Below are 124,755 nucleotides of genomic sequence, written 5' to 3'. Positions count from 1 at the left end.
GGAGCCACAGAGTGGCCCCGCTACATGGTCGGCGTCCCTAGTCCGGGACACCGCATGGCAATGCCCCGTCTCTCGCCCGTTTCACCAGAGCTCTTTGGGACTCAAGCGAGGAGCAGTTGAGGAGGGCAGTCTCCCATGCCTCTCTGGAGGGGGTAGGGGAAGGGGGGAGGTGGGGATTTTGAGTACATGCCCACACCATGTGGAAGATATCACAGGTCTCCCCACAGTGCGGGCATCGCCCATCCGTGTTAGGATCGTAATGCTTTAAGATTGCAGGACAGAGTAGAGTACCTGTCTGCAGGCGCCTTAAAGTTCGCTCCTCCGTCTTACTCAGCCCCTTTGCAGGGGCCGGGAAAAGGCGGTGGATGTCGCTATAATGCGTTATAATTTCCCTGAATCGCAGCAGCGGCTGGTTAGTCTCCGAGCCAGAAGAGCTGGGATGAGGAGCCCGGTGAGTAAGCGCTCGGGCAGCCGCGTCAGCGGCCTCATTACCTCGTAAGCCCTGGTGGCCAGGAGCCCAAATGATTCTTTTCGGTGTTGGATCAGTGGCAGTCCGTCTTAGAATACAAGCAGCTAAGGGGGAGATCTCCCCTGCCAAGTAATGATCACATGCTTTTCGGGAGTCCGTAATGATGATTCTCGAATTGGCGTGGGCGGCAGCAAGCGCTATCGCTACTTCCTCGGCTCGCATTGAATTCGGGGCTCGAAAAGAGAGTCCATCAACGTGCATTTCCTGGTGAACGACAGCGGCCGTGTAAAATCCCGTGGGCGATGGCCCTGCTACGTCTTCATAATATACACCGGGTCGGGAGCCGTATTGTCTCTCAAGAGCCCGCGAGCCCGCGCTTGTCGCCTGTTTTCGTGCATGTCGGTGTCCATGTTACGGGGGAGCGGGGAGACCCAGAGCATATGGCGCCACAGTACTGGGATACCCTCCGCCTCCTCTGGAGTGCAGTCGTGTTGGATGTGTAAGCGGTTTAGCAGGCGGCGCCCAGGGGCCGTCTGCATGAGCCGCGTGTATTGGTTCACGAGGTGGGCCTCCCGCAGCTCCTGGTAGAGGAAAAAGCGTGCTCGGTGGTCGTCGAACCGAACGCCAGCGCTCTCGGCCGTGCTCATTTTAAAGCTGATAGCGAACTTTCGAGAAAAAGCGTGGAAAGTTGCTAGAACATTCTGGAACAACGTAGAATCGGCTCTGCCTGGATGCGATCAATCGAGATAAATCTGGGCTTGTCTTGCATCACAAAAAAGCGATAAAGTGGCGTGCCGGCAGCTTTGAAAAATGAAAAATACAATCGCTACAAAGATTCGCGGCAATAAGATGCAGACTGACCATTATATAGCTCATGGTCGCAATTTTTTTTTTGTATCGAGAAATGTGCTACACAACGCATAGTTTGAGAAATTGAGAACGAAGGCAGCAGAAAGTTAGGAGAAGGAGTGAAGACCAGTTTTGATAAATAGCCGCAGAGGGTGCCGATGTAGCGATTGTACATGGCTCATTTTTCCTAGTCATATTCGAGGTTCCAACCTAAGGCTCGCTTCCCTGAGTAAGTGCTGAACCATGTATTTCTTGGGCTTTTTTCGTGGAAAAAATCGGTCTCTGCATGATTTTCCTACCTACCCATACAAGGTCAATGTCTCGGAGGGGGTATGTTTCGTCTGAATTTTCCAAGATATTTCTGGTCGTGGTTGAGATGCGGCCTTTGGAAAAGTTAGTGATGGCGTATTTGGAATCGCTAGCGATGATTGTAGCGTCCGTAAAGGCAAGGCCAGCTGAAATTTCGGCTTCTTCCGCGGTGTCCGCGTTTCTGGTGGTTTCCGTAGCGGCCATGAGTGGGGTGGCCAGGTCAGAGTCTTGAGGATAGGGTAACCCGCGGATGACGAATCTGAGGGGGCTGTCTTGGTAGTTGGTTGCATCAACGTAGATGACGTCTTGGAGTCTGCAAATGTCGATGCAAAGGTTTTATCCGAATCTTTTTTCGGTTATGTCTAGGAACGGGGCCTGGATGGTCCGCCATAGTTTCCCCTTCGATGCCCACCCCTCTAGGGTGATGGAGAGTCGAGCCGTCTGCGCGACGGCTTCAGAAAAGGTAATGTGTACTCTATAGGGCGAGGAGTTTCTCGTTGGCTGTGGATTTATGAAAAAAACTGACGGGTCGCTTGCCGTGCAAATATACCTTCATGCACATTTAAAGTGAAGCGAATACTTTCTGTGCAACCAGTACGTTGAGAGGAACGCTCCATGGCGTGAAACACTCGCCATAGGTGTCAATTGCCCTGCGGATAGATGACAGGCGAGCACAAGTGTGACGTGACGCATAATGATCCGCCTGGCGTCAAAGAGCCCAGAGAATAAGGAGGTGTACATCCAGGTTTTACCTGTCTTCATTTACTGCGGAGGAGACAAGTCGAGAAACGGTACACTTTCTCTATAGGGTGCCTCGATGTCCAGCTGGCATGGAGGTACCCTCGTTTTTTCTCTTTGATCGCCACCCTGGCGGCCACCGCCGGCAGCTTTTACTGCCACCGCCCGGCCTCAGTTCCGTCTGTATGGAAGCGCAGGTTCACCATACCATACGGAGACTAGACAAGAGACAGTCACTAGCGGCGAAGGCTCTTTCCGCGATTGAGCCAATGTCGGCTTCGATCCTCTCTTTTGGGCGACCCTCTGAGCTCAGTTCCGTTCGTGTTCTATCTCTTCGCGCATCTGGAGCTCTTCGTGAGGTTCCAAAAACTTTTGTCGAACTCAAAACGCCAGAACAGACCTCAGTGTGCTACATTTGCTGAAGTTAAGTGTAGCAGGGTTCTTATTACGTAAAATAAACTTAATGTGAGCGCTTGATTGAGCGAAGAGAGACAAAACCTTATACTGTATATACTATACGTCTATACGTCTATTGCATGAGCCAAAAAGGTTGTTTTGAATGGAAGCTTGCTTCGTCCACAAACAGAAGCCTGATAGATGCAGCGGTCGTTCTCTGCGGGTGTCAGGGAAGCCTATGTTGCAGGAAAAGAGGAAAGTGAGAAGGTTCCACTTCTCTCGTTCATGGTATAGTTGCAACTTTCGAGGTAAAACTTACCAAATCAAACTTGACCACGTCCTTTAGGCCAGTGGATTGAGCAATGAGCAGTGGGGTGGACTGCTCTACAGACATGGACAAAAGTTTGCGGGATGCGGATTTGCGGGAAAAAATTTATTTCTGTGCTGCCTCAGTAGACAGGCAGATTGCATTTTTGTAGCAGATGGAGCACGCATGCCTCATGTTTCTATGCATTTCCGCGATCTGCTATATGACCTCCGCAGCAATATTTTTTTTTTTTCCGTGAATCCGCATCCCGCAAACTTTTGTTCATGACTGTAGTACGTGTACGTCAGAGTTCGTACCGGATTTGCATGTCTTCTACAATAAAGCATGGGGCATGAAAACGTCCTCCGGACCACATGGCTATGCAACTGCCGCCTGGCGACTTGCTGTTTAAATAGGGAAGGTTGGCAGATAGGAACTAGACGTCATACGGATGTCAGAAGGTACACTGCTAATAGGTAATTCTGCAATGAGATACAAAGTTTGTGTACACGATGACACGGTTCGCTCTTGAGATAACGTTTTATGTTTTAAGGAGCAGTGAGTTTGAGGTGAAGCTGTATATCATCGTGAGACTCGCGAGCTTCGTGAAAAATCTCAGAACTGCGTTGTATCTTATTTAGAATGAATGAATTAAAGCGAAGTGTTAATTAGACCTCGGTCCTCGTTGCAACAGTGAATATCAGAGCTCTAAAAGCCAGCTGTATAAAACCAGCGCACGGGGACTGGTGATAGCAGGGCAGCGTGCAGCTACTGTTCAGGAGAGTTTACACTTTAGGCAAAGCGGTCGACTATGGGTCCTACTCGGAGCTGCATGGTGGCGACACCTCGGGCTTCCGTGTTCTCCCTCTCTCAAGGGCCGTGGCTTTCGTTGGCGTTTCTTCGCCAAGAGTGCGGGGACTGTTTTATGGCTTTGGTTCACGCTTCTTCGCCGTTTCTTGCATTGCTTTCCTTTTAAGCCTGTAGCTGTGGCGCTTGCGCGCAGTTCTTTCGGGTTATTTTTACAACACGGGCGCGGCGGCGGAGGAAGCACGCGTCCCGCTGACTTTCGCACTCGCCGCGGACACTTTCCGTCCACAAAAACTACTGCGTCTTTCTCGGCAACGTTCGCAAAGAGAGCTAGCGCTCCAAAAACTGATTCCCTATGTGTTTTGCTTAGTTTCGGTGACTGTTCGCTTCCATGAAAAGCTGATAACGGTGGTCGTACAAGTGCACAAGGGAAGAAAGAAGGCTACAAGAGAAGCGCTGGATCGGATTGTGAGGGTTTAAGGCCCCGAAGCGACTCAGGCTATGAGGGACGCCGTAGTGGGGCGTTCTGGATTAATTTAGACCACATGGGGTTTGGTAACGTGCGCTGACATTACACGGGAGTTTTTGTATTTTACCTTCATCCAGATGGCTCTAAGGAAAGGTCTTGCGCCAGCCCACACGCAAGCAAGAACGGACGCACGTATGCACGCATGCACACACGTATTATATCAGGCATTCCGATTTTATTACGAGTCCGCATGCTCATGTGCGGATGACCACAGCTGCCGCCGTACTGCAAGCCGGGGTCCTTAATTGTGGCTGCTTTGGCACTGAGGTACTAAAGAGGGCTGCGAAATATTCCAGCAGCTTCAGGAGAAGCCGTCTCGTGCACTGCCGCTTGCGGCATTTTGACAAGTACGAAGCATTGCGAATTGGTGAAATTATAACACCACGCCAAAAGAATAGCTTTATTAAAGCCGAATAGCGTTGATTTGCAGATATGTTGGTCTCAAGATAGCATCGTCTTCATCAGGGTGCCAATGCTGTTGCTGCCCAAATTGGACTTCCCTTCCACGTCGACTGCCAAACTGACCGAGCCTTTAAGCTCGAACTTGGTCCGATCACCGGAGTCAGCTTCCTCAGAGCTCGAAGATTCCGAGGTCGAAGACTCTGAGCTGCCGGACGAAGATTTCGCAGGCAGTGTGGTACTACTCGGCTTGTCTTCGGCTCCTTCGTCGGAACTTGACGGTTCCACACTCCGGATCGTTTCTAGAAATTTCTCGAGCTTCTCGTAGAACTGCTTCCCATCTTCATCTGCCATCGAGTCGTCGTTCTCTCGAGACGGCTTGCTGGCGTCGCTCTCCGACGAAATTACACTTCTCTCGGTAGACCCTGCGATGTCCGCTCCTTCTTCGCTTAAATCTCCCTTGGCGAAGTCGTACACGGTGGCAAGCACCTTAAGCTTGTCGGACACCGTCAGGTCGGAGTCGGTCAGCGCGTGGTACAACGTGCGCAGTGCCCTCCGGCGGTGGTCATCCAGCTCGTTTTCGATAGCCCTGAGCTGCCTCAGTATGTCCTGAGAGTCGACATCGTTGGCCGACGGGCCGAATCCCGTTCCACGATGTTGCTGCATCTGGCTGAGAAGCCTGCGGTACGTTCTCACGCGCCTCGTGAAGTAGTCTCCGTTTTCCTGCATGTCCTTGGGCGTGAGCAGCTCTTCGAACATCCGATTCATGGCCGTCAACCTTCGCTCGAAGCTCTCTACCATTTCAGCAGTGATGCGCTGGTCCCTATCGGCCGATCCCAGTCCGAGCGCTTCGGTTTTCGCCGAACTCGCCTTCTCCGTAGTCTGGAAGAGGCTAGCGGGAGTGTCCTTTTTGGCCGCACTACCTTGAGCTAAGAATCTCATGCCACCGCCGAGGCCATCGTTTGAAAGGTCGAATGTCGGGCCGCGATCGTTGGCCCTCCTGTTTTCCACGTTGCTGTCCTCAGAGCTTTTAAGCAACTCTCGAATGGACCTTCGCGTGAACGTTTTCCTTACTTTTTCAGCGGTCTGTTTGGTGACATCAATTTTCTGCTTCACACCTTCGGATCCTGAGATAGCGTAGCCTTTGTTAACAGCTGTAGGATAGTAGATGCAATCGTACCAACCGCGAATGGACCCCGGGTACTGATATCGCTGGTAACCTGGTGAGTAGCGATCGTAGTTACTTCCGAAATAACCATACGGATATGATCCGCTGCCACTGTACTTTCCCGTTGAGTAGCCTCCGTAGCCGTAATTAGGGTAGGAAGAGCCGTAGTTATAGGAAGGGTACCCAGAACCGTACCCATGACCGTACCCGTATCCTTGAGGACTATAGTAGCCAGGGCTATAAGGAGGGTGAGCCGCCTGACCGCCACCGTATCCGTAGTACGTGCCATAACCGCTGCCATAATACGAGTTCCCGCCTCCGTAGGAGGGCTGCCCTGCGTGAGCGCTCATGTAATAAGGATAGTTCCCGTAACCAGTGGCCTGTGGGTAACTACCATAGCTGCTTCCTCCGTATGGATAGCCCCCTTGGTAGGAATAATAAGGCATGTAACCTCCGCATCCAGCAGAATAGCAGCCATAAGAGCGAGAGTAGTCACCGTAGCCACTCTGCCCACCGTACAAGCCCCCGCCGTAGTAGCCGCTTCTGTAGTACGGGTAGCCGAACTTGTCATAGCCGCTTACGTAGGGGTAACCGGTACCGGAACGGTAACCACCGTTCTGGCCACCGTAATTTGGATAGTTGTAGCCATGACTGGCTGGGCTACTGCTTCTCCTGTAGTAGCCCACGGCCACGTAGTAGGGCTGCCACCAACTGCTGGTGTAGTATGGCTGCATGTAGCCGTAGCCTCCGGACCCTCCATAGGCGCCTCCATTCCAGCCGCCGTGCTCGAACGAAGGCCTCCTGTTGAACTGCCTCCACCACTCGTACGTGGTCGGGGGCGGGTGATAAGCAGGAGGACGGTAGTACCAGGGACGCGAAGGTAAGTAGCCGTTACTCGGGTAGCGATTCCAGTAGCCGTTGGGGTAGTAGCCGCCGAAGTGAGGCCTGTAAGTTGGCGGGTAGTACGAATGGTTTGGGTTGATGCCTGGCGGCGGTGGTGGAGTTGTGGCAGTCGGGGGCTGATCAGTGGCCACGTCCGGCGCGTCCGTCGTTTCATCCTGTGCCGCGGCCGGCCAGGAGGCACAGGCTGCAAAGAGCAAAAGTAGGTTTGTGTCCCTGCCTCAACTGAAACCCATACGTCGCAAAAATATTACAGCGCTAGCTTTGTAGCTTGCGCGAGTGGTTATTCGGCACGTACTATCTGGGACAAAAGTGATTGACCCCTCCGCTTCCAAGTTCCGAACCGTGCCACATTGTGCCACACTATAGAGGAGCGTTATGCCGCATTATGTGCGGGCACCACCTGACGATGCACTCTTGCTGTCGTGTGCGCTCGTGTAGGTCGGTTACTTCTGTCCCCTGTAGTTATCGCGCTTAATAAAAGAATACGATATACGAATATGGCATTGCAGCTTTAGCTTGAACCGGCGCTTCAAGTACAGGATGGACATCCTCTAACCTGAAATGACAGAGTAACTGTTACGACGGAGTTACTGGTTCCGTGCAGCGGCTAGAACATAACCGATAACAAGAGAAACACCGTCAAAAGAGAAGCGCCCCGCCTTATCGTTGTTTCATCTTCTCGTGGCTGAACGGAGCGCTATTGGTTCGGTCAATGCTCCGCTCATTTTTCGGGTTGGAGTGAACAACACTGTACTTCTCTTCGCACGTGGCAAGGGCGCCTTGTGGTCCCGAACAACAGCACTTTGCTGTGTACAGATACCTGTTCGCTTAATCATTACCAGTTTTTTAAAGACCTAAGCATGCTGAATAAAGCAACGAAAACTTCCTACACTTTTTCCCAGATCGGTTTTTCCGAAACTAACGAACCTTGGGCCGCGTGGCACATGGTTATGAAGAACAGACATGTCATGTGTTGCGCGTGCATGTCTATCCGCGTCCGCTTGGGCTAATGTTTTACCAGCGACGACCTGCGATGCACGCGTACGTCCGTTCACCCCTGCACGTGCCCTCCTCCGCCTTCTGGTGGGTCGCGTGTTCCCACGTGATCACGTGACCACGCCCTGCATGTGCAGCCTTTGTCGTCATAGGTGCAACGCTTCAAAGCGCCCCTCGGGAGGGATGGGCTTGATGAAGGGGTGAAAGAGGCAGAGGTTAAACAAAAAATTGACGATGCTTACAATGTCGTTGAATATCGTTAGCTGAATTTCGTGATGTACGCAACAAGTAGTAACGTTATAAAATGTTTTTGACTAGCAGTAATTTATTACGGCACTGCGTACTCAACCTTCATTACCCCACATTGTTCTGAAGCTCATCAAGAACTGAATGCTAACAATATCTTCTGCTGACGGTCGTCGGTAAGGCCATTCACATCGGTTTTTGCTTTACCTTTCAGACATGCTCCGTAACAGCCTATCGAAAGCCTATGGTCAGAAGGAGGAAGGGACTTTATTCGCACGAGTCATGTCCGAGCCGTTCGGGCTTGGGTTAGAATTGCGGAAACGTTCTGTTACCCTATAGCGTTACGACTACGTAAAATAGTCTGGACGATCTGCTCTTATCTAAAAGGAGCTGGTTTCGGTACTGGCACAGTAAAATGCGTAAGATAGCATCATCCACAACCGAGTTAAGTGCACTTCGCAGCAAAGGCTTCTCTCGGTGGTCTGCAGTCCTTCTCCAGCCGCGCGCATCCTATCCTCGCTACAGGCTGAGATAAGAATAGGCTTGTGTAATACAAATGCTGTTTTCCACTAAAAATTCAAAACAATAGAAAGCTTAAAGCGAACCTCTTAAAAAAGAAGAAGGGTGAAGTAGGAGATGGGAGGGGACAAGAAGAATGGCGTGTGGAAGAGGATACGTGGCATTCGGAATTCCAAACATCATACCCAGTGTTTCAGGGAGGACCTTAAGTAATTCTCAAAAATAGGTTTTTTGAGGCAAAATTATGGCTTTTCCAGCATAGTATTACCAGTGTTGGCTGACACCAGAAAACCGGTGAATCATTTTAGGTAGTAAGCTGAGTGACTAATTTCTGATATAAACTTTTTAACTATCACAGCTAGGCAACTGGTTGCAATTAGAGATTTGTAGCCGGTCGTTAGTAGTAGCCATATCAGTTTTTAGAATTTAGAAAACGCGATTACCCTTGGCGCTCTGGCTCGACAAAATTTGTCTTTTTTTACTATAGTTACGTGCACTGGAGGGGTTTGCTTGACTCCATGCTTTTCGAAAGCGCATGTATTTTAGCACGATGTACTGTGATAGTTAAAAAGTTATTTATCAGATATTAGTCAACCACCTTACTACTTAAGAGTATTCACTGGCTTTCCGGTGACCGCCAACACTGGTAATATTATACCTCAAAAGCCATATTTTTACCAAAAAAGAAAAATATTGTGGGGGCAAAAATACTGTTACTGTACTATAATTACCATACTATAATTAGTATACTCTACTCCGAAAGGCGAAAGCGCTATGCCGCGAGATCCTTTGGCGCATTTAGCTATCCTTTTTTTCCTCTCCCATGTTTCTACGTGCAGCGGCACACTACGCGCTACACTCACGGGCAGTGCGGGCGCATACCTACGATGGCCGCGCAAGTCAGCAGCAGGGCTCGCATGCTGGTCGTCGTCCCGGTGCGTGTGTCTCTGGCGGCGTCCGCGAGCCCACTGAGACACGTCGACGCGTCACAGGCGGCGACGCACCGGGCTATCTGTGCGCGGGGGTCGCGGCTCGCTTTCGCCGTGTTGTCCCTGCTCGCCGGAGTCCGCCACCTGGCCCTGAGTACACAGCGTCTCGCTGGTAGCACGCGCCTCTACCCCGTACGTCGTACCTCGGACCGATGCCTGTCCGTTGCCTACTTTCCATCTACGCTCCTTTGCTCTTTTTTTTTTCCTTAACTTTTTGGAACTACCCGCGGAGCGGTGTGGCCCAGCGCCATCGCTTCTGTGTACACACGCAGACCTGCGCTGGCACCTCGATGCCTCTACGGCTATCCGCGTGCACGCATGAAACGAGGCGCATCTCGGTGCGCCCTAATTTCGAATTCGCTTGATACGAGGGGTGTTCGATAAGCTTTGCACTTCTGGGTTGGAACGTTTTACTACGTTAATGAAACACTGTTACATTAAAAACATGTTACATTAAAATGAAAAGTTTGGAATGCATTCTTTTGCAGGAGCATCCACCAGCGAATATGCACTTTCGCATTCCTCCACCGCGGAATGGCAAAAAGTTAGGTTGGACGATCACACTTCCTCCCTAACCAGTTTCCCTGCGTATGTGTGTGTGTGTGTGCGGATTGGGGGGGGGGGGGGGGGGGGGAGGTGCTGGCGGTATGTGTTTGATACGCTGACATTCATGGGGTGCAGAGCCGAACAGCACCTTCAGTTCGTTAGCGAGCGATGCATGCATGTACCGGTACACACCAAAGTAATCAAGCATCGGTGCTCTCCATAGAAGTCAGCTATGTAAGAATTATCAGGCGAAGAAAATGTCCAAAATATCACCAGACGAATATTCTGAGGCGCAGGCTATATATACCGTCTTCGGAGGTAGATCGCAGGTCACGCATAGGGAGAATACAAGGAGATCTTAATTTGCTCAAAGTGCTGCAAAGAGCTTCTGACAGCATTAATTATTCTTGGTCGATTCTCATCTGCTTGTGGATTTGGGCATTATATATCATTATATAGATTTGGGCAGTATATATAATAACAAAAATTGGAGGGGACACTTGAGCTGCGCCTTTAGAGTATGACACGATATAGCGCGTAATGGATTAATTCCCATATATGCAGAAGGTCATTCTCTACTTTACATTCTTAGATCCCTGGGGGTCCTCATACCCCTCTTGGCGCAGTGGCGCAGCGGTTAAACGATGCGCCACTGCCCTGCGATGGCAGGTGTTCCCAGCGGTGGGCCTTGAGCGGCCCAGCTATAGGCTGCTCTTCCCGAGCGTCCAATCATTAATTTAACTGCCAGCTGCCATGGTGGGCAGTTTGCTCACTATCCGATGGGCAGGTTGTGATGACGCCGCAAGGTCACATGACCTAGGTGGCCCACCTGACTCCTAGGCTGCTCTCTGGGGACGCAAGGTGGGGGATCAGGTGGGCCATATGGTCCGCCGGGTATCAAACAAACGAGGGGGGTTGCGATGCAAAGACGCCCTGCGGCTGGCCAATGCATTCGTAACCAGCCGAATCCTGCATGTATTCGGCACATGCGATGAGAACGCTCTCGAAGTGATCCTCCGCAAAATCTATAAGAGAGCTCTCGACCTCCAAATTGCAAGAATCAGTCAACGTCTCCTCGGCCTGGGGATGACGAACACCATTGGGGAGCTGCGCGAGGCTCATCTCAGCAATCAATACTTGCGGTTAAGCAAAACACGTCCGGGTAGCCGCCTACTGACCCGCCTCCACATCAATTGCACAACTCAACAGGAGAAGCGGGTATCCCAGCCCGAGGCCTGGCGCTTCGCCCTGCAGGTTCGCCCCCTCCCCAATAACATGACAAAGGATACCAATAAGGCTGCCGCCTCGCGCGAGCAGAGGCCATTTCCGAGCAGTATGGTGCTCGACCAGGGATATTTTACACGGACGCGGTCGGTCCACACCATGGGGATTGGTACACGGCTGCCGTCGTCCACCAAAAAACAACCCAGTTCAGGGCCTCACCTTCCGTTCCCCAACATTACATTCGCGGAGGAAGTTGCTACCGCACTTGCAGCCGCGGATCCAGCGTCCCGAGTCATTAGCACCGACTAATTAGCACCGACTCAAGGGGAGCTTGCCGCAGTTTTGAACAGGGACAAATTCCAGATCGTGCCTTCCAAATTTTACATAGATGTGAGTACCGGGATTTCCCAACCCGGCGCACCATCATCTGGGCCCCAGCACATGCGGGGATAGAAGGAAATAAGGTAGCGGACGGTATGCGCGCTTAACCATGCACCGGGCATCGCCTATACGGTTACTGATTTTAATCCGGCTATTACTTTTCGGGAGATCTATATCCTGTATCAAACCGCTCACGCTCGATACCCACCCTTCTGTAAAAGCCTCAAGAAAGTGGAGGAGCGTTGGTCTCTTCGCCTCTACACCAACACAGTACTGTGCCCGGCAGTGCTTAAACATTTCTATTCGGCCTTTTCGGGCGAGTGTCCACACTGTGGGGAAGTGTTTGCGGACACGTATCACACGGTGTGGGCATGCCCTGCCAATCCTGCTTTCCCATCCCACCCCCACCCCACCCGAGAGGACTGGGAGGCTGCCCAGCTCGGCTGCTCAACTCTCCAGGACCAACGAGCACTGGTGACAAGAGCCCGGGCCGCCGCGGAGGCCACAGGGGTCCCGGACTAGGGATCCCTCCTACTGATTGTGAGGGCCGGGCCCTTCAGGCCCGGTCCAAGCAATAGCTTCCTTGTACATAGTATAAATAAATGTTTTACACCGCCACTACCTCTGGGGACCACCTGCAGAGCCATGCTCCTGATTTTTCGCTTACAACGCCGACACTGACAACGCCGTTTCTGGAGAACGGGGCCTTTAACGCTACCGCGTTAAAAGTAATTCTGCAAGGAGAATTTATAACTCGTGCCGTCTTATTATTCTTTGCTCGGAAAGCATGCGTCACACCAATTCAGCCAGGAGGCTTTTTTATTTAGCTCCTGACGAGGGCTTCTCTAGTTCGCGTCTATTAGAGGAACACTATATGGACAATTCAATCCAATCATTGCCCTCAACAAAATTTGATTCTATAGCTATTTATGGCTATGTTGACGTTTGTCCGGCAGCAAAAGACGCATTCATCGGCAAGAAAATCGACATTAAAAATCTTCCCGCCAGTCGATTCAAGCTCGTGACGTCGTTAGCGAAAAGGACGGGTTGCCACTGTTTGGGTGTGAATGGCAAGGTAGCGTGGCCTCTGGGATCCGCGCACAAAAATCTGTGTAGACGCATGCATTTTGTTTGCGAAATCGACCGGTGAAGGTGACACCTGTATTTCATGCTTTAAAAGCTTCGTTTTCGGTGAGAATGGTCTCTTTGTGATTTAAACACGGCACCCATCGATGCAGGTAAGCTTGTATTTGTCTTCAGCGTTGCTTTAAAAGCAGGGGATGATTGAACCGGCTACCTCGTTCTATATGCAGTGTACACCACTGCGGCGGATCGGAGGTTGAAGGAGTATTAAGGCAAAGTCAAGACACGAATAATAACATCCTAAGCCGGATCTGAAGCAGTAACAGTCAAGGCTTGTGCTTGTGGGATGCCTTGTTCGCACCATTTAGCTTTCTTTTTTTAGCGATATTTCGTATCATCACTTCTGCCATGGCACAGAATCGTGCCACAACGGGCCATCGCCGCCCTGTGTGCAGTTGCATCGCCTGCCATTCATCAAATACGCCTGGTAAGTGCTCTTGTATGTACGCAGATGGAAGCGGCGGGTATTCGAAGGACTTCGCAGTTCCCGGCGTATTTAGTTATGATCGGTCATTTTTCAAAGAAGATGTCGCAGAAAAAGAATTGAGGGGCACCCCAGCTGCACATACTTGCGCCAAAGGTTATATGGGAAATATCGGTGCATGTGCACTATGTGCGAGGTGACGCGTGCGCAGGGACCAAGGGGCAGGGCAAAGAGAGCGAGGATGCGTTTTGGTTCGCTGCAAATACAAGTTGACAGCTGATCTGCCGTAGTAAACTGGATATTATAAACAAATAAATGACACTTCGTTAGCCACTGGACAGTAGCAAAATCTGGAGTCAAACCAAAGAAGAAAAGACGCAAGCAAGCACAAACATAGGATGTCCAGTGGATGACTATTTTTATGTTCGCAGTGTGAACGAAAACAACCAGCACATTTGATATATGACGCATGACTGCAAAGATATTTTGCCTGGATTGTAAAGGTGAAAACCAGCAATGCTGGGCGAATAAATTGATAAGAAATACGAACATTTTTTAATATCGAATCTTCACAACAGCTTCACCCCCCCCCCTCCCCCCCCCCCCCCCTCCTTTTTTTTCCACGGCTGCACCCTCATAAGCGCAGCGCTCAGTGCGGTCCGCACCCGCCTAGCTGACAGCGACGTTTCTCCATTCGTCCGCCACCCCTAATATGGACGGCCGCAGTTACCAGCACCGTAATTATAAAAGAAATATGTTGAAGTTTTCCCAGACGTAATCATTAACGTTACCATGACGCTTCACTCATGTACTGAAAAAACGCGCACACTTTTGGGCTACAGTGCGCAACAAGCAGTTGCGACTCGCTTAAAAGAAAGCGCGAACTCTCATGGCTGCTCTCGGTCAATAAGAAGCCATTTCTAACGAATCACCTGCAAGGAATACGTTAATGCATTTACAGTGTCATGGTTAAAGGACGATGGTTGGGGCCAAATTAAGTTTACAGGAACTGCGCGTCACAAAACCGCGAACGTGTGCATGTTCAGTCGTTATACTTGCGGCCGAAACGCCGCAAGTGTAACAACTCTGGTTTATTACGGGCAAGAGCGGAGGTGTAATAAAAATATCCATTGGTGCAATGTCAGTTCGTCTCAGATACAGCTAACAACCGTGACCGCCCGACACGGTTATAGCGAACGAAATGGCACCGCAAGCTCGCCCTCGCAGTTGAAAAACTTGCGCTTCCAGCAAATATGGAGACCGCTGAACCTCCGCAACACTATGGTGGCCACCATAGCAACACCACCCAGAAATAACATGGCGACTGAGAAAGCAAAAAGGCGGTATTGAAGCTAGATAACCGCCGGCCAAGGGCGTGCCGGTGGCCTATAAAGTCAATTATTACATGCTTATGTGTGCCGGCTCGGCAAAGTATCCTGAGTGAAATTAGTGGAGGAGGAGGAGGAGGAAGACTTTTATTTGTATTTACAGTGAGAGGTCGATGGGACGAGCCGGAAGGGCCCGCCCCTTACAAACACTAGGATGGATCCCTGTCCGGGATCCCTGTAGCTTCCGCAGCGGCCCGGGCTCTAGTTACCAATGCCTGTTGGGCATGGAGTTCGGAGCAGCCGCGCAGGGCAGCTTCCCAGTCCTCTCGAGTGGGGTGGAGGTGGGGTGGGTAGGCAGGATTGGAAGGGCATGCCCACACCATGTGGTAGGTGTCCGAAAACTCCTCCTCACAGTGTGGGCACGCGCCCGAGAAAGAAGAATTGAAGTGCTTAAGTACTGCCGGGCACAGTACAGTATTGGTATAGAGGCGGAGAAGCCAGCGCTCCTCTGCCTTCTTGAGGCCTTTACAGGGAGGGGGATAGAGACCATGAAAGTTTGGTAGAGAGAGGTGATATCATTAAAGGTGATGGCCGGATTGAAATTGAATTCCGGATCAGGCTGCGGATGAGGCGATGCCCGGTGAGTAAGCGCGCGGGCGGCAGCGTCGGCTGCCTCGTTCCCCTCAAGACCCGCATGAGCCGGAGCCCACACGATGGTACGATGGGTCGGAAACCCTGTGTATTCGCATGCGTGGAGAATTTTGAAAGCACAGTCTGGAATATACCCTTGCTCAACATTGCGGCAGGCGCCCCTGAAGTCCATGATAATGACTCGGGACTCTGGATCTGCGGCGGCCAGTGCAATGGCGATCTCTTCCGCAAATGTAATGTTTGGGGCACGGAAAATAAGGCCCTGAACTGTAGTGTTTTGGTGGATGACGGCCGCCGTGTACCAACCCCCATGGTGTGGGCCGGCCGCATCCACATAGAAGACACCTGGCTTGTGGCCATAGCGTTGAGAAGTAGCCTCCGCCCGCGCGAGACGGCGACCATCATGGGTGTCTGCAGTCATGTTCTTCGGAAGGGGTCGCACCTGGAGTGCAAAGCGCCAGGCTTCAGGGATGCGGACCCGTTCTTCTGTCTGTGTTGCGTAGGATATGTGTAAGCGGGTCAGAAGGCGGCTCCCCGCAGGTGTTTTGCTCAGGCGCAAGTACTGATTGTTAAGATGAGCTCTCGTAACTCCCCAAAGGTGTTGGTCATCCCCAAACCGAGGAGACGCTTGTTGGACGTCGTTATGGAGAGGTCGAGCGCTCTCTTATAAATCTTGCGGAGAACTACTTCTAAGGCATTCTCATCGCATTTGCGTAGGCGGAGGTAGGTAGCCGAATATAAAATCAGGCTGGTTACGAATGCATTGGCCAGCCGCAGGGCATCTTTGCATCGTAGTCCCCCCCTTTGATTGGATGCCCGGCGGAGCATCCGACCCACCTGGACCCCCACCTTACGTAGCTTGTTTGGGGTAGTGTCTATCTTGCGCCTATGATGAATGAAAAGCCCCAGTACCCGGATCTCCTCGTGTTCGGGTATCGGTCCGCTAAGTAGGGAAAGGACAATTTTGGTTGTGCACTTTGAGTTGGGGCGTATGTGCACAAATTCCGATTTGCTCGGGGAGCATTCAAGACCACAGCGACGAGCGTATTCGTCCACAATAGCTGCCGCTTGTTGCAGGTTGGCCTCGATGTCTCCAACCGATTGTTGTGTTTCCCAGAGGGTGATGTCGTCCGCATACAGAGCGGGCTTCACACCGGCGACCTCTGCCAGCTGGGTAGGGAGCTTCATCATGGCCAGATTAAATAGTAATGGCGAGAGGACAGCTCCCTGTGGGGTCCCTAGTGTGCCAAGTTGATATGGACCATATTTTGTGTCGTGTAGCCGGATATAGTATTGGCGATCTGTAAGGAAATGTTTGATATAATTGAAAGTATTGCGCCCACAGTCTGTTTGCGACAAGTGGGATAGGATGATCTCGTGGGTCACATTGTCGAAAGCCCCCCGCAGGTCAAGTGCGACGACTACTTTATCATTGCTGGGGGGCTCGACGGGGTCGAGAATCTCCTTGTGAAGTTGCAACAGGACATCTTGTGCGGACCGGTGTGGGCGAATCCGTACATGGTGTCTGCGAAAGTGTTTTGCTGTTCCAGGAAAGCCGACAAGGGCAGCATCGAAGGTGAAGCTATTGCGCGCTGACGTGGGTCAACTAACCACAGTGATTTGAAAACTTGCGGGTCTTGCGATCACATGGTATATGTGACCCCTGCCCCAGTCGCTCTCCATCTTTTGTGCGGATACCACGAGCAGACAGCGCGCAGATAGCCTAGAATGCAACTCATGCATTCCGTGCATACGTGCGCTGTTCACTTTCGTCACTGCTTTGGACGGATGAAGCTGTAGAAAACCCACGTGTCGAGACACGTGTAGATTAGTGGAACGTGTCGTTGACGCACAGCTAGCCGGATATCACCGGGAAAGACTTCGTTCGTGCGGACGCCAACATCGCAGAGCCGTGCTCTGCAAAGCCGTCGTAAGCACGAGCGATACTCCACCGCCAGGAATCTGATTAAGCGTGTTGACCTACCAACAGCTGCTGCGAACGCTTCAATCACGATTTGTTTTACTGCGTTCCTAAAGCAAATTAACTGTTGGCAGCAAGGGTCTCGGCGAAAGGACGTGGCCACGCTGGAAAGCTTGGAAAGCGCCGCGATGGGGTCTATAACGAACTTCTCAAAAAATAAACGCCACTTTTGCCGGACATATAATTGACTGTAATATATGGGAAGTCCACGTACTACGAACATCGGATGCAACGAACGCAATACATGTGTTCATCATGGTTCGTTGTAAGTGAGCTCGACTTACTATCGGGGACAATTAAGCTTCCGGGACATGAGAAAAGCGATCATGCAGCACCCATGCAGCAGACATGGCATACGTGCATGGGTGCGGGCACGTATGCCATGTCTGCTGATTAGAACCGAGCCCGTCCTACCGCGGGAAGTGCGATCTCGCGTCAAAGGCTAAACTGGCCGGTAACGCGCTCAGTGTTGGCAGCAGCAGCGTTTCGACGGAGGCGAAACTCGTAAAAAGTCCGTGCGCAGGGCGATGGCGGTGCATGCGAAACGTAGTCGAAATTAATCCTGAGCCCTTCACTATGTAAAGCCCTAGAAAGACTGTTTCACAGGCAAGCGAAAATGCTAGCGAATACTGTCGCCGCGGTGGAAAAGCCTGTTTTGAGTCGTCGCTGCGATGAGCGGCGAGGTTCCAACCATAGAGTTAATATAACCCTTTACCCCCCTGGTTCCAACAAGTTGGAAATTTTCGCTGCGACGCGCAGCTCAATCGCTCAGTCGCTTGCATGTCAACCAGCCTTTACTGTGCCGCCGCGGCTTTATCGCGATCTTTTTCTTTCTTTATTTCTTTCTTGCTTTCTTCACTGTATTATTATTATTATTATTATTATTATTATTATTATTATTATTATTATTATTATTATTATTATTATTATTATTATTATTATTATTATTATTATTATTATTATTATTACTACTACTACTCCACACGTACTACAAACTTTTATTCCCGAGACACCGAAAACGAAACCTCTATGCCGAAAAGGTTGGTAGGGGGCACTACCATCGCTCGTTGTCACAGTTCCGCTTCCGCCCGAGATTATTCTCTCTCTTTCATCCGGCGGACTTTCGACGCCTTCACCATGGAGGACGTAAGCTTGAAATCCTTTGAAATCTATCAAAATTAATGTTTGTGGACAAGAAATAATGCTCGAAATGGAAAATTAAAGCTTTTCAGTTAGCTGTGGGCTATCTATTTTTTTTCTGGGTGGTTTTTTATTGCCGATCCTTTGCTATGGAAGCCGTGCGTCAGGTCATGTTCTTTAGCATTTCTATAACGGCATTGTAGCTGACGTTACTTTCTACTTCAATCGCAGGAAAACCAGCAGGAGTTGGCTAAGAAGAAGCGTACTTTCCGCAAGTACACTTACCGGGGAGTTGACCTGGACCAACTGCTTGACATGTCGAGGTGAGTTGCTTGTTTAAATGGCCAGGCAACTCGGCGCTGCTCATGGTGATTAGAGGCAGTACGAGTGCTGCGCCGAAAGGCGGTCAGATATAAGGTCGCAGTCGCTCCGAGAGAACATTATTTATGCTCCGGTGCTATGCTTTGGTCTTGGCATGCAACGGTAGCTGAAAGATGTGCAGGCGGAGCTGCCAGAAGCTTGCGGGTCTCGGAAGATTTACCATGTTCCCTACTCGCATGCCGTTGAAGAACACGTGCAAAAGCTGACTTTCGTTGGCAGCCAATCGAAGATTGGAATGTAGTAATTACTAGAGAATTTCGTTGCTGTATTTTGATGGTGGCAAAGTTGGTTTCAGTGATGATTCTGTTCTCACGATGGTCTACCGACTAGCATATGAGGACAATTCGTGAATCTGATGAAGCCGCTGAATATCGAAACTTAAAACTAAATTTTAATGCATGCAGCGAAGACTCAGCTGTTGCGCCACTTGCAGCCCGAATTGATGCAACTTTGCTTTCAGCACGCAGTTGATGGAGCTGATGCACTGCCGTGCGCGGCGGCGGTACGCCCGGGGACTGAAGCGCAAGCCGCTGGCTCTGATCAAGAAGCTGCGGCGCGCCAAGAAAGAATGCGGGCCGCTGGAGAAGCCCGAGGTAGTCAAGACCCATCTGCGTGACATGCTCGTTGTCCCCGAAATGGTGGGCTCCATCGTTGGTGTGTACAACGGCAAGGCATTCAACCAGGTGGAAATCAAGGTGCGTTAAACTGCTTGCAACCTAGTTCAACGCCTTTTGTTGCAGTATTCTGCTCGTGCTTTTACGTGCTGGGCATGTTAAGTTTGTCTGAAAGGCTTGTTTAGTTGCTTGTTGCAGAGGCTTAAGCGTGACCTACTATCTCGATATGAAAATGTAGCGGTGGTATGTCGGCATTGGCTGCTGTAGATACAATTGGCCTGGTTGAAAGCAGGTCTGATTTCTGGCGTATGTGATCAGCCCGCTGGTCACATGTCTAATCTCCTTGCACTTTTTAATTGTACCTATGTCTTCTGGCGTGCAGTGGCCATAAATATTTGTCTTATGTTGTTCTTGGCAAAGATTTTGAATGAAATTGCATTGAGAGTCTGAAGGGTCACTGGTAGGAAATCTGTCGCCAAATAGGTTCTGCTTGTTAATTTCACTGTGATTTGATGAATACAAGAGCCTGCATCATTCACAGTGTAACAGGCTTTCCATGTAGAACTGGAATCTTTGAGTAAATGTTTATCTCCATAATGCGAAGTGACGAAATGTGTAGTCTGTCGGAGGACACCTTAGTGGAGTTGAGCAATTTTTCCTAAATATAGCAGCAACTGACAGCTTGTGTGAAGCTTTTAGGATGCGTCAGCTAATAGGTTTGGAGATTGGTAAGGAATAGGAATTTTGATGAACTTCTGTTTTTATTTGGCAATGCAGGGCTTTGCCTGTATGCTTTCATAGAATGTTTGCTTTTCAGTGTAACCTATGTTGTCTATATGGTAATTGCAAGCATTTTGCCTTGCTGTACTTAGATAGTGGCAAAGTTGGTTTCAGTGATGATTCTGTTCTCACGATGGTCTACCGATTAGCACATGAGGACACTTTGTGAATCTGATGAAGCCATTAGAATATTAATAGGAGACGAGCTGGGTTTCGTGCATGGAGCTGAGACCGGTTTTTTTACACCCTTTGCAGCCCGAAATGATTGGCCACTACCTTGGCGAATTCAGCATCACCTACAAGCCTGTGAAGCACGGTAGACCTGGTATTGGTGCTACGCACTCTTCTCGCTTCATTCCTCTTAAGTAGGCCAATAAACACGTCTGACGTACTGCTCGTTTTTGTCTGCTATTTCAAAAGTATGCTGCAGGAAAGCTGTTGCAACTGGTTTATGATGAATTTTCAGTCCACAAGGATGTGCAGCGAAATATCGCTGCGAACATAATTTCTTCACTGGAAATTAACACCGTTGTGATATTTGCTTTTCCCGTTTCACTTGAAGCAGTGGCTACTTAATAGGCGATTGTAGGAGATTTTAAAAATTCTGTCGGGGGTAAACTTGGGGTTGTTACAGTTACTTGGTAAATATGGTATGGGCGTTGAGCTCCATACCTGCCAGGTCTCCTAGAAGATTACCGAATTTTGAGTTTTGTACGACCGAAAGAAATCTTAACACTCCCGTTGGTCCAAAGCCTTCCCTGTAGTCTGGCCACAGGCTGGTGTGCAGTGTAGTGCAATCTCCAAGCTGAAAGGTGCAAATGGGCTTTGAAATTTAGCTGTATTTGAGGTAATGCTATAGAAATCCTCTCTAGATTGCACAGCAGTGCAGAATGGGAGAGGCAGTCCGATATTTTGCAGAAAATTGCAAACATCCATTTATGTCGCAACTCTGACAGGTTCTTTTGGCAAAGTATTGTAGGTGCAGACATTGTTACTCTCGGGTCTTTTTCAAGGACTTCCTGAACAAGGCGTTTTCCATATGGAAAATTTCATAACTGTGATCACTGCAGACAGTGACCCATCATTTTGGTTATTTGGACAGGTGTGAATGGTTGGGTAGAGCAGGCAATTCCTGCTCTTTTGTAAATAACGTCATTCGGTTAAGTTTTAATGCCTGAAAAAAATTGCACCCTTTAACTCCTGGGAAGCATCTTTCACCCCCACCCAATTGGCTGCTCTGAACATTGGTATGAAGCTCCCATAAGAAGTTACTTTTTTGCTAGTGTGTCGGAGCTATAAAGCTTTGCTATCATTACATTGGCAGTGAAGCAATAGAACTGTTACATTCACTCGACCATTGAATGCATTTGTCGCTGGTGGGTACTAGCAAATGGTTTCAGGTGAAATTGTTGCTGCTGCTACGGAAGGAAAAGGCATTGTTCTAGGTTAGTGCAAAGGGACAGACTTTATTCCTACTTTCTGCTGCTTGGCCATGGTGGTGCTAGCCTTGATGCCAATACTGTGTTGCTTATGACAACACTCTTGGAGAGATCTGCTGTTTAAAGGTAGGGTCTTCTGTTGGTTACTGACATCAATTGCAGTGAAATCTTCAAAGACACCCTTAAAATGCTGAGAGCGAACTTTGCGGTGTAACTGCTTCCACTATTTTTACAGAACAGCTTGGTGATGCATGCAAGTTTGGTGGTAGTTTTTTGCGTTTGTGGATGTTGATATTTGGTACCCATCCACTAGGAACAGGATGTGCACATTATAATAGGACAGCTCACTGGCTAGAGTGCATGATGTGACTGGATGCAGCCAAACCTAGTTGGGCGTAAACTCTGCTTTGGTGAGGTTTAACCATGTCTTGCTGCTGCAACTTTACAGTCCTTGGTATCGAACTCCTGAGCAGAAACAGCTTGAAATTTTTTTTTTTGCTTGCACTTAATCTTCACAATAAAACTTTTGTGAACTGGTGCCCACTGTGCAAGACGTGGTGATGGAAAATGTACCGTCTCATTCTTAGGAGAGGCACAAATATATAGTGGGCTGGATGTCGAAGCCTAGTGTTCCTGTTGTGCAAAAGAAACAAGTTACTTCTCCAAAAGTTGACATGCATATGCTCATGTCGACTGCCTTGCATGATATGAAGTTCTATGCTTTGGTTGGCCTAATTTTCTTATGCACACAGATGAGCTAATATGGAGCCGCGTGTTGTCTTCCAAACATTGGGAGTTCCTTTACTCAGCTTGATTTTCCAGCATAAAATACCTCTGATGCACATTCAATACTTCAAAGCCTCTCAGTTATCAGGTTCTCACTGTAAAGCTAATACTTACCAAAATTCTAGACATCTGCGTAAAAATAAAAATCGTCGATGCAAAGCTCAAGTAATGAAACAGTATCACCGGAGGTTCAGGTAGCTTTATTACAAAAAAAGCATTTCAAGAGTTATGTACAGATCACAGGGCTTCAGTGAAAACGGGTAACAGCACATGATGATTGATGCAAAGGGACCCTGTACATCACTTATGTGATGGAAAAATACAGAAGTCTGCCACTATTTGCCACAATGCATTTTCATCAAAAAATAGTCTGGCACGGCAGACAGCCCCGTCAGTGGCTGAACGAAAAGCATGGAAGCAAAACAAGAGTTACTCTTAAAAAGGCAGTGAGTGTGCACTTCATTATGAACATGCAAACTTAACAGTGCGCTGCACTTTTAAGCAAAGACCGCAGTGGTAATGCTATAAAGTGCACACTTCATAGCTTAATTTGAATTGCACAGAACTAAAAATCAGAAACAAAAAAGTGGGTAACGCATAACTGCTTGCTCAGTTCAAAGCATACTCCTTGCCTTACACCAAAAAGCTACGATAAAAAATACCATAATAAAAATGAGCAAGCAAAACAACAATGTAGTTGCAAAAGACATTCTTCACCGGTTTTAAAAAATGCCTTTGATGCCAGCAACATCACAAGTGGCAGAAGACTGCCACCAACACAACTACTGCATTTGCTCTGCACGTTATGCACATCAAAAGACAACCTGTATGAGTGAAGCCAATTGCATGAAATGAATACAGAAAAGCAACAGGCTTTCTGGGTCAGTTGTACACATGTATGGAGTGCAAATTCTGCGCAATGGTAAAAACTGGCTGTCACCGAGGCATATTGTACTCAAAATGTAGTGCATTCTATACCTCGTCTGTTTGTAAAGTAACAGACGGTTGAGTAAATATATTAGTTGTACATAGCCTCTCAAAATATATACTTCCAAAACCTCCCCCAAAATAGTAATAAAAAGCATTCTCCCTCTAAACTGCAGGCCCAACATTTGATTTCCGACTCCTATTCAAAGACTCGCAAGCACTAATTTGATATGGCTCACCTAGCTAGAGCTTGTAGAGCCAACCAGATACAAATCGAGGGGGGCACATTAGCTGCCAGTATAATATACTGAGCTTTAAAACAAACACTTATGCCGCATATTAAATTCCCACTCGCCTGCACACTACTCAACTTCAGAGATCTTTGTTTTTGGTTATTTCATAGTGTTTTCGCCAACAGCCAGAACTACTCCAAGACATTGTCCCAGCTACTACCGGACAAACTACGACGGTACGACAACTCCAAGCTGAGACATTACCTGCCTTTGGGTGAATTGAGCAATGTCAGCAGAAAACTAGCTCATGCGCAGTTCAGTGGTAAATGTGGAGTGACAAAAGGGTTTTTTACAATCTCAAAAGTATCGTCCACTCAGCTGGCTTGACAGGCTGGTGCTCGGCTGTCAAACCCTGATGAGCTGGCCTTCTTTGTACAGATCGTCAATGGCACTGGCAAATAACTGTCGTGCCACATTACGCTTGAGCTTCAACGTGTTGGTTACAAGTCCAGAAGCAAGCAGGTCATTCTCTATGTGCAGATGCAGGTTGTGAACCTGGAAAAAAATTGATGTTCGTTATTCGCTGAGAACCTGCACTGTTTGGGAGATTTGGCGAGTGCAATAAGCGGCCGTATTCCGACCCTTGGTGAAGCAAGCTTTCTACACATGCCATGAAATTCAGCGTGCTGCCACTTGAGAGCAATTCATGTGTGTGAGGCAGTTGCTCTTACACACATGCATGACATTTATCTGCTGCTTATGCACATGGCAGGAGTCCCCCATGGTGCATAAGGGATGCATAAAAATAATGGCCAGGGTCTATGTTCCTCTCACTTAAATGTTAAAGTCTGCAGCAATATGAAAACGATCTGTTCAGTGCTGACTGTGAACTCATATATGAAGTGAAATTGTTAGTTTCATGGTGCCTTGCTTTGCTGTGAAAGCAGTGATGTGGGAAGATGAAACAGATGTGAATTTACAAACTACTTTCCCACCTTCCCATTGAAATAAACTGGAATGGAGCACATTCAACTTCTTGGGTTAAGCCCAAATGGCCACCTTCACGATGGCTGAGACTATAGTAGTAGTGCCATGAAGGTGCACTGGCTAGGTGCCTCTGGACTAACCAGAGATGTCGAGACATGTGGCTCATTCCTTTAGTGCCTTACGCACTACAGACTACTGTGTAACTGCGTACGGCGTAACCAAGAAACCAACAGGTACGATTAAAACCTTCAAGCCCACATATACTAGCATTTCTTTACCTGATGTAGAGAATTCAGTCCACTTTCTTTTCCAAGCGTCTGCATCTCCTTCAGCAGTGCCTTTCGCACTGTCTGTTGGTTGCATGCAAAGAGAGAATGTGCACAAATTATGGAAATGGCAGAGCAAAACAGCCAGTCTGATCACAGGCATCAGAAACTAAGACGAAATTGATTATTCTGTGTTGCTACCTCACATAATGTTTCTACGCAGTTTCATGAAAGCATGATCCAGTGGCCTGAACTTACCAAATTTTTGCAAATTTCGGGCAGTGGAGTCTTCTTGTCAAGACCACAGGACACAGCAAGCTCCCTCAAAGGTTCTTCATGAGGGATCACAATGGCAACACAGAATGACTTCATGGTTTGGGAGAGAAAGGAAAAAAAATAAGTATAACACAACACTTCAAAATGGTAAAGCAGAGGTACTTCACAATTTTGAGGATAATTAGACCTCTTCACTGTGAAATAAATTCACGATGTGGTCACACTAACAAGCTCTTGGCTACTTCTCACATTCTTCACTTGATGTCAGCAAGTTTTAATTACTGAGTAATTACTCCCTTAATTTCAAACAACCACGGTGTCATCAGAGCGCACACACAACAAGCAGGACTGCAGCCTCTATCTACTGTGGCGAAACAAAAAATATGCACTATGTGTTGTTATAACACAAGTGCAACTTGCTGAAAAGATGCAATATTCTGTTCACATGTAGCTCTTCTTGCTAAAATTAGCATGAGGAGCTCATCTGATGATGGTAGTGAAGTTAATTAGAGCTGTACAATGAAGGATGAATAAAATGATCCTAGGAAACCAGACCCTGCGAGTTATAGAATTTTATTTCAGAGCATGAGTGTACCGAACTCTTTAAAAACCACTACTCCTAACTTTGTAGCGTAAAAAAAGTGCACTCTCTGAATGAGGGGAGAGGACATCGAATTGATTTATGTTCTGAACACTGCATAATTGTTGATTATATGCTGGACAGGAAAAAAAAAACAAGAAAAAAACAAGACCAGAGTCTGGTGGCTAGCTTTCTTGAGCACACTATGTAGCAGGCAAAAGGTCAACTGAGCACACCCTCCTTATGTTTGTACCAGGTTCTCAATGCTGAGAAATAAGATAAAAACATACTCGTGACTATTCCTGTAGCATGGCTATAATGCACAAGAGATGTAAACCACGCAGGATATCACACAGCTGGCAGACATGCTTACACCCGTAGTAGAATGAACCTTGGGTCACTGACCAAGTAAAAAACGTCATTTGACGTTTCGGAATCCGTGTGGGTTCCTAGTTCACAATGAAGAACCAGCCGAATAAGATGCAGCTCAAGTAGCTTTGAATAATCGACATAGCAACAAAATCATTACGTCAATTAGTCAAAGCTGCATCTCACTCGGCCGATTCATCATTGTGAGCGACGAACTCGTATGGCTTCCGAAACATCAACTAACATTTTGACTGTCACTGACCCAGGATTGCTTCTACTATGCCACCACCTGACCATACGGCATTCTATCAAATCCTGGATTACATAATATATACCTGTGTTCAGTTGCATTCAGTTTTGACTCACTTTCGCAAAGATGGCAGCACTGCTTTTATGCTACTAGTACAGAGGGCAAAACGCATGCCTAGAACAACCAAACTGTGTGTTCCGGAGCTCCCAAAGCCGCTGCGACCAAGGAAGCAAAAAATGACGATGAAATTCTATGAGCTTAACAGCACATGTTTACATCCAGACCATTTTTAACCAAATCTTATCGCTAGTTATCGTGTGTTACGCCCAAAACACGCTAAGAGCGTGTTATAGAAATGCGTTTTGCCCTCTGTACATACAAGAGGTACCATGTATATTTTTTTTTCTTATTTCGAATACCAGCAGCGCCCGAAAGCGTTATTACAAGGGGGGAAGAATACAATGTTTTCATGAAGGCCACATGACATATACAATGACACAAAAAGGAAACTTACGAATAATGGCAAAAATGGCAACCACGCAAGCAGTTTTATGTTCGACAACAGAACCAAAACGTCAGTTTGGCAGTAAGTAATTTTCTGGGGCAGTTGATTCCATTGGTTGATGGTGAAAGGAAAAAAATGGGCCACGAAAGACGTAATTTCGGCAATTAATTTCTATAATTTCCATTGGTGCTCGCACCTCTTAGACTTAAAATGAGGTTGCAAAAAGTAAGTTTGCCTGTGAACTTTAACTATGCCAAAATAAATTCTGAACAGCAACTCTAACCTCATGCTTCTACAACCCTTCGTTAAATAAAATAACACTGGAAGTAAAGTTATAATTATTACAAAGAAATTGAGCGGCACGGTTTTGTATCCGTTCAAGCATATAAAAGAATTTTAGTTTACAAGTCCCAAACCAAACAGGTGTACTCCAATACGGATTGTGTGTTAGTAAAGTACTGTTACTGTGTGTTACTGTGTGTTAGTTACTGTGTGTTAGTAAAGTGTTAGTAAAGTAAAGTAAAGTGTTAGTAAAGTAAAATTTCGAGAGGTGCTGACCTGAAACATCTGATAAAATTCCACATATTGCAAGCTTTTGCTGTTATATACTAAACATGCTTAGTCCATGATGGTGTCTGCAATGCATCCAACTGGTTTGGAAACAAAATATAACTTTCACCATGTCTGCTGAAAAGACAAATGAGTAAGGAGGGCTGCAGTGCTTTGTGCAATTGTTTTAAGCAACTAACAATTAAACATTAACGATTTGGCTCAATAGATCAACTAGTGTCTGCTATTCACTGTGAAAGGCATTAAAACTAAGTGAAGGTATAACCTTTACATCCTGAGAACATTATCAATCGTCACTGATTCAGAGTTCACATCACCGACTGAGAGAACAGGCTTCAAGGAGATTCACAAGGGGTGAGGTGACACGAAGACCTTTAACGAAAAGCGCAGTGGAACGAACAAATGCTTTAAAATGTGAAATAGAGTGTTGGCACTAGTGACAAGTATCATGGCATCAACAGTGCCATACCCTACAAGATGTGTACAGGATCTTGAAGATACGCCAAACACACTAGTATTACTTCCAACCGACATAAAGCTTCAGCATCATGTGCCTTACATTACTATCAGATTGCAATTATCACTTTCAAATACTAGTATAGTCAATTCTGCTCTGCTTTAAAAATGGCAACATCACTTTCATAGATAACATACAGGGTACGCCGTAAGACAGAAAAGACGGGCACCTGGGTAGGACATCCCGTGACAAACACTGTTGCAATATAATCCATCATGCTGTAGACACTTTCGATTCGCTCTGGTGAAATGAATTCTCCCTGAAAAAAAGAAAGAACAACAACAAAAAACAGAATGGACTTTAAAACCATGGTCTTTTTCCAGTGTTTTTGATCGCAGTAGGCTAATGCCACAACAGAAAGCTCAGTGAGGATAAAGTGTTGGCGCATTCAGAAGGTGAAAAGAAAAAAAAAAGAAAAAAATAACTAAAGGACACACAATGCCCATGCCAAGCCTACCACTTATGTCCTGCATATGCTAAACGCTGATTATAAATATAGGCGCCATACCTTTGGCAATATGTGCAGTATGGCAAAGGCACTGTGTACGCTCTGATTAATTGCAACATTCTTTGCAACACTGCTTAATACAACTGTAAACGCAACACAGGTACCAGAGCCCAGGGCAGCAGGAAACAAGCAACTCAAGCACCCAACTTGAGCATGTTGTGCACCATGGTCATGTCAGAATACGGCACTGGGTGAATCACACAACCACAAATTCTGCTACACTCTGTGGGGGAGTAGCAAGTGAAAGTTTTCAAGGAGGGCAACGAGCTCTGGGTTTCAACACAGCACGAATATTTCAATTTTAATCAAATCCTTTTAGGGTGAAGAAATAGGATAAAAGGTAAAGACACGGCAAAAATGTCAGTGTATATCACTGTCAAGAGGTGACACAAGCATGAAATGCCAAGTATTTGTGCTAAGAAAATGAGCTGCATTACATATTACATCACCTCTATGTTCCTGTTGCAGCTGCTGTAATAATTCTGGGAGATCTGGCCGCCTAACCTGCTTACCTTCTACGATGCTGACTACTGGCCTGGCATCACCACCTAATACCTTCTTTAGCAGAGCTAATAGCCTTAGGGATGAACGGATTTTCAGTTTCAATGCCAAGTTTGTTCCAGTTTTGTTATATTTACTAAAAGTTTTGCTTCTAAAACAAAAATGACTATGCAAGTGCAAAATCAGAAGCAGCAAAAATGTGCAGGTTGCACAGTGGAGGTTACGTGAGTGGATGCTAAGCACGCCTGTGCTTACACATGCCTGTGCGTAAGCTGACCTCGTCGAGTGTGCATAGAGACTGCTTTTTGTATCACTACTGGAACTGGAGAACAGCTCCATGATGCACAGCATTCAGTATCACAAGGAGGTCCGAGGCCTTTGCCACAACAAGCATTTCTGAATACGCTTGGTTAAATGTATGTGAAACGCTCAATTGGAAAGTAAATTAAAAGGGCATTAAACCTTGTGTGGCAAATGCAGGGAAACAGCCTGCATTTCAGCAAAAGAAATCACACCTTCAAACTGAAAGAAATAAAATGCAGAACAGATTTACCAAAAGGTCACTTTTCCCGAAAACAATAAATGAGTGGAATAAGTTGACCCACGAAGTCATGTCCACAATGGTGAGCGAATTTTGCCTCATTGCTGTGATATTTATTTTCATTTCAAATTATGCTGCATTGTATTTGCTGCATAGTGTTCTTTTTACCTGCAAGTCTGGTTTGGCTTATTGGTTTATTGGGGGTTTAACGTCCCAAAGCGACTTAGGCTATGAGGGACGCCATAGTGACGGGCTCTGGAAATTTCGACCACCTGGGGTTCTCTAACATAGGAAGCATAAGAGGGTTCTCACGCAGCTTCCACCCTCTCCGTTCGATGACGTTCTACATCACACCTGCGGTAACTCAGGACGTTCTACGCCCGCCGCTTATGAACGTGGGTGGCGCTGATGAACACTCTCAAGCTTTGGTTACTTGTAAACATAAATACCCCCGAAAGCAGAAGATTTGACAGCCGTCGCCGTAGCTCAGAGGTAGAGCACCGGACGCGTAATTCGGAGGTCGTGGGTTCGGATCCCACTGGCGGCATGTGGTTGTTTTTTCTTCTGCTTTTCTAATCAATTAGCTTGAAGCAATAACATATTCAGTAATATTCTAAATTGATCAACACCACAAAATAAATAAATAAATTAAAAAAAAAATCCCCTGTGCCCCTTGGTTTCTGTGGCTGTTGGCTTCTTTCATATTTATAACGAGCCCCTCATTCCCCTTCCCTTGTTTGATTAATATGTTACCTGCAAGTCTGCTGTACTCTTATGTAATAATGGCAAACAAAGTGGCACTATGGGCAAAGTGATAAATATATAAACGAATGTCTCCATCTGCAGCTATTTTTCACACAGCCTTGTAAATACAATTTTTGGAGGAAATGCGCAAACTGTGCAGTGCAAGTCTGCTTTTCGCAATTGTTGCACTAACCTGAGAGAGCTTGAAGATGTCTTTCTTTCTGTCAATAACCTTTAGTGCCCCTGTCTGGAATAAAAAGATAAGGTCATCAGAAAACACACAAGGCCATCCCACTTGGGCCACACGACTATGGATGGCACGATCTCAACAGCATCTACTTCATAGCTGATCCTGAGCCATAATGCGAGCTGTTGCGAGCCACAACAGGCCAACAGTCACAATGGTCCACATCTCCACACTTGGTCAGGTTGACACGGATAGCAATTTCTAAATTACAGAATAGTACATAGATGGCAATGCTGCTGTTATCCTAGAGAAACTCCATTTATCGCTGTAAACGAAAGCTCTTCTCAATAAAAAGAAGAGACATAGAAAAAAACTGAGGCATTTGCTAGAACTGCATTCCAAAATAATGTGGAAGAGACCATGAATGCAGTTTCTATCCCACTTTGGCGCGCATATTGCAAGAATGGGCCCGTAATATGATTAAGTCATAAATTACTGCAGAACAAAACAGTTATGTCCAATTGCTTTTGTTGTTCCTTACCTTTACATCAAGCAGAGTAACAATCAGAAAGTGAAAGGTTAAGCCTTTCACTTAATAATTTTGGATTAGCTTTATTGTAATTGCCACCAATGACAAAATACAATGAAAATTAGAACAAACAGGAAAGCAAGTGCCATTTTAAAGGCCAAAATATGGTACGAAAAAAACATAGGAGACACGAGTCACAAAAATGAAAATAAAAGAAAAAGACAAAGGAAAAAAGAAAAGAAAGACAAATGGAAAGCAGAATGAACATGTTCAGAACTAAGCAGGTCTTCCATCACTTTACTCTAGCAGTGAATGGGGAACTTTTCCCAAGTCAAACTCCACTAAAGTGCTGCTGTTGCTCTAATTTTTTCGCCACAAGAAAAAGAGAAAAGTCAGAATTTTTTTCTGTTCAAAATAGGATTAGCTTCAGACAAAGATAAAGTTCGAAAAAAAAAAAAATGTGGCAATAGATAGTATTTTATTTCGCACATTTCAATTTAATGCAGGAGTGCATTCACAAACATTAGAGTTTATGTCCACGGTTTTCTGCCTGAGCACAAAAATTTACAAGGCCCCAGTTGGAGCTGGAAGAACGTGAAATACAGAGTTATCTGGGTGGGCTTGAAAGGAGGAGATGAAGAGGGAGAAAAAGTAGAACACAAACATGGAGTTCCCATTGCAACACAGATGTACAGCCTTATTAATGCAACTAGTTAAATGCCTGTGTTAGCAGAGATCGCCAGGAAAGGAGAAGTAGGACAGCAGATGGAGACATGAGCTTGGTCGTCCTTGATGTTGTCAGGAGGAACACGCCACAAAAAGGGGAAAGAGATGACAACTCACGCGGAGCTCGAACTATGCACCTGGGCACTCATTCTTGGTCATGCTTAGCGTAGTGAGAAGGAGGATGAGTAAAGAGAGAACAGGCGTGCATACATAGCCACAGTAGTCTTACCCAGAATTTGCGGACACGACAGCAAATTTTTCATGAACAGAAATTTTAATAGGACACACTGGAGAAAGTGCGAGCAGACCTATACAGTTTTGCACTGGTCCCTAGCTTTCAGACGGGCAATGAAAGCAGCAGACGTGAGCAGCCAGCACACTACTTACTGGCGTCCACATTCCGATGTCCCCTGTGAGCATCCAGCCATCCTTCAGTACAGTCTTTGCAGTCTCCTCAGGGTTCTTGTAGTAACCCTGGAACGTCAGGGGGCTCCGAACACAAATCTGTTGTATGGAAAACAATGGAATGTCAGCAAACGATACCAGTCAAAGACATCGCCTCTGCGCTTTAGAAAATGTGCACATTAAATACACGTAGAAACACATTCATCACAACAGGTGCACAATACAAAAAGATGATGAAACACAATAATTTTCTCAGGTAATAAACAATTTCTTCTCACTTCATCCAAAAACATGACAAAACTGCAATGTGCATCGCACCGGAGTGATGTCATGACGGTAACTTGCACAAAAAGAACAAGTCTATCTTCATAGATGGATGGCAAATTGCTGTTCTTGCTGGGTAACCACTGTATGTGAAGTTTAACTCGGTCCTGGCTACGATGCCTTAGTACTTTGAGGCACCTTTGTGACTAGCATGGAAGTGGTTAAGGGCCGCTTTAGAAAGACAAGGCACACGCAAAAACATGAGGCAGGCAAGAGTAGAAGACACAAACCTCTCCTCTGTCGTCTTTGGCAAAGTAGTTCATTTCTGGCACATCAACCAGCTTCAACTCAACTTCAGGAAAAATGCAGCCAACACTGTCTGTAGGAAGAGATGTACAGCTCTATTGAAATTTGGCACTTGTGTTACAATCAGAACACATTCAAACAGTACAGAAAATGAACCAGTAAAAGAAGCTGTATAAAAAGCAAAAACACATGAAAAGAAAAAATGTTCTTGGCAAATGTAGCTGCCATTGAAAGGATTCAGAAAACAGTTCTGTCATGTCTTGGCCTATGGCCAATTCAAGTCTATAAAGCTATGGAAGCATCTTCTGCAGAGTGTTAGAGAAAGCATTAGTACTGACAGACTGATTACAATACCAAGGATATTCCTAATTAAAGTGGTTGGAAAGATGTGTCATGAGCTCACCTCCTATAAAATCAAATGGTAGGGTGCTTGAAATCACACTGGCTTCAGTGCTGCCATAGACCTCCACAAGCTTGGGTGTAAAACAAACCAAGGCAAGACAAAGTCAGGCAATTGAGTACAGATGCTCTAGCAATTTAGAGGGTACAAGGCTCATTCAGATGCACAGTTTGCCTGAACGAAAAAAATCCCTGAAGCAACAAAGACTCCATAAGGAAAAAATTAAATGTTTGCAGTGCAAAATACCACTGTAGATACTAATTCCAAGTTCAAATGTAGAATTGCTATAAATTAAGTTTTGGTGCATGGAAATCAATGTAAACAAAACAGTTTTGCTGCGAGTCACACGGAAAAAAGAACCTACTGTATTTTCTTATGTACTTAACAACACAATAATATCTGAGGTTGAAAAATACAAGTATTTGGGTGTCACATTCAATAGTAAACTCTCTTGGTCAAACCATATTTCCATTACATGTTCAGCAGCATTGCGCAAGTTGTGGTTCTTGAAAAGGAAACTTAGAAATACACCTGCAAATACCAAAATGTTAGCATACAACACATTTGTCCGTTACAAACTGGAGTATGCAGCAGTTGTATGGGATCCTCATACTAAAAAGAATATAATGAATTTAGAGCGTGTTCAAAGGAAGGCTATCAGATTCATCTTCAGTAAATATAAAAGAGAGGATTCTCCGTCTTTAATAATGCTTGCAAATAAAATCAGTACGCTGGAAAACAGGCGGAAGATAAGTCGTCTCCAATTTTTACATAACATTATAAATGGAAAAAGCGCACTTCAGCGGCCTCATTGCGTAAAACCTCTAAGTTCACGCCAGACAAGACACAGACATAACCTTTCACTTACGCCAATATTTTCTAAAACAAAATCCCATATGAATAGTTTCTTTCCGCGTACTATTCATGAATGGAATTCTATACCTGTCGAGGTATTGCAGTCACAAAACTTTGCAGAAGAGCTAGAAAAACATCTTTCTTCCATAAACTAACTGAAACAAAAGTGTTCACAATCTGTTGTTTTCCTAACTCCTTCACTCTGTCATGCCTTTTTTTTTTTTCCCCCAGAAACAGTTCTGTTTTTTTTGAGTCAAAATTGCCCGCCTATTTGTTATTTCACATGTGCCACTCTTCATGTTTTGTTAGTTATTGTGCTGGTGCCAGAATGTATTCATTGAGTAACACTGCTACATCCAGCATTATTTTTCATTAGTGTTTGTTGCTGTTTTGCATTGTCACACTTTTTACTGTATTGCCCCTCCTGCTAGGGCCAGTTTATTGGCCTGCAGTATCAATAAATATAATATAATAATAATAATAATAATAATATATGCTTGAGAAGTTACCCATTACACAAGAGCAATTATAACGCGGCATTTGTGCATAATAAGGATGACACATGGCAAATGAGTAGATCTCAATGCAAAGGCCTGTATAGAGAACCAGACATTCCATTTTCGAGGCCATTGATTTGCATTACATTGAACACAACATAGCATCTTTTAACTTGACAGTGATACTGGATATAATGTCCAACTCTCACAGTGGTTTGCACAGAAAGCATCTATTTCTTTTCGCACTGTGGTCTGAAACTTACAAAAGCAACAATTTTTAATGATGCAAGCCTGTTTTCTGATAAGGGTTGCATGGTATGAGCCATTTTTTTTCCCGTGCAACTCATGTGTTAGGTAAAAACAACCTGAAACAAATTTTTTTTAGTGTTCGAGAACAGAAAAACCAATGCAGTAGAAATCAATAAAGTGCGTAAGTCAAGCACATGTAAACTGACATGACATCCAAAGACGCATCTGAAGAACTCCAAAACTTCTGCCTTGGCAGGTGCAGAAGTCGTCAAACCGTAGCGGAAGTTTCCACCAAGCTCATCACGAATCTTCTTGAAAACAAGCTTGTCCCATATTGTGTCAGTCGTCACAATGCCCCTAAATGAAATAAACATGCGAATCAATACAAAAAAATCCAAGAAGTTATACCCTGCATCCAATTTTTTACTTTAGCTAACATGCGATGCTTACAACATTTTTTTAGTATACTATACAAAAAAAAGTAGCCCAGGTGCAACAAATTTACAATGAAAGAGCCTACACCACACAACTGCTCTGAGCACTGGCGGAAGATTTACAGCAGGAAGACTGGTGCTGAGCAGAGGCAGAGATTCCACCTTTGCATGGAAGATTCTTCTAAAGCACTGTGGCATTCATAATTAAACTTAGTACGTGACCTAGACTACAAGGCCATTCATGCCACCACTTCAGGCCCTCAAAATTAACCATGGGCAGACCAGACTCAGAGCTACCACATATATAAAACATAGAATGCCTGAGAAAAAGGAACATCTAAAAAACCAAGACATTTTTTTCTTCTAAGTGATAGCTGTCTTTTTTTTTCCATGCCTAAACCTACAGGGTAGAAGGAGGTTCTTCTTGAGACTGAAGTCACGAATGTTGCATCATGCTACTGCAAAACTACAGACCTGCTATCAAACCATAGCAGATTCTTCAGCCGTTAGGTGAAGGGTCCAATCCACAAAGAACACCTGTGCTATTTGTGCAAGATTTTTCTTTCTTTTGCTGCTTGATGGCTGTCAATCCCTAGGTGGTCTAAGAACTGACGGCAAAAATGAGCTTGGTAACGAGGCCAGCCGGTCTGCTGTTGCAGTTAGCTTGAAGTGCCCTCCATAATTTATACTTATATATATATATATATATATATATAAACTATGCACAAAACTGCATTTTGCATTTTGAAAACAACTGTTAGAGGAAAACACAATAAAGAACTGGATAGCTTTAAAGGGCAACTCCGGCGATTTTTCAATGTTCATGTCATCAAGATTGTGCACGCCAAATGACATGGCTGAGAACCATTTAGTTTTTCCGTGAAAGAACTTAAAGGATGGCCACCCATCTGCCCAAGGCAAGCGTAGCAGAGGGTGGCAGAAAGCTAGGTGGGCGGATGAGATGAAGAAGCTTGGTGAGCTAGGGTGGCCGCAGCTGGCATTGGACAGGGTTGATAGAAGAGATATGGGAGAAGCCTTTGTCCTGCAATGGGCGTAATCAAGCTGATTATAACTAAATCTAGTGTGGACTCTTGGTAATGTTCAGTCACTGCTGTAGTCTCAATATCGCTGTTCAATGAAATAAGGTGCTTGCACCAAGGCAGCATGCATAAAGAATATAAAAAATCTAGCAAAGGCTTTGAAGTACCTGTAGCACTAATGTCTTAACTGTACTTAAGTTTGCTTACTTATCCTCACCTTGCTGTGCATGCATGCTGGTTACCGGCACTGGCATTTCTAAAGTATTTGTGCATCTGCGCTAATCATGCTGCTCCGATGATTAGCTTTTGGCGCAGCGCGGCAGCATGCAAGTGTGGCTCGCTTGCCAAAGGCGGCATCATCCCAGACTTCATGCAAAGCAGCTCTCCGGGCTGCGGACAGGAGTTTTAGTTGTAAGTTATGTAGTTATTGAAAGCTCTTCAAGCATTTTAAATGCTCTGATGAGAGAGCCCTCGGCAACATAAATTAACCGTTAACAGGGTTTGGTGAAAAAAAATCACTGAAGTTGCTCTTTAAGCCTAGCAAAATCAACTGTGCTTGCCATCAGCACGAGGCGAATGCCTATTTTATGACAATGTATCCAGGCACATCAAATTCCTTAGATGCTTTCAAAATTGTGGTGGTACTGTAAACAATTGTACATTACTGTAAAAACGCTCCCAAGGATGCAGCATAACTGAAGTTTGTTTTACTATTGTAATTGCTGAACCAGCAGCAGAACCACTTCTCTTTCCAGTCCCATCAACACATGCACAATAAACCATCCATATGTTCATATCACAATACAATGATAGAACACTATTCAAATGGAACACCAAAGTAAATACATTACTTTTCAAGAAGCTTGCGCTTCTTCTTCATGGCAAAATTGAATATTGCCGTCTTGATGATACTCTTGTGGAGTTCTGAGTGAATCTGGAAAAGGATGTCAGAGCAATGTGCTTCAGGACAGACACTTATCGAAAAAGGGTAACAGGAAAAAGGTGCCTCTCCATTATCGACAAGAAACTTCGTTAGAGACAAAATACGAAACCGATAAATGGACTGAAATAAGGAAATACTACATTAGGAAAAAAGATGTACAAAAGTGGTACATGTTACATTAGGTAGTTCTTCTCAGGCCACTTTTGTTACATGCATGTGACTAATCCTTACAGACACATCAAACATACTTGCTTAAGAAGCTTAGACAGACACCTTACTACATTTGAAAAAACTCTTGGTGGTACACGACAATTCAGGGCGTCACAGCCCTACTATGTTGTAGAAAACACACCACCAGCCATCTTATGCAACAGTCACAGTACTGAAGACGAGGCAATCGCCAAAAGTGCGCGTGCCTTGTAGTAGATGCGATTGAGGAGACGAGGCACCATGGGCAGGTTGACAGGCTTTATTGCTTTCATGTCATCCAAGAGAAGCTGCACATTCCCTCTGTAGAAGCCAAGAGTAGCGCCACGCATCAACGTAGTCACCTGGGCAGAAAACACAGGTCATTCAGAATAAAAACAAAAACAAGCATGCCGCAAGAGTTGCAATGTTTTGGCTAGAACAGTGCACACTGTGCATGGTTAGTAAACTTTAGCTGATGCAGGCTCACTTATGGAAGCTAAGGATAGTATTGGTTCTCCATCTTTTCATCTCTACCTTACAGCTAACAGAAGCAGGCAGAGCAAGGACAGCTGTCATAAAAATAAAAAAAAAATATGACTTCTGACCCAAGAATTGGCAGCTATCATAACTTGCTGTTGGGGATACACTCCCCAACATGGAGAGTCTTGATCAACAGATTACTTTTCAAAGATGCAAAATATGAGGAGGAGGAGGAAAACATTTGTTGAAACCATAAGAGAGAATTGCTCTTGAGCTTGGCAGGTGGCTTCTACATTCCACCAGGACTTCACTGGCCTTGGCCACCTGGCCAAATATGAAGATTACATCAAAAGGAGTGGTTAAGATAAAGTACAGCAATTTTCAAGTACCCATGGTGACCTATCGAGATCTTTATGCAGCATTTTTGAGCGCTAAGATGGCAAAGTGAGGAACAAGCGCTACTTAAAGATTACTGGAAATTACTTGTAATTGGTTTGGTTTATGGGGTTTAATGTTCCAAAGTGACTCAGGCTATGAGAGACACTGTAGTGGATGGCTTCAGAAAATTTCAACAACCTGTGTTTCTTTAACGTGCACTGACATAGCACAATACACAGGCCTCTAGCATTTTGCCTCTATTCAAATGAGACCTCCGAGGCCAGGATCAAACAAATCTTTCAGGTCAGCAGCCGAGCACCATAACCAATGAGCCACCGCAGCAGCAATTACTTGTAATTACTTGTAAAGCAGATCACTCAAGCATATATAGATACTTATAGATCAAGCAAATAGAGATAGAGCAGTAAGCACCAATTAACAGTAACCCAATATTGTGCAGTCCACTAAGCAACTACTGTGCAGTTCTGCTAATTTTTTTATTTATTTTTGAAACAGTTTCATTTATCACTGCCACAGCTCACCTTTGTTTTTTCATCACATAGGACCACCTGGCACAAGGCTGTTAGTACTAAAATACCTGCAGAGAGTTGCACATATGCATATGCAACACTGCTGATCAGGACCTTTCATGAAGACTTGCACCCATGGTGCAGATTGTTCAGAGTCTTGCTTAAAATGAGTTTGACCAACAGACTTGGCCATTCTGATCCCAATGACCACTAAGCGCTGCTATCTCCGCTGACAAATTTTTTTTCTATTTGTGGGCCCTGTTTCACACAACAAAGAGTTCGGTGCCAGTCTGTTTGTCTCTTGTCTGTGTTTGAGTCCCTGCTTGTCATCACAGTGGACCAACACCAGCAAGATCAAAACATGCAGGGGAATGTGCTGTACTTACTTCATAGATGTGTTCATAAATGTGGCCAGTTGGCAAGTAGCAGAAACCAACGTGTCCAGGCTCGGCTCTCATTGGCTGTTAAATGAAAAAAAAAAAAAAAAACACAAAGTAAACTACTATGTTCTTTACTTGTGGGACGCAGTCGTAGTATACAAGCCACTACTCCACAACAGCCACAACAGTGCATGCATAGCAGCATTATTACACTATAAATACAGCCAGACTGACTGCTTCAAATGTCGCAGCAATCAAGTCTGTTGACCTCACCTGCTCATTATAAAAAATAAGAAACACAGCGGCATTGCTATTAATCTTAAGACCCTATGAATCGTGCAGTTTCAAAATCCCTTGATCTGATCAATACCTATATATTTCTACCTTACCTCCCAATGTGCACGAGGAGGCAAACTATGAAAGTTTTCTTCTTCTTAGCCTCAAATGCAATACACTCAAACATATATTCTCACCCCCGCAAGGTAGTTGATGGCATTAGCTGTCATAACAATCCTTCGGTGTGTGACTGGAACACCTTTTGGCATTCCTGGAAAGGTAGGAAATAAAATAGCAGTTGTAGAAATGCTGCTCAGTCAGTGTCAGCAAAATACATCACCAAGCTGGGTAAAAGAAAAGCACTACATGCACACAATCAAACCTACAATCATAAACTTGACAATACTCAAACTTACAATCATAATCTTGACAATTAAAAACAAGAACTTTCCATGGATCATTTTGCCATGTCCAGCACATTACTGGGTGCATGGATAAAATATACATCGTTTTCTATGCAGCTACAGCCAAAGCATATTAAACTAAGAGCACTATTTCAGATGATGGCTAACGAAAAAGCACAGTACGGTAAACTCGTAACCAACATAAGATCAAGGTTATAAAGTAACTGTTTGTTCAAAGGCTTCCTTTACTCTGATCACAAAAATTCTTTGAACTAGGTTGTCTCAAATTTGTAGGCAGCCCATTCTATTCAATACAAAAGACAAAATGGCAACAGCATACGAATATACAGAGAGACGCATGAACAGGGTTAAGGGCTAACTTGATGAACACTAATCTGGCATGCACAGATATCTGCGCCTGCTCGCGCATGCACAGACAGGCTCCAGCGTATGCCCGTGCGCATAGGCGCTCCGCCCGTACGCCAAGGATGCGTCCATTGAGTTGGCCCTTTAGGCTTCTTTTCCCATCTTTCTGACAAGATAAATTGAGGGATAGGTAGTGACTGGCTTTACTTGCTTTCATGCCAGAATGAATGACTCTGAAGTTCACAGTAATGCCACAGCCACAATCACTATGATACCACTGCAGTCCATGCACGCAGGTCCGTTGAGACAAATCTCATTAAGAAACTGATTCGGATCTGTGAAGTTATAAGGCTGTCCAATTCAAGCTAAAACTTTTTAAGAAGCAAATGGGAAGGATGTCGGTTAACAAGCACACAAAATGTGGACATTCCAGTCATTCTTGCTGCCACCAGTGGAAGTACGCAGCCATTCATGTGAACGTAACGAAGAGACGATGATATCAAATGACACCTTTGGGGACATCAACCATGGTATTCATGGGGCACATGCTGCTTTGCAAACAAGGCATACTGCCCTAGGTGCTTGAGGCAGCCTGAACAACCACATGTCAATGTCACCTCAAAATGCTTGCTCCACTTTCTCCCAGACATTAGTGACTGAGTGGCATTCAATCCGACTTTTTCACAAGATGTGACGCACTCTGGGAAGCGAGAAAAAATCCGTATGCAAACCCAGAAAACTTGTTTTCTGGGTAGCAGCCGAAATATAAAACAGATATATAAGGTGCAATCTGGTTCCACAAGGTACCAAATGCGCCTGTGAAGTGGCAAGTGTGTGCTTGACAGCTGCCACCATCTGTCCCTAGAGCCTGTCAGTTGCATAAACTATGCATGTGCATTAGAAGCTGGCAGTTTGTTTTCAACCTGTGAAGCTTGAGGAGGACATGCATGCATGCACAGAGTGGCCATGTGAAGAAGGCAAATTGTGTGTGTAATGGTGCCACCCATCCACAGTGGACTTGGGATCAAATGCCGAAGAAAAAGAACAGACACGAGCTGTGTGACATGGAATTTGGGCTCTGGAATCCTGGAGCTCAAGTCCATGTCACGGGCTGATGTTTCTCCGTTCTCTTCTTCGGCCGCTGATGCCAAATCTATGGCGAAAGGGTGGCACTGCTACATAAGCAAAGTGACAGCACTCAGCAGTGCATAACACTGCAAGCTTTGAAGATATGCAAGCCAACATGTCACCCCACTCCAGCATACTGTTAAGCAGCGTGGCTTTTTGGGCTTGTTGGTACATACTTCAAAGACACTGTAGCGCAGCAAAAGACGAGGACACAAGAAACGAGAGACGAACACCACGAGCGCTAACTTCCAACAAACTTTATTCTCCTGAAGCATCACACTTTTATACACCAGAAAACAGTAATCACACGTGCGAACAGTATCAATTTCTTAGAAAAACGAGCTCTTTATCTGAGAGGAGAATGGAAGGTGTGCTTACACACGAGCATCCTGACCTATTTATCTTTTCGGCTTCAATGATTTCGCGCGTTAACCTTTCTCTACTTTTTCCTATTACCAGACTTTTATCAAAGTAAGGCTTACAGGTTTTTGACTTGCATGCGAGAATGTGGTCAACCAGCGATCCGCCTTGCCCGTTTTTGACGTTGCGAGCGTGTTCCATTAGGCGCTCGTTCAGACATCTCCCCGTCTGGCCGATATAGTGCGATGAAGGTGTTGTATATCAAATTCCCTTGTCATGCGGGAAGCACTATATCGGCCAGACGGGGAGATGTCTGAACGAGCGCCTAATGGAACACGCTCGCAACGTCAAAAACGGGCAAGGCGGATCGCTGGTTGACCACATTCTCGCATGCAAGTCAAAAACCTGTAAGCCTTACTTTGATAAAAGTCTGGTAATAGGAAAAAGTAGAGAAAGGTTAACGCGCGAAATCATTGAAGCCGAAAAGATAAATAGGTCAGGATGCTCGTGTGTAAGCACACCTTCCATTCTCCTCTCAGATAAAGAGCTCGTTTTTCTAAGAAATTGATACTGTTCGCACGTGTGATTACTGTTTTCTGGTGTATAAAAGTGTGATGCTTCAGGAGAATAAAGTTTGTTGGAAGTTAGCGCTCGTGGTGTTCGTCTCTCGTTTCTTGTGTCCTCGTCTTTTGCTGCGCTACAGTGTCTTTGGAGATACTGTTAAGCCTTTTCAGTGCATCGTTATAACATCTGCTGTAGATGTCCGTGCTACAAAAGTTTCATGCGATTTTAAGTGATTCCATGTTGTGCAATGCAGTGAAGTGTGGTGGTACTTAATTATGACAGTGAGGCCATAACTACACTAAAAATAAACAAAAAAAAAACAATGCTTACCTGTTGTTCCACTGGTGTAGAGGAATCCATAAAGCATGTCTGGTGTAGGTGGCTGATCACAGGGGGAGTGAAACAAAACGTGCACTAATTGAGGAATACGGAAACTTGAAATTTTTAAGCAAGAAAAATCTGTACCAAAGCTAAGCACTGAATAAGAGCTGAACACTAATTATATTATGGATACATGTAGTTTATACAAGCGAGCAGCTGTACTATGTACACTGCAAGTACCGTGGCAAACTGCGCACTGAAACCATTTTCTCCTAAAATTTTTGGTGGTATTTTTTTTTTTTTTCACTTTTTCAAATTTGTTTTGCTCGTTATTATGTACTGCTTATGTGAATCAAGTTTTTCATGTTTGCTTATATATTTTCTACACATTAGTACAGCAAAATCAATGTGTACATGCTCCTGCCAAGATCATCAGGCTCCTGAAAAGTTCACCCAAATTGGGTACGTCTAAAATGGGGTAGGTGGCCTGCTGAATGATACTGCGTTGCGTGCGGGGAAGGGAGGAAGGGCATGGCCCACAGCCTCTCGGCATCAGTCGAGTTGTGAAGGTCACTGGAGCTGCACTATTCTTCAACTTTGTCGCTATACATGATCAATGAGAGTGCGCTCTGCTTCTCTGGTTTCATGTACAGTTTACTTTCTGATTCTGCATCATGGCCGCATGGTCAAAATCATTGGGTAGTGTGCTTGACGTGTTCGATGGTATCAACGTCATGCTGTTTTCACAGCACCAAGAAGTGGAAAATGAAAGCGCAAAACAAAGAAAGTCCCATCTTGCGGTGAAGTGTCGTAGCCCGTGTATACATGAACCATGCGGCGAAGCCAAAGAAAATGGAATTTGCGACAAAACTGCTGCCGTGCACTTCAGCCTCTAGACAGACACCAAACATTACGAATAGGTGGCTATTTGTTCACTACAGCATTATTCCTCCAAGACCCGTTTCCTAGGCTCTAAAGCCCATGTGGGCTACAGAAGGTACGGCTGTGCACTGACATGGCAGCCATTTTCAGTTGGTGGCCATGCAGTGCGCACTCGGTGGTACATTAAACAGCAGCTATGTTGGCCTCTCCATAAACAGTGGCAGAGAAGACCATTGGTGTGCAATAGCTACAATCATGATCACATAGTGCTACAACAAAGGAATGCTTATAGTAATGAAGAAACTGCAAGCCCACTTTGACTCTGTTAGAAAGCAAACATGCATGAAGGCTAGCCAGTGTGATCTAGTCAAAAAAGTTTCCCAACACAACCCATCTGAGATGCAGAAGTGAAAGAAAGAAAAGGCTTACAATGGTCTCTTGGACAGATTTGGATCCAAGGTTCTGCAAGCAGAAAGAAACCAAGTTCAAGTTACTTATTTATTTATTTTGAACATACTGCAGGCTGAGCACCCAAGCAGGAGTGGTACACATTTACATAAAATTAAAAAAAGCACGAAAGCACAAGTTACAAAACACATCAATATTTATTTGACCACCACTTGACCACCAAGTGTCTCATTTTCAAAGCACTTTTGTAACAAAGAACAGCAGTGCACACGTCCTGCAAAAGTGGCACTTCTTGAAGTCGAAATTACCCGCAAGAATATAGATGCATGTAACTTGGGACGCACTGAGTGCAACAAGGCACCTGTACGGATGCTTACCAGAACTGCTACAGCCTTAGAGAACAGCTCTTTACCTGCAAACAAATATGTGAGACAATTGTGCATTGTCTTTGATGCCTTTGTACCTTTTGTGCCATAGCAGCAAGCTTATCAGGAATGTTTGAGCAAGGAGCATTACCCAAACGGGCCCCCGACCTACAAGTTACCAATTCGATCTAATGCTGCTGTGGACTTTGAGTCAAGTGGATAGACCAGCGAGTACCTGGAACTGTACCCACACTACAGTTAATTCTGAATCCCAACACAGATCTAGTGAGTACAGCTGAAAAAGTTTTTATGACAACAGCTGGTAGTGGGAGCCCACCCTGAATCATCATGCAACTGAAGCCTGTTTCAGTAGTTTTTCTTCCATGATTTGGTTTGCAATGGCTTGGTGCCTAAGCAGATTGGGGCAAAGCCAATACAAGCCCAACCAACATCCGAACAGAGAGAAGAAGAAGAGGAAAGGAGGAGGAGAAAAAGGACCACCTTGGAGAGGAGAGTGGACATGATGGCCGTCTGCAAGTGTTTTAACTAATCCGTGACTTACTTTAGCCAGCAATATTTTTCCCACCTTCGAGGTCTCTCCTTTATTTCCTTTCTGTTCTGATTGTGCAGTTAGCTGATCTGTTATTTTTTTTCTTTGTGCGCTGTCTTTGCAGTGCTTGCAGTTTGTATAGCAGTGCTCATATCCAAGACAGTTTGAAGCAAAATGGCAAACCTCATAAGCCACTGGGGTTATTTATCATGTGCTTTATTTAATTTGTGTGCATCTTGTTTTTTTCAGTAGCTTTTCTAAGCATGAAAACTGCAAAAACGAAAAGGCACTGTTTTTGGATTCATTTTAGAAAAATCCAAAAGGCAGCAGCCATCTTTTTCACCTTGCATCCACTTTTGATAAGGACTGCCACTTTGGAACGCCATCTGCCCAAACTGAGCAATGCTGGAGCTGATTAATATATCAAATATGCTTTCAGAACTCTTACTGGCCCAGCACCATGAGACTGCAATGCTTATATATGTGCAAGTAAAGAATAAAAACCGCATGCTTGATCTGTGCTACAGGGCCTGTCAAAATTCCCAATAACAGCAATGTTCAAAATTTAGGACACAGCTAACACGGGATAGTCGAGACAAGTGCGTGGACGCTTAAGGTGAAGTGAGCAGTTGGTAGCTGCAATTGGCCGATCAACTTGGGAGTTTCATGCTGGGTTTCAGGTGAACACAGATATCTGCATGTTATGTATACTCATCTCTGCTGCCAATTAAGTAAAGGTAATTGGAACTGTGTTATCAATTCTCAATTCAAGAAACAATTTGTTTCCTGTAAATAGTGCAACACAGTCTCACCAGACAATCACCCCATTGCACCAACTCAATTCCCTTGCTGCGGCAGGCACTGATGACATCTCGTGAAGTTTCGTCGGCACATATAATTGTTTTGAGAGCTGGGAGCGAGTCCTTCTGGCTGAGGAAGTACTGCACCTTGTCCACAGAGTCACATATGAATATGGAGCTCTCCACTGTGAATGAGAAATGTAAAAGAAAGTAAACTGCAGACCATTTGAATTTCAAAAGGAAGGAGCACATCTTCAATGAACTTGCATGTCCAAACGACCAACACATCAAGCTAAATGCTTTTAAAAGGAACAAGTCTGGCAATGATTACAGATTTAAAAGGAACCGGCAGCGGTGAATTTCAGATATCAACAAAGTAGCTTATTAGAAACTGAGAGAAAAATTAATTCGGGAGGATCACAGACAATGAAGTGCACTGCAGACATTCAAAGTAAAATCAGACGGACATCCAGTAACACTAAGTATCTGAATGGCAACAAACCTTGCTGCAGGACAAATTTTGTGGCCTCAAGATCAGCATTGGCTGTGACAGGACAGGAGACCAGGGAGTATTGCGTTGTGGAGTAGTGAGAAATGGCATACTGCAAGGAGGTGTCATGTCACACGTATTACTGCATACCAGCTTCTCTCACCCACAGCGTCCCAAAAACACAAAAACAGCTTAAATACGAAACGAATGAGAAAGCTTCATAAGGTATTGTTAAAGGTGGTCGTTAAGGCTACCATTGAGAAATGTCAAAAGTAAATGTCTGCGAACCTCTGAAGGTAAATTTTTCTAACTATGTGCAAATTATCAACAAAATGTGTCATGATTACAGCTTATAATTGCCACTAAACTCTACTAATAAATTTGAGGACAAAGATTTCTTTTTCACAGAGTATCATTACAGCTACAGTGGCATTTACAGCATCCAAAGCAGTTCTGCAATTAATTTACAAGCACCCAGCACTCATAGCACCACCATGACACCATTAATATTCATCCATCTTATCCAGACATGTACATACTGTTTTAAAAGCGTTAGTACTATAAACGAGGAAACAAACATTTAACTGACAGTCTTGAAGAGTGTACCCAAATGTTATGCATGAAACCAAGCAAGTTCCAGGTGTTCAAGACGAGCACGAGGCCAGAATAATGTGCCCACGCCTGACGCCAAGTGAAGGAGAAATAAATACACTAGAAACAGCATTATGGTCTGTAAACATCCACACTAAATTCAAATGACCTATCTTGTTAAGAGACATCAAACTTTTTTTTTTCTGGAAATTCTGCAACAAATATCCTGGTGTGCAGTTGTGAGGTACCACCTAATAGCCGTAAAGAAGTCTTTACTGTGCAAGTTGATGTTCTGTGATCTAAGGCCAGGCATGGGCAGTATCGATATATACATGTATCTTTCGTGACTGATACATTTTGAGTATCAGTATTAGGCACTGCTTGTCAAAAGTGAAAATGTCAAAGCACTGGTATTGAAAATACATTTTGAGTGTATCATGTATTTTAACTGCACTCAGTACCAAAAAAAAATTGCGCCGCAGATCCTGAGGCTGCTGCAACTCAGATGGCAGTGCTCGCGCAGATGGTAGCACACTGGAAAAAAGGGACGGAGAAGAATTAGGAAGAGACAATTTCAATGTCGTTGGCCCGGTCAGTCTCCTTTCCTCCTACATTCTTTGTCTGGCAGATCGACAACATATATGTTGTGATTCTTCACACTCAGTAACAGAAGAAACAGACAGTCATTGTCGTGGTAAAAACAACAAACTCATTTATACAGCTCGGTTTGCATGAAGAACATCAGTTTCTTTTGATCGGCTGCTTATGGAAGTGAAGTTCACTACCCTAAACAGTGAACTTTTGAACCACTTGCTCGATTTTATTGAAACTTGTGGGGCTAGTTTATATTACTAGTGGGACCACCTCTGCCAAATTTAATTATTCTAGAATAAGCATGAAGCAGGTTATGCAACTTTTATGCCAAGGATGACTATGCTTACTTAGGAAAACTATTGTTTGAAAAATAAGGGTAATTTTTTCAATTTTTTATGTTATGTGGCATTGGGAATGTCCAGAGCACACAACTGTGGAATTATTTTGCTTAGTTCTCCTATATTTTGAAAGAATGATATCATATAAGGAATGACATTAGATTTTCATTTTACGTCAATTTTTTAAAGTAATTTTTTAGTGTGAAAAAAGGTAAAAAATAGACAAACTGAGCGCACAGTTGTGTTCCTCGTAAAATTTTGCTCCAGAAAACCTGCTACAATACCAATATTATCAAGTAATATTGGAATGATAGTTTTTCTAAGCTGAAAGTTTACTGAAGAAACAGGAGATGAGAAAAATAGACTGACATGATTGAATATCATCCCATTTTATTTTAAACACTACAATGTTCAAGACAAGCCCCCTGCTGAATAATAAAATTCGGCAGAGGTGGTCCCAGCAATGATATTCGCAAGTTTCAATGAAATCAAGCAAGCGGTTCAGAGTTCACTTTTTGGGTAGTGTCCCCCTTAAATGTCGCCATGGCTTCAGTACAATGTTAAAGTTTTAATGAAACTAGCTACGCTGACAATGGAGCTCAAACAAACTGGAGTTTAAAGAAACAAGTGTGACCAGATTCGAAGTATGAAGTTCAGCAGGACTTCCAGATACAGTAAAGCAAAGTAGTGCTGTCACTATCCTCGCTGCATTGCCAAGGGCTGCAACAAACACTGCACATTAAGCAATAGGCACAAGCTCACCTCAAGGCCTGTCTTGCAGTTGATCATTACAACGCTCTCGCAAGGGACTTGACCCAAGGCCAGAAGACCGGAGCCAAACATCCGACATTTCTCCAGCAGCTGCATTTGGAAGACAAAATAAAAGATTCACATTTGAGAACTAGAACAAATTCAGAAGTTCGATTTACAAAACTGTGCTCCGAAGGAAAACACAAGAGTGCGGCACTCTGTTCTGTAGTTTTCATGCTTGAGTATTTAGTTCAGGCAGCTTCACTAATACCATATGCATGCTTACGGCAACTTGAAGAAGGCTGCCCAAAGAGCTAGTGGATAGAGAAAGAAACGAAATAAGTGCTCCCTTTACTCGGGACAACGATACCTTCGAGAACTTTGACGACTCTCAATATACCTTTGCGATTAAAATGCGACACAGATCCCTCCTGCACAAGTACTCCTCCTCCGTAGATTCACAGATCATGGGGAGCCCTCAACGCACTACTGGCACAGTGGTGCAGCGGTTAAGCAATGCGAAACTGCCCCGGCAGGTAGCTGTTTCAAACAGCCACCGGCGCAGCTTGGTTGGTTGCTCTTCCCGAGCTCCCTTAGCACTAATTTTTGCACAAATATTTCTCCGGAAGGCTGTCTATCTCTTAACCAATGAGCTGATGCGCAGTGCCACGGTAGGTAGGTTGTCATCATGGCAGCTGGGCCACTCGCTTTCTTGCGACATGGACGTACAGACACTGGCTCTTCTCATGAACGGGACCTCTAACGCTATTGCATTAACATGCACATCAGGAGCAGTTCTGAATTAGTACTGTTAAAGATTTCCTCCATAAAACAGCTGATGACCTTTACTTTGATCCCTGCAAGGCAGGTTCACATTTAATGTAAGACCAAGGCAAAATTTATAGTTAAACCGGAAAGGTGTGAGGAACTGGAATTATGTATTTGTTGTGCATTAATGCAGACTCGCAACTTTTATATCATATGCGCAAAAAAATTATGCTCTACTGCAACTACTTTCTGCCGCAGCTTTAAAAAATGCAAATTTGTAGATCGCACAGCCGCAGTTGCAAAGTAGTAGCTGGACTTCAGTCCCAAATACTAAACGCAACAGGAACATTTTTAGATGTCACACAAGTCAACAGGCTCGGCAGAAACCGACCAGAAGTCCTCGAGTTCTTTTTTAGTGAAAAGCTCGTCTATAAACTTAATACAGAAATTATATGATCAATTTTAAGAGCATAATCAAACCTGCTAGTGGCGTACATTAACACATTATGAGACAGTCATTCAACTAGTTCAAACCACACTTCACAGTGCCATTTTTCTTTTTTTTTTATAAAGAAGACAATTTTATTTTTTATAAAGCTGAACGCTCCCGTGTTAACGCTGGTCCAATATGAAAATGAATGCACTGATTGTTCTGTTCTAAGCAGCAGACAGACGCTTCGGTGGCAGCAACGCAAAAAGCTCTTTATTCGAGGCAGCAGCGTCCTTTTATAGGTAACGCCGCATGCCGGTCAGGCACACGTCATTTCTGGTACAATGTTATCAGACCGACTGGCTGATACAGAACATTCCTTCCTCCTTAATCAAAGCTACACGCGTTTCTTTCCGCGCTCATAACTGGAGGCTTGATAGCGATCAGCAGGACGTCTTGTTCGATTACTTCTTCGCTAATGAGCCTCTTCGGGTGTAGCCATGGCTGATGCGGTGGAACTTGAAGGCTGCGCTGCCATGTGTCTTGCCTCAGGCTGCGATGCCGATTCCTCATTTGAAGTGGCGTCATCTAAGCGAACATCCTCAAGCTTGTCCGCAGTGGGACCACTAATCACGGAGCCAGCAGGGGAATCTTTTTCCAAGGGAGCTGATGGCAAGTCTCGCTGAACAGTGGCACTTGGAGTGGACTCAGGACGCGCTTCTTTTGCGACGTTCGGATGGAGTGATGACTTTGCACCCGATATCCAGCTGGGTCTCAAGTGGTCGATATGCACAAAACGAAACTGGTCACCGACTTTGACTACAAACGTAGAGTTGCTTACACGTTGCATTATGACCGCTTCCTCTCATGACAGGGTTTCCCCTCCCGTAGTCTTGACGAGAACTGCATCACCGGCTCCCATCTGCGGGTCCCTTCCTCGGCCCTCGTTGCGATGAGTGGCGTCTCTGGCTTGGCGGCTGTGCATGTCCTGAACAAAACTTGGCTTCAGGAGCAAAAGCTTCACTCGGGGTTGTCGTTTCAGGAACAGCTCAGCCGGCATTCTTTCTGTTACGGAGTTCGGGGTGTTCCTGTAAGCAAGCAAGAAGTCGTTAAGTCGTTGGTGCAGAGTTCTGCTCTGCCCTGTTAGGTTATCGTGAAGCACTTGCTTGAGTAGAGTGGCCTTTGTCATCTGGACTAGCCTTTCTGCTGCCCCATTTGATGAAGCGTGGTAGGGTGGCGCACGCGTGTGGCGAATCCCGTGAGAAGAGGTGAAATTGGAGAACTCCTGCGCAGTAAACTGAGGTCCATTATCACTGATCAGTTCCTCCGGGTAGCCATACGCTGCAAATATCTCCTTGAGACAGTCAATTGTTTTCGACGTCGTCGTAGTGCGGAGGCATTTTACTTCTATCCACTTTGAGTAAGAGTCCACTAGAAGGAACAAGTTCGAGCCATCCTTCATGGCGAAATCGACATGGACTCTCTGCCAAACACGAGTTGGATAAGTCCATGGATGCAATGGCCCTGGTGCCTTTCGCAGGCATGGTCGTTTGGCACACTGTACACTGACGGACAGTGTCTTCAATGTTCTTGTCAATCAAAGGCCACCAAACAAACGACCTAGCAAGCATTTTCATTCTTTGCATTCCAGGGTGTTCTTCATGTAGCAATGTTAATACTGTTTCTCGAAGTTCGTCCAGAATGATCACTCGCTGGCCCCAAGTGATGCAGCCTTGCTCATACGATAGTTCGTTTCGACGAACGTAAAAGGGCTGAAATTTATCATCGTGGTGCGCGGGCCAGCCAGATAAGGTGAACTGCATGACTTTGGAAAGAAGGCGATCCCTTTTAGTCGCAGCAGCAACCTGGCTCGCAGTGAGAGGTGTTGACTCAAATACTGCAAGACATTCTTCAGTGTCGTCTTTATGCTTGACCAGAAGTGGAAGCCTTGAAAGAGCGTCGGCAACTTCCATGTGTTTGCCGTTCCTGTAGCGCAGTGTGTACTGATAAGCTGCTAAGGTGATAGCCCAACACTGAATCCTAGCTGCAGCCAAAGAAGGAATTGGTTTATCTGACGCCAAGATCCCCAACAGTGGTTGGTGGTCTGTATACAGCATGAATTTGCGCCCGTACAGGTATCTATGAAACCTGCTCAGATCAAAAATTAATGCTAGGGCTTTCTTCTCGCCTTGCGCATAGTTGCGCTCCACACCGAAATGCCATCAGCTGTCACTTTGTGTCCACGATAAACGACGGACTGCTTGAAAAATTCACATTTCTGTTCTTTTACAGTGATATTGTGCTTTGCTAGTCGTTGAAGTACCTTTTCCACAGTTTCTTGACAGTCATCTATATTGATGAGGCAAATGAAATGGGTCTTTCCGAACCATCAGGCATGACGTGAAAAATTACTGCCCCAAGACCGTAGGCCGATGCGTCGCAGCTTAAACCGATTCGCTTTTTCACGTCATAAAAAGTCAGAACTTGACTGTCTACGAGATGCTGCTTGGCTTCCACGAATGATTTTGAACATTCGTCCATCCGCGCCCAACTCGTGTCTTTTTTTAGCAGATCGTACGTTGGTGCAGCTACTGTGGCTAAATCTTTGATGAATTTGGCATAGAAATTCAGCAGACCCAAGAAGGCTCGTAGCTCAGTTATGTTGCTTGGCTGAGGTGCTTCCGTGATGGCTTTTATCTTTGCTGAAGTTGGAAAAATGCCATCAGCTGTCACTTTGTGTCCAAGATAAACGACGGACTGCTTGAAAAATTCACATTTCTGTTCTTTTACAGTGATATTGTGCTTTGCTAGTCGTTGAAGTACCTTTTCCACAGTTTCTTGACAGTCGTCTATATTGTCGCCTACGACGACGTCGTCGTCGATATAGCAACTCACTTTTGGAATCCCTTTTAAGACTTCGTCCATTAACGACTGAAAGATAGCGGGTGCGCTAGAGATGCCGAATGGTAGGCGCTGAAACTGGAATAATCCGAGATGAGTGTTTACGGTTAACAGCGCTTTGCTTTCCTCAGCAAGCGGCACTTGCTGATAGGCTTGTGACAGATTCAGGACGCAAAAGATTTTACCTCCTGCGAGCATGGAATACAAATCTTCCGGCAATGGCAAAGGGTAATGGTCAGTTTTTAGAACAGGATTAACCGTGACTTAATAGTCGCCGCATAACCTTAATCCTGCGCCGCCTTTCTTCGTGACCACTACCAGAGGCGTTGCCCAGTCACTTTTCGTGACCCTTTTTAGTATTCCGGCTTGCTCGAGCTTTTCCAGCTCCTTTGCTACTTCCTCTTTGATGGCAAATGGTATTGGCCGTGCTTTTGAGAACACTGGTCGAGCTCCTTCCTTTACAAAGATGCGAGCTTCGAAGTTTTTGACGACTCCTGGGGTGCTCTTGAAAACTTCGGGATACTTTTTCCGTAAGGCTTATACCCTCTGCTCCAATGACTTATCCGTGGACAGGCTGTATACTGCTTTCCAGTTTATCTGCAGTTTTTCCAGCCAGTCTCTTCCCATGAGAGTGGGCATCGGCGTTCCGTTTCCCTTCACTACCACTACAGGCGAAGAGATTTCGCTTGCGTCCTGCTTGACTAAGACGTTTGCTTTTCCAATTACCTTCAGCCTTTCTCCGGTGTAAGTGCGCAACGACACATTGGATTCCACACATTTAACATGCGGGACACACTGTTTATAGAACTGCTCTGTTACAATCGTGACCGCTGCACCTGTGTCAACTGGAGCAAAATGGTGGTTTGAGCTAGTTGGTACATCTTTAAAATTTTCACCAGCGCTGCGACTAGGAACAAGAACAGAGAAGGAAGACAAGGACAAGCGCTTGTCCTTGTCTTCCTTCTCTGTTCTTGTTCCTAGTCGCAGTGCTGGTGAAAATTTTAAACCTGTGTCAATTATCATCTAAACAGTCTTCCCTTCAATGTTCAGGTCGACGCTGTAGCCCTTTGAACTTTTGCCCGAGAAGAACACAGTCTGACAACTCAAGTCTTCAGATTCGTCGTCCGTGGTGTCGACGTATCTGACAGCTTTTGCTATGGCTCCGCTTTTGCAGACTGCTTGCAAATGCCCTTTTTTGTTACAATTTCTGCAGGTGTGGTTGCGATACCAACATTTTTCTCCCGCATGACCCTTTCCGCAATGCTTGCAAGCACTTCGCCGCTCTTCCTCGCGTTTATCTTTTGGCCATGCAACCGTCCTCGATTTCTTTTCCTTATCACGGCGACGTTCGCCCTGAATGACGTTGACGCTGCACGGTTTTGTGTCAAACTCATGCATTTGCTTCGCCTGTTGTGCCGCTAGCTCTTTATCTAGCGCAGCTTGGCACGCCAGCTCGAACGTCAAGTCAGGCTGTGCAAAAAGAGCCCGTTGCGTTTCCTCGTCATGCAAACCAGCTACAAGCCTGTCCCTTAAGGCATCATTTAAAAACGTGCCGAAATTGCAATCTCTTGCAAGATGCTTCAGTTCAGTGATGAAATCTTTGACGCTTTCATTTTCTTGCTGCATTCGGCGATTAAATTTACAATGCTCTGCGATAATTGAATGAGCTGGGCTGAAATGAGCTTCCAGAAGCTGTTTAATTTCTTCGAAAGTCTTCTGAGAAGGCAAATGAGGCACAATTATCTTCTTTAGCTCTTCGTATGCTTGCGCACCGAGTACGTTCAGAAACAACTTCAGTTTCTTGTCTGCACAGACATCATTTATGTCTATGAAGTTCTCGAAGCGTTCGAAATACGAGCGTATGTTGTCGATTTTCGGGTTGAATTCGGGCATTCTACCGAGCTTAGGACCATGTCCAGGTTCTGCCATAATGAGCAAATTTCACTTGTCTGCCCAGCTGGTTTCCTCGATGTGCCTTGTCCGTGTTGCCGGTTCTTGTTCGCTTGCTCCCGCCAGCAGCTGAAGTCCATGCAAGGGCTCCGTGATGCCTTGCTTCCTCGCGGCGTTCTTGCACTCCTCCAGCGTTCTTGCGTTACTCCTGGCCGCCGATGAAATCGTGGCTTCAAGGGCTCCGTGTCGCCTTGCACCGTAGGCAGTTCAGCCTCGTGACTGCTGCTGGCCGGCGGCGATTTACTGCGCGCCGGATCCCATCCTCATCGCCAGATGTTCTGTTCTAAGCAGCAGACAGACGCTTCGGTGGCAGCAACGCAAAAAGCTCTTTATTCGAGGCAGCAGAGTCCTTTTATAGGTAACGCTGCATGCCGGTAAGGCACACGTCATTTCTGGTACAGTGTTATCAGACCGACTGGCTGATACAGAACACTGATGATGCCTAGAAAGCAAATTTATTTATACTTCTTCATTAAGCATAACAAAATAGGGCAAGGTTTATCTGCATACAGCAACGCTCACGGTCAACGACTCCGCCACCGCCGCTAATTTCTGCGACACAAGCTCCTCAACGCTGTCACATTAAAATTTGCATGCTATGACAGGTTTACCTTTTGCACAATTTCCAAAATGACCTTTTGATGTGAAAACATCTCACGGATTTACAAACTTATTGTATTACAAACCTCTTCATAGCTTATCCAGTGAAGCTCTGTCAAGTCTTTGTTCCAATAGCCACACGCCTTTTTGTTTTCTGCAAATACAAGGAAAAGTAAAGTCCCAGTTATGAAGCGGTTCCTGCTTGGTCTACTGTTACATATGCGATAAGACGTAGTCCCCTGCAGAAGAAAACAAAAGAATCTTATCACAAGTAAGCAGGAGAAAATGCAAACAGCCTGTACTATCTGAAACGGAACTTCAGGTGCTAGTTTCTGCTGCTTGTACAGATAAGAGAGGCAGTATAGGACACCATGAACTGATTTATCACAGCTAGAAACAAATGCACTCATATACGCACAATTAGCAGGAAAATTGCTTGAAAATTTTGTCCGTGTCTGGTAGAGCTTTTAAACTAGTTTCAGAGCAAGAAAGGACTAGAGTTTTAATAGTTAAGGCAATGGACATCCAGCACAAGGCCATTCTACAGGGTGCAAAAAACTGGTGCAATGAACAAAAAATCCTCACACAACACTGTTGTGTGCTCTAAATGTTGTATTTTTGCATCGGTATAGTTGGTCTGTGGCTATCCAGTTTTCTTAAGCTCTTGCACAGTACCCCTGCTCTTAACCCTGTTTTTTCTACATGCTGGTCGCAATGGCATTTTCTCCTCCAATGCACAGCACTTCCACTCATTTACAGCATTACTCTTCCGACCCATGTCATTCAACCGTCGGACATTAACACGGAGAACCACATGACATGTTATTTAATTTCACACCTCTGTGTATTTTCCCCCTCAAGTTTTGACGTTTCAAGACAGCCAGATATCACGCAGCTGTGCATTGACATCATTAGCTTTTTTCTGCCTGTATTTCTTGTTCCTTCTCCCAGGCTTCAGCTGTACTCCAGCTTTCCACAATTTTATTTCTTTGGCAATTTCCTGTTTTCTTTTGTCTGCACTATTCTCCTCCACATCAAGCGTGAAAACCATCCCTTTTTCTTTTTTTGTTTCCCAGTAACTCCTAGCATGGCTAAATATCAGTAGTACCAACAACAACAACAAAAACAGCAACAATAATATTATATTCATTCCCACCAAAAACATGCCATGATTGGAACCACTTGCCTGCCTCACCAACAACCATCTCTTTCAAAATGCACTTACTAACATTCATCAAAATGTTTAGACCAACAAGTAGTAGTTTTTCTTTTTTTTTAATTTCTTGTGCAGACCTCTAGCCATCTGATTTTTAAAAACTGTTTTCTTGTCCTTGCACTTTGCGATCAATCTTCTTTATCTGATCCATTTTCTTTTTTATATGTTTCTAAAGAATTTTACATGCAGTGAATTTGTTGCACATTCCATGCTACGTTACACCACACCTTGCATTTTGGATTTGCACCTCCACAGATGCTTGCCAAACTTTTAAGAGCACCTTTTTTTGTATTTCTGTCCCTCCCGTCTACAATGACAATGTAAGCCCTTAGGATAAAGCAAATAAATAAATATTGATACTGACATCACAGCCATTAAAAATTAACTTTTTTTTGTGTAGGTGTGTGGAAAGTTCTGGACAAGACAATTGCTACACTACAGTGCACTCACTAGATGACATAATGCCTCCCATTTTACAGGAAAGTCAGTGTTGCTACATGCTTTGAAAATGGATCAAAGAATGCAAATATTCTTTGTATCACATCTGTTCAAATATTGAACCCTGATCTATAGTTATAAAGATTCCACCCAACATCACTTCCACTCAGCTGAGGACAAAGCAAGAGTTCAAACAACTGCACTGTTCTCCTTTTACAATGCAATTACATAGTTTATTTGCCTGATACCAAGATTGAATGAATAAAACTCTTATCCTAACCAATATTCCTTGCACTGCTGCAAGTGCATGCAAACAATCAAGGTTGAACAAATAGTACAATTTATTCTGATTTACAACAGCCTTATTTGCATGGGCTGTCCGATATGATGCCATGGCAAAAAATCATCTGCCATTCTAAGAATCCTGTATCCTTGGAGCTGTGATAAAATGTTTGGGCAGTTTTTTTCTTAAAGCACTAGAGTGTAAACTAACACCCGGATGTTTGCGATAGAGGCCCCGAAGCTGGAGCGCTTTGGTCCAAGATAAGACCGCGTATGCAACCGGATCTGGGATAGATCACTGCCAAGGCTGTGGAGATACAGGGTGCATACGAACAGGCAGCTCTTCAGAGTTCACAGAACTGCATCAGCACAGATAACTTTGCACATATGCTGATGGAATAGGTGCACTGCACTTTGTTTACCTAGCTGGAGATGCACAGTCAGACAGGTAAACTGCCCCAAGTTCGAGTGCATGGTTCAACATTTCTTAATCGCCTCTTGACCCTGAAACCACTCAAGAGAAGGGCGGCAGAGAGACCGAATAAAGAAATTTAAGCATGTCACTCTCACATACAGAACACCAACCTCACAGCCCAATCAGCTTATACAACAGCAAATGCGCTGAAGAAGGCCAAGAAAAAAAACAAAAACCCTTTCATTAATTTCCAGAACCAGGCACTGCATATAAAGCACGCTGGGAACAGCTATAACCGAAACATGGAAGTAAATCAAGAAATCTGCAGCTCTTCCTATTACCATGGTTTTCATGATTGGTCCCCAGAAGACAGCACTGTTTATCGACAATTCAATTGACAATTAGTATCGACAAGGATATTAATGCTAATAACCAGTAAGAAATCTTGTGACCAATTTTTTCGTCCAAGGACAATTATGAAGTTTGGCTGAAAAATTTTTTTTCCTTGTTTTTAACAACTCTTTTGGCCAGTTTAATACAATGGCTTCTTAATCAGTTTTAGGAATGGACTCATTAATATAAAAGAAAGGTTTCTTGACTGATGCCAATGTTGCCTACAGTGCTTTCATCAGCTATCAGCTCTATAAATATGTAACGCCAAGTTTCAGAAATGTTTTCCTGGGCTTGAGATATAGTCTGGTTTTTATTTCAAGTTACTTGTACTGTTTTAGCACATGCGCTACTCGGAATGCTCACACTGATATTCATGTAGGCTTCAAAATGATGGTTGACATTAGGATTAGTTGTGGACTTCCTGCGAATATCTCTTGCCCCCAGGTTGATAGTGACGTTTAGGATATTTAGGTATAGTGCATTAACACAGCAGAGTCCATGTATATCTTACATTCCTTACTGAGGCTATAAAGGCTGATTCCAGGAAGCAAGATGAAAAGAACGAATAGCCCTCAGACTAAAGTCACTTGTTGGCCAAGTGAAGCAGTTGCATCATGGATAGGCAATTTGGTATTTATCAATGAATTCCGCTTTCTTTTTTTTCTTCAGGTAATCAGATAGCTGATGCAGACATTCTTGTTATCTGCATCAATGAAAGTGCACCCTTGTCTCTGCTCTCAAATGTGTGGTATTATCGTTCCCATGCCTACATGTGCACTATTCACTGCATTGAAAGAGGAGATAAGCCTGTCCATTTATCTGTGGCTTCAATAAAATTGAAGTTTCACGAGCCAGCACTTGTGCCAACTTTTTTTTTTTGTGGCCTTAGGAGCTGCAAAGGCATGTTCACCTTTATGCTTACCAAAGAAATTACAAAATAAATCTAAGGAAAATTGAGCATCGTTTTTATCCTGCATTCAGCAGCTTTCTAATTTTTTGCGGAGCAAGCAGAAATCAAGCAAGGCAGTCAACCCGATCGTTATTTAAATTGTAATTTAAGGCCAAGTGATTAACGAAGTTATAAAAGTGGTGAGCAGTATATGCCTAAAAAAAACACTACAATATAACTACAACAGAACAAATAATGTCTAGCTTGGCAAATACGTGACTATCACGTACGTTTCTGGTTGAGGAAGAGGAGTTATGAGGAAAGAAAAGACTCGGCTAGTATCTCACTCTGGCTGGATACTTGCATTGCGCAGTGACGAGAGGGGAATGAATAGAAGGGAGAAAGAAGGAAGTAGCTGATTACTGCAGTAGCAGATTCCCAGATGAGTGACGCCCAACACTATTTGTTTTCTGTCACGTAAAGCAAGGCACATCCTATGTCACTCTGGATAAGCTCTATGTGTGGTACAGATAACATACTCATTGCAATCAGATAGCATGAACTTTTGCACACAGCCAAGCTTGCACAAGATAAGCTCACCTGGTCCATACCTCGCACACACACGACAAACCTTTCACAAGAGCAAAGGTCAAGAAGCGAATGTGCTATCTTTACAGAGAAATGCACAAGGTTTAAAACTAAGAAATAGGCGAAGAAAAAAAAGAAGCACTGCAATTTCTGCACTATTAAAGCTGTAAGCATACAGACAGATGATGTGTACAGCAACAAAAACAACTGTATCAAAGGAAGACTAGCTTTTTATGTCTCCTTTCCTCCCATGACCAGCCAATGGCAGGATTTCACTTACTGTTCATGCGTTGTCCGCTTAGGAGGGCTTCATATACAGTTGTCACACCAGAGTCTGCCACACTACCGACATTGCCAACTCGTATTCTTTCAGGACCCTTCAAACGCAGAGACAGGATATGCTGAAATGATGCCTGACAAACGCTTGGGCACACAAAATCTCTCTCAGTTATGTGATAACACAAACTGGCACAAATGGCACGTACAATATGTAGACACATGTGAAATGTGTGTGACATCCTGTAATTTTGTCCGCTTATTTGCCCACATCCTGTTTTTCATGCCCTCATTTTTCTCATCCCATACCAAACTAGGTCACATAGCTGGACACTACTGCTATATCCTTATTTTGTCAACTCCTAGAGATATCCCAATATGTTAACATATGGCCATGTAATGTCAGCATGCCTGCAGCGGGTTTCTACTAAAGAAACACTGTGCATGCAAGGGGAGAGCACAGTAATATAATACCAGTGGTGCTAATGCTAAAGCCAAAACAACTGATGTGAATACAGAATGATGCAGGTGGAATTTTAAAATAAATAACTAAGAATACACTCGGAACTTCCCTGATTTTGAAGTGAACTGTCATGTACACATGTCATTCCAACCGTTTGTAAAGTTTTACCCAAAAATTGGAGAGCCCCTCGCATGAATAGCCTCTGCCGTTTGGGCTACTGGAGGCTGGTTTCCCAACCAGTCTTGTAATATAACCCTGCCTCAGTGAACAGTGGCTCTTGAGAGGTGAATCATAGAAATATCTTTTGTAGAAGATTATAGTAACAGATTTCGTTTCAATGACTTAAGTTCTCAGAGATCTGCAAGTTTGGACTGCCAGCTGCACAGGCCACATCTTGATAAAAATGGAATTATAAAAACATCCATTTCACGCTGTTTCAATAACTCTATAGGTTATACCAAGACTTACAGTCCCAGCCATGATAAAGATCCACGAATTGATTCATGGTACTAGGCACAGAGCTCTGACAGAACAGTAAATTGCTTCTAGCATGCAAGGTCCTATTGACAACAGAAGCTGAATTAAAAGGAGGTCCGAATGAGCAGTTCACTACATAATTTTGTCCCTTTCTTAAGGCCTATTGAGCAGCGCCTTGTTTCTGCTACAAAAACGAAATTAAAATTTTTGAGGCAATTAGACTAAAGATATATGGTCTTAACAAAGAACTTTCTAAATGATTTAAGGCACACTAATGTGCTGTCTAGAATGAAATACAAACTATTAAGTTCACTATATCAGACATACATATCTGTTATCAAAAAACAGATCTGGTTTATTGACATAGCAATGAATCAATCAAATTTCTTGACTTCGCTTGGAGTGCTATCCTGTCTTTTAAGCTATTAAGTGGGCTGTCATACTGCCAGCCAGAAAAGAAAAACAAGATGCCACACGTGCCACCTTTGCAATATGAGCCACGCAGCAAATATATGTGCCTGCACACACTAATGTCAAAAGCACACACACACACAGTTGTGATACGCGACCCCCATCAAAGTTGACATTCAGGGGACATGAGTTACAGAATGCCTCATTACTTGAGCTCATTTTATTTTCAGGTCATTTTACACATGAAAAAGCACAGTCCATACAACAGGTAGTGGAGTGCATTTAAGAGTTGGCCAATGAAATGAGGTCTCTCCCTTTGTAGTAAAAAGGTTAAAACTAAAAAGCAAGAAGTCTCCATACTGTATCAGTGAAAAAAATTATTTACACTGACTGTACAAGTGAGCAGGTAGGTTTAATTTAAATATTGGGTATGACTGAGGGATTAATATTTATGCATATGCACTTTAAAAATAAGTGCTCATCATGCACAGCAGCCCTGCAGGAAAAAAAGTATAATTTATTTGAATTATTAGGCTGTACAGAAAAACCACAAAAGATAGATTTTGTCCCAGGTAGCAAGGACGAGTGTTTGTGAGAATTTCTATATAACCTACTTTTTTTCCAGCGCAGTTCATCATGCATATAAATGTTTAAATCAGCTATCAGCAGCAGAACATGCTTATATGCCAGCCAAGTACAACAGAAAATTCAGGCAAGACACTTTTTTTTTTAATGTAGTGTACACCAAACAACACGCAAAAGTCAAATAACTCGTAGCAATACAGTATCCGTAAAGAAAGTAAAAGGATTTTGACAAATATTGCGGTATTACTGCCGGAAAAGTTGTAAGAGGCGGGTTCTGTCTTGCCTCAAAACGTTATTCTTGAATAACAAATTTGCTGCGATGAAGTTCTCCGTAGCGTGCGTGGACAAAGCTCGAGGTCATGCAACATTAGCAAATGATAGCAATACAAAGACAGTTCCTGACAGCTAAAGGAAAGGGTGCGCCGCGGCTGCTACAGTTGCCTTTGCAATTTTTCCGTACGGCTCTTCGTGCCCAATTACACCGTCAAGGCCGGCGGAGCCATGCCCACTTCTCCCTTCGTTACCCAACCTCACACCGTTACGAGAGAAATTCCGTACTAAGTACCCTTGTGAACGGAGTGGCAACTTCACAAACTGCAAAAAGTCGTTTCGAAATTCCGTACGAAGTACCCTTGTGAACGGAGTGGCAACTTTACAAACTGCAAGAAGTCGTTTCGCCGGCTCATCGCCCTGTTCCGACGCCGCTTCGTGTACAGCGATCATAGTAAAAAACAGGGATCAAGCAGCACTGCCACAAGCGGCGAACACGGTCTTCCTTCCCACACGTGCCACGGATAGATGCGTCAAGACCACCCGCCCCCGGAGAGAAACGATCGCCAGCAGCGCTTACCGGCAACACGGTTGATTGACAACGGATGAGGTCCAAATCCGTATCGCTTGCAGCGCTCATCCATGAACGGCGAGACTCCGTGCGATGGGGGCGTCGCGGGACGCTTCTGCTCACCCATCTCGTGCACGCACCGGGCAACCGGCAGCCGAGGAGCTTAAACATTGCGTGACTGCCAAGGCTGCGAGCCAGTGCTTGCGATGCGTACGACGCACGGAGCGAATCAACAATGCAGCGCCGCTTCGCCGCTCAACAAGTGGCGACGGAGGATTAGGGGAGAGGAGTGCAGCTCGCCGGTCGACGCTCCAGCGCGCAAGCAGCTACTACGGACGTGTCCAACCAGACTACATGCGCACTGAACCAATCCCTGAACTCGCCGCCGATTCTCGCGCACTATGAACGAACCGAGGGCACAAAGTCTAAAAGCGCTCAATGAGCGGGTGTTAAGTGACGGGGCCTGGCTTATCGTGACGCGGCCGCTGCCGAGTGCCAAATCGGCGACACTCATTCGCCGTTGCCGGCGATGGAGGAAAGAGCAGCAGGAAAAAACGCAGCGCAATGCACGCACGACACTGCTGTCTGTGGCCTTTTTCTAGGCCACGCTTGGCACTCCGTCGCGGCAAGTTTGATGGTACACCGCTCACGCTCCATCCGGATTTCAATTTGTGGGCGGCAAAGCGTGGCCTTCAGTGGAACGCAATCACAACCTTAGTAGTAGGAAAAACGTTTTCTGCATGACTAGTTGCTCCACACATGCACTAAAGTGACAATGATCAACGGTGTGTCATAACAAATTTATTTCTTTACAGCTCTGCACTCTTCCAGAAGAGGCGATTTGGACGATTATGCGAACTTTGTCGGGCGTTATGACCACCTGTAATGGGCGTAAGCTTTGTTGGCTTCACACTGCTTGTGCAGTTCATGCTTCTTCTTAACGACGCGTCCCTGGTTGTTGTACGCATCCAGAAGCTCTTTGCACAGCTGCTCGTGGAACCTCACTTTCGGATCCTTGTCGTTGACGGCTTCAATCATCCACCTCATTGACAGAAAACGCGATCTGTTTTGCGTCATGGGCACAGGTACCTGGTAGGTAATGCCACCCCGTTTTATAGGGCTGAGTTCCATAGCAGGGCGACAATTTTCGAGGGCCTTGTGCAGTACCGTCAAAGGATTGCACTCGATCTGACTTCTCGTTTCCTCATCTGACGCGCGGTTGTACTTTGCAAGCTGTATCCGCTTCACATTAAACAGCGCACGCTCAATGTTGTCCCTCGCGAGCGCTTTTTTACCTTCTCGCATCAAGAGGTTTATGAACTTCTGCAGCGTGGCGTCATAAAACACCGAAGTCGTCACGTCGCTTGGCGTGGCCTTGACAAGGACGAATTTCAAGTCTTCCATTTCTCCTGACGTTTTCAGTTCTTCCAGCTTCGTCTTGTCGGGAATTGGGTCTGCATAAATGCTGCCGTAAACGGACGTCCGCATAGGTATGGCGTAAACGGGAGAAAACTTGCGAGACACGACATTCTTTAAGCGAAACATGATGCTCCCAGCTGTGGAAGCGGCCATTTTGATTGTCGGTATGATTTATAGAAGAGTTGAAAGAGCCGCAGAAACGAAGTCAAAAATTCTGAAAAAATCTATAACGTGTGCTTTCTAAATTTAAAAGTATTTGCGCCTGTTGGAATTCAGAAATAACTATGGTCTCTGTCACTTTTGTTTTCTAGCAGCACCTTTTTTTTTAATGGTGGCGCGCCATAGAATGCTTCTCTCAGGCTCAGCTACAGAAATGACATTTGGTCGTCAGAATTTATTTATGATAGATTTGTTTGAGTTATTGTCTGAATTGATAAAAAAAAGTCGAATATTTGCTTCGTCTGCGGCGACTAGGAAACAAAACAAACCGTTATCTGAGCGATTGCGCTGGTGTCGCCATCTCGTTTGCAGGCCATGGAGATGCTGGGTTTAGGGCGGGCGGTTTGAAGATGCTTGTTCACGAAAGGCTTGAAATTTAGCTCAAATTTGCGAAAGCAGAAATGGAAAAATTGGATAGCATGATACGGCAGGCCTATAAGGCTGCATTAGGACTTCCACTAAATGTCTCAACCGAAAGGCGCATGAGGTTAGGAATACACAATACCTACAATGAACTGAAAGAAGCCCATTGAATGGCTCAAACAGCGAGATTAGCCAATTCCAGAACTGGCAGGAGTATTCTTACCAGGCTCGGAATTAACTTTCAACCTACAAATAAAGATGCTAAAGTAGACTTACCCCGCGACTATAGGACGGCCCTACTAATCAAACCACTCCCCAAAAACATGCACCCCTTACACCATGAGGGTAGAAGACAAGCACGAGCCAAAGCCTTACATAATAAATACAGACAGTGCGCTGGTACACTTTATGTAGATGCGGCAGAATGCAAACATACCAATGCCTTTGCAATTGTGGCTGTGAACGAGAATGGTGACAACATCGTCTCGGCAACAATCAAAACGAAATCCTCTGAAACGGCAGAAGAGGCGGCTATAGCCCTCGCCCTAGCGCATACCCAAGAGAGCACCACCCTCAGCGATTCCAAAATGGGTATCAATAATTTCGCAAAAGGGCGAATTACAAACGCCTTCCTTAGAATCCTTAACGCAACCAAATTCTCACCAAATTATTCCGAACTGATATGGGTCCCAGCCCATTCGGGGAATCCGGGGAACGAGGCAGCCCGCAATAAAGCCCGAGGTTTCGTCGACCGGGCAGTGGATGAGTCTGGCTCCCTGAATTTCACGAAGGACTCCATGATCACATATCATGATATCACCAATCATTTTAAATTTAACAGTACTGCATATTGGGCGAGTTGGTTAACATACATCTAGAGTAGACGACACGAGCGCTCGTGTCGTCTACTCTTTCTGTCCGTGTTTTTCGCGCTAAAATTTTGCAATCATTTTAAACTAGAGAGGAGAATTTTCCCCCCTCCGGACAAAAGCCTGACTAAAGAACAAGAGGTTACGTGGCGTCGTCTACAGACGAGATCGATACGCATCCCATCACTCCTCGCGCACATTATCCAGATATTTACAACCCAAATTGTGAACACTGTGGCCAACGAGCCACCTATGATCACATCCTGTGGGACTGCAAAATAGAACCACCTCCGGGTGATCTAGTTACTGCTCCTTCTCTCGAGCGGTGGGAGACCGTGCTGGCTAGCTCTAACCCCAGAACACAAGTTTTGGCGGTGGAGTGGGCTGACAAAGTCGTCGAGGGCTGCGTACTCTCGACCACTTAACGCGACCTCTTACCAAGCTCTTTCCGGCGAATAAAATGTTTTCCAATCAATTGAAATTTAGGAGAGTTTTGGCCAAAGGAAGTTCTTTGTGATGACGCATTTGAAAAAGCGTCTTCAAACCTCCAGCAAAACGCACTACCACTGCAGTTCGCTATGAAACGTGCTGCGCAAATAAACGCGCGCCGTAGAATGCTCCCAGCTAAACGGGTGCATTGTTCGAGCTCAAATTTCGCCCAGAAATGGCATTTGGTCGGCAGAATAGTTTTACGCTACATTTGTTTGGATTACTTGCCTGATTAGATCAACATCCCGCAACCTCCCCTCTCTGCCGAATCTCCACGGTCGACAAACGATATGGCGCCACCGGTGCGGTCGCTGACAGAATGGCTTGATTTCCTTCGTCGTAGCCGCGGCAGACGATGCGAATATGCGACTTTTTTAGAGCGCAGCTCTTAGGCGCCCGTTTCTGCGTTTCGCGGCGTCGCCGTTGTCCGTTGTAACCAACAACCTTTAAGCTGCGAAAGCAATGAAGCGGGAGCCTGAGAAGGAGAAAGTAAAAGCGCAACATCTTCCCCTCCTTAACAGCCAGCGCGCCAGTGGGGAGCGCAGCTGTGCATATATAGCAACCGTGACGTCACACAGTAGCTGTAGAACGAGCGCGCGCGCGTCGGCGGTGGCAGCTACACCGCCGCTCCTTCGCCAGACGTCTCGTTGCAGTCGAGTGAGCGAGACGCGCGGCTCCGAAGCGGCCCAGTGATTACGCGGCAAGCGGTTCGGGGAAGCGGCAGCGGGTTGACCACAAGGCTTTCGCCAAGCACTGCCCAAGCACAAGCACTGCGCTGCATGCTTTAGCATTGACAACGTTGTGACAGAAACGCTGCCACCTGCCAGGATGGCAGGGTGGGTGGGGACTTTAGATATTTATTTAGTAATACTGCAGGCCAATACTTTGGCCCAAGCAGGAGGGGCATATCACAAACAAGAAAGCACAGAAAAGCGTATACAATGCAACATGAAATGAACATAATGCACAAAAAGAAGCACAAATGAGAACGTCAACATCGCTAATTTACACAAAAATGATTTTGCAATGCAGCCATGAAATCGTTTGACTGAAATACACTAATGGGAAGTGAATTCCAATCGTTACCGTTCGAAGCGGGAATTCTTACCACTTATGCGGGAGAACAACCCGTTCCTCTCACTCGTAACGGCTCCCACAGCTGTCAACAAAACAAGTGTATATTACGTGGACGCCTCCGGCTCTCACCACGGGGGATAGTACACGGCCGCGGTATACAGTTCACAACAGCAACACAGTTAACGGCCTCACATCTCGATTGGTCTCGCGGCCTTACATTCCGATTCAAAATACATAATCACCGACTCGCGAGGGGCCTGTCGGAACTTCGAAAAAGGCTGCACTCCCTTCCTAGCTATCCTTTCGAACCGACCAAAATTGCATACGGGATACGGACCCCGCACACCGTTGCCTTATATGGACCCTGCTCATCAGGGGTTGGCAGGAAACGAGGCAGCAGTGGTAAGGCGCTCGACTATACCGAGCCGGAGTACCCGGGTTCGAACCCGACCGCGGCGGCCGCGTTTCGATGGAGGCGAAACGCAAGAGGCGCCCGTGTGCTGTGTGATGTCAGTGCACGTTAAAGATCCCCAGGTGGTCGAAATTATTCCGGAGACCTCCACTACGTAGGCACGAGCTCTTTCTCTTTCTTCTTTCACTCCCACCTTCCTTCTCTTACGGCGCGGTTGGTGTCCGCCGAGATATGTGAGACAGATATACGCGCCATTTCCTTTCCTCAAAAACCAATTTACCAATTTACCAGACGCAGCCGCCCGCGCTTTCTCTCATCGGGCTGTTTTCTCCTCCCCACCCGATCAGGAACACGATTTTAATCCGGTCTGTACGTTAAAAAGCCTAGCTATTATCAAGATAGTCATCGCCTTTACCCTAGCCCATATAAAGGCTTCAAGAAGGCGGATATGAGCGGCTCCTTCTCCGCCTTCTCACCAATGCTATGCCCGGCAGCACTAAAACATTTTGACCCCTCCTTTAGCGGCAGCTGCCCGCAGTGCGATGTCTTCGGACACCTATCACATGGTGTGGGCTTGGCCCAACCCGCGGCCATTCCCCACATATCCCTAACCCGATCCGAAAGGAGGCGACCCGGGAGGAGGCGACCGCCACTGGGGTCCTAAACTACCTCCACCTTGTAGTGCTTGTAAGGATCAGTCCTTTAGGGGCTGATCCAAACATACCAGTCCCTTCCAAATAAATGTTTTCACCACCCCCACCACCACCCCCCGCAGCTGTGCGCAGACCTCGCCTTTGAGAACCATGCTGCCACTCTGCCGGACCCGTCAAGCTGTCCAAGGAAAGCATTTTTTTCTCCATCTGTACTTGATGGTAAATAAAGATTTTTCTTCGTCCAGAAAGCTTCATTCATGACGATCAAGAACTGTTAGTGGAGTGTTTCTTGAAGAAGGAATATGTGTGAAAAATAATAAGTTGTCTGTAATTGTACATACATGTACATGCCTTACTCGAATTCTTTGCCTCAATCTATCGAAACGCTGAAACAGCTGATGGTGCGCTCAAATTTCGCATTAGGAAGTAACGGGTAACGACCTCGGCGGCCCTATGGATAGATGGTAAAAAGCCTTGTTCTTTGTACTGGGCGGCAGCTTGCGCTATCTAGCCTTAGTGTTCCTGCGGTAGCATATACAGGAACACTATCTAGCCTATGATTCGCCCCGACCTTCTACTGTTAAATTTTCTTTCAATTTTGCCTTTAGCATGCCTAATTTGACTATCCCTTTTTCAAATGGTTGCAAGTAAAACTGCATGTAGTGCTTCCTTGCTGCAACCAGCAGTTAGACGTGAGATCCGTGCGCGAGATCGACGTAAGGTCAGTAAGATGTGCATTCTTCACTATAGTCTTCACACACTATGTTGTTCGAAACAATTTTTAAAAAAAAATTAAGGTAAAGGTCAAAACTCTAATAATGTCAAATAAGCAGTAAAAAGGGTTTAATGTTTAGTTTTTGGACGGTAATGCTTTGTACTTTACGTAGAGCATTTACTTGCTCCTATGCCTCCTCTACCTGACGCAAAGAAATCAGCAGGAAACAACAATGGTTTAGACGTGGCTGCTGATTTCGTTTTCAACGTCGCTAAACTTCGTGTTTTTCAGCGGCCTACTGTTGACATACTCATTACTCCTGCACAGAACTGTTCGAGTAATCAGAGTTGAAGACACAAACATAAGTAAGTACTGCAATCGTGAGACCTAACGCGGATCGAGCACAGATGTGGTGATCACTTGTAGCAATCGAGCAAGCACCTCCGGTGGCGATCATTCGCACGCATATTTGCTGTGGTGAAACTCATCTGTTTGCTCCGCTTCGACTTTTCTTATTTGCACTGGTAAGAAAATTAGGAAGAAGGCGCGCACATTTTGTTGCTTTTGTTGTTCTCACGGGCGCATGTTATAGACAATCGCGATGTTACCCGGCGCAATTGCCGTGCTAACTGCGAAGTGGGCTGTGCTGCTTCAGGTACCAGCTGTTGGAAAACGGGCATTGAAATTTTTCCTTTCACTCGCAGTCACCATGATGGAAGAAGCGGCGGATGACGCAAATGGGGATTCTACGTTCGAGTTTGTGGCTGTCAAAGACGCTGCGATGAACCCCGACTCTACAGAGACGAAGTCAGGTATGGCGAGGATATATGCTCGAGTTCCTTGCCCTTTCCAGCTTTTATTTGGATCCTGGTGCGTTCACGCACGGCTGGGAGTGGCACTTAAACTGTCCCTACGCAATGTAAGCTTCAAATATGTGTCCCTCACAGTACGGAACGGTAACGGCGTTCCTTGCTCTCATTTCCTGGCTTACCGTGGTACCGGAAAGGGAACAAACCTACTTAGATGGCGGACGTCAGATACATTTGCAACAAACTCGTTTCTGCTTAAAGCAAACGCGCTGGAGCTGGCGGATCACTTCTGCGAGGAAGGGCTCAAAGTGAAATCTACTTGCAGCGGCTTATAACGCTTCTTATGCTCGCATGTGGAGGTTGAAACTCGCCGTTAATGTCTGTTTACAGCACTGCAGCGGCTTAGTTTATGCAAAAAGCGCGTGGTGATCTAGTAGCATTTGAATATAGCACCATACTTTCAACCCGCAATTTCATGTCTGAAGCAAGCTGTAGGGTAGTTTCAGTTGCATTTTCGGAAAATCAAGCTACCATTGTGATGCAGGATTCTAATGTGACACTGTTGTTTTGCTCATTCAGGCTTTCGCAGCATCAGTTTAGGTAGCAATATCTTTGCTTTATCTCTATGTTTTATGGATAATTTGGCCATGGAAATGGCTGTTTACTAAGAGTTAAGAGTAGTTAAAAAAAAATGTAGTCTGAAGTTCAGCATTGTGCTTTGTTGTTTGTAACAGCAGTAAACAACCCCAAAACGAGACAAAAGAAAGTGCAGTCACTTTGGCCACTGTGTGCTTCTTTAATTTGCTTTTGCATCTGAGTATTGCTGGCTTTTGCCAGCAGTCAAAAGCAGCTAGTGTGATCAAGGAACACAACAGAGTATTGTCGTATCTGTGGTGGCGAAATGGGAAAGCAATGCAAGCAAATACCTGTTCGTTTCAGCCTTGTGTTTGATGTCTCATCTCCAGTAATGCACAACTTTTATTGTGAAAAGATATCACTCTAGGTTCGAGAACAAACTTTCAGTTTGCGGGCCAGCTGGGTAGGACAATATTTGGTTTGTTATTCAACAGTTTTGAATAACTGCGTATCCTCGGGGGTTCGTACCCAGCCACTTTTCATCAACATGTCAAATTTTTCGTTTCCTCGTTAATCTCAAGCACTGCTCGATATTTTCCAACTTTGTGGTAAATTTCAACACTGGGATGTACTGGCCAATAAATTTTTTTTACCAGTCGTAATGTTCTTGAGGAATGTTAACTGTTTGTAGTAATACAGAAAACTGACCCTTGCCCCTTCTTACCTCTTATTATGTGAGTTTTGTAGAATTTTCTGTTGAATTAGAGTGACAAGTTATCAAAAATGACAAATGTATAAGCATTACAAAAAAAATGAGCAATGACTAAGATTTTTCTCAGCATACAGAAGGTGTTGCATTTATGAGCATAGATGACTGAGTGGTTAAAAGCAGGTCTGGAATGATTCGGAAGTTGGCACAATTAAGTAATGTTATGTGAATGCAGTTGTAGGAAAAGTGTCCATTGATAAGGTCTTTACCCGCTATTTATTTTTCGCCCAGCGTAGTGATCTTGCAGTCTGATGATCAAGCACCGGCAAAAGGCATTTGAGAAAAGTCGGTGATAAGAAGCTGCCAAAAATTTTGCGTTACTGTCGCAAAGTAAAGGCTGTGATGACTGGAATTTAAAGGTAGAATTCCAAATCATTACACTGAGGTCACCTTCGTATATCAATGCATTTAAATGTGTGCATCAGTCTCTGAGAGTTGTAAAATGAAATGTACAAGTCTGTTCTATGGCTTTTTTTTTTGCTAGCTTAAACAAAAGGACAAATCTGGAACTTATAACAATAAAAACAATACTGCCTAAGTATACAATTGATGATGTAAGCTGTCAAAAGCTGGAATGTTAGAAGCTAGAAGCTGAACCGGAAAAAATGCTGCTGATTACTGGCGGTTGCGGTTGTCTAAAAAAAGCTTTGCTGTAGAAAGGGAATTGTTCCACGGCTGAGAGTGTTTGGTAAGATGCCAAAGTGTGTCACAGGTACTGTCTGGAAAATGTATGGAGACAAGCAAAGTAAAGTTATCTCTCTTTGTAAATGTTTGTTGTTAAGAAATGACTGTTTGCTAAAAGTTGCACCTGAAATGTTGCTCTTACAGTCTGATGGAGATTTGAATGCAACCTTTGCATTGCCACCTTACACAGAGGATGCCAGCACAGCAAGTGTGGAGAGGGCGCCACAGACAGCTCTGTCAACCCCACCGACTGTGACCAGCGTGTCGGCAACCTTCCAGCCAGTGACGCCCCCTCAGACAGTGACCCAGAGCCAGGCACCCTTGCGGCCAGTGACGTCACCATTCCAGCACTCCTCCTATCCTTTGAGTCGTCCGGCACAGGTTTCTGCAGCAGCAGCAGGGCCTGCGCCCTATACATCGCCGTTTCCACCGCTCCCCCCGCAGCCTGCCTACCAGCCACCTCCAGTGCCGGCAGGAGCGCAGCACCCCGCACCACAGCAGGCACTGCCACAGCAGTAAGCTGGAGCTCAGGACTGGACGTGCATGCTGAAATTAATTAAACTTCCTGCATGCCTTTCTTGGTGCAGATTTTAAGTGTAAATGCCTAGAGGCATAGGGACTGTGGACATTTTTTTTTTTTTTGGAGTGCACGGGCGTGACTTTGAGTTTGTTTTGTTTTTTGTTAATTCCAGGTTTTGTTTTGTATTTATTTAATATAGTTTTTGTTTATATTTTTCTAATTTTGCAATTTTCAAAGTTGCATTTGTTAATGTATAAAACCTAAATTGAAATGGGCACCTTTATAAAGGTTTACGTATGTGGCGTGATCGACTGCTTTAGAGAAATTAGTGCACAGTCTGTTTCTAATCCGCTAACCGTGCCCGTGAACAGAGGTTAGGCAGTCAACAACTTCTGTTGTGACAGGATTGCTCTGGGTTACTCAGAACAAATGCTTTACAACTGGCTTCAAAACCAACAAGCTCTGCCTCACTGTGCTTTGCATTATCATCATCCTGATCTGAGTGCAAGCAGTTGGAGACTGTAAGGGGTGCTGCCCCCTGCTGGAGAAGTGTTGTGGGGGAGGGGGGGGGTGCAAGCACGTCCCTTGCTCCCACCCTCTCTTTTGCAGTCCGTGTTGAGGCGACTTCCAGTATGTTATGAAAAGCGAATTGGATGAAGCTGAAGCAAACTTTCTACGGAGTGGCCAGAATAGTGCTGAAATATGATGGTTCTGAGTCCCATCTTTGAGCAATCATCTGTGGGCTGAAAATCAATGCATTAGATGGCTCGGAAATGGATAAATGCACCTGCTCATCGAAGAGTGGTATGACAGCAGGGGACTGCAGATTACAAGAGGGCTAAGTTTGTTTGTGCAGCCCAAGCTTCTGTCGCTGAAAGGTTTCTATGGTGATGCTGGATGGGGCCAGGTGGACTGCTGAAAACATTTGCTCGCTTACGTCTGCTGCTGGTGGCTACGTAGTCTGGCAACATTTTGTTCTCAATATTGGATTGCAGCATATGAACAGTTGTGTTGGTTGGTTCCCAAATACTGTACACTAACTCACGGGAGCATGTTAATAATCTCCCCAATTTTAGCTTTGTAGTTGCAAAACTGTCTTCAGAACACACATATTTTCATGGTTGATGAGTGGCTTATGCGTCCACCAGTTTCATAGGAAAGTAATTGAAGGGTTTTTAGTTCCCTGACACCCTCACCTTTTTTCGGCAAGTTAGAGGCAAATTTACTACATAGTGCAGAAGAAGGTAGAGGGTCAGTAATGCACTGTAATTGCAAGAGGACTTGTGATAAGCCTGGGTCATGTTTCTGGCTGGGAACTTTGTGAGTTCTGTAATGTTAACTGTATAATGCTGACAGTATTGGTGTATGGAGTCACGGTTTTCTCTACATTTACAGTTTTTTTCCATCTTGTTTCTGATAAAACTTCAGTTAAAAACTGGCAGCATTTTTTAACACGCATTGCTATTGTTGCATGGCTTGATTACTTTAACAATGCACATATTAAGAACAGGAGCTTTGCATTATGGCTTTGGTGAATTTCAACGCTACTAAGTCTATGCAACTTTTTTTTTTATTTTTTTACTTTTCTTGCATCCTTTGACATATTTTCTGCATATCTTTTGTTATGGCTGGAACACCTTGATGTGAATTCATAGTGCATATATTTAACTCCTGTGTTCTACACTACTGTAGATTGCTGCTGAAGCTTTTGCATTGGAAATGGTATCAGCAGCATGCTTCTGTTCTTTTTCCTTGCTCGCCGCATTAGCATGCCTGCATCTTGTTCCAGGTACTATGCAAGCCAACCTAGCTACCCCTACCCTGCATACTCGTAAGTGCTTGTTTCGCTAGCATAATAGCTACTGGTTAGGCATCTCACTTGCCTTTCTCGGCCTGCTAGGGCTGTGCTGAGGCACTGTGCAATGGCCGCTCTTGTTGGAATGCTTCGTTTACCTATCCTAATGAGTGGGGCTCGTGAATGCACATTATATCTGTGTGCATGCAGCAGAAGCAAATGTGGTTCAAACTTTGTGAAGCAGCTGACTGCAGCATAGGTTTGCACTCCATCGTGAAACCAACCCCCTAAACTCTAGGACACCTTAATGACACTGTGGTAGTGGTGTGAGATAAATGACATGTATTTTTGTGTTTATCCAACCTTTCTAGAGAAATGGCTGGATGCATGTAACTTGACAGTGTAACGCAGTGAAGTTTTGCTTATTTGCAGTGGCTCAGGCGACCAGTCCTACTCGGTTTCCCTACCAACAGACTACGAGCATGGTCTTTTGCCATCAGCATCATCATCAACGTCTGGCAACAATGGCATGTGGGGCTGGTTTAAGGGCAGTGAGTTCCTTAATAAGGTGGCAGAGAAAGCTAAGGTATGTCATGCTCTTTTGTTCTTACTTTGGCATTTGCGAAACTTCTGGTGTTCGTTGACCTGTAATATGGCTAATGCCAAGTACATCCAGACTCTAAAGGCAGGTTCACATGTAATGACTGAGTGATTGAGCGGCATGTCGCAGCGCAAAATTTTTCCAACTTGTTGGAACCTCGTCGTTCTAGCCGCTCGAGCCATTGTGACGGCCCGAAACAAGTTTTTGCACCATGACAGCAGCAATCGCGAACATTTTCGCTTGCATGTGAAACAGGCCTAATTAAGGGCATGACTGTGTGTTAGGTCTTAAACTATAACTGTTGAGTTATACTGAGTTATCCATCCATGACATGACACTTTGAGGCATGAGTTTTTGTTTTTGTAAAGCTCCAGAGGTGTGAAAACAAAGCTTGCTTGAGCAGAGCAGCCTTGTAGCTGATGGTGTCTTCAAATAACAAACTGCAGTTTCTTGTGGAAGTCTGTGAGATACACTTTGTCGTGTGTGCTCTCTGCTTGTGGTGGTGTCGACCTGCAGCTGTGGATGCCACAGGACCACAGTGCATTTGTAGAAGCAGCTTACTCTGTGTAGATTTAGGGCTTTTGTCTTCTGATTCTGAATTGGAAACCTTATTATTTACATTTTATGATGTCATCTTTACTTGAACTGATATAGCGCATTTTGTTAACATGCAACAACCTGCACATTAGTGTGCTGCGACGATTGCTGTAATTGTTAAAAAGCAAAATCTGCATGCCAACCTTTCATTTACACCATATCATGGTTGAAAACGTACTGCCTCAGAATAGAGGCCTACCAGAGGGCAGTTTGTTGCATTTGAATATTCCATGCATTCCAGAACTCTGTTGACTCGATGATCACCACACTGGACCCAGGAATGAAGGAGTTCATCTGTAAGTGCTTATCTTGAGTGCTCTTTTTATATCTTTGGACATGTCTTGCATAGTCTCAGACTAGTAAAACCATATCCAGTCCTGCGGCCTTGGCGGAATAAACGCATGCTGAGTATGCTTCTGTTGAGCGATGGGAGGCCGTGCTGGTCAGCTCGGAGCCGGGCATTCAAGCCTTGGCCACCGAGTGGGCCGCTCAGGTCGCCGCCAGCCATGGTTTGGTGGCCATCTAGCGCGGACCGTCTGCATCTGCATTTTTCACGGAATATATGTTTTCCAATCCAAATTAGTATGTGTGCGACTTGTAAAACATATAGTTGTATGTGCGCTTGTTGCATGATTGAGTAAAAGACAGGTTAAAGATTGAACAAGTTTAGCATAATCAGAGTGGCATAATTTACAGTAACCTATACACAGATGTTCTGAAATGTCATTTTACAAAAAAGAGCTGTATTTTGAAATGCAGTGCCAGAAAACTTCATGTGGGAAAAGTTTACTGTAAAATTAAATGCCTAAACTAATTTCACTTTTCTGAACACCTTGTTTCTTTTTGAAATATTTTGCTTTGCTCTTACAGTTACACCATCAGATAAGGTGAACAAACACCTTTCCTAGTTATGAAAGAAGCCAACAGCCACAGAAACCAAGGGGCACAGGGGATTTTTCTTAAAATTAATTTATTTATTTTGTGGTGTTGATCAGTTTAGAATATTACTGAATATGTTATCGCTTAAAGCTAATTGATTAGAAAAACAGAAGAAAAAACAACCACATGCCGCCGGTGGGATCCGAACCCACGACCTCCGGAGGTCGTGGGTTCGGATCCCACCGGCGGCATGTGGTTGTTTTTTCTTCTGCTTCTGCTTTTCTAATCAATTAGCTTTAAGCGATAACATATTCAGTAATATTCTAAATTGATCAACACCACAAAATAAATAAATTATTTAAAAAAAAAAATCCCCTGTGCCCCTTGGTTTCTGTGGCTGTTGGCTTCTTTCATATTTATAACGAGCCCCTCATTCCCCTTCTCTTGTTTGCTTAATACCTTTCCTAGTTAGTCTTTTATCACTATACCATAGGTACATTACTTGAAAAAATAAACAAAAAGTTCTTTTATTGCACTTATTGGGACAGAACAACTAGGAACAAGACAGGAAGGATGACACATTTGCCTTTGCTCACAGTATGAGCTACAGCCGTTTTGTTTTTGAGCTTGAATAAGTTTGTGGTACAGAAATTTGCACTTGAGTGCACTCTTTGTTCTCATATTGTCAAATTAAATTATTTATCGGATTTTGTTTAATAATTCAGTGGATACTTCACAGGCTCATTCTGGAGTACTGTGTGAGGAATGTCATATAAAAACTGAGAAACGAAAGAAATGTGAGTAATTAGATTTCTGGTGAATCATTTCTTTGCTGCTGTTTATGCAGTTAAATTTTTTGTAGTGTTTGCGGAGTAACAGCATCTGAGCATAGCTGAGTGTCCTCGAACTTTACTTGCCAGTGTTCGAAAATTGGAACATATGAAACTCAGTTTTTTATTTCTGTTCAGAATGTATCTTTCTTCAACATTTTTGTCTTCACATATTGTATGATGAGTGTGGAAAACATAGCAGTTATAATATTCATTACTGACGTGTCTAAAGACGGAATTATTACTGGTAAAGTAAAGCCGCCGCGGTGGCTCAGTGGTTATGGTGCTCGGCTGCTGACCCGAAAGACGCGGGTTCGATCCCGGTCGCGGCGGCTAGAATTTCTTTGGAGGAGAAATTCTAGAGGCCCGTGTACTGTGCGATGTCAGTGCACGTTAAGGAACCCCAGGTGGTCGAAATTTCTGGAGCCCTCCACTACGGTGTCTCTCATAGCCTCAGTCACTTTGGGACGTTAAACCACATAAACCTATTACTGGTAAAGAGGTATATTTTGGTCGTTGTCACAGCCAATTGAGTGTTTGTGGAGCGCTTTCACAGGGGAAAAAAAAAATGTTGAAATGAACAAAGATTGTGTTGTGTTGTGTTGGGTTTATTGGCGCATAAGCAGCTAAGGCTGTCATGCGCCAAGAACAAGGTATGGAAAAATTGGCTTGAGCAGAGTGTGAAAGCAAAGTTGATAAAAACGGTGGTGTAAAGGGCCTAAAAGTTATTTTTATTACCTGGCTGATTAAATACAAACTTTTTAGAAATGGCTGTTTGCAGAAGCTTTTAAAAGTTGGTTAACCTCCGTGGACATCCTTGGCTTGCCAAGGATCTCGAGGCCCCCAACTACTCATAAAAACCTCAGCCTCCTTCTCAGGACTGAGAAAGTGGCTGAGGTGTATCGTTCTAAGTAGAGAAGCACAGGGTCACAACATTACAGGTTTTGAAGAACACTGGCTTCCCTTAAAAAGCTAAAAACATCAAGTATACTAACGGGTGCATGTTCAGCTAAAATCAACGCTGGATGAAATGGGATATGTTCTTTGTAAAATGTAGCAAAATATTTTTTCCTTAATGATTCAAGTTTTGTGCATGATAGTAGTATGTGGTTTACAGTAAGTTCATGTCCGCATTGCTCGTAAACAGGTTTGTCTTTGTTTGTTAGCAAGAAGTTGTGGGTGAGATGTGTGTGTCCAATACGGAGACGGCATAAAATAACTTCGATGAATCGTTTTTGGTGTGAGCATGATTTCCATTCGTCTAGAATGGGTTTTACTAAATGTAGCTTATTATTTCTTTCGATATTCCATTGCGACTGCCATTTATTTCTTAATTTGCACTGCACCAACTTCATACCATCTTTGTAGGGAATGTACACTTTCTTTATTTCTTTGTTCCGAGCTTTTCCAGCACATTCATCTGCCTTCTCATTGCCAGTGATTCCAATGTGACTGGGAACCCAGCAAAATTTTATGTCTTGTCCCTGTGTTGTGGCTCTTGTTATGTTGTGTATGATGTCACCAATTAGTGGTGTCACTGCATTTCTATGGTGAAGTGAGGTTAGTATGCTCAGAGAATCAGTGTAAATGATACTGTTTTGAATGTTCTCATTTATTATTTTTTCTACAGCCACCGAGACTGCGTAACACTCGGCGGTGAAAATGGATGCGCACTCAGGCAGGCGTACTACTTTTTCCCAATTAGTCTGAACCACAGCACTTCCGACATATTGTGCTGATTTTGATCCATCAGTATAAAATGCTTCGTATTCTCCGTATTTTTCGTTTAGTGCTAAATACTCTTGTAATATCTGTTCATGCGGTGTATGTTTCTTCCGAAATTGTGTTAATGTGAAGTCGCACACAGATGGTAGGCAGTACCAAGGCAAAAGTAATAAAATATAGTTGACGATTTCATGAAAGAAAACTAAAGAACTAAAGTCTGCGTGTCTTTGAGTGGCAGTGAGTTTTATGCAAATGTTCCTTTTTTGCAATATTGCCATTTGGAAGTAGCAAAATTCAGAGAGGCGATATTCCTTTCTTAGAGTTGTACTTTACACCGACTGGCATAAGCACTGTCCCATTCTCTCCACTGAATGCGTGGGTACCGATTTGCCGATGTTATTGGCCACTGTGTTCACGTCTTTGAAACATTGCTTCATAGTGCGGCATTTAAAAGGTTGAGCTCAATCTCAGATGTGAATGTGGCATTTACATTGTAAAGGTAACCCAGTCTGATCATATCATTTCCGCTTCTTTCTCTGCATTTTTTTTTTCTGCCAACAGATTCGGGTGGAGACATTGACATCCTGGTGGCCTCCCATGATGACATCCGTGTCATTGGTCCAGTCCGTGAAGCATTTCAGAAGGTCTTTGGAAGGGCCACAGTCACAGGCATCACCATGCCTCCTTCGAACATGGCTCCCCAGCCTGTTGGATTTGCAGCTGGTCTCAAAGCAGCCGAGGACAAAATCACCTCTCTTCAACAAACAGGGCGTGTGCCTGCTTCCCAAGCCATCGTGGCTGTTGAGAGCTTCATTGTAGAGCTTACACCAGACAGGTATGCTGAAAAAGGCATTGTTGTTCACTGTGAGCAGAACTCCGTTGGTCGGCCTTGCTATGCGACTAGGGCACAAAGTTATATCACTTAGTTAAAGCATAGTCCTTCAATGCTTTTATGGTCATGAAACTTCTCCGTCGCGCTATCGGAGAGCTTCATATGTTGACCGCGCCTTCCACGAGGGGGCGTTAAGAACCCTGTGGGGGCAACGACGCGAGGAAGCGAGCGTCTCTACGGCCGCGAGTCTACGGGCGGAATGGGACCCCGGCGGAGCGGCAGCAACTATTTTCTCTTTTCACTTTGCCTTCGTTTGCAAAATAAGTACAGTGCACATGACGTGCAAGCCTGTGATGCCGAATACTTGTTGCGTGACGGATTGCCACTCCGGCTACGGAGGTACGCAGGAAAAGGCCTCGCTGTTCTGTCTGCCGAGCGACGCCGAGCAGTGTAAAATATGGAAGCGGGCGATACCCCGACAGGAAAGCGGTGGATTTAGCTTCGACTCCAAGCATGTCCATGTCTGCGAGAGGCATTTTGCCCCACGGATTCGGTCTCACGAGTTTGTGATCAACGGAGAAGCAATGTCGCTGCAATGCGAGAAACTGAAACACAGGCCCGGCGCCATCATACGTTTATTCGAAGGCCCATCAGCGTACTTGGGCACGAATCTGTGACGATGTTGCATTTCAGACAGCTGTACTCTTCAATGTGCTGATGGCTTTTGGTGCGAAAGGTCAAACCCAACCAAGAATCTTGTGGCGTCCCTGAATTTAAGGGTGCAGAAATAAAATAAATATTGCCGCTACTGGAAATTTCGAATCCCCGGCGCCGCGAATGGATCAGCTTCGCTGGCCACTGCACGAGAGCACTGTGCTATCGCAGCAGCCGATCACGCTTCGTGTTGTTGTTGTTGTTGCCTCAAAAACGATGGCACATACCCACGGTGGGAGATTGGCCAGGGATTCGTGAAGACCCAAACAGGAAAATACTAAACTGCAACACACTCTCGCGCTGCGTGCATTGTACACCGTCGTCTTCATCAACGTCCACCTTCGGAACGAACACATCAGACCAGCTTAACCTCGATCAGAGCTTAACTTCAGTCTAATATCGTCGCCAGACGTGCTAACGACCCAGCAAAGCAAAACCATGAGCGAAACCGGCTAAACACACTCGTTCGCACGTCTGCTCGGTTTAACCACGTTGAACCCCTAGTGCTTTTTATTTTTTTGTACATGTTTCTCCGTGGTTTCTATCATTGCTCATTTTTGGTTTATTGCGTGGCCGCTCACTGCTTGTCTCTTATTTTGGTAGCGCGAAGGCAGCACATGGGCAATGAACAACAAAAATTCACAATTTCCTTGCACTTGCCCGCACCTCTGTAGTCACAGCATGACAAAGTGTAAATAAGTGGCTTATGTAGCAAGACTTATCAGTAGCTGAAAGTGTCACCTCTGAAAGTGTCACAAAAAAAAAAATTGAGATAGCACCATAAAAGTACCGGTGCATTCGTCATGTGATTGCTTTTGTAGCGCGCACTCCAGTTCTTAAAATGCTGCCATAACATAATGTTTTCATCCTTAGTGAGATTGCAGTATTTCTCACAAGGTAAACTTCAGCCTTAAGCTGCCTTGTGCACTTTGATGAAAGCGAGGACTCGGCCGAGACAGGCGTAACCCAGACACATATAGATATGTTACTGATCACTACGCTAGATCCTCCAGAATGACGTTGTAGGAAAGTTGCGGTAAAAATGAATGCGAAGGCTGGACCAATGTACAAAAATTAATTTTTTTTTGTGAAAAGCAACGACAGAAAGTAAGTGCATTAATTGTTTGCCAGAAAACAGCCGCTAACAAGGTTTACTAGTGGCCGTCGTCGATCGCGCAGGGTTTTCAGAGTCTCGATGTTGCAGCCAAGCTTTTCAGGTGATAACCAGTAAAGTAGCGTCCATCCTAAGCCCAAATACCGATCCCCAGAAAGCATAACTACCAAGCGAATATGAGCCTGTTGGCCGGAAAATAGCCGCTGCGAACAGGGCTCGCGCAGAGACTCGTACCCCCTCGCCGACAGCCGCGTGCTGTCCCTATATGAAACTTTGGCCGGAGTTTCGTGACCAGAAAAAAACATTGAAGGACTATGGTTAAAGCTAGATATTGTTGTTCTGTGATGATAGAGTGGTAGTGTGACCTTCTGAATTACCACTTGATTGTTCTGCAAAAATTTCTCACCTATATAAATGTTAGTGCGACACTGCCAATACGTCCTCTATATTTCTATATATTTTGTATTTGGAGGAAACTGCATGGTTGGAAATGCCTTTTGTGCCATTAACAAAATGGCCAAACAGGACAGTCCAGTAACTGTGTCATGCCATTATGGCCCTGTTTGAAAGGAAATTTTGTGCAAAATGTACCAGCTTCATCATGCTTAAAAGCTAATTGCACCTCCCAGTATGGAAAAACTGATGTTGGAGGCAAAACGTAAGAGGCGCCCAGTGGGCTGTGCGATGGCAGTGCACATGTCAGTGCATGTTAAAGATCGAAATTATTCCCAAGACCTCCACTACAGCACCTCTTTCTCTCTTCCGTCTTTCACTCCTACCTTCCTCCCATCCCTTATGGCGGGGTTCAGGGATGAAACACAGATACTGCGCCATTTCCTTTCCTCAAAAACCAATTTCCTCTGTGCTGTTCACTTCAGGGCCTCATTTCACATGTTTTTAGAGCTGAAATTCGCAAAAATATAAATTTTTCATGTTTTGTCATTGGGGTTCGCAAGGTTCTTTTCTGCCGACAAATGAAGTGTGGAACCCAGGACTCGTGTGGTTTTTGACAAATTTTTCCGTTAAATGTGCTGCCATGGTGCAGGAACTCGTGAAGATGCATCAGAATATGCCCGTTTTCTATGCCAATGGAATTCAAACCCAGCTGTCGTAATGTGCTCTGTTTGGTCTCATTTGATTGTGCAGCTCGCCGGCTTTCTTTTGCGCCAATGTGGCACCTTGGGACCCTATTCAGAGCCACGAAAAGCGCCCAAAATATGGAGAAGCGGCCTCGCAATTGGTTGCCTTGTACCACGTGGCGAAATTGGAGCTTTTAATTGGCCAGTTTGAATTTTCTGCCACATCAGTGGTGTTTCAGTGCAGCCCTTTTGAAAAGTTCATCAGCATGAATAATCGCAAACTCGAAACCGGAAGCCTGCGACGTCGATACATGCGTAAGAAATAGGCAGCGGAGTGAAGGAAAGCTATGATCTGTAGTGGCCAACGCGCAGTCGAGCGAAGTTTATAATCGGCAACATCAGCCATGGTTCCTTGCAGCTTTCATTAGTGACGCTTACCACAAGTGATTCGAGAGAAAAGCTGACAGAAAGGTTGGCAGTTTCTCGGTGACATCTGCGTGTGCGCGAGCGTTGCGGACAGGAACCTTCCGATCGCGTGTTACAACACTGGTCGGCTGACAGCAGCGGCTTGTTGTTGGTTTGGTTTTGGTTTTATGGGAGGTTTAACGCCCTAAAGCGACTCGGGCTGTGAGGGTCGTCGTAGTGCAGGGCTACAGAAATTTCAACCACTTGGGTAACGCGTTCTGACATCGCACAGTCATCGAAATTCGACCACTGAATTTCGACCGCCGTGGCTGGGATTGAACCTGTGACTTTCGGGTCAGCACCCGAGCGCCGTAACCACTGAGCCACCGATAACATCAGTTGATGCTGTGTGGGATACGCAAAACCCTCGAAGCATCACGTGGAGGGCTTCGAGCAGACACCTGTGCTTAGGAAAGTGGCGTAAGGGTGGCCGTTTTTCCAAAATGTTCCTGTTTTTTGTCTTCTTTTTTTCCAGTTGGTTTGACATGCACTGCCTGGTACTAAAAGACGACCCAAATGGACTCTTCCTGCACACGTTTGGCCAAGCAACGCCTGTCCCAGCTGAATTCATTGCAGAGATACAAGACAGAACACCAGCTGACTACCCACTTCGCTGGTGTGGCCTTGCGGTCACTGTTGGGGAGGTGGCGAGCCCACGCCTGGTGGTGCCCCAGTCAGAATGGAGAGCCGTCCTGGGTGGTGTGCCTGACACGCACTTAGTCTGCTCAGCTGCCTGTGCCCTGGCCTCCACGTACAGGAGGGCACTGCGACGGTGACCCTGAGGTCATCCAATCCGTGCTTGCTTTTCACGTGTCAAAATCTGTATAAAGCTCTTGTCTCCCTTGGTTTGGGGTCTCTGCTGAGCAGGTTGCAGTGTAGCCACCAGTGCTTTTTGCCATGCCTGTGGAAAGCTTGAAGAAACGTGAGCTACACGTGCGAAGAGTGTTCTATGCGAAGTGAACAGACACAGGTCTGTTGACTTCAAACAAGAAGGTTGTCAACTGTTTCTCCATTGGCAGACCACACAAAGTGGAGGTATGCATGGAACATCAGATAGGAGGTTTTATGCAAGGGTAATGCTGACTACAGCAAGTTTTCCTGCTAGTTCGAATTGTATTGTAGCACACGTTGTTCAACTTACGTCAATGCTGCTTTACATGTGTATTACCTGGTTTCATTCTGTTCTATAATAGGGAGAACTATGTGATGTCTGTAATAGGGAATGTTGCCCTAGGTTTTACTGATTGGGTAAGGTGTTGATAGTTTCAGTATTACATGTGTGCATGCATGCACAGTTTTATCATGTTTTGATGCAGTTATTTTAGGAGGCCATGTTTATGAGAAAATTCAGTGTCGTGTCCCGACATTGTTAGGAAGGAATAAGCAGCTCCCATAAACACGTGTTCATGTAACCAAAAAAAGGTAGTACGGCCATATTTTTGACGATGACATGTCTAAAAGTTTTCATGAGAAATTCCTATGAATGTTGCACTAAACCTAGCCTTGCCTGTGCTGAGCCTGTCAACTGAAAAGCTTTTTTTGCTTTTTTTTTGTGAGCAGCATGACAATGAAGCTTCTTAAACAGAAACATCACCAGCTGCCAGTTTCACACTATGCTGCCTACAGGACCTTTAAAGATATATAATCCTTCACAAGTAAAGACTGCTTATTGAGTCGAAAAACAACAAAAGGCCCTAAACAGCTCATAGTTTGTTTCTTGTAAGCCATGTAGAAGCAGAATTGGTTGCTGCCAAGGCTAATTGCATAATTGGATACATTTTTGGTAAAACTTACAATCTTGATAATGCTTCACTTTCACGGGAGAATCTCAGATGTATTTTTGATTATGCAAAACAAAGCTTATTTCACAGTGGCTTTGCAAATCAGTCTTGTGCTGCCTTCTGCAGTCTCTATACTCCATGACAACTTTTATTGGCAGTGCAGTGAAGGCTACAGAGCTGAAACGCAGCTTTTAAATTTGTGCAGCGAAATGTAACCCCTGGCTGCAGTTCATAATTTCTTCCTAGAACACACTATACTGGTAACACTAGTCATTAAGGCATATTTCTAACATAACTGCACATTTTAAATGTTGGAGAGTCGCAGCAAAAAGTACTTGTTATGAATAACAAATTTTTTGGTTACGGCCAGTTACACAAAGGTTCCTTGATGGCACCAGCTATGCCGCCTGTACTGACAAAGCAAAGCAACCATGCAGCAAGAAACGTGCCAGGCAGCTGTCCTGCAGGTAAACCATTGGCGGAGCAACACAGTTGCAGACATGGCACCCCTGTACCTCTCTCTTCACTGCCAAGAAACGTTGTCACCAAGTGTAGCGGGGGCCTATCCAGTATTGGAGGATGGTAGCCTTGTATGTCGGGAAGCACCTGTCAAGCTCTTTCATGCATGCTCACTGTCTAAATTGTTGATGCTTTTTTTGCTTTTCTTGTTGAATATGCAGCACCTGCTAAAACCTCATCAAAAATGCATTTTTTTGCTGCTGCTTCTTGTCTCTAGCGGGCAGTGCAAAGTCATTTGGCATACTTTGGCACTATGGCCAATTTTAGAAATGTTTCAGATGCACGGGCTTTGTGAAATCAACTTGCACGAGCTCGGTGATAGCGGAGATGATTCATTCGTCACAAGACACACGGGGTTTATCTGATAGCTTCAGGGGAGCAAAAGGTGGCACAGAAGAGACAATAATTTATGGCGAAGCAAGAGCAAACATCTTAGCCACCACTGGTGATGTTCCATTTAGGGAATTTGAGGGGTGAACTTTGGCAAAAAGGGAATTTCCATGGAGTTTCAGGGAATTTTAAGAATCGAAATTTTCTCCCTTTTCCCTGATTGACGGAGTTTTCAAGCTGCTACAGGTGAAAAGTGCCTCTAACAGGGGTTTTTGGGTCTAATTGAGAAAATCTTTGATTACTGCCTGGAACATCACTGGCCTCCACCGAGGAAAAATGCTTTGAACACATTTATGTGTGGTCAAATTATTATTGAAGAGTGAAGACCTGAAATGTTTTGTCCAATATTTGTACCCAGAAGTGGTCCTTCTTTGCAGTGTCTCATATTTGCAGAATAGTTTGTGACCGCAACTACCACTTAGTGGGTAAAACTTCCCGACCCTGAAGAGAGAAAACGCATCTGAGCATTTCTTGTAGCTGGGCACAATCAAATGCAGACAGACTATGGTTAGTTTATGTGCACCCGTGTAGTTTTCTTTTGCAAGTTTGGGGATGGCTGCACGTTTTGAGTCCAGGCATTAGTTTTGAGTAACGGTTACCAAAATCTGCATAAAACTGCAAGATGTGCAGCGTCATCCAGATGCTCCCTCGTGTAGGTGAAGATTGCATGTAATGTAGCCATGTGTTGCAATGTAGGTGGCTTCGAATTATGACTGGGAGTAAACACTTCTGTCACCTATACTGCTGCCTAGTTCGTGGGCACACAAGCATCTCAAAGAGGTTGAAGTTGGTTGTAGCTTTTGACCAATACTAAGTCTGGTGACGGTACTTCCCGGTTCACCTCACAGCGATGTGAAATATGCCATTTTTTGCGAAGAAAAAGCATATTGCACATTTTTTCACAGAAAAGGACAGCAGTACCACTTGTTAATGAATGCTGAAAATGTGTTATTCAGGATTTTGGTCTGCCAATGACAAGGACTGATTGTCCTGCCTTTTCTTTGCTGGGGTCGGGGGATTAATTCCAAAAGTACCATACTAAAACATGAAGTCAGCAAAACACTTGTTGAAATGCTGCTCTTGAGCTAAATGTGGGTGTGGATGAACCACTGCTTCAGGAAGAGGAACCATTTATATTTGTTTCCCTTGCCAATTTGAGGTATTACAGTAACCAGGTTTTAATTGCACTGCCACTGTGCTTGAACATTTGATTAAAATGTTTGGGGTACAGCAGGTTTCATTTTGTAGATAAAACTGTGGTGAGCGGTAAACATTTGCTCTTTGGCAAAGCACTTGCACGGTGCTGCGCCCAGCCTGAGCAACATTCATATCTGAAACCCACACAGAGGTATTCCATTTCATAGGACATAAAACCCTTTCCTGTCCCGTCAGTGACTTGAACCAGTGTGTGCAGAGGTGGGAAGTATGATAGAGAAGCTACAGCAGCAGGTATGTTCGTACATAAAAAAAGATGTTGTAGTAACGAGCACTGAGTGGGTCAGCATTTTGAGTAACTAGGATTTCAGGGTTCAAGCTATTTTCCTAAAATCCGATTTTTTTTTCTTTTGCAAGAACCATTGATTTATTAGCTGTGCACAACTTCCCACATTAAAACCACCTTCAATACATGAGGTATTCAGACATCATATAAAGCAGGTCTTTCTTTACTTCAGCAAGTGTAACAGAAGGAAGCCTAGGTATATTGCACCAGCATTATCCCAACAACACTGCAGGTTGTGCAAGGACATCGGGGCTACCGTGTGCGTTTATGTAACCCATGCACAGCATATTCTGTCAAAAGTGCACAGGCCACTGGGTTTGCTTCAGAGTTGTGCAATGCAGCATGTGTAGCATTTTCAGCACTCCATTATTATAAAGGGGTGAAGGAACTGAAATTAAGAGGTTTATAGAGGTGTATATAAGAGGGGTGCACATCCTCTTGGCATTTTTTGTACATATATCGAATACTTTCCTCGACGAATTGGTGTTAAGAAATTATAGTAATGGAAGGGTATGTGGCTGACTGTGTAGCAACTTTTTGAGCGCATTCACCTATACATGGGGACAGCTTTGTTGGCTATGCAGGGGAGCTACGAGCTCGTGCCGCCAGCATAAGCGCCTCTCTTCCTCTACCTTGTGAGCGTGCGATAAGAGCGCGCTAGTGGAAGCTTCACGCCTAACCCTCTTAGCTTCCACTGCATAACTGCAGAAAGCTCTCCCAGAGTATAGTTGCTTCCAAGGGCCCGTCAAGCTGTAAGCCTGATACAAACAGCTCGAATTTGAGCAGCATAACCCATGACACTGCATTCTGAGCTAGTTTTCTCGTTACCATCATTTTAACAGGTTTTTCTCAGTCATGTTGCTAATCCTGTTCATGCTGACACGAGTCTTGCCTGTGTGCATGTAAGGCACTGATAACTTGACAAAATTTCACATTTTTGTGATAACTATGCTAAGATGTATGACATGCACTTTGCACTAGATTAACTGCTCAATTCTGGTTATTTTCCTTTATTAGAGTTAAAATCTGTTTGTCTTCATGGCCCAAATGCCCAAAGATTAAGAGTTTAAAGTTATCCTGCTAGTTATTTGAGGAACTTATTACAAAGAGAGTATGCATATGTTGACTACGGATCAGTGAGGTGGGAACGTTCGAAGCGTGAATAATTCAGAGTTGCACTCTTAAGAAGAATCAAGTGCTTGTGTGAACAAAATGCAGCAAACAGTAATAATGAAGAGTCAGGTGTTATGGTCTTAATATCATCTATACTGCGGTTTGTAATACGCTAGCGCAGTGCTTTGTATTTATTTTGACCTCCTTTCAGGCATTTTAGTATGTGCCAAGATCTTAGTGCGTTTTCCTATTTTGCCCTTTCCAAAGTCGCTTAAACTACGTGCTGAACCTCTAATCCCATGCTTAGGTAGCAGAGACCATCACATGTCAAGTCTGTATTCAGTGTTATGCTACAAAAATGCAGAAACTACAGCTTGTTTTGAGTGGCTGCTTGTATTGTGATGAGCACTGTGATCTACATATATACACTGGACAAAATTTAGCCTTCAGGGTAGAAGTGTGGCAAAAATTATTTTATGGGCTGTTTCTCGTAACTTTAAAAGAAGAATGCTGAATATTGCAATGCTCAAGTACACACTGTCAGTTGCACCCATTATGCATGGTATATGTTTTTAATATCAATGCTTATCACCTCAAATCAATCTCTACATGATGGTGGTGTTAGTGTGCTTACAACAAAAAATTTTGAAAACTGTGGCGTCAATACAAATATTGTTCAGTGGTGTGCATTTTTCATTGCAATGATAACTTCAAGCAATGTACTAATTGTGATCACAGTGAGGACATCTAAGTGCTCACCCTGGCATTCCATATACTTTTATTTTCAGTGAATAAAGCAGTTCTCTCAGGCAATGTTTCTGAAGCTAACATTCATGGCATGCCAATAAACAAATAATAGCCTACAAACTTCTATGACTGATGAGCTCTTCACATGGCCTTCTGTGCCATCTGTTCTATCGTAGACATGACTTGTTCAGCAGACAGCCCAGAGAGTGAAGCATGACTTTCTTTTCCGAATGCTGGAAGGTAAACAAGCACAAGTTAAAATCGTATGCAAAGAATGCTGCAGCCCGTTTCAGTAACATTGCATGCAGCACTGTATACACTGTGCACAGGTAACTAGCTTTTGATGTTGGTTGTTCATACTAAGCAGATGGGAATGACTATCGTAGTCACAATGGCTACGGCACATGATGCATGAAATAAGCAATGAAGCAGTAAAATCCACACGTGAACAAGAGAAACCTAATAGAATAAGTCTTGGCTAAGGTATACGGTGCATGAAAGGAAATCCTCATAAACGAGAAGCACCTGAGCGATATCAGGTGGTGAAGGTCGCTGAAGGTCTGAAGCCGAGAAAACGAAGTACATCTATACAGTTATCAGTGCTTATTTTTCCTTTAGCTTACCATATCGGGCGTAAACTCTGGGTTGTACTCCGCTGCATTCTCGTATCAGGATAGGCAGTGTTGGGTTGCTGTTTTTTACGCCGCGGTAGTGCTTCATTACAAACTCCCTGCACGCAGAGCAACAATAAGAACTGAAACGAATGCACTCAGACACTGCTAAAGATGCGCGGTGAGCGTAATCTTCAGAATTATTGCAAAGTTACCCTGTTCTGTCTGCTACCAGCGGGAAGTAGAATAAAAATCGTTTTGGTTAACTAGAAGTCTCTTTCAGTGTGTGTCCGTCCTTGCACCATGGCATGTCAAGTCATGGAGAAACAGCTGCTGAATATATACGCCTTAAATTAATGCTGCTAATGTGCATTTCGTTTTAAAAGGACAACTGATAGAGGTAAGCAAAGCAACATAAAGATCATTGAAACGTGAGCTCACTGGGGATACAGCGTTCACTGTTGGTCGGTCAGGCTACACGAAGCAGTCATCGCTGCGAAAAATTCCCCATAAAGAGTAAGGATTACCTAACGCCAGCACTTTCAGGTGACTTCTGGCAGAGGTGCAGACGCAATTCTTTCAAGTGGCTACCAAATTTTGCAGCTGCTCGAGCGCCTGCCATTTCTGCACTACGGTTTGGATTGGATTGGATGCAAAAAGCTAGCTGTCGGATTTTGTCAAGCCAGTTTTGCACAAGGAGGATATCAACGGAGGATATATCCTCCTTGGTTTTGCACGGAAGCAGTAGGGAGTAGGGTTATATATAGTTATAGTAGTAATAGTAAGGGTAGTGCTGGTAGAGTGGGAATACTTTATTTGAAATAAGTCGTCTGGATGCCCCGGGCCGGGCTTGCGAAGGATGTAAAAAAAAAGCACAACTACTCATGCCGCGGTGTGCCACACGGGACCCAGGGACGCAACAAGGTGGCTGGATAGTAAGAAACTCTATGGGCTGGATGCCGCATTCCCGCTTTCCGAGACGAGCGCGAGTGAAGCTACCGGAAGTTGGACGGCTTGTCCCGGAAGTCAGGTGTCCGCTGTGTATTTCAATGCAAAAAGTCGCGTCTTTCACCCTTTCGTTCTCAGTTTTTTGCGTGGTTCTCGTGTAATGTCTGCTGTTATATGAAAGGAACAAGCAAGCTGAACGCGAGAAATGTGAGCATTGTGTGCAGAACCCTGTAATTTCAGAGAAACCGAAGGAAATAGGCATGCAGGTCTCACCCTGCCGCGGCAAAGGAGTACGTGCATTAAACACTACGTTCTTGTCTTCCGAGCGTGAAGGAGAAGGAGTGCAATGACGATGAGGCTAGGTCATCATAAAACCGAATTTTCGTGCAGCAAAGAAAAGGCACAGAGCGAGAGGAACTACTGACAAGAAAGGCGAATGCTGCAGTGCGCGTGAGAAGCGCTGTTAGAAGTCAACTGCACCAAGCACCACGAATAAAAGCCCATTCAAGCTTAACTTGCTACAATAGGAAGCAGTACATGACACGCTCCGTCGAAAAAGCAGTACCATACCTTTTGGAGGCGCTAATGCGAACCAACCGAACACCGTCGACACCTCACCAGATAGTAGCCCCTCGCTCCGGTTCGGTCTAAGCATAATTCGGTAAAACGGTCACTGCAAAGTCAGCTGCCTGGTGAAGGTTTCCATCTATAGTTTCTTAAATTTATCCCCCATTGATAACATAACTTGAGCTTGAGCGAGGGAACGTGCATCACAGTAAAGAGCAGTGTTGGCGACGAGACGACACCGAGCCGTGTAGACGAGGCTCTATAGGTACTTGCTGCGTGTGGCGACGTCCTGTCGTCTGCTAGTGTCGTCCCATTGCGATGCAATGAACCCTAATTCTTGAAACGTCTTTCCCGAACACTTCGCTGGTCTGCGCGCTCAGTTGACGGCGCAACAGGTAGGCACTGTCATGTAAAAAGACGAGAACGACGAAAAGACAAAATGCTAAGTGGGAAAACAAAACTGGAACTGAAAAACCATGCTGAGGTCCGATTTCATGCACTGCCAAAAGGCTGACTTCCGGGACAAGACCGCTTACTTCCGGTGGATTCACTTTCGGGCGCCCGATGTAGAGTCACTGGAAAAAATTTCAGAGTACCGCAAAGGTCGGAATTTGACTGGCAACACTGAGCGGCCACTGCCATTTACCTTCCAAGCCGACTGCGTCGCAGGAAGGTCGCCGTGTTGGAAGAGCTTGATATTCGGTGACGTATCGGGTTGAGTGTTCACTGAAGCGCAAATACTTCGTGCTCGGAGGCAATGGTTACTCAGAAGAGAAAAAATATTGTTATTTCGTGCGAAGTAATGCAGCTGGCGGTTTTTTTGCTCCGCGGTTGAGTTTACTGCAGGAACTGTGCTATCATTGTGAGCAGCATATCAGCGCTGCTATCGGGAGCTTGTGCACGCCTTTTTTCCCCTTCCGCGGAGCAGGCTACGAAGGAAACATTTCGCCACTCCGAGCAGCAAAGAGATAAGCTTGTGCTTTTGGGCAGTGAGCATCGTGGACCGCCATGGGACCGCCGTCTCGTTCAAGCAGGACGAAACTACTTGACATTAGCTTCTTCTTCCCATCCACTCGAGGCTTCTCGAAGTCTTCAGCGCAAAAGTGGTCCTGCAAATGTTTGTGTATGGTTAGAAGAGTGATGCTGGTCACCCGGATGATGGGCTGCCCAAGGAGGCTCCCAGGGCTTTTTTCGAGTGAAGCCCTGTTTCAAATATGTGGAACACGAAAAGCATAGAAGATAGCTGTAATAATAAGCTGAAACACCCAAATAAAGAGGCGAAGAAAAAGAATACGTTATAAAGCGTTCTAAGTTTACGCAGTGACACTTAAAATAGGTCATTTGGGATGTAAACACGCATGCGGCCGCAAACACGCAGCTTCAAGGATTGCTAACATTTGACCCATTTATATTTTTCTACCAGTCCCAACACAACTGGACAGAAAGCGGCCGTTATGTGAACGTAAGACATGCCCGACCATGCTTTTATTGACTGCGATCGTCACGGTCCGCGAAAAACAAGTGCCATGGGTCGAATGACTCGAGGCGCGGAAAGATCCTGCAAGTGCTTGGTGCACGTTAGGACGCGGAATTCTCGCGCGACAAATGTGCCTTCGCGTGCCACAAGCACGGAATAGTCGGAAGAGCCGCGTGTGTTGAGTAACAAGCGCATACACGTGTACCCGCGTCAAGCGGGCAAGCCGCGAACGATCCCTGTGCGACATGTGCGACGGTCTTGCTGTGAACTCCTATTTTCTTAGCATCCTATCGCTAACACCGCGTGCACTGCGCTTACATAGCTTCTAAAACAGCACCAAAAAGCACAAGCAATGTGCACTTACCTCGCACAAGCGTGTGTTTTTTGAAGGCTTGAAGTTCTCCCGCCCGATTTTGTGCAACTACGCAGAACGATCGACGCTGTCTGTCATTTTTCCCGGTCGGAATCAAGAAAAAAGTCTTCCCGGACTCGGTTCGGTTGCTGCATCCGAAGGCGCAGCAGCCAGGCATGATTTCTTCAGTATCAAACACGAGAGCGACAGTTGCAACACGAGAAACGTCGGGAACCTGCGCTCTTCTCAGCCGGCCCGACCGGCGCTTGGAAGGTATATGGCACCCCCAGATCACGTGGTACGGGTGGGCCAATGACCGCGTCGGCGGCGCGGGGAAAAGAAATGCGGTACTCTGAAATTTTTTCCAGTGACTCTAGCCCGATGCAGCATCCAGCTCTCCTAGTGGAGATAAGTGTCCAAGTTGCGTCGCGCTGAGAAAAAAAAAAAAAAAAATCCTCGGCCTAGTTCAGGCTCAAATTTCGCTCAATATGGCATTTGGTGACCAGTTTTTTTTTTTTTAAGTTCGATTCGGCTGCTTTCCCGATGCGGTCAGAATCCGCCTTTTCCACAAGATGTGGTGCCCTCTGGGGAGTGGGGAAAATTCGTCTGCTACCGACTGAAGACAAGCGCATGTACAATATTGTACACTATTGTACAATTCACTGTACGCACGTCGAGGAGACAGCTGCGCCTGCAGAGTGGCAAGTGTGTGTGTGTGTGTGTGTGCGTGCGTGCGTATGTGCATTCTGCAGAGTGCGCCAATGTGGAGTGTTGACTGTTCTGCATGTAATATGCTACCGTGGATTAGCGGACAGACGAGAACTAAGAGTGGGATTCTTCATCAATCAGGATATAGCCGGGAACATAAGGAATTGTACAGTATTAACGAGTTATTAAGCTTAATAAGAGGTACAAACTGAATGTTGTGCAAGCCTACGCACCTACATCCAGCCACGATGACCAGATCGTCGAATGCTTCTATGAAGACGTGGAGTCAGTATTGAGCAAATTAAAAACACAGTACACTGTATATTGATGGGCGACTTCGTTGCCAATGTAGGCAAGAAGATGGTTGGAGGCCAGGCAGTGGGCGACTATGACATACGCTCTAGGAATAGCAGGGGTGAGTAATTAGTGGAGTTAGCAGAAAGAAATAATTTACGGATCATGAATACCTTCTTCCGCAAGCGGGAGAACAGGAAGTGGGCGTGGAGGAGCCCCAATGGTGAGACTAAAAATGAAATAGAATTCATACTGTGCGCTCACGCTGGCATCGTGAAGGACGTGGAGGTCCTCGAAAAGATGCGTAGAAGCGACCACGTGATAGCAAGGTCTCGAATTAGCCTAGACTTGAAGGGGGAATGGAAGAAATTAGGGAAGAGGAAGTCCATTAACGAGTTAGCGGTTAGAGGGAAAGTAGAGGAATTCTATCAGGATCTCGCTGCAGGGCAGATATTCGGTTCCAACTATAAGGACGACGTTAATATCCAAGCAATGAACGATAATTTCACAGCTATCATTACGAAGTGCACAGTAGAAGTAAGTGGTAGGATGGTTAGCCAGGATACCGGCAAGCCCTCTCAGGAGACGAAAGGGCATGAAGGCCTTCAACCCCAAAGACAGAACAGAACTGGCAGAGCTATCGAGGGTAATCAATACGCGCAATTTAACCCAACATGCGGAAGTTTAATATGGACACAATAGAGCATGCTCTAAAGAACGGAGGTAGCCTGAAAGCGGTGAACAGGAAGCTAGGTGTAGGAAAAAATCAGATGTATGCGCTAACAGACTAAGTGGGCAGGTCATCAGAAATAATAAGATAACTAATGTAGCCGAAGAGTTCTACACAAATCTATACAGAAGCCAATGTAATCAGGGCGTTAATGCGAGAGGTAGTAGCGCACAGAAATGGGATATCTCGTCAGTAACTAAAGAGAAAGTAAAAAAAAACCTTAGGAGCAATGCGAAGTGGTAAAGCAGCTGGTGAGGATCAGGTAACAGCAGATCTATTTGAAGTACGGTGGGGAGATTGTGCTAGAAGAACTAACCACCCTGCATACGTAATGCATTATGACCTGGAGCGTACACGGTATTTACTAAGGTAATTTATAATAGAGTCAAAACAATTTTATACTTCAATAAACCAATCAGTCAGACAGGCTATCACTCGATCATGTTCACACTATCAATCAGGTTTTAGAAACAGTCACGGTGGAAACAGTTAGGGCGGTGGAAGGTAGCAGTCCTGGGTCTCGCTCTGCCGCGCTCAAGCGACGCTACGGACGGATGGATGAGTTTGGCAGAGACGAGACCTTGCAAATACTTTGTCTCTAGCATGTGGTACACCGGTCCAGGACTGAGGGCTCCGTCCACGAGGACCGGTCCCCCAGTCACCCTCCATAAAAAAGTTTTCAACTACCACAACCCCCACCAACGATACTGTAAAACATTTCATGCAATCTAAAGTCGCGTAATGCGGCCTTGGAAGCTGTAGCAGGTGAAGCTGATCAGCGCACGCCTGGACGACCAGGCAGCGCTTCTCGTCATCGCCAGGTAGGCAGAAGCCTCCGGAGCCCTGGACTTGAGGGCCCACTCATAGGCTCTGCAGCTACCATACATCCTCGTCAATAAACGTTCAATCAATCAATCAATCAATCAATCAATCAATCAATCAATCAATCAATCAATCAATCAATCAATCAATCAATCAATCAATCAATCAATCAATCAATCAATCAATCAATCAATCAATCAATCAATCAATCAATCAATCAATCAATCAATCAATCAATCAATCAATCAATCAATCAATCAATCAATTAATCAATCAATCAATCAATCGATCAACCAATCTTCGTTTTGTTCACAAACTGGCTTCTTCAAGGCTGTCAAGCTCGGCAGTCACGAGCCACGCGCCCCACCCGATGGAGTGGGAGGCTGCCCTGCTGTGCTGCTCAACTCTTCAGGACCAGAGAGCTGTTAGAGCTGTGGTGACAAGAGTCCATGCTAGAGATGTAAACTTTCAAGAAATTTTGAATGGCATGAAAAAAACCGTTTTTTTCACGGTTTTTTTCATGAAAAATTGGAAATTTTGCAAAGCGTGACAGAAACAGATTTATTTGCAACAGCACAACAATCAATAATAATGCTCCGAAGTTCAGTCGAATATGCAGTTACAGATGCCATATTGTGAAACGAACTTCTTGTTCTATTCCACCGAGAAGACAAATAATGATTTGCACTTCAGGCGAATATGGAGATATAGATATCATATTTGTGGAACGAACTTCTTGTTCTATTGCACCGAGAAAGAGAACATGAAAACTGATCTGCAAGTCACTCCATATTGGACTCAGAGTCACTGTCGCTGGTTGCGGCACTACGCGCAGCAGCATGAATTGAAGCTGTTTCCACAGCTAGGTTCGACTGCACATACACATGCTTTCGAACGCGTTCCCCTGAAAGCCTGTTGCGAATCCTTGTATGAACGTTTCCGAAACGGGACCAGTTTCGTTCGCAGCTGACGGATGATGGTGGTATCTGCAGCAGTCGGCAAGCCAGACGAGTTAGCGGCTGCTTGGTGCAAAGGCCTTGCCACCAGCTAGATGGGGCCACGTGCTTCGCTGAAGATCCCTGCCCTGGATCAAATTCCTGCGTATGTCCTGTACTCTGCTACGTTGGAAATCAAGAAGCTGGGCTTGTATTTCGCTAAAACCGCTTACGTGCACAGCAGCCTATGTTATTTATGCCGTGTGTGTAGCGCTGTAGAATTTGCAGCCATTTTGTTCTACTTAAGCCGTGAGTTAGCGTGTTTTTAAGTCAAGCCTGGACCTCATATGTGACCTGGCCTTCAACCCGCGTACTCGCAGCACGAACGATTTAAAAGCACTACCTGGCACCGGCGATGAAAACTGCTCTCCAATCGTTCAACGATGCACGCTGTAAAGGTTTTCAAAGCAAAAACCTAACCTAAAAGCAAGCAATCATAAAACCTTGAAATTGCATTGTGAAATTTTCGGTGTTTCTTTCCATTTTTTGTCATCTGAAAACAACGAAAAAAAAAACGTTTTTTTTTTTTTCAAAAATTGCAGTGTTTTTTTCAGGCCTTCACATCTCTAGTCCATGCCGCCGCGGAAGCCACAGTAGTCCCGGACTAGGGATCCCTCCTAGTGATTGTGAGGGCCGTGCCCTTCCGGCCCGAGCAATACCACTTTGTAAATAGCACAAATAAATGTTTTACACCAACCACCACCGCCACGCAGTCAGGACAAAGAAGAAGCTCCTAATCATTCCAACAGTTCACCGCCTGTGTCTTGGCCACTCCCCCGTAGTGGGTATGTGCCATTCTACTCGAGGCCAACCAACCAACCAACCAACCAACCAACCAACCAACCAACCAACCAACCAACCAACCAACCAACCAACCAGAATTGGCCGGTCGGTTATGCGCCGCAGCCACAGCTGCCAGCAACGACATCCCGAGGTACCCCATGGAGAGCGAGTTCACGTCCGGCGACTGCGACGCTGGCGGGGGCAGCTTCGTGTGCTGCGGGGAGCCGCCCTCGGCGTCTCCCTGTGCGAGAGGTGTCTCGCTGTCCCAGCTGCTGCGGTCGCCTCGCTTCGCGCTCGCCTGCAACTTCCTGGCGGTGGGCACCTTCTGCGTTCTCGCCGTGGCGCTGCTCATCGCCGTGGCCGACAGGCACCACGCCGCGGCACTGGCGGCGGCAGCGGCCCAGAACAAGACGGAGACGCCCAGCGCCGTGGGGGAGGTCCAGCGCAGGCGTGCCACCGAGCGGGGCAGGGAATCCTCAGACGCACCCACCATACCGGCCAGTGCAAGGTATAACAACACTAAGAGACACTGCCTTTTGAACCCGCTTTCTTCAGACTGTCTAGGCCTTTTCGCCGTTTCCCGATGAACATTACGTTATGCTGTTTCCTCAGAAGTGGCTCCGCTAAGCCAGTTTGAATGGGAAGAGGGCCGGGCTTCAAGCTTCGCTCCTGACGGCAGCTGTTTAAAGCATAGCAAAACTGCCCCCCCCCCCTTCCCCCCCCCCCCCCCCAGGGAAATCATGTTGGGGACCTCGTTTCTGTTCCGGTATCCTCCTCATGAGGCGAATCTGGAAGAGTTGCTAGTTATTCTGGACTTTACGTCCTTCTTGGAAAACAACTCTAACATCAGAACAGCGAAAATGCTGCCCCGGAATCGCTGAGTTGTTTATTCTCGTCGAAATGCTAAGCACTACAGCGGTTGCAGTAGGGCTTTCAATACGGCAAAAGACATATCCGCGAGCGCTCACACCATCAACCCCCCTCCCCCCGCTTCATATGTCTGGGTCATGCAGTCTGTGTTGTGTCGCAAGACGCCGCCCTGGCAACTCTGACTTGACGTCTGATACTTAGCTTGTGCGCTCTTCCTCTTAATATTTTTAGACGGACTCTTTAGTGCCCTTCTTTCGGTTCATGAGCGATCATCCGCAACTGACTGAAAGCATGGCTGGAACTATATGGGCTCTCTCTTTTTTTTTGCCGCTCTGTGAAAGAACTGGCTGGACTTTGACCCTTTGGTTAATACGAATTTCAGTGACATCTGGGGTGGTGCCGACTGCAGGGGCTACCCGCAGTGTTTAATTACTCTGGGTAGGGGTGCGGGATGTGCCGTACTCACTCCAATGTAAGGCGAGCCTTCTTTACCGCAAATAGAAGTGAAAAGTCACCCCTTGATTTATAATCTAATATTCGCGTTAAAATGCAAGTTACGCTGTAGCAAGACCTCACATGCCGTATTTACTCGCAAACTGGTTGACGCGTCATGCAGGTCGGCCCCCAACTTCGAGGAACGAAAAAAACAAAACAAAGTTAGAATGCCGCATTGGTCGAACTGAAGCTCCGAGCCACAAATACCGATAAACGCACATCGGAGCAACGGCCGAGCAGTCAAAAGCTCCTCTCTGCTGAACGCACTTGCGTACCGATGCGAAAGGTGGCCACTGACAATCGTGTGTGTCCGAGCGGCCCCGTTACCTCCTTGCAAACCGCTTGTCGATGGCTTCGTCGCCGGAGCTGCGAGAACAGCGAGGTATGCAAGACTTCCCCCTTTCTTTTGTAGCATTCTCTCAGTATTCGATACCCTATACGCCGCGACCTCATCACCTCTCGGCGGTTTCCCTCATCACGCCACGGCCACCGGCGCTAAAGTAGCTAATCAGCCAACGTGTGTGGTTCCCGTGGAGACAGGAAACCTCCGAAGCAAGTCTGGCAGCAAGCCCTACAATGGAGATACAAAGAGAACAGCAGCAGTGGGAAGAATCAGAGCCAGAAGGTTTACAGGCCGCCTTCCAACGACGTGCACTAGCTCCATATGCTGGGCAAAGTCTGTTCCAGCCGGGCAAACAGAACTGGAAGCCCCGCAGTCGACGCCACTAGTCGTGCCCCTGAGCAGCAGAGAGCAACTTTCCGGGTTGATGGCAGCAATAATACAAAATCGACGCCATCGTAGGCATCGGAAGAGGAGACCTACGTAGGGTGTGACAGTTGCTTTCCTAAACATGCAAGGATCTCGTAGAGAGCATAAGGGGGCAGTCTCGCGAGTGAGCTGCACGATGAGCACTTCTCTGCATTTGCAGTGGTAGTGACGCACCTAAGGGGCGACGAATTTCCCCCTTGTGAACCAGGTCTGTTCCGGGAGGGCTGCAACAGACTACAGGAGGACGGACGAGGTGAGGGTTTGGGACATTTTTTTTTTTTTTGGAGCCCCAGCAGTGAACTCGTGTTCGGGGCACATGTAACTTACGGGGCACGTAGTAAGTAGGCCAGTGAGGATGGCAGTTGTATATTGGTGGTCGGGTGACCAGTAGGTAGCAATGATGCTATACTCGAGTGTACAGGACATCCGGGACCTGAGCCAGGCTTTTGCCATCTTGATAGTCGCTGACTTCAGTGCGCCTGTGGAGGAGTCGGATGGTCGGACTGATGCTAATGGTCGACTACTGTTGGGAGCAGGAGACACGCTGACGATTGCAAACCTGAAAGGCCAGTGTCAGTGGGCGGTTACTAGTATGATGCGCGACCTCAGCTCATGTACCTACTACTGCTCCATGTTAGAGGGTCTTTGTAATGATGAGAGTGGCGATGGTAACATGGGCACCGACCATAACCATCTACGCCTCATATTTGGCAGGAAAGGTCGGAAACAGGAGCCGACGCATATCATGAAAATCAGACGGCCTTCTGAGGAGACGCTCGGGGAAATGGCCAGGAAGTTGGAGTCGCACTCACAGGACGTAGGCACATATGAGATCTTGATAGCAGACCTGAGAGAGATGCTACAGCAGCTTCCACCGCATACTAATGACCGGAATGGACCTAAAGCACGGTGGAATGCGAGGATGACACTAGCCGACGCCTCCAGGCGGGAGGCCAGCCGAAGACACCCGCACCTCTTCAAGCAGGGGAGGATGGGGAGGCCGCTGTGGAAGCACGGAGGGTTTACCTCATGCTGAGCACGAGGCATCAGCGCTGCTGCAGTCCCAGAGACGCACACTGAACAGCAGCTTCATGTGAATGCTGAAAGATGCTGGCCGGCGAGGACCGCAGCGCTGGAGATGGCAGCACTAGCACCTAGCTCCAGCACTTGCTCCGCACAGCACCAGATGCTACTACTGTCCAGGGAGTAGGATGTCTGTCCCTGTTGGAGGTTGGTTGCGGGCGATGCAGACAGACTGATCACCGGCGCTGGAGTCAGTGGACCTGCTGGAGGACATGAGCAGCTCATACCTAATTCAGAGGCAGTGGATGCTGCAGCAGGCCTCCGAATGGTACCAGTGGAGAGGGAGCTGGAACGGGAGGTCAAGAGGATGGACTCTGTTTTGGTGGGATCCCTATGAGCCTAATTAAGGCACTGGGGCCGCGAGCACGCTCAAAGTGCCAGAGGACTGGAGACGGAGCAGAGTCAGGCCCTTGTTTATAGGTGTGGTAACCGAGAGATCGGGAATTGCCGCCCCACTGCTGTGATACCCATTCTCTACAGGATGGCGGTTACAGGTGGTGGTGGCCCGTCTGCAGAGACTGGCTGAAGAAAAGGGGGTGCTGAGGATTCCTGCCCTCGAGGCGCATTCAAGATAATCTGTTTTTCCTCACGTAATATATTGAGGTCGCCCAACAGGCTCATAGCCCCCTTTACGTGGCTTTTGTAGACATCTCTAAAGTGTATCATGGTGTAGAACAACAAATCCTATGTGCACAAATCACAATCACAAATCACAAAGCACAAATCCTGTGTGCTTGGGCTCGAATGTGACTACACTGCGAGCACTCTACTCAGGTGTGACAGCACAAGTAGAGCAGGATGGACTTGTGACAGAGCCAGCGAGCGTATCATGTGGGCTCCCTACTCTCGCCGGTACTCTTTATGCTTATGTGGCGGGGTTGACTCAGCGACTAGAATTTCTGGCCTTGGTTATCCACTCGAGCGCCATGAGGAGGGGCAGGCTGTTGTACGGAGAATACCGGCCCTGCTTGCATGCGGATTTCGCTCTGCTTGCAGGCTCTCCCGATGAGCTACAGCAGCTACTAGACATATGCGGTACAGAGATAACGCGACTGAGGCTGAGGTTGAACCAGGCAAAATGTGTAGTCAAGGCGGGGGCAGTGGGTGCGGAGCCTGTGAGAGTGAACTGGACACTACAGGGAGGCACATTCCGTTGGGTGGAGACAGTGAAGTACTTCGGTGTGAGCCTCAGCGCTGCGGCCGACTACCTGAATCCACATGAGCTCAAGAAGGAGAGCAAAGCTGTCTGCAACAAAAGGATGGTGCTCCGAAAAGCACTGTGGACTTTCAACCAATACAAAGTGTTGCGGGCGCTGTGGAAGATGGTGGCAGTTCCGGGACTCACATAAGCCAACGCGACCCAATGTTTTTCAAAGGGGATGAGAGAATTCTTGGAGAGACGCCAAAGAGATGTGGGAAGGACGACGGTGGGGTCTCACTGGCTGACTCCAGTGAAGAAGGAGAGTTCGGCTAGTCGATGTTTACTGCCCGGGAGGCCGTAGCGAAGGTAGCCTATGAGACTCCTGTCTCCCCGAAGCAAACCTCGCCCTACAAGTGGTGGCATATCTGATATTTGCGGGGCGGTCGACGGGACGGACATGGTGGACATTGCGGTTGCGTCGCTCTCTAGACCTGCCTATGGTCAGTCTTGCAACGGCAGCAGCTGCGGGAACGAGGGAGGAGGTCCATAAGCGAGTGCAGAGCGCCGAGACAAGTAAATAGCATCATACATGCAAGAGGTCCTCTCTATAGCGGTCTACTGCAGGGATAATACCGCAATCAGCAAGGAATGGCTGCATGAGAACTCGAGGGGGAGTGGTTTCCTTGGAGAGACGAGGTGTGGAGTTCTACGCACTCGTCCCCGATACGCACTCGAGCGGGGAGAGCACGCTTCACTGATGGTGCTTCAAAGACCTGTGTGCTCTGCGACTCTGCAAACGAGATGGTGCGACGAGTGATTCTAGAGTGTACACTAATCGCGTGCCGCACTGTGCGCAGGTTCATGTGCGTGTACCGCGAGGGTGCCTGGCGTCCTGGCCTGGGCGTGCGCATCTTCCCACACGCTTACTGCCACCACGTTGTTTACTGCTGTCTGAGCGTGCAGCCCTCGAGCGCGGACAGCGCCTCCTTGCGGTCGGTGGCGCAGCTCGGCGTCGCCCAGGCGGGCTCACCACACGCCGTCTCCGTCATCGTGGGCGGTGAGTGTTGCCTTCGTCGACTGTGCATAGTAACGTGATTTATCTACAGCAAATGCACGTACAGGATGTAGGAAAACTGCGGAAAAAGCTGCCGTAAGGACAGCTTCACGTGAGCGCAGGCCCCGTAAACAACAACGATGACAGCTTCAAAGTCGAAGTGAAAAATAACGAATGAAATACATTCGCATACATACACTATAAAAGCTAACAAGAATATTTAGCAAATAATATAGTGGAATGAAGGCAAGGCGTGTTTCTAGACAGCAGGAACAAATAAACGAAAAAGAGACATTAGCAGAAAGTTAGTCCCGACATATATTCCAGGAAAAAACAAGCACAATATATGCTGATTGTCACATAATGGTGGTGGCAGTTCGGCTACAGGAAGACAGTGAATAGGCTTCCAAACTGGACTCATCATTGGGCTTAACTCGCGCCCGCAAAGAACTGAATGACTCGGCGGCGGGGTAGCAACAAGTGTGCTTGACAGTCGTCGAAAAGAATGCCAGCCGCTCTCGGTCGCACTCAATTTAAAGCTGACAACAAACTTTTGAAATAAAGCGTGAAAAGTAGCCACAACAGTCTCGAACAAGCTTAGAATCCGTTCCTCCTAGATGCGCTCATCGGATATAAATTAGGTCATATCTTGCGCCACAAACCAAGCGATAAAGCAGAGTGCCGGCGGCATTGAGATCTGCAAAGCTTTGCGGCAGTATGTGTAGTTCAGCATGAAATGCTATATAAGGTGTTCATAACTTAGGGTTTCGAGTTGAATTTATTCTAAGCGGTAGTGAATTCTGTAATGCCTGCAGTTGATAGGTTATTCTCTATGTACTACCTGAAGACGTGAGCACGCAGGCTTGTCTAAAGCGGTAGCGGTGTCACAGTGCCGTCCCCTGATTTGGTCGCAGTAGTCACGCCGTTGTCTCTTATATGTGTATGTGATTTTGCTTGAGCTCGAGCATTCACTGTAAAACGCAAAACTAGGTTTAAATCTTGCTTCACTAGCTATGCAAAGCACCATTCAATCGCTCCATACAAGTCTGCTCACGTCTGTACGGACTATCTATGCAGCTTCTGCTCGCCCCCGCTGCGGTGGTGCGGTGGCGCATAACAAAAAAAAAAACACACACAAAAAAACATTTCAGATGTCAGAAAAAAGCACGAGGTGATCCCAAGAGCATTTGCAACGGCTTTGTTAAATGAAGCGAGTCGATCTATAAACTAAGCATAGAAGTGAGATGGTAATGGCTTGGAATGACTTTTGAGTCAACAGAGATGAGCGGAAGGCCACAGTTTTAGTGGCGGAATAAACTCCCACGTCTTGTGTTTTTGGTTTCCGTGAGAGGCTACTCTCTGGTTTCACACGATGGGCTTTTGCATGAGGACATTTCAAGCGTAGTGCTGCTTTAAATTCAGCGTGTTCCTACCTCTAGAAGATGCTTGCAAGAAAGCTTGCGCTCGACCAAGCTCGACTGCTCTCACCTTTTCGCTGCAAACTTCCTAATCTCACCCGCCTAGTGACTCTTCTCTTTGCCCCCCTCCCCTCAACTGCTGCTTTTTCTTTCTCTTGGATCCAATCCGTGATCCTAAGCTACCAACGGTTGTATTGACTTCGCATTACATGCATGCCTTGCACGTGCCCATTTCCTTTTCTTGATTTCACCTAGGATAGGATTAGTGATTACCAACGTTTTTAGAAGCGTTGGTAGTTACTCTGTAATAAATTAATGCAATGGTCATGATCGAATGAAGGGCTCAGCAACGGTCCTGAATCTGAATGATTTGTGTGAAGTTATGCTGGAAGCAAATTCGTAGTCTCTCTCAACTGTTTCAACTGGCTGGTCACCTGAAATTTTCCACGGCGAATCCGCATTGCCCCCCCCCCCCCCCCCCCCCCACCTTTTTTAACAAGGAAAGTTCAAGAAAGTCATGGCACTAATTCAAATAAGATCGCACTTCCCACGTGCTCCGTCCCCTCCCGATCTAGGGGTTTTCCATAAATCTGCCCCTGCATTCGCGTCACTTGATGACATGAATGCGACAGAGCGTACCTTCTGGACTCACATCAACAAAACCTCTTTTGCTTCAGTGCAGCTCTTCATCGGCCCTTCTCGTGGAATATCGCCTACACCCGTCTGCTCCCTCTCTATAACTCTAGTAAACAGCGCTGCTCAAAGGCTAGCCAATCGTTCACCACTCTTCCGTAAGAGGAATTTTGCGAATGGTACTCTTGCTTCTACTCCTGGAAAAGGCATGCACGGAATTGATCAGGCGTCGGGTCTCCCGTCCGCAGGCTCCTCGGCGGAGGACGCGCACCTTTCGGCGCTTCTGCGCGACCCGGACAGCGTACGTCAGCTGGTGTCCCGACTGGCACTCGCCAATCGCAACGAAGGCGCCGGGGCGCTCTTCTCCCGTGCCTACCTGCACTGGAGGCGGCCGCTCGAGCGACATCGCAGCGCCCTCACGCACCTCGCGACGGCCCTCACGGAGCTCCTCCGGCCGCTCTCGCTGCACCTCGGCCTGGTCGTGGACGGCACCGGCGACGTTGCGGCCGCGTTCGACTTCCCCAGGTCACTCACACCACACTCTGCCCTCTATCTCAAAATAACTCGGGTTGCGACAGCAGCATTTCGTAATCTTCGCGTACGACCTCTGCCGGGACTGCGCCGAAAAAGCGGTTCGAAATTTCAAATTCCGGTTTTGTCATGATGTGCATCGATAACTTTGCATACAACACAGTGTGTTCAGTAGAGTGGCTTTATGGGCTTGTTGGTACGTAGTTCCAATACACTGTAGCGCAGCAAAAGACGAGGACACAAGAGACGAGAGAGCGCTCGTGGTGTTCGCCTCTCGTCTCTGTGTCCTCGTCTTTTGCTGCGCTACAGTGTATTGGAACAGTGCGTTGTTCGAAAACTCCCCCCCCGCCCCCTCCCCCAAAAAAGGAGGGGGGGGGGGGGGCATCGCGCTTTTAAACAATAGAAAAAAGACGGTTGCTTGTCAAATTCTGAATGCAATATCGATCGTACTGCATAGACTCGGTCTTCTTCTGGATTTCCAAGCAAGAAAATGAAAAGTGATATGAAACTCTCGCTAAGATGCGACCACTGCGTACTCTAAGCGGAGCAGTTTTTTTTTCTGTTCGTGAAAATAAAAATAAAAATAAACGAACAGACGAAGCCGTGACTGATATGTGTCTAGGAGGAGGCGATCAATGCTGCACTTTCATAAAGTGGCAGAAAAGCCGTTAATTTACCTCCTTTCTTGCTCCATTTTATTTTGGCTCTATACCTTTACTGTACTGCACTGGACAGATGAGTCAGGCGTACCCATTCACCTAACTACATCACTGTCCTGCAGTGATGAAGCTAGTTGCTCAGAAGAAATTTATGTTATGTGGCAAAACTTATACTGCATGTCTGCAAAAGTTTTACGAGCATTGCTGACACGCGGCGAAGCCTCCCTACCAGGGTGCCCGTGGCTCCGTCGAAAACTTGGAGACGGCCGAAGCTCTGCTCGCCAACTTCTGACCAAACGCAAACGTACAACTAGAGGTAAATGCAAGAGACCTCGTTCCGGTAGTGATTCGGCCATGGGCAAGCTGCTGATAATCCGCACTTATTTCGGTTTCTCACCTATATCGCGCACTGCGCAAACACTGTAGAAAATTCGCAGGAGCTTTATGCGTTTCTCGCTGCTAGGCCGTTTTGCCGAGAGAAGCCTCAGAACTCGCTGAAAGGTCCACCGAAGCGCGCGAACCATTTGGGTAGGCCAAGGTAGATACCTCGGTTTGAGCGCAGCGTGGCTGCTTTTTGCGACACAGTTGACGGCTGAAGTGGAAACTAAACGGAAATGATTATTAAAGACTGGTTCCTAAATATCACCAATAAAGTTTTTATATATAGGGAAGATTTTTTCAAACACGTACAACGAGAGGTAAGAGGCAAGAGAGGCAAGAGACAACTACCCTGCACTGCACTCTACGTTCTGCTTCATAGACCAGCGTTAGTTGCATTCATTTTTAACAGGTACTATTGAGCGCTGCCAAGGTAGAGTACTGCATTTAAAGGCTATTCCAGTTTATCGGGCGAACCTAAGCGGCACGGTAGATTTGCGAGGTACGAGAACTCAAAAGAAGAAGAAGAAGAAGAAAAAAAACCTTGGAAAGTTAAGTTGTATGAGCGCATGAAGCTAGCTTCCACTTGTGAAATAACTACGAAGCTTTTGGACGGAGAACACGGAGGTCCAAAAGCTCCGTGTACTCCGTCCAAAAGGTAGCACCCGATGTTAAATCTCTTGCTCGCAAGATAACTTGCGACCTCAGATTCAACGCACGTTTAAACGCGACCAACCACGCATGAACCGCAGTAGCTCTGCCGCAGTACTTTTAAACGTGCAAAGGTGCACGCTTTACAGGCAAAAAGCGGAACAACCCCCTCCTTGTTTCGAAGCGAGAGCTTCACTATGGGACCTGGTGCTTCGATCGCCGGGTGTCTAGTTTGACCTTAAGCTTAGTCAGAGGTGAAACCATGGAAAAGAGAAAAAGAAATTGAATCAATATCCATGACTGGGAGTCGAACCCGCGGCTGTGCGAACAGATCTCGTTTAAGGGCCACTCAGCGAGACCACTAGGCTATCGCCGCAGCCACTACGCCTCGTGTTAATCTGCACCACACACTCGCGCTGTGCATTGGAGAGCGTCGTCTTCATCAACTTCCATCTGCTCCGCCCCGCGGCACTGCTTGCTCACCGTCTTCTTCTACATAGCACAAATCCGTGCTTTTGCTTCGATTCGAATGCAGTAAACTATCTCTGTAGTTTTTTTTACCGTTGATTATAGCTGCTTTTGTATAATTTACAATACCTTATTGATGGAGATTATATATCTTACAAGAACGTATGCGACCATCTGTAACCCAGATCTGTAAAAGTTCGTCTCCCACTGAAATAAAACAAACATAAATAACGGCAAACTTTCGCTTCCTGTGCTCTGCTTGATGAGGTGGGTCATGGAAGTACCTGTTTTCGTTGACGCCGTGGATTGCAAACACATGGAATTCAATTGCGGCTTAGGGAGGGAAAAGTGCCATCGATTCTGAGAGTGAAAACTGAAATCGAATAAAAATGAGGTGATAAAAATGTCCCTGTAGCTCCGCCCTTCCATTCGCATAGTCGTTGTGCGTAAAGAAGAAACCACGCTGATGTATCAGAAAGCACGCTCTGTCCCGCTCTCCGCGTTGTACGCAGCAAACCTTGGCTTCACGCCAGAAACCGATCTCACGTGATAACATCGCGGAACACGTGATAACTCATGGCTGCAGGGACGCCTGCGATCGTGGCTCTATGACTGCACGCATGCGCTGCGCTGCACGCGCCCTAGTTATTGTGCATCCCACGCGTCTCTTAATAAGAGGATATCTTTTTCACAACAGTAGCTGTATACAGATAGATGACATCACACGGGAGAAAGTTCGGCGTGACGCCTAGGCGGCGCTATTTAATTACGTTGGTTGAAGCGTGCAGTCGGCACAGGATGTTGCAACAGAAGATTGCCGCATTCGCTGCCAGCAGGTGGAGTTTAGCTGGTAGCTTTCAACATCGACCGCGCTCCGCGTGGGTTTTGCGGTCTCAAAGGGCGTCCCACGTGCATGCCGCCACGATCAATAATGCCACCGCCAAGACTAGCTTACAGACACAGACTCACAAAAATAGGAGGATCTGGACAGAGAGAAGACAGTCCTCATACTACTAGTTTAATGATAGCACCTCACGCGACTTTTAAGAAATCATGGCTTCTGTTTTTACCTCAGTTGCATTTTTTATGCTCCACGCTACTTGACCCGCAATAAAAGCGACGAAATTATGAACGTGTTCCAACCAAACCTCTATAACCGTTTTATGTTCGACTTGTATTCAGTGACATTTCGTTTCTTCGGCTTAACGTCTGACTTGATCGTCACATCTTCTGTTTCTTAAAATTTCGTACTTAAAATTTCAGACAGACACATCAGGTATACCTGGACGGGGATGCTAACGAGCAGTTACTCCCTTATAATAAATCTACTCCAATTTGTAGGATTCCTCTAAAACACTGGACTAACACAGTTCCCACTGCGAGCTGATCAATTCGCTCTCTCCCCACCACATACCAGCCGCCCTGGTTAGCTCATTTGGTAGAGCAACTGCCCTGGTGAGGCAGTGCATGGTGCCAGATTCGAATCCCGGACCAGAGCGAATTATCCTTTAATTAAGAAGTTCTGTGTAAGCTGTACAGCTTCCCTTTGTAGCCGCATGACTTTGCTCATGGGTGGATGCTAATGAGTAATTACTCATTTATAACAAGTCTACTCCACCTTAAGGGATTGCTCTAAAACATTGGACCAACGTGGAACACCACTTTAAGGTTTTGGTGCTTTCGGTTCGTTCCGCGTTCAGAGTATACATCTAACGTACATAAAAAAAAAAAAAACGCTTCAGAGAATTGACAATACTTGGTAATGTGCAATGGCCACTACAGCATTTTTATTTCACTGCTTCGGTGTAGTAGTGGTAGTAATTATTGCTGGTATGTAAACAACGAAATAGAACGATGTAAAAGATGTTTGCAGCCAGCTGCAACTAGGACTCCTCCCTCCACCTCACGCCGTTTGTGTGTGTGTGTGTGTGTGGGGGGGGGGGGGGTGTAAAAGGAAAGCCGGCTTTGTGTAATAAGTTCCGCTTGTCAACACACCCCAAAGTAAAGTGATAGCAAGCCTGATAGGATAGAAACAGGCCTGCTTAGCGTCCTTTGTGGTCTCCACCCCCTGACAACCCTTCTCGGCTTTAAGAGGCTTCCTGTCCTACCCACACTAGTTCCCGAGAAGTGCAGTCACCCAGCATACTGAAGCCAGTGGGCGGAGGTACGTTGAATGCAGGGATAACGAAAGTGTTTACCTATTTTGTGATGCCGATAATAGAACATCGCTCTGGTGTTGGCTCCCAGATAAGAGCCATCGGCTGCCTGCGGACTGCACGCGGTGTGGGAGTGCAGTCTCTGGCGCTTATATCGGGAAAAACCGCGTCAAAGCTCTGTGGTAGTCATCAATGGCAGACACAAACCAAGCTCCTTCTCATCGATTCATGATCCGGTGCGCTGTAAACACGTGGTGTGGCTCCGTTTTGTCTGCTTGTACTTTGTTTCATGAATTTTCCTTTTCCTGCCAAAAAAAACTGAAAAATAACTTCATAGTGAGGAAGGTCCGGGGCAACAGATTTGGAAACAACTTCAACAACGCGTCTACTACTTTCTTTTCCCGTAATGTGGGTGCGACAGAATAAAAAGTCTGCTGGGCTTAATTTCAAGCAATTAACTTTCACTTTTGTTATGGTTTCCAGCAGTGGTTTATTCCTGATTCCTTACAAAAGTGGTGCATGTTAGCTGGGACTTCCTGTAGTCCCACTCGTACCACCGGTAACAACACAGTAACTTAGCTTGCAGACTAGGTGTGCATGTAAGATATTAGTTGCTTGTTCATGACTTCAATGATTTGAATGCGTTGTTGTTAATGTGAAGACGTAATTATTACACGAATAGCTTCAAACCGTAAGCTGCATACAAACACTCGTATCCTGGGGTACTGCAACTGTACCCCAACTGTGTCCTCACTATTACTCCAACTGTTGCTACTATATCTGCTGTTGCGCGCAGGCTGCTGCGCTTGCTGGGCGACCGCGGCCTGCTGGTTGCGCCGCAGTCGTTCGCAGCGGCGCCCGATCCGCACCGCGTCTACCACGGCGCCGAGACGCTGGCTCAGCACGCGAGTGTCGGCTTCCAGAGCGAGGAGCTCAGCGACCGCGTCTGCCACGCGTTCAGCCTGGCCGCCGTGGACGCCAACGGTTCGCGTGGTGAAGACCTCGCCTGGCTGCCGTTCGGCAGCGTGTGCCGCATGGACTTCGCCAACAGGAGCCTGTAAGCGGAACCCTTGGCTCAAACGCCTGCTGGCATCTGAAGCCGAGGGCTGACACGAGCCGCCAGCACGGCTTCCCGACTTATAGACGCGCACTAGTGCCGCTCTGATGCTGTAAATCTATGTAGGAAAAAAATGGAAATTGGTTTTTGAGGAAAGGAAATGGAGCAGCAACTGACGCACATCTCGGTGGACACCTCAACCCCGCCTTTAGGGAAGGGATAAACGAGGGACTGAAAGAAGAAAGAAAGAGGTGCCGTAGTTGGGGGGGGGGGGGGGGGGGGGTCTCCGGAATAATTTCAACCACCCTGGGATCTTTAACGTGCACCGACATCACACAGCACGCGGGCGCGTTTTGCGTTTTGCCTCTATCGAAACGCGGCCGCCTCGGATCCGGGTACTCCGGCTCAGTAAACACGCGCGCGCGCGCACGCGCGCACGCACGCACGCACGCACGCACGCACGCACGCACGCACGCACGCACGCACGCACGCACGCACGCACGCACGCACGCACGCACGCACGCACGCACGCACGCACGCATGTCCCGGCCATGGCGGTCGAATTTCGATGGAGACGAAATTCTAAAGGACCGTGTACGATGTCAGTGCACGTTAAACATCCCCAGGTGGTTGAAATTTCCGGAGCCCTTCACTACGGCGTTCTTCATAGCCTGAGTCGCTTTCGGACGTAAAACCCTATAAAACCAAAACCAACCACAGAGAGAAAGAGAGAGAGAACGCATAATGTGTGTTTTCTGACAAACTTCACGACACTTTCACCGTTCAACGATGTTCAATTTGGCTGGCATGCGCGCGAACAACAGAACATTTCAAGGCTGTCGCCAACGCAGCAAAAAGATACGATAATATGTTTATTTAAACACAACCCGCCAGCCTTTCTTTATACCTTAGACAGGAGTAGACAGCACAAAAAAAAAAAGTCACGAAGTAGTGAAAAAAAAAGTGATACGACGATGATTTGATTTTGGTTTAAGCGCGCCATGCCCGATATGTTCTTTTTGTTCTGTGCTAGACGGGCTCAAATGCCCACTTTTTCAAGCATTTCACCTTATAGCCGAGTAACATACCTCACGAAAGCTTCCAGAGATTGGAAAACCTGTTCGCACCCCGCGGCATGGAGATTGAACCTCTCACCTCCACACGTGGATCGCATCTCAAGTATGGACAAATCCTAAGAGCAGCATAAAAAGGCGCCTCACGGCGTCTTGAGAGAGTCTTATTTATGTGTTTATTTATTTATTTTTTTTTTTTTGGGGGGGGGGGGGAGGAAATGGCGCAGTACTGTCTCACATATCTCGGTGACACCTGAATCGCAAAGTAAGGAGAGGGATAAAGGAGGGACTGAGAGAAGAAAGGAAGGAAAAGGTGCCACAGTCTTGTTTGCGGCGCCCTTTTCAGGAAAAGGGCAGAACGCGTTATCCCTACACAAGTTTCTGCGCAGGCAGCCTTTACTGCAGTCGCGAAGCTGGCATGAAAACACCAAGGGAAGCAACTCAGGGAGTGTTGGAAACAAGACGCGTCAGTAGCAGACGCTGTCCTTAAATTTCAAAAGTTATAATAAAGAAATAAGGCGTGACCGAGACAAAACGTATGTCTGTTGTTAAATGGCGTTCAGCACTGTGCTACGGTCGGCGTAAAATGTTCCTTTTTACCTTTTTCAACGAACAAGCATTTTGCTGGTTGAAAAGACTCATAAATGCGTTTCCTGTACCACGGCCGGGCTGGAGCAAGCCGTCATCACTTCAGTCTGTCGGTGCCTATACGAACCAGATAGGTACCAGAAAAAAAACTGGCGGGCTTTTTTGTTCCTCGGAGCAAAAAGACGACAGTTGTCACTTTTTCATTGTCTGCTGGCGGTTAGCTGTGTGGTGCAGGAAACTCTTTTGTGGAAACCATACTGCTGAGGATTTAACTGTGAACGCATGTTTTAAGCCTTGATTACAATGACAGGGAGAACCCTGATCTTTAAGGTAATAAGGCAGTAATTACTCATTGGCATCCACCCAAGCGCAGCCATACGGCCACAAAGGAAAGCTACCTTTGTGGCCGTATGGCTGCGCTTGGGTGGATGCCAATGAGTAATTACTCCCTTATTACAAATTTACTCCACCTTGGGGGATTCCCCTAAACACTGTTCCCACTTCGAGTTATTGATCAATTCGCTCTCGCCCTACCATAAGCTTGCCGTCCCGGTTAGCTCAGTTGGTAGAGCGATTGCTCCAGTGAAGCGGCGGTCCCGGGTTCGAACCCCGGACCAGGGCGAATTTTTCTTTAACTACGAAGTTTCCGAGAAAGCTGTATAGCTTTCCTTTGTGGCCGTATGGCTGCGCTTGGGTGGATGCCAATGAGTAATTACTCCCTTATTACAAATTTACTCCACCTTGGGGGATTCCCCCATACATTTGACCAACACTGGTCCTTAAGGGACTCTGCAGAGTGTAATGAAATGGGCCGATAATGAAACGCCTTAGTTTGGGCTTCTGTCTCCTGGACCGGTGCTGTATTCGCTCTCTTCCATCCTGAAAGCATGAATGGACAACTTAGTACAGCCGATTATACAGGGTATTTCACCCAAGACTTTACACAATTTTTAATGACAGGCTTTTTGAGTTAAAAGAGTGCTTTTTTCGGCATAACATTGTCAATGGCATAGTACATCAGAATACAGCTAAGACGTGCTAACTAACAGGCTGGTTAACTAATATTGAATAGTTAAATTTTTAACTATTACTGTTAGGCTATCTAATTATTGAGGGCGTGTTGCCCACCGTAAATAATATACATATCAGTTTTCACAATTTCGAAAACGCGGTTACTCTCGGCGCTGTGACCCAACAAATTTTGCCTGCATCGCGCCAAAATACATGTGTTATCGAGTAGCTTGCAGGCAAAGCAACCTCTCCACGGTCTCCAGTACACGCAACTCGACACAATAGTCAAAACTTGTGGGGCCACAGAGCCGAGAGTAACCGCGCTTTCGAAATACTAAAAACTGATATGTGTATTATTTACAGTAGACTACACTGCTCTCAATAATTAAGGGGCCTAACAGTAACAGTTAAAAGTTAACCATTCAACATTAGTTAACCAGTTAGCACGTTTTAGCTGTATTCTGATGTACTTTACCGCCCACAATGCTATGTCGATAAAAGCGTTGTTCTATCTCAAAAAGCCTATTTTTTTTAAAAAAATGTGTAAAACCTTAGGTGAAACACCGTGTATATACTTACTTTGACGAACTTTGACACAATAGCTGTCAGTCTGCTTAGTGGATGCGCGGGACCGCAAACTTTCCTAAATCTGTGACATTAGCCGAGCGCATTTTTGAAACGTAGTTTCTGTGACAGATATCCTCCTTCCGGTTCCTCCCTGGTTCCCCAACCGTTTTCCGGCTCGCTTCTGGCGCAGCCACGGGCTGGCGACCATCGGAGTGACCGCTTCCGGCCACGCCGTGTCCTTCCTGGAGCCGTCGCGAGCGCGCGCCTTCGCTGCGCTGCTGTGCAAGCGGGCGCACGCCGACTGCGTCGCCTTCTGGGACCCCGAGAACGACGACCGCGCGGGAAAGTGCGGAGCACAGCCTTTCCCGCTCATCAGGGCGGTCGTCGGAACGCCCGTCGCCTGACTCGCGGAGCAACGTATGCAGCACAAGGCTGGATCACAGGAAGAGGATGGACGTGCTCACAACGAGTGATCAAATCTGTATACTTTGTGAAAATAACCCGCGCTCTCTACCATCTCTACGCTACGCGCCCGCCAATAGCAACACCCCGTGTCATTCGTCCTTGCTTGCAGTGCTTGTACGACCCACGTGACCGGGCCATAGCCCAGGGTCTGGGCACCCTGACGCCTATACTTCTGGCTCCTCACGACCGTGTGCATGACACCGACAGGTGTTTTTGAAGCGGAAGCTTCAATACGCTAGGTAAAGTCAAGGTCACAGTGTCTGCAGATTTCACCTTCATTTGACCTTCAGATAAAGCAAAGGAAAGGAAAGGTGCATAACTGGCCCCCTGGGACACCACCACCACCGCCATCACCATCATCATCAGCCTGACTACGACCGCTGCAGGGCAAAGGCCTCTCCCATGTCTCTCCAATTAACCCTGTCCCTTGCCAGTTGCGGCCACCGTGTCCCCGCAAACTTCTTAATCTCATCCGCCCACCTAACTTCCTGCCCCCCCCCCCCCCCCCTTCCCCCCCTGCTACGCTTGCCTTCTCTTGGAAGGCTTCGAAAGCAATGGAAAGGCGCTGGCCCCCTTGGGCAGTGGACGACACAGTCGTGCTTTAAGCTGCGTGGCGGTAGTGACAGATGTGCGCTGCATGTGTTCGCATTGACTATACGTTGTGGCAGAAACGCGGCACTGAAGCCATAGGCCGCAACATTCGTTGGCTGAGCAAACATTCGGGATCACCCACTAACTGCCACCTGCCAGGGTGGCAGAGTTGGCGCGCTACCTATACAGCGTCCGGAACGCACTCAACGTTACAGACACCAAGCGACGTATAGTTGCCCGATACGCCATATCTTTCGCACTCTAACCAGGTTCAACCGTAGTTAAACCGCAGCTAATTTTTTTTAGTCGCACATAATTTTCTGACGTTTGTCTTTCTTTGGTTCGGGAGAATTACATTTCTTGAGAAAGAACTCTTATATTGGCCAAAGAAAACAGCCTTGGCTCTCCGACGTCCTTGTTTGCGTTGTGTGAATCGGAGCCGCTGCTTGAGAGTGAAAGGGAGAAGCTGGATGAGCGAAAAAGCATTTCCTTGTTTCATGCCCTTGTGTGTAGTCGCGTTGAGCTCTTTTGAAAGCACACCCATAGACGTGCAAGACAAGAACGGCCAAGAGAATTCGAGGCTTTGCGGAGAAAAGCCTCACACGGCGGCTGTTACGCAACAGTGAGACGGCACCGCTTTTTTTCTTTCTTTCGTCTACCTTTATATTCGCGGCTACACCCCCAGTGGGGTATACCGTGCCCCGTATGCACGCGATGTCGAGGCTTCCGTGGTAAAAATAGACACCCGCCCTGCCAGATAAGAGCTGCGGAGGAGCTGCAATGTGAAAGGGTGTTCAGAAGGAATGCGTAAGGCCTTAGGTGAAGGGAAAAATGGGAAAGGACAGATAAAGCAGCCTGGAGTTTTTTTTTTTTTTTGTTCTGGAAGTGCTTTTTCGGGGGATGTTTTCATGACCATCGCGACGTTGCTCAGAACTTCCAAGTACTCAACCTGCGAAAAAGAGGAAGACGTAGTTTCTAATTCAGCGTACGCACGTCGAGGGAGATTTCTGAAAAGATTGCACACTTTCGGTCTTCGACATCTACCTTTGTGCGCATGCTGCTGCAAAGAGAAAAGGGAAAGCTTCAGCGGCTGCCCCTCGGGCTACCATTATATGGCGGACGTACTGATCGCCCGAAGCGGTTTAGCGCGGCCGTTGCATTAGGGGGCGCTGCCGAACATTTCGCCCACGCTAAGGCGTCGGCGAGGGCGGCGCGCATGTCGTCATGGCAATACGTGGGAAAGATAGAAGCGCAAATCAACCTTGCTGCTCTTCGCGTGCAAGCATCGTTGCTGTTCGTGAGTAGTGTGAGGACACAGTGGCGAAGGACTCTGTATACAGGCTTTGCTTGCAGGCTGGGGCAGCACCCGGCCGATACATAGGTGTGAAAGCGGCCGTCTGTGTCAACAATGGGCCTATACTCGGAACGAAAATTGCATTTCGACCGAACCAACTGAAAAGTACTCGTGTGAAACGATGCTCACGGCGCGTGACCGTCGTGTTTCGTTGGATAGAATGCAGAGTGGCAGTGGAACTTAAGCTTTTCCCACTCACGTGCACGAAGAAAAAGGAGAGAGAGAACTGAAACTACCTCCTGCGTCAATGTTCTTAGATTCAGTTTCACAGCTTCCTATACCGATGAATGGATGGAAGATAGGAGCGTCCCCTTTGAAACGGGTAGGTGAAAATTGCCACCATGCTCTGCATATTTTCTTTATTTCTGTTTAACTGTGCTGTAAATTATGATTAAAATTCGCCATTTTCTTTCACTACGGTTTCCTACACTTATGCCACCTCTCGGTTTTTCAGCCACCAATCCTCCAATCGCTTTTTGCTAACTTCCACTGCAGATTTATTTACGTGACCATTGTTATCTTTAAACCCTAGTTCCTCAGGAAGAGTGACTGTACCTGCATCGACATCCGGATGGATACCATCACATTTGAGTATGAGGCGTTCAATTGTTTCTACAGATCTACCACACATACCATACGTGTCATCATCTTCGTTAATTTTTTTGTAGCTGCGTGTTCTAAGACCTAGCTTCAAAGAGTAGGGCACTGCCTCTTGAGTTATCATGGAACAATTCCTTCCTGATCTGCCTTTTCCAGTATCGATATAGTTATACACTGTGCTTCTTTTTCATTGAATTAATCCAATTTTTAACTCCCGTGTTCTTAAACTCTCGTTTAATGCTCTTTCTTTCTACGTCCTCGTGTCCGGCATACTTACTGGTTAGTTTCGTAGTTTTTTTTTTCCGTCACTGTGAGTCAACGCTCTTTCTGTATAAATATTTCAATACCTTTGCTGCCCACCTGTTATCGTCCGATTTTCTCGGGCGTTCTTCGTATAGTATTTTACTCTGAGCTTCTCGTGCTTCGAACGATGCTCTCGCTGGCGTGCCTGCTGTGGACGTCGCTGGAACTGACGGCGCTGCAGTCGCGTTTTGCTACACGTCTCGCGCGTTGTCTGTGACGCCTCTGTAAAGACAGGCTGTTCCGCCCCCATACCTGCAGGCAAAGTAATTTTTTCGGCGTGAACAAATAAGAATATGGTCTAGCTGGTGTTGGTTCATTGTGAAAATACCACGCTGTTTGGAGGGCCCAAGGGTTCGCACAATGAGTTTGGGATGAACGACATGGTAGTAAACGAGGTGCACTTCACCTTCTTACGTATTGTGTGTGGCTCATGTCGTCCAAGCACTTCAGTGCGTTCTTTTCATCGGTTTTAACACTTAACACCTATCGGATGTATTGACAGAACTGTTTTAGTGTACAGGCATCGAGCTGTGCAATATCATGCCACGGGCTGATAACATGAACACCAGGCGCAGCAAAGGTAGGCGATCAACCACTGAATTTTGAATTCCTTTGTCTGTAACTTCTCAAGAGTGCTGCCTTCAGTGCCAAGACCGTGCTCTTTTTTCTACCACGCGGCAGTTGTCTATGATTAACAGTTTCCGACTTCGCCGCCTGTAGATAATGTTAAGCATGTCAAGTGTACTAGAGCTGTACAGCAGACGCAAGAAAACTTAAAAACCTACGGCTTTACATATCAGCTTGCCGCCAAAATCAGCCTTCAGGACGGGAATACTTTTCGTGAAGGATTACTTTCTTCTGACGCGAAGCGCAGGATTGTAAAAAAAAAAAGAAAGAAAAGTTAAACTCAGATTAGACCCCTGGCAAAGGGGAAAACGAGTGCTAGTTGGTTCACAATGTGCTTTTGCAATTGTTGCATTAGCTTCGAATGCTGATGACACTCACGAGTGTGTGACGATTGTGTTTATGACACGGCAAGTGGTTATTTCGTGAGAAAATATGCTGGCACAAGTTCCAACAGCTTGTTGTGCAGCACGTTTGCGGGGAGCATCCCAAAAGCGTTCGCTCTTTGTTCGGCTTGCCGCACGCTTGTGGCTCTGGACTCTCGCCTACACGCTGCGGTCAGAGCAAGACGCTCCGTATCGACTGCATCCATGGCCCTCCCGCATTGCGACCGAAGCGCCACGTCTCCGGTAGCGGCTTTATCGTAACTGCTGCAGTTGCTACTGTGGAGGCGTGCAGAGCGCCTTGTCGGGAAGTCATTTCAGGACGTTTTCTTCGGAGATGTTTCGAAGTGCTCGATGCCGTCTTTTCTTCCTGACTGCTGGATTGCCGTCACTACTACGTGACAATATTATTACGGCAACAGACTGGATTCCATCAGAAGTGAAACGTAGTTAGGCGGGGTAGAAAGTAACGTTGGGAGATGAGACAAGAGGGAAGAAGGATTGCAATAGCTGGGATAACTTTGTGGTGGGTGACGGAGGGCAGGACTATTTGGCAGTCGTTGGGAGAGATCTTTGTCCTATTGGTACGCAATTGGGTTGATGGTAATAAATCGTTTGGTTGGACTCACTCACTCACTCACTCACTCACTCACTCACTCACTCACTCACTCACTCACTCACTCACTCACTCACTCACTCACTCACTCACTCACTCACTCACTCACTCACTCACTCACTCACTCACTCACTCACTCACTCACTCACTCACTCACTCACTCACTCACTCACTCACTCACTCACTCACTCACTCACTCACTCACTCACTCACTCACTCACTCTCGCTCACTCTCACTCACTCACTCACTCACTCATCTTCTTTCTTTCTTTCTTTCTTTCTTTCTTTCTTTCTTTCTTTCTTTCTTTCTTTCTTTCTTTCTTTCTTTCTTTCTTTCTTTCTTTCTTTCTTTCTTTCTTTCTTTCTTTCTTTCTTTCTTTCTTTCTTTCTTTCTTTCTTTCTTTCTTTCTTTCTTTCTTTATTTACTTCTTTCTTTCTTTCTATCTATCTTTCTTTCTTTTTTCTTTCTTTTGTTCTTTCTTTCTTTCTTTCTTTCTTTCTTTCTTTCTTTCTTTCTTTCTTTCTTTCTTTCTTTCTTTTTTCAACACTGCAAACCTTACATAGGTCCAAGCAGGGTGGGTAAAACGGCAAACAAAACAATAATAACAAAGTTAGTTAACATCAAAGTGTGGCGAAAGGCAATAAAGAATCATTCCAGTCCGTTGCGGTGCGAGGAAAAAATGAAAACTTGAATAAATCTGTTCGTGCAAAATACGGCGTCAGAGAATTGAGATGATGGCGGCGTGTATACCTCGACGTTGAAAGCGACAGATATGGGGCAGGGTTAATAGCTAATTCTTGTTTCCAAAGCAAGCAAAGAAATTCCAAACGTAAATTTTTTCTTCGGTGTGCAAGACATTGAATACCATTAACCTGCATTATTTCAGAGGGTGAGTCATGCGGGGAAAATTTAGAGTAAATAAACCTTACAGCTTTTCTCTGTACCTTTTCAAGGCGGGTGATATTGTGTTTAGTAAACCGGTCCCAGACAATGCATGCGTATTCGAGTTTCGGTCTAATTAGTGAATTGTAAGCAAGTAATTTTACGCTAGGGGGAGAAGTTTTAAGCTTATGTCTTAAGAAGTATAGTTTGCGGAGTGCGGAAGAGCAGATGTTATCTATATGTAGATTCCATGATAAAGGGTTAGTAAGTGTGACACCCAAATACTTATATTTAGTCTCTTCCAGCAAAGGCTACGAACCTAGCCTGTAGTTATAAGAAAGCGGAGCTTTTTTGCGAGAGAAGCGAAGAAAGACGGTCTTATTAGTGTTAAGTTTCATGTCCCACGTTTCACACCATTCAAAAATCTTAGCAAGAGAGGAGTTAAGATGGATTTGGTCGTCAATTGAAGTTATGTCATGAAAGAGCACACAATCATCCGCAAACAACCTGATTTGCACATTCGGATCAAGTTCAGTGGTAATGTCATTAATATACAATAAAAATAATAATGGCCCCAGCACACTTCCTTGGGGCACGCCAGAGCCGACTGGAAGGCAACCTGATTGTTGCTCATTAACTACGTACTGTACGCATAAAGAATGCACTGCAGTACACGAAATAAAGACTAGTGGCAGGCATGCCTTGGCGGTACGAGTACCACACATAAAGGCAACTTCCTCGTAAATGTGTCAAATTAGGCAGCAAGCGCCTATACGCCATTTTTGTTGACGGTCCGTACTGTTACACTATGGTTCAGGATGCAACAATTAACCAGGACTAACCATGTAGGTCAACTGCAGTTGTCGAGAACGTGGCTGAAATTCTCTCCTCCTGCGAGGCCACTGCCACGGCGTAATGTTGCGGCATAGGTCTGGGAGGTTCCGCATGCAGCGAGTCACGTGTAAGATTTTCTCTATTTTTCTACTTTTTCGGGAATTAAACTATCGGGCCACACTGCGCGGCTATTTTGAATCAAGTTGCCACCTGTCGCTAGTAGTTTCCTAATTGCAAAGGCTATTGGCCCAGATGTGCTGCAACTCTCGAGGTGCAATAAATGAGAGCCCTGAGCAACGCATTTCTTTTTTCAACTTGATGTTACACTGCGCTTGTTTGAGAGCCAGGGACTGATGGAAACTGAATTCACTTACTACAAGTTGGCGCCTGTAACCTGTTCTTCAGTTATTTGCCGTCGGTCATTAAATAAGAGTGAAAGAAAGGAGGAAAAAAAATTGAAAGAAACAACGTTAAACCCTGACAGAAGCCTCAAGTTGAAAACAAATGACTCAAGTTAGAACTTTTGTCTCAACAATCTCTATTGTTTCGTAGGTGAAGACTTTTCACCAATAAACGAGCGACTGTGTCCCACGCAATCACCCGGGAGTGACTTTGGCTCCTAAGCCTCTTTGTCTCTGCGTGGTATTCCTATGAGGTGTGTTCATTTGGGACTGAAGGGCCCTGGTCTTCGAGAAACTGACTTTTACTTTATTTTACAACTTCCAAGAGCAACGAAATTACCCTTTTGGCACAAAGTAAATAAATAGACCACGCGTACATTCAATAGGACTCGGAGTCAACGGCCTTCCCAACCATCTCTTAGGCCCCGACCACCGTTCTGAAATTCAATTAGGCTCCAGCACTGCGCCTCCGAACTCTTTTGAGAAGGAAAAGGCTTGCGACCGACGGGAGCTTGTGAAAGGAGTTTGGTGGTAGGTCGACGAGCAGTAAAAGAAATAGAGGCGAATGACTGCAGGAAACTATAGGCTGCGGAACAGAGTCAACTATGCGCCAGACTTGTTCCAAGCTCTTAGTTTTTGCTTATTTCTGGCGTACCGTAATGAACCGCATGTTCAGATGAGCAAGGCCAGCGTACCTAGATGGCATAAAATGACGCCTTGCTCGCCGTCATACAGCGCTTCCTATCAGAGTTACAGCACAGAAACACGAAAAAAGAGCAAGGAAAGAAGACCAAATTAAGCCGGGAATTTCGCACTATAGCGACGGCGTAATCAAAATTTAATCTAGAAGAAAGCACGGAAATAGGATTTGTGTGGAGACCCTGGTAGTGTGATTTGGGACTTCTTTGCTATTATGCTGCTGTATTAGGCAGAGACCGCACCTTAACGTTAGCTAAAAGGATGATAGCCGTCGTTGCTTCGAAGGTACCTATACATTGGCAGATATATGACACGTGCCATTCCAGAAAGCCAATGGCCGTCAAGAATAACCTGAGCTCCAATGTATACTTTATGCCTTGCTACATCATGGATGTAAAAAGTCATTATATGAGACACGCTAGTAGTAAACTGGGCAGTCCATCCCAAAAAGCTGCTCCTCATTGCCACTTTTTAACGGGCTGCGCTGTCAGCGAGAAAGCGAACCCAGCGCTCCTCAAAATGTAAAAAAAAAAAAGAAACGCGAACGACGGAACAGTTTCTTTTTAGTTTACTTAAATGTACACTTTAAATACTGCGTACATTTCCGCCAGGTATTTCTCAGTGGAGACCAATGCTGGTGTGGTCTATAAGGGCAGCAATACTGAGGAGGTTTTGATCGCAGAAGGTAGGGGTGTGTAAAGAGGAAAAACCAGGAAAGGTTAATAAAATATGCCTGAGGTCTACTGCAGGAACCGTGAAAAAATGCTTGTTGAAACACTTCCGAGAGTGTGTAGTGATCACAGGTGCCAGAGTAGCGTCCAAGCGCCTTCACTTGAGCGCCACTTTCTCACGGCAGTTCATCCCTGGGGAGATGGCATTAACACCCACTCAGTCAAGTCGACTCACGTGAGAACTGTCGCAAGGCCTTGAAGGCTACGTATTTCTGGATATGAGCCGAAGATAAATATTTCGATAGACTTCTAGCAACTATTCGTTGAAGCGTGGGTGTTCGACCACCTTAGGAGATAGCTGCGTATCTATGTGTACTGTTTTTTTTTTTTCACGCAGGGCTAAACGCTTTTAGCTTAAGTACTGAGCGGCGAAGGTGTTCTGTGTTGCTGGTGTCGACGCAGGCAACATCAGGCAGACGCTTGTGGGAACAAGTTGTCGGCACAATGAGTCCTCTCAGCCTCCGTGCGATAAATGATTCACTGAAACTTGATGGGGAAAAATTTTGCAGTAAAAGCTTTCACTTTGAATAAGAAGGTCGCCGAATTTATAGGAGAAATAACACTGAGGGCGCTCCTAAGAAGAGTGACATTCTATGAATCATCATCATCATCATCATCATCATAATCATCATCATCAGCCTGACTATGAATACGACACGAGAAGCGACTTGTGATTGCTATGACTGTAGCCTCAGTTGAAGCTGAGGCACACTCTTGCCGGCAAGGTCACCCTGTGCTTAGGGACGGGCTGAACAACACCGCTGGTTTGTGGGAATCTCGAAGCGTCTTACTATCACCACCAAGCACGTAAAATCCACTATGAGTTCTGTCTTGAAGAAGCTGGGGTCAATCTGTCCCAACGAATTTACTCGCCTCATCACTCCACGTTGCCTGGCTTGACTTAATGAGCCTTCCTAGTATGGCTGAGCACCGACTAGATAGCAGTGTTGGTCCTAAAGGGTATTCGCCTCAATATAGCAGCACTCAAGGCCTGGATATTGATTCGCTGACACTTGTGAGCATCTAGGCATCTTTCCACACAAATGGAAATTGATGGAAGCAACATGTTACGTTTGCAACTCGTTACAACTGAAGTGTATAGAATTTCGGACTCTTAAAAGAAGCAGAGAAGGGATTTCAAAAGGGCTGCTTCCATCGAATGCCAATTTTTACAGCTAATTTTGTGCACTCCATTAGACGATAAAACTTTCTTGCTGACATCTCGTTCACACCAAAAAGAGGCAGGATCTTTTAGTAGAATACGCCAGCGCCTTTATGGGCTCCTTGTGCCACGCCATGTAGCTGCGCCGGGCTTGACGTCGGTCACACTGCTGTCCTGTCCCATTTCCTAAGGCATTGATTCAGGTTGCCGAACAATTCCTTCGGACGCTTTGAAAATGAGGAAAATTATAAAGAAGTGAAAAAAATCGGTGACTACAATGCGAAACGAATTGGGTAACTTTGTGTTTACGCATATAGATTGCGAGCGTCAACCCATGAATTAGCCAACGATGGGAGATTAAAAACTTGGCTCATTTAATTACGTGGGTTAAACCCGCTCGGCTGTCGCGCAGTGCATTGCTGTCGACATAGTGTGTGATTATTCACAGCCCGTAAAGGATGAAGCAACACGTAGTAATGATGTCGCCACGTCCGCGCATACTCTGAAGGCAAATGATAAATTTAACACAGTTCTGCTTTACTTAGGTCTCTCTATGAACAGGCTGAAATCCTCAATGAAGGGTGCGGGAAATTGGGACTTCCAATGAGGACACGCGAGCTTTATGAACCAAGAACGCTCATCCGGCGTTCAGCGTGGCTGCACGCCAATGCCATTCGCATAAGAAAGGCTCTTCCGGAGCATGCCAATGAATGCGCATGTGTTGCAAGGGTATTAATTTCCCGGCCAAATGACGGCCGGAGACTCCTGTGTTTGGCAACACTGGTTTCGCAAGGTGTGTCGGCTTGTGTGTTTTGCTCTCGCTTTCTTATTAGCCCTAAACTTTATTTTTTGAATTTCGTCCTTTTAATAAGGTAGATCCTGGGCCGGGTCTAGAAACCTGCTTTCTGCTAAGCTTTGTTCGTGCGTATAGTCGCAAATACAGTAACCATTTTTATGCTTGCTTTGTTCTTTCAATCATAAATAACGACGGTTCTTTGAAAACCAGCATTTCTTGAACGTTAATCAAGGTTTTCGATACCCGAAAACGCGAACTGATTTTTAAGCAAAAAGGCAAGGGTAAGAGAGGCGGTCCTCAACACCATCGCTTGTTCTGTAGTGGAGTTAATCTAATGCTGGACTTGAACTTTTAGTTTAATTAAAGATTGACCACGGTATTCTCAGCTCTACTCCGCTGTTTCTTTGCCCTGAGGCCCGTCGAGATAGATCATCACTGCATGATGATATTTGTTTGACAAACTGCCGAACTTCAGATGATCGAAAAACAAGTGCTAGGTTTAAAACACGAAAAGTGAACAGAGTTTAATCTTTGAGTTTAAAACTGTATTTCTGCGAAGGTTTTTAATGTTTTGTTTGTTTGTGATCAATGCCGCTGTCACGCGGCTTCATCACTTTGTTTGCGACCTGAGATGAGACCAGATTTATCTCGAATGTTCCTAGCCAAGCGCAACTGCTTCTAGATAGTTCGTGATCGTCACTTTTCGCACCTTACTTTGAAAGTTCCTTGTCAGCTTTAAATTTAGCAGGGCCGAGAGCGATGGTGATTCTGTCCTACGACATGTCAGCCAAGCGCATCCGCTTAAGCGAGTGCGCTTGGCTACCGCTGATTTGCTCAGTACCATGTGGGCGCAGCTCAGCACAATAAAGCGTTTGTTTTGAGCATGTTTCAGTGACGCGTAAGCACACCAGCCTGTTCGCCTGTTGTCTCCGGTGTATGCACCATGTGAAAATATCACGGAAGACCTAGTGAACAGGGTTATGAGAACTGTTTGAAAAGAACAGTTCGGGAGCCGAAAGGGCTGATTAAATTGCTTCCCGCGAAAGCATG

General features: G+C 45.8%; 7 protein-coding genes across 12 annotated transcripts; 3 read left to right on the top strand and 4 right to left on the bottom strand.

Moving 5' to 3' along the window:
• Positions 1 to 4,772: 4,772 nt before the first annotated feature.
• Positions 4,773 to 9,667, bottom strand: LOC149341511 (uncharacterized). Its single transcript, XM_089543606.1, has 2 exons — positions 9,518 to 9,667; positions 4,773 to 7,058 (listed from the first exon to the last, which is right to left on the bottom strand). Exons 1-2 carry the CDS (start codon positions 9,552 to 9,554, stop codon positions 4,846 to 4,848), a joined length of 2,250 nt encoding a protein of 749 aa, XP_089399732.1. The 5' UTR covers positions 9,555 to 9,667; the 3' UTR covers positions 4,773 to 4,845.
• An 8,680-nt stretch (positions 9,668 to 18,347) lies between these two features.
• Positions 18,348 to 20,608, top strand: RpS15 (ribosomal protein S15). The gene is made up of 4 exons (XM_089543605.1): positions 18,348 to 18,448; positions 18,674 to 18,765; positions 19,284 to 19,518; positions 20,473 to 20,608. The coding sequence occupies exons 1-4, from the start codon at positions 18,440 to 18,442 to the stop codon at positions 20,584 to 20,586; spliced, it is 450 nt and encodes a 149-aa protein (XP_089399731.1). The 5' UTR covers positions 18,348 to 18,439; the 3' UTR covers positions 20,587 to 20,608.
• Positions 20,609 to 22,621: 2,013 nt separating this feature from the next.
• On the bottom strand, positions 22,622 to 62,768 carry LOC149341509 (long-chain-fatty-acid--CoA ligase 5-like). Of its 4 annotated transcripts, none has more exons than XM_089543599.1 (21): positions 62,128 to 62,768; positions 59,346 to 59,442; positions 54,931 to 54,998; positions 48,208 to 48,306; positions 45,935 to 46,034; positions 45,445 to 45,617; positions 43,739 to 43,771; positions 42,437 to 42,488; positions 39,482 to 39,555; positions 39,015 to 39,089; positions 37,468 to 37,602; positions 36,960 to 37,042; positions 34,841 to 34,991; positions 33,037 to 33,106; positions 32,618 to 32,706; positions 32,046 to 32,162; positions 30,410 to 30,463; positions 28,092 to 28,181; positions 25,114 to 25,221; positions 24,868 to 24,939; positions 22,622 to 24,157 (listed from the first exon to the last, which is right to left on the bottom strand). In XM_089543599.1, the coding sequence occupies exons 1-21, from the start codon at positions 62,287 to 62,289 to the stop codon at positions 24,008 to 24,010; spliced, it is 2,052 nt and encodes a 683-aa protein (XP_089399725.1). In that variant the 5' UTR covers positions 62,290 to 62,768; the 3' UTR covers positions 22,622 to 24,007. The 4 variants fall into 4 exon arrangements, with proteins under 4 accessions (XP_089399725.1, XP_089399726.1, XP_089399727.1 ...); XM_089543600.1 differs by lacking the exon at positions 62,128 to 62,768 and adding an exon at positions 61,908 to 62,091; XM_089543601.1 differs by lacking the exon at positions 62,128 to 62,768 and adding an exon at positions 61,901 to 62,088.
• A 131-nt stretch (positions 62,769 to 62,899) lies between these two features.
• Positions 62,900 to 63,695, bottom strand: mRpS7 (mitochondrial ribosomal protein S7). Its single transcript, XM_089543603.1, has one exon. The coding sequence runs from the start codon at positions 63,688 to 63,690 to the stop codon at positions 62,989 to 62,991; it is 702 nt and encodes a 233-aa protein (XP_089399729.1). The 5' UTR covers positions 63,691 to 63,695; the 3' UTR covers positions 62,900 to 62,988.
• Positions 63,696 to 68,539: 4,844 nt separating this feature from the next.
• LOC149341507 (protein PRRC1-like) lies at positions 68,540 to 88,440 on the top strand. 3 transcript variants are annotated; one of them, XM_089543594.1, is made up of 8 exons: positions 68,540 to 68,699; positions 69,039 to 69,146; positions 71,363 to 71,687; positions 73,482 to 73,523; positions 73,920 to 74,073; positions 74,927 to 74,981; positions 78,681 to 78,954; positions 82,799 to 88,440. In XM_089543594.1, the coding sequence occupies exons 2-8, from the start codon at positions 69,044 to 69,046 to the stop codon at positions 83,097 to 83,099; spliced, it is 1,254 nt and encodes a 417-aa protein (XP_089399720.1). In that variant the 5' UTR covers positions 68,540 to 68,699; positions 69,039 to 69,043; the 3' UTR covers positions 83,100 to 88,440. The 3 variants fall into 3 exon arrangements, with proteins under 3 accessions (XP_089399720.1, XP_089399723.1, XP_089399722.1); XM_089543596.1 differs by lacking the exon at positions 68,540 to 68,699 and adding an exon at positions 68,720 to 68,858; XM_089543597.1 differs by lacking the exon at positions 73,482 to 73,523.
• Positions 88,389 to 89,669, bottom strand: ND-B8 (NADH dehydrogenase (ubiquinone) B8 subunit). Its single transcript, XM_089543598.1, has 3 exons — positions 89,513 to 89,669; positions 88,998 to 89,104; positions 88,389 to 88,607 (listed from the first exon to the last, which is right to left on the bottom strand). Exons 1-3 carry the CDS (start codon positions 89,605 to 89,607, stop codon positions 88,516 to 88,518), a joined length of 294 nt encoding a protein of 97 aa, XP_089399724.1. The 5' UTR covers positions 89,608 to 89,669; the 3' UTR covers positions 88,389 to 88,515.
• Positions 89,670 to 96,819: 7,150 nt separating this feature from the next.
• LOC149341505 (uncharacterized) lies at positions 96,820 to 113,708 on the top strand. Its single transcript, XM_089546673.1, has 5 exons — positions 96,820 to 97,169; positions 101,877 to 102,076; positions 104,373 to 104,649; positions 109,764 to 110,024; positions 113,454 to 113,708. The coding sequence occupies exons 1-5, from the start codon at positions 96,820 to 96,822 to the stop codon at positions 113,665 to 113,667; spliced, it is 1,302 nt and encodes a 433-aa protein (XP_089402799.1). The 3' UTR covers positions 113,668 to 113,708.
• Positions 113,709 to 124,755: the final 11,047 nt, after the last annotated feature.

This window comes from Amblyomma mixtum, chromosome 5 (assembly GCF_055824585.1).
Source record: "Amblyomma mixtum isolate Tamu chromosome 5, ASM5582458v1, whole genome shotgun sequence".
Lineage (NCBI taxonomy): Eukaryota > Metazoa > Arthropoda > Arachnida > Ixodida > Ixodidae > Amblyomma > Amblyomma mixtum.
Note: the sequence above shows the minus strand (reverse complement) of the source record. Positions and strands in the feature narration are given on the sequence as shown.

What these genes read in the sequence shown, in the direction of transcription:
- LOC149341511 (XM_089543606.1), bottom strand. Translation starts at nt 9,554, where the DNA reads ATGCGAGCCCTGCTGCTGACTTGCGCGGCCATCGTAG. An exon ending in GACTTGCGCGGCCATCGTAG is followed by an intron (nt 7,059 to 9,517) that starts GTATGCGCCCGC and finishes TGCTCTTTGCAG; the next exon opens with CCTGTGCCTCCTGGCCGGCC.
- RpS15 (XM_089543605.1), top strand. An exon ending in CAACTGCTTGACATGTCGAG is followed by an intron (nt 18,766 to 19,283) that starts GTGAGTTGCTTG and finishes CTTTGCTTTCAG; the next exon opens with CACGCAGTTGATGGAGCTGA. An exon ending in TCAACCAGGTGGAAATCAAG is followed by an intron (nt 19,519 to 20,472) that starts GTGCGTTAAACT and finishes CACCCTTTGCAG; the next exon opens with CCCGAAATGATTGGCCACTA.
- LOC149341509 (XM_089543599.1), bottom strand. Translation starts at nt 62,289, where the DNA reads ATGTTTAAGCTCCTCGGCTGCCGGTTGCCCGGTGCGTGCACGAGATGG. An exon ending in GATGCGTCTTTGGATGTCAT is followed by an intron (nt 33,107 to 34,840) that starts GTCAGTTTACAT and finishes TTTACACCCAAG; the next exon opens with CTTGTGGAGGTCTATGGCAG. An exon ending in ACATCTTCAAGCTCTCTCAG is followed by an intron (nt 28,182 to 30,409) that starts GTTAGTGCAACA and finishes TCTTTTTTTCAG; the next exon opens with GGAGAATTCATTTCACCAGA.
- mRpS7 (XM_089543603.1), bottom strand. Translation starts at nt 63,690, where the DNA reads ATGGCCGCTTCCACAGCTGGGAGCATCATGTTTCGCTTAAAGAATGTC.
- LOC149341507 (XM_089543594.1), top strand. Translation starts at nt 69,044, where the DNA reads ATGATGGAAGAAGCGGCGGATGACGCAAATGGGGATTCTACGTTCGAG. An exon ending in AGGTGGCAGAGAAAGCTAAG is followed by an intron (nt 74,074 to 74,926) that starts GTATGTCATGCT and finishes CATGCATTCCAG; the next exon opens with AACTCTGTTGACTCGATGAT. An exon ending in GTAGAGCTTACACCAGACAG is followed by an intron (nt 78,955 to 82,798) that starts GTATGCTGAAAA and finishes CTTTTTTTCCAG; the next exon opens with TTGGTTTGACATGCACTGCC.
- ND-B8 (XM_089543598.1), bottom strand. Translation starts at nt 89,607, where the DNA reads ATGGCAGGCGCTCGAGCAGCTGCAAAATTTGGTAGCCACTTGAAAGAA. An exon ending in CCTGAAAGTGCTGGCGTTAG is followed by an intron (nt 89,105 to 89,512) that starts GTAATCCTTACT and finishes CTCTGCGTGCAG; the next exon opens with GGAGTTTGTAATGAAGCACT. An exon ending in CAGAGTTTACGCCCGATATG is followed by an intron (nt 88,608 to 88,997) that starts GTAAGCTAAAGG and finishes TTTACCTTCCAG; the next exon opens with CATTCGGAAAAGAAAGTCAT.
- LOC149341505 (XM_089546673.1), top strand. Translation starts at nt 96,820, where the DNA reads ATGGAGAGCGAGTTCACGTCCGGCGACTGCGACGCTGGCGGGGGCAGC. An exon ending in GCCGCGTTCGACTTCCCCAG is followed by an intron (nt 104,650 to 109,763) that starts GTCACTCACACC and finishes TGTTGCGCGCAG; the next exon opens with GCTGCTGCGCTTGCTGGGCG. An exon ending in GACTTCGCCAACAGGAGCCT is followed by an intron (nt 110,025 to 113,453) that starts GTAAGCGGAACC and finishes CTTCTGGCGCAG; the next exon opens with CCACGGGCTGGCGACCATCG.